Source organism: Zingiber officinale, chromosome 1B, assembly GCF_018446385.1.
Source record: "Zingiber officinale cultivar Zhangliang chromosome 1B, Zo_v1.1, whole genome shotgun sequence".
Lineage (NCBI taxonomy): Eukaryota > Viridiplantae > Streptophyta > Magnoliopsida > Zingiberales > Zingiberaceae > Zingiber > Zingiber officinale.
Window position 1 is genome coordinate 127,008,608 of NC_055986.1, and position 144,179 is coordinate 127,152,786.

The 144,179-nt window shown below is 39.1% G+C and overlaps 1 protein-coding gene across 1 annotated transcript; it reads left to right on the forward strand.

Moving 5' to 3' along the window:
* Positions 1–41,959: 41,959 nt before the first annotated feature.
* On the forward strand, positions 41,960–100,787 carry LOC122041954 (GDSL esterase/lipase At1g28600-like). Its single transcript, XM_042601857.1, has 6 exons — positions 41,960–42,209; positions 42,293–42,472; positions 42,688–42,833; positions 42,910–43,183; positions 43,312–43,376; positions 100,515–100,787. The coding sequence occupies exons 1-6, from the start codon at positions 41,960–41,962 to the stop codon at positions 100,785–100,787; spliced, it is 1,188 nt and encodes a 395-aa protein (XP_042457791.1).
* Positions 100,788–144,179: the final 43,392 nt, after the last annotated feature.

Below are 144,179 nucleotides of genomic sequence, written 5' to 3' on the forward strand. Positions count from 1 at the left end.
CATTCCTTGGATTGAATTCCACTTTTTCAGTTATAATCAATGCAAATTTAACCGAGCTAGAAACACAAAGATTGCTTAAAGCGTTAAGGTTGCATAGAAAAGCAATTGGGTACACTATTGATGATATTAAAGAAATTAGTCATTCTCTTTGCATGCATAAAATCTTACTTGAAGAAGGATATAAAAATTCAATTGAACATCAAAGGAGGTTGAACCCAAATTTGAAAGAGGTGGTGAAGAAAGAAGTACTTAAACTTCTTGATGCTGGGATCATTTATCCTATTTCAGATAGTGAATGGGTGAGTCTAGTGCATGTAGTTCCAAAGAAAGGAGGGATGATTGTAATCAGAAATGAGAATAATAAATTAGTTCTAACACGAATAGTCACAGGGTGGCGAATGTGTATTGACTACAGGAAATTAAATAAAGAAACTAGGAAGGATCATTTTCCTTTACCATTTATTGATGAGATGCTTGAAAGATTAGGAAAACATTCATATTTTTGTTATTTGGATGGTTATTTAGGATTTTTCCAAATTTCAATTCACCCTCAAGATCAAGAGAAGACTACTTTTCCATGTCCCTACAGAACTTTTGCTTATCGCCGTATGCCGTTTGGACTTTGTAATGCTCCAGCTACATTTCAAAGGTGCATGATGACAATTTTTTCAGATTTGATAGAGAGAATCATGGAAGTGCTTATGGATGATTTCTCAGTTTATGGAAATGATTTCGATACTTGTTTACTAAATCTTTCTATGGTTCTTCAATGGTGTGAAGATGTAAACTTGGTGTTAAATTGTGAAAAATGTCACTTCATGGTTAAAGAAGGAATTGTTTTGGGACACAAGATATTAGAGCATGGGATTGAAGTAGATCAAGCTAAGGTGGAAGTGATAGAGAAGTTACCCCCGCCAATTAATGTGAAAGGAGAAAGGAGTTTCTTGGGACATGCTGGATTATATAGGCGCTTCATTAAGGATTTCTCAAAAATTTCTAAGTCGCTTACAAATTTGTTGAATAAAGATGTTGAATTTTGTTTTGATAATGATTGTATGGAGGCTTTCAAAAAGATTAAAAGTGCCCTTATCTTAGCTCCAGTAATCCAAGCACTAGATTAGGAGCTCCCATTTGAGATTATGCGTGATGCTAGTAATTTTGCAGTAGGAGCAGTTTAGGGCAAAGGAAGTGTAAGGGTGATCGGTGGTCGACTTGAAGGGGGGTTGGATAGATGACACCCCCAAATTCGATAGCTTCCTACACTTGTTAGCTTGCGCAGCGGAATACAAACAAAACAAACAAGCTAAACTAAATACAAGACAAGAAATGAAATGCAAACCAAGTTACACGATCATTTAACGTGGTTCGGAGATTGCTTGCTCCTACTCCACGACATGTCCTTGAGGTGGATGATCCTTATCCGTCGGTGGATTAGCCCCCGGCAAACTCCGACTATCTCAAGTCGCTCCTTGTGGGTGGAGAAACCTCACCACAACACCAACCAAGACTCTTGAGACTAATAGACTACTAATAGAGATTAACCACCTCTATTTTGTCAACTATAACCAAGCTCTCAAGGCTTGGTTATATAGGCCATGGGTTGGAAACCTTGCCTACCAGTCGACTGCCAAAACCATCAGTCGACTTCCCTCTTGTGGAAATTCGACCGTTACATCCCAACAACTCGATACCAGTCTACTCGTAAAAGTACCAGTCGACTGCTCCACACTGACCGAACGAACAGAAGCATTCTGTTTGCTCCCAGTCGACTGCTCGGTCGACTGCACCAGTCGGCTGCCCTGTCGACTGATGAAAACATCAATCAACTGCTATAGTAACTGCTACAGTAATTGCTGCAGTACTGCTACAGTAGCTGTTACAGTAACCCCCTAAAACCTAGGATTTTACCCCGAGTACAATCTCTCAGCACTCGGATCCTCACCCTTAGACTCACTTGACGCTTCTTTGCAACCTTGACCTCTTGCCTTCAAGCTTACTTCCTTTGGCTCTCGTCCCTCGGATGCATACAAGCCCGCGGCTCGCCCCCAATGCCATCCTTCGCTTATGCCTCGAAGTCGCTTCCCTCGGCTCTTGTCCTTGCTGCCTTGTCCATGATCCCTCGGATGCTCCATCCTTCACCGGACCCAAAGCCGTTAACCTGAGTCACATGTGTATCCTGCAAACCTGCACACTCACATACACATATCAAATAAAGGGTGAACCTAACTTAAACCTTTTTCCCAAACACCAAAACACATGGTCTCACGGACCATTGTGATTGCTCCAACAATCTCTTTTTTTTTTGATATTTGGCAATATGTTTAAGTTAGGGAAAATAAATAGCAAATAAACATGCTAAAAACAATGGACTTACGATGCCAAGGCTACACATTTGGAGTTACACCGCTGAATGGATTTACGTTGCCAAGACTACACACTTGTATTTACACCGCCGAATGGACTTACGTTGCCAATGCTACACACTTGGACTTACACCGCCGAATGGACTTACGTTGCTAAGGCTACACACTTGGACTTACGCTGCCAAATTAAAATAATACAACATGCATTGGAACCTATCATAAGGCTCCCCCTACACCTAAGCTTCCCATTGAGCTAGGAATTTTATCACAGGGCTATTTTCTTACCTATCACAAGGCTCCCCTACACAAAGGCACTAAAGGTTTTCTCAACTAAACCTTACTTCTCCCCCTTTGTCTAACATCCAAAAAGTTCTCCAACAATATCCCAATTATTGAAAACTTGTCATCCAAATTGATCCTAAACTCATGTATTAATCCCCTATAGATTTCATACACATGTACGAGTTGACTCGGTCACAAACATCGCTGAAAAATAGTTTCATCTTGGTATCAGTCGACTGCCCCCATGAAATCGAGCTTACAGAGACATTCTGTGCTCAAATCCACTATTACCAGTCGACTGGTAACTGTACAAGTCGACTGTATACTATTTCTGAAAAAATTAGTCTTTTCTGATCAACTTCAGAAATACATCAGAAATTCCACAGACCTCCAAAAATCCCCAAATTTTATGGAGAAGTCTGTATTATAAATATCTACTTTGAGAAAATATATATGAATATATATTTATCACAAATTCCAAGATTGACACAAAACACAAAACTAGCTAAAAAGTTCAATTGAACCTTGACCTAAAGTTCTAGTTTTGGCTTCCTCTTGATGTATTTGCCCATACTAACTCACAATGCATCCCTAGCATTGGTTTATATGACATCTATACATCCAAAACCAATCATCATGCTATATGCCCCCAATGTCATATTTCTAAGCATGAAACACAACTCAATTGTGCCAATTCCCTAAGGTTAAGCCTCAAATCCGTCTCCAAACCATTTGACACGTTCCATGACCCAACCTAGACTCCCAAGTAGTACCCACTTGAGATCCATTGGCCATGGGTCCCAAATTGACTCTTAGAGCTCCTCCTAAAGCTCTTAACCTTAGCCACCTCCCTAGGTGACTCATCCACAACGGCTAGGCCACATCGGTACACCTCCGGTGACACTTGACCTACAAACCTAACATTCTTAACCTTGGACACCTTGTCCTTGGTTAATTTCTTCTTACCTTTAAATGACTTTCCCTTGCCATTTATTGGCTTCTCCTTGCTATAGTCATATACAACCCTAGCATAAGACTTTCCCTTAGCCTTGGAGACATTAGATCGGTATCCCAAACCTGATCTATCATTGTTGGTCTTTGATTACCCAACACCCTACCTAAACCCTTAGATCCAATGTTGAACCTTTCTAGGGTTTTCTCCAACTTATCAAGCTTTGCCTTTAAAGGTTGATTTTCTCTTTCTAGGTTCCTAAACCTAGAGTCAACATGCCCACCTTGGACATTCTTAGACCTACCCATTTTTCTAGGCATATGTCTCCCCTTCTTGGGATTAATGCCTTGGGTCTCCTTAGGTCTACCATTTCTAGAGTTATCATGAATGAGTTTCCTAGGGTTATGATCCATATTTACCCTATTTCTATCATGATATCTAAAACCAAAATTATGCATAGATGAATAATAGAAATTATTTCTAGCGTGCATGGGAGAATAAACATTTGAATTACACTTCAAGTTAGGATATACCTCCCTTACCCTTGAAGCTCCCCCTTGATATGAGCTCTTCTTCTTCTTCTCCCACTTCTTTAAATGCTCCAACTTCTTGAGCTCTCCCTTCCTTGGGCATTTTGTATGGTAATGGCCCTTCTCCCACACATGAAGCATCTAATGCCCATTCTCCTCCTTTGGGCTTCTTCATTCCTACAACCAATGTTAGTATTTAAAATAACTTGATTGGGTTTAGGATTTACCTTCTTTTTACCCATAGGACATCTACTCTTATAGTGTCCCTTTTTATTGCACCCGAAGCATACAATGTGATCTTTTGACTTTGCTTCGGTGGAGGTGCTTGCTAGGTTGACTTCTTCCAAGATTTCTTCTTCATTTGTCTTGGACTCTTCTTCAACCCTTAAGGATGTAGATGCTACCTCATCTTCCTCATCCACACTTGTGGATGACCTTTCTTCATCCTTCTCCTCCTCGGAAGTTGAGCATGAATCGACTTCCGGTTGCTCCTCCTCTACTTGAGCCACATCTTCCTTTTCTTCGGATTTTTCATGTTCGTGTGTAGGTATGAGTTCTTTACCTAGAACTTTATTCACTTTGCTCCACAATTCATGGATATTCTCGTTTTCACCTACATCACTTAACACGTTAGAAGGCAAAATTTCAATCAAAATTGATATTACTTTTGAATTTGCCTTTGCCCGTGTGATTTGCTCCTCCGTCCAATGTCGTGGTCGGAGCTTCTTCCCTTTCTTGTCATTCGGGACTTCAAATAGCTCTTCCACCACCATCATTGTGTCCCAATCCGTCTCGAAGAAGTTATTCATCTTCACCATCCAAAAGGTGATGCCTCATAAGCTTCCTCCTTCGAACTTTGGCGGATCTATCAAGTCAGTCATCTTTTATTTCCTTGGCGGTTAGTCCAATGGAGAGCGTCCTCGCTCTGATACCACTTGTAAGGGTGATCGGTGGTCGACTTGAAGGGGGGGAGTTGGATAGATGGCACCCCCAAATTTGATAGCTTCCTACACTTGTTAGCTTGCGCAGCAGAATACAAACAAAACAAACAAGCTAAACTAAATACAAGACAAGAAATTAAATGTAAACCAAGCTACACGATCATTTAACGTGGTTCAGAGATTGCTTGCTCATACTCAACGGCATGTATTTGAGGTGGACGATCCCTATCCGTTGGTGGATTAGCCCCCAGCAAACTCCAGCTATCTCAAGTCACTCCTTGTGGGTGGAGAAACGTCACCACAACACCAACCAAGACTCTTGAGACTAGTAGATTACTAATAGATTTTAACCACCTCTATTTCATCAACTATAACCAAGCTCCCAAGGCTTGGTTATATAGGCCACGGGTTGGAAACCCCGCCTACTAATCGACTGCCAAAACCATCCGTCGACTGCCCTCTTGTGGAAATTCGACCGTTATATCCCAATGGCTCGATACCAGTCGACTGGTAAAAGTACCAGTCGACTGCTACACACTGACCAAACGAAAAAAAGCATTCTGTTCACTCTCAGTAGACTGCCCGGTCGATTGATGGAAACATCAGTCGACTGCTACAGTAACTGCTACATTAATTGCTGTAGTACTGCTACAGTAAAACCCTAAACCTAGGATTTTACCTTGAGTACAATCTCTCAGCACTCGAACCCTCACCCTTAGACTCACTTGACGCTTCTTTGCAACTTTGACCTCTTGCTTTCAAGCCTACTTCCTTTGGCTCTTGTCCCTCAGATGTATACAAGCCCATGACTCATCCCCAATGCCATCCTTCGCGTATGTCTCGAAGTCTCTTCCCTCGGCCCTTGTCCTTATTGCCTTGTCCACGGTCCCTCGGATGTTCCATCCTTCACTGGACCCAAAGTCGTCAACCTGAGTCACATGTATATCCTGCAAACCTGCACACTCACATACACATATCAAATACAAGGGTGAACCTAACTTAAACCTTTTGCCCAAATACCAAAACACATGGTCGTACGGACCATTGGGATTGCTCCAACAGGAAGAACAAAATTTTACATGCAATCCACTATTCAAGCAAGACACTAGATGCAACTCAAGTAAACTATTTCATTACAGAAAAGGAATTCCTAGCAGTAGTTTTTGCATTTGATAAGTTCAGATCTTATTTAGTAGGTTCAAAAATGATAGTTTATACTGATCATGCGGCCATTCGGTACTTATTAGATAAGAAGGATGCTAAACCATGACTTAGCTTATCAGATGGATCTTACTTCTTCAGGAATTCAATTTAGAGATCAGATATAAGAAAGAGGTAGAGAATGTAGTGGCGGATCATTTATCTCGAGTATGGCAAAGTGGAGAAAAGGATGTAGAGTGTGATGTACCTATTGATGATATTTTTCCTGATGAACATCTATTGGTATTGGCATGTGTAAAGACACCTTGGTATGCAGACTTTGTCAATTATCTAGCAAGTGGAGTTCTTTCTTCAAATTTCTCTAGACAACAGAGGAAAAAATTTCTTTCGGATGTTAAAAATTATATTTGGGATAAACCACTTCTTTACAAAAAATGTAGTGATATGATCTATTGAAGATGTGTACCTGAGGAAGAAGTTAAGGATATATTGTTCCATTGTCATTCTTCATCATATGGGGGGCATTTGGGATGTTCAAAGACATCTGCAAAAATTCTACAGGCAGGATTTTACTGGCCTACTCTATTCAAAGATACATGAGAATTTGTGTAATCCTGTGATCAATGTCAAAGGACTAGAAATATAACTAGGAGAAATGAAATGCCACTAAACTACATTCTTGAAGTTGAATTATTTGATGTATGGGGGATAGATTTTATGGGATCATTTTCTTTTTCATATGGGAATAGGTTTATTCTGGTAGCGATGGACTATGTGTCGAAATGGGTGGAGGCAATAACTGTTGGAGTATATACTAAAAGCCTAGCTTTTGTATAAACATTTATAAGAATCACATTAGTCAAGTGTCTACATTTATATATACCAAATGTAGATGTTCAATTAATTTATATTGTAGATAACATAGTGTGTGGTGTCATACACAGAAGATCGTGTTATCGGTTCTTTATAAATTATAAATAGTAGCTCACGACCAAGATGGAAAGGAACAAACCATTGGAAGGTCATTGTGTAATTAGGTATTAGTTTATCTTAACTATATAATTACACTAGTACACTTAGAGTGTATTGAGTAGGATCATTAGAGGTCGTTTCTTTTTATACTGACTTTATAAAAGAACAAAGACCTCAGTTATTATGGAAGTGTGTGCTCTTAATCCTAATACAATAACAAGCACATATATTTGATATTTATTTCTTTAATTTATCAATGGGTGAGATTTAGTTCGATAAATCAATAAGCCCGATAAGTTGGGAAATGATATCACTTATAGTTGTGTTATTGATTATAGAAGGAAACTGTGTCCTAGTAATCTAGGTTGATAATGTCCCCAAGAGGAGCTCATAAGGATTGTCATGTTAAACCCTGCAGGTGGACTTAGTTCGACATGATGATAAGGTTGAGTGGTACTACTCTTGGAACTAAGATATTAATTAAGTGAGTTGTCAGTAACTCATTTAATTAGTGGACATTCGACATCTTAAACACAGGGAGATTAACACACTCATAATAAGAAGGAGCCCAAAATGTAATTTGGGATTGGTGCGGTAGTTCAATAATAATTCTTTAGTGGTATAAATTATTATTGATGAAGTTAAGTTGTGTTTTCGGGGTGAACACGGGAAGCTTAATTTCATCGGGAGACCAAAACCAATTCCTCCTTTCGGTCCCTATCGTAGCCTCTTGTATATAGAGATTTATACACACCACATACCCACCTTCTTACCCACTCTTTGGTGGCAGGCCAAGCTAGCTTGGAACCCAAGCTAGGGCCGGCCAAGACCCAAAGGTTGAGCCAAGTTGGTGGCCGGCCAATGCTTGGAGTCCAAGCATGATGTGGCCGGCCACATCATATTAAAAAGGATTTTATTTATAAATTTTTTCTTATGTGGATTCCATGGTTTTAAAAGAGAGTTTAAAATTTAAATCTTTCCTTTTATAGCTTTCTACAAAAGATTAAGAAAAGATTTGAAATCTTTCCTTATTTGTAGATTGAAAGGTGGATTTTAATTTTAAGGAAACTTTCCTTTTTTTTAACTATATTCATGATTTAAAAGAGAGTTTAAAAATTAAATATTCTCTTTTATAAGTTTGTACAAAAGATTAAGAAAAGATTTGATATCTTTCCTTATTTGTAGATTGAAAGAGATTTTAATTTTTAGAGATAACTTTCTTTTTATCAACATGTTTAAAAGAAAGTTTTAATTTATAAAATTTCCTTTTTATAATCCACCATGAAGGGAAAAATTATTGGAGAATTTTTTTATAAATTTCCGGAGACAAATTAGGAAGTTTTAATTAATTAAAACTCTCCTTGTTTATAGCTTTAAGTGGCCGCCCATGTTGTTTAAGAAAAGAAAATTTGTTTTTTAATTAATTAATTTTTCTTAATCATGGAAAAAGAATTAAGGAAGTTTTTATTTAAATTTCCTTATTTTCCAAGACCAAGGATTATAAAAGTGGGGGCAGAGGTGCCTTCATGGCTTACAACTCTATTCTTTTCTTCCTCTCTTTTTCTCCTTGGTGTGGCCGGCCCTAGAGGTTTTCCCTCTCCTCTTCTCTTCTTCTTTAGTGGACGGTTTTATCCTCTCTTGGAGCTCTTGATGGTGGCCGGTTCTAGCTAGGAGAAGAAGGAGAGAAAGGAGGTTTTGTTTCTTGCATCCCTTGGAGCTTGGTGGTGGTGGCCAGACATCTACTTCTCTTGGAGAATTGTGGTGGCCGAATCTTGCTTGGAGAAGAAGGTGGCTTAGGTGGATTCTCATCTCGGTAGATCGTTGCCCACACAACGTCCGGGATAAGAAGAGGAATACGGTAGAAGATCAAGAGGTTATTTGCTTACAAAGAAAGGTATAACTAGTAATTATTTTCGGCATCATACTAGTTTTCTTTGTATAGTTATTTTTGGAAATACCAAACACAAGAGGCATGTGATTCTAGAGTTTATTTTTTCAGATTTGTTTTGAATTTGTGTTTCTTTTATTTTTTAAATTTGTGATTCGATTGTTCTTTTTGGTTAATCTAGAGTTATTTAAGGAAATTAAATATTATCTTTCCTTAAAAGACTTTGTCTAGGCGGTGGTGGTTGCTCCCATATCCAAGAAGGCCATGCGCCTTGCCATGTAGTCCTGGAAGCCAATTTTGGAAATTAATATTTAATGGAATTAATAACATAGGTGGATTTGAATCAATAGTGTTAAGTTCTGCTTGCGATTCAAATCTAAACCATTAAGAACAGATAAGTTAAATTTGGAATCAATGATGTTAAGTTCCGTCTGCGATTCCTAATTTAACTTCTAAAGAACACAAAAGGTTATTTAAGGAAAGGTTCGACACTTGTACAAAATTTTTGTACAGTGGAACCGGTACGATTTTCCTAGGACTAACCAACAATAACTTCTCATACAAGTGATGCAAAAATAGTCATCAAATTGTTTAAAAAGATAATCTTTCCACGATTTGGAGTACCTAAGGCAGTCATTAGTGATGGGGGGGTCGCATTTTATAGAAAAACAGTTTGAAAACTTAAGAAATATGGAGTAAATCACAAAGTGGCAACACCATACCATCCACAAAGCATAACCAATCCCTGTGGATACGATATCTTTTATATTACTGACGATGTAACCGTGCACTTAGAGATCTCAACTTGCCCATTAGTTTGTGGATGGTATGGTGTTGCCACTTTATGATTTACTCCATATTTCTTGAGTAAGTTTTCAAACTATTTTTCTATAAAATACGACCCCCCATCACTAATGACTGTCTTAGGTACTCTAAATCATGGAAAGATTATATTTTTAAACAATTTGATGACTGTTTTTGCATCACTTGTAGGAGAAGCTATTGCCTCCACCCATTTCGAAGTCCACCGCCACCAGAATAAACCTATTCCCATATGAAAAAGGAAATGGTCCCATAAAATCTATCCCCCATACATCAAATAATTTAACTTCAAGAATGTAGTTTAGTGACATTTCATTTCTACTAGTTATATTTCCAGTCCTTTGACATTGATCACAGGATTGCACAAATTCTCATGTATCTTTGAATAGAGTAGGCCAGTAAAATCCTTCCTGTAGAATTTTTGTAGATGTCTTTGAACATCCCAAATGCCCCATATGATGAAGAATGATAATGGAACAATATATCCTTAACTTCTTCCTCAGGTACACATCTTCAATAGATCATATCGCTACATTTTTTTGTAAAGAAGCGGTTCATCCCAAATATAATTTTTAACATCCGAAAGAAATTTTTTCCTCTGTTGTCTAAAGAAATTTGGGGAAAGAACTCCACTTGCTAGATAATTGACAAAGTCTGCATACCAAGGTGTCTTTATACATGCCAATGGTAATAAATGTTCATCAGGAAAAATATCATCAATAGGTACATCACACTCTACATCCTTTTCTCCATTTTATCATACTCGAGATAAATGATCCACCACTACATTCTCTACCCCTTTCTTATCTCTGATCTCTAAATTGAATTTTTGAAGAAGTAAGATCTATCTGATAAGCTGTGATTTAGCATCCTTCTTATCTAATAAGTATCGAATGGCCACATGATCATTATAAACTATCACTTTTGAACCTACTAGATAAGATCTGAACTTATCAAATACAAAAACTACTGCTAGGAATTCCTTTTCTGTAATGGAATAGTTTACTTGAGCTGCATATAGTGTCTTGTTTGCATAGTGGATTGTATGTAAAATTTTGTTCTTCCTTTGCCCTAAAACTGCTCCTACTGCAAAATCACTAGCATCACACATAATCTCAAATGAGATCTCCCAATCTGGTGCTTGGATTACTGGAGCTGAGATAAGGGCACTTTTAATCTTTTTGAAAGACTCCATACAATCATTATCAAAACAAAATTCAACATCTTTATTCAACAAATTTCTGTTCATTATTCGAAGAGGATACAAGGAACCAATGGATGAAGTTACAAAAACACCCCTCGATCTGGAAAATTGGAACCCTGAGATGAAAAAGAAGGCGCAAATAGAGTTCAAAGTCGTTAACACCATTTAGTGCAGACTCACAAAAGAAGAACTGAACTCCATTAACCCACATGAGAATGCAAAGGAACTATGAGGCAAACTCATCGAATTACACGAAGGAGTGATTGATGCCAAGGTAACCAAACACGACCTCTTATTAAATAAATTATTTAATATTAAAATGCAAGAAAGAGAGACGGCTAACCAATTATATGTGAGGATTAAGGACATCCTCAATGGACTCCATATGATTAGCCACCAGATGGAGAACCGAGACGTTATAAGGTACGCCTAAACTCGTTTCCTCGGAATGCATTATGGGCATCTATTGTGGATGCATGCCTATAAAATTTCTAGGAATATTTCAAAATTAAAATTAGATGAGTTGTTTTACGAATTATGAGAAACTAACTACCAACTAGCCGAGAAAAGTATCGCTCTTCTTACAGGTTCCTCCAAAGAATCCAAGTCTAAAACAAAACCTAAAGTAGAAGATAGATCTAACTTAGACTCAGTGTAAGATACAGAAATTTTATAATAAGTGTTATTAGAGAAATAACCTTATGGAATTTTTTTGAGAATTTTTGAAAATTTTTTAGGATTTAAATGAAGTTTGTAAAACACATTTAAGGGGATGAATCGAATAGACCTAAAAAAAGCCTGTTTAGAATACTCCTTTTAAGTTGGGAGTTGATTAGAATTGTTAATACAAGGTTTTAATTAAAGACCCTAGGTTTATTTTTTTCTCCTCCCTCTCCCATTTTCCCAATTCCCTTTCTTTCCCTCATCTCAAACCGACCTTCCTTACGCTTTCGCCGAATGTTGATTGCCCAATCGCCATGCCACCCGACTACGAGTCATTAGCATCTTGCACTGCCAACCGTAGCTGATCGTCATCTCGCAGCTGTTCGTTGTCGCTGTGCACTCCACTGAGATTTTACCGACGAGCATTTTGGAGCGATGCTTGTGCCCGTGGCAACCTTGACCGAAGCCAATGCTCCTCATACTAGCAGCCTGGCTCTTTGCCACCCCTTCCTGAGCGGCGATGCTGAACACTGACGCCACCACTCTTTCGCCAAAGCAGTTCAGCAATCGGCACCACCAGCCATAGTAGCAACCATGTCATAGCTACCAAATGCGGCGAAAACCCTCTGCTGCTCTCTCTCTAAACTTCTAGCTGTGTCATCTCAGCCATCCCCAGCCAGCGGTAGCATCGTCAGCCATTTCTTCCTTATCAACCATCACCGCCCCTTCCTCTATTCTGACCAGAAACTTAGGGTCATTTGAAGGTAAGATCTCTAGTTTAAAAGGTTGTGGATGAATGATTGGGTTTAATTCTCAGTTGAGAATCTAGTGATTGTGAATAGGATATTGAATCCATGCTAGGTGCTAATTTTGGGACATTTGATGTGCTGGACAATGGCTCTACCTAGTTCCAAACACCATCTTCCGACCATGAACCCCTCCAATCGTGAGCCACCATTAGTCACCACAGATTTGTGAGTAGGTGGAATGATTAGGTTAATTCAATTAGGATTTTCTAACTCTAATTTGGATTATATTTAGTTAATCGTATTATGGTAGATTGGTATGATTTATATTCTATGTTGTAGAGTTTTGATTAGATTGAAGCAGACTCTTGGACATGAGGATATTTTTAGTGTGACCTATATTTAAGGTGGGTATTTCTTTCTTGGCCTCTATAATTTTTTGAACTTAGTGCATGGATTATTTGATGGATTAGGTTGCTTTATCTTAACTCTACTCGTATTTTTATCTATGCTTGATACATATATGCTTGATCTTTGAGATGATTTTTTTTATTGTTTATACAGTCTTATTGTTTGATATTCCTACTTTGTAGTGTACACACGTATATGATGTGTACTGTAGGGGTTATCATGCTGATTATACATTATTAGTGTGCACACGTGTATAGGTGTTGCTACGTATTGTAGATATTGTTGGTAGACACATGTTGGATCTTTTCATGCATATAGGTGTATGTGATTGATGGATTATGATTATGGATCTATCATGTGTTGTGTGTGTATTTATATCATGTGAGTATTATTGGAGGTATCTTGTCGATTATACCTATGCTATGGTGTGTGTACACGTGTTTAGTGTGTACTATTGGAGGTATCTAGTTGATTATATCTACGTTGAGTATCCACACATGTCGAGTGTGTATTATTAGAGGTATCATGATGATTATACCTATGTGATGTATGCACATATATTTGGTGTGTACTATTGGAGGACCATGTTGATTATATTATACCTATGTTGAGGGAGTTGTTGAATTAATGATCATTGTATCGATATCATGGTTATTTACATCATGGTTATCATTGCACTATATGCATGATGATGACTATTGCTCCTTAGTAGTATGAGCTAGTTTGACGACCATTGCTCCCTTTTGGTATAAGCTAACTTGACGACCATTGCTCCCATGTGGTATAAGCTAGTTTGATGACTATTGCTCCCTTACAGTATGAGCTATTTTGATGACCATTGCTTCCTTACGGTATGAACTAGTTTGACGACCATTGCTCTCATGTGGTATGAGCTAGTTTGACGACCATTGCTCCCTTGTAGTTGGAGCCGGTTGACAGTGATTGTTAAATATTTGGATTTACATGTCTCCTATTGACGAGGGCTCCCTCCCATTGTAGAGTGAAGTCAGAGTCAGTTGATGGTGAGTGTTGTATCTTGGGTTGCCCACAGTGATATGTGGTAGAGTGATCTTGTGTAGCCCGTAGCTAGATAGCTACTTCCTGTCTGTCTATACAGTGATCTGTGGTAGAGTGATCTCGCGCAGACAGGTACCCTGACATTTCGGATTGCCCACAGTGATATGTGGTAGAGTGATCTTGAGCAGTCCCTAGCTAGATAGCTAGATGTCTTGGTCACTTGTATTTCTTATGGTGGAGCATCGCTCCCATATATGATGGTTTGCTTATGGTTTTATCCTCAGATTATTATATCCTGGGCTGCTTACAGTGATCTGTGGTAGAGTGATCTCGTGTATCCCATAACTAGATAGCTACTTCCTGTTTGCTCATAGTGATATGTGGTAGAGTGATCTTGCGCAGACATGGACCCTGACATTTCAGACTACTCATAGTGATCTATGATAGAGTGATCTCGTGCAGTCCCTAACTAGATAGCTAGATATCTTGGTCATTTGCGGATTGTTTGTGGTGGAGCGTTGCTCCCACATATTGTGGATTGTTTGTGGTGGCGCGTTGCTCCCACATATTGCGGATTGTTTGTGGTGGAACATTGCTCCCACATACTATGGATTGCTTGTGGTGGAGTGTTGCTCCCACATATGATGGATTGCTTGTGGTGGAGCATTGCTCCCACATATGACGTATTCTTGTGATGGAGCGATGCTCTCACATTTGATGATCTATTACTATTTATCATACATGGTTATACTATCATATATATATTACCCAGGTACTATGAGCAAGTTTGTTGCTGATCCCTAGTGAGTTACTGATCCCTAGTGAGTTACTGATCATTATACTGTTTGTATTAGACCGGTACAAGTATGTATGTATGTACATATATATATATATATATATATATATATATATATATATATATATATATCTATATATATATATATATATATATATATATATATATATATATATATATATATATATATATATATATAACACTTTCGTCCATGCACTACCATGTTGCTTGGAGGATCCTGGCTGCTAGTTCCACATCACATCTGAGATCAATTTTCCATGCTATTTGTATTGCGCTATTGGTACTTTGTATTTGGTTTTGGTATTGTGTTATGTGTTTTATATATGGTTTTGAGCCTTGTGGAAACTTTTATTCGGTTTAGGTTTTATTGTGGTGTTAGTCATGCCGACATATAGTCAGTGTATTATCTTGCGTGATTTGTGTTTGTATCAGTCATGTAGGCTGTGTATTGTTTATATTGTTTATTCTATCTTCCACTGTGTTTTTAGTACATCCGTATAAGTTGTTTATTATATAACTGCGTAGTTATGTTTCTTTTTTCCAGTCATGTGGGCTGTGTATATAACTGCGTGGTTGTATATGTTCCAGCTGTGTGGACTATTGATTATTACTTGTGGCATTGTATACATGATTCATTTGTCATTGCTACAGGGGAGGTGCTGTCCAATTTTCGTCGAACAACCTTACCCTCGGGGCGTGACACTCAGATACTAAGAACTCTTAGTGAACTTGGTAAGAAACATGTTCACTAGGAAAATGAAGGATTTCTCCAAGAAGAATCTGCAGAAGATAAAGTCTACCTCTAATAGCAATAAAGCCAATGTCACATGCTACAAGTGTAACAAGAAAGGATACTACAAACACGAGCGTCTAAAAGAGAGCAAACCCAAGACAACCAGAAAGAGGAAGGCCTTGAAGGCAACTTGGGATGAATCCTCCTCCAAAGAATTGGACGTTGAAGAACCAAAGAAGTAGAATTTCCTTGTGCCGATGGCATCTGAACCATAATCAACAAGCAAAATGGATCAAGACTTATGAGTCAAGCCACGAGTCAGTACTCATTTTTGAAAGTCCCAACGAGGTAAATTCTAACTTGTCTGCTACCTTCTTTAAAATTATAACATGCATGAATATAAAATTAGTAAAATAAGAAACTCAAATTAATCAACTCCTTAATGAAAATCAAAATCTAAAAGAACAATTAAAATTAAACCCAATAACTGAACTAGTTCAATCTAGAAATCCAATTCAAATTGTAAAACTTGAGGAGGAAAATTCCAAATTGAAAAATGAAATTGTTGAACTAAAAGAACTTTAGGAAAATTCACAATAAGATCCAAATACCTAAATATGATACTTGGATCACAACGAACTATGTACAATAAATTTGGACTTGGATACAAGTCCAGCTCAACCAATAAAACATTTATATCACTGGTAACCCAAAATAAAAAACAAACCAAGGCTTAGATTCCAAAAGCTGGTCTAACCAAGCAAGTAGGACTAAATCAATATTTTATACCTAAAAATAAAATTTACTACCTGAAAACAAAATAAAATAATCTAAAATAAAACCTAAAAACAAAATTTAAACCAGCTAATCCTAATCCAAATCTAAAATCTAAATCAAATATATCAAAAACCTAAATTTAAATCAAATAACTACAAATTCAACCTAAACTTAAGCTATAATCAAGTTTATTTCAATTATAAAATAAATCGACATAAACCTAAAACTTAAAATAAACCCAAGTTTAATAATTCAGGGGAGACACCAAATTAGCTGACACCTCCAAAATAATAGTTTACCTAGTAAGGGTAATTAGGACTAAATAAACTAGGGACTAGTTTAACTTGGTAAATAGCACTAGAGAAGTTTGGGATGATAGTAGATTAGGGAAGCTCTGTCTATGCATATTTAGGAAGAATCATATGTGTTTGACCTGGTGTATTTAGCTTAGTGGAACCAATTGAAACTACCCCTCACCAATATAAACTGGTTAGACCAAAATTTTATATTAAGTTTTTTGGGTAGGACTATTTGAAAATTTTTGAAGCACATGGTTACTCTAATAATATCCATGTGACTCATCATAACCTATAAATTTATTCAAATAAAGTCTTCTTAATTAATCCAAAGCTAAACTTGAATTTAACACAAGTTAAACCAACCCCTAAAAGCCTAACTTAACTCATCTCATAATATGATGGATACCTTTGTCTGAAAACTTAGACAATCTAAACCTCACCAAATTTAAATTAAAATTAAAATCAAACTTAAATTATATTAAAATAAAATATAAATTAAATTAAAAATAAATTAAAATCAAATTTACATTAAAATTAAAATCAAATTTAAAATAAAATAAAATAAACTATAAATTAAAATAAAATCAAATTTACATTAAAATCAAAATCAAATTTAAATTAAATTAAAATCAAATTAAAATAAAATTAAATTAAAATGGAAATTAAATTTAAACCAAATTAAATTAAAATGAAATTTAAATTAAAATAAAATAAAACCAAATAAAAATAAAAATTAAATTAAATCAAATAAAATAAAATAAAATTAAATTAAATTAAAATTAAATTAAATCAAATTAAAATTAAAACATAAATTAAATTAAAAATTAAATTCAAATTAAATGAAATTGAAATTAAATTAAATTAAATTAAATTTTAATTAAATTAAATTTAAGTTATAATAAAAAATAAAACTTAAACTAAAATTAAAACTTAAAGTAAATAAAAAATTAAGATTAAAACTTAAATTAAATTAAAAATTTAAATTAAAACTTAAATTAAGTTAATTTTATTAAAATAAAAATTAAACCAAATTAAATTAAAATCAAATTTAAATTAAATTAAAATGAAATTTAAATTAAATAAAAATGGAATAAAATGAAATTTTAATTAAATTAAAATCAAGATTAAATTAAAATAAAACCAAATCAAAAATAAAATAAAATAAATTAAAATTAAATTAAATTAAATTAAATAAAATTAAAATTAATAATAAAGCTTAAATTAAATTAAAAATTCAAATTAAAATTAAATGAAATTAAATTTTAATTAAATTAGATTAATCTTAAGTAAATTAAAAATTAAAATAATACTTAAATTAAACTAAAACTTAACATTAAAACTAAAACTAAAATTAAATTTAAAATTAAGATTAAAACTTAAATTAAATTAAAACTTAAATTAAGTTAAAAATTTAAATTTAAATTTAAATTAAAACTTAAACTAAAATTAAAACTTAAAATTTAATTTAAAATTAAAACTAAAACTTAAAATTAAAATTCAAACTAAAATAAAACTAAAATTAAAATTAAACTTAAAATTAAAATCAAAATTAAAACTTAAAATTAATCTTAAAATAAAAAAATAAAACTAAAATTAAATTTAAATTTAAATTAAAACCAAAATCAATTTAGCTCTAAGACAAATCAAAGTTAATACAACTTAATTAAATTTACTTAAAATCAATGCCAAAAAAAAGGGAAAGCATCTAAGGCGCCTCCAAATATATTGGAGGCACCCCTTATGTTAGGCAGCAAAACCCCCGCCAAAAATAGTTGAAGGCGTCTTCATAAATCTTGAAGTCACCCTCAATAAGGCATGGAAGGCGCCTTCAACCTGTGTTTTAGCAGTGAATAGAGACTTTCTCTGTTTGCGAAAAACATTCGAGAAGGCACCTTCTAACTGTTTTCTTCACCTCTTTCTCCTAGATTCTCCTTCTAAACTATAAAATGCCTACTAGGTACCCTCTAACTTAATCTATATATATGTTTTGTGTGTTTTTCTTGAAATAGTTACTGTATGTGCTTATATTTATATATATCTATTAAATGTTTAGGAAAAGATGAGTTGTTACTTTGCCTATTATTACATCATCTGTCGATGCTAGATTCCTGATTGAGCAACTTAGGGTGTAATTTTTGAGCATACATATGTGTTGAAGTAATCAACTTTCAGGATTTTGATATTTGACAATGCACTTAAGTCTGGTCAGTTTGACCAAGGGTTGATTGAAACATGACTTGATATTTGGAGGAAAAAAGTCTAGTCAGGATTAGATAACAAGCAAAAGTCCTAACTTAGTTAGGGAACGATAAGTCCTAGTGAGTAAAGCTATGCAGTGGAAATCCTAGGGGGAGATAATTCTAGGTGGTGGAAGTCTTAGTGAGTGAAGTTAGGAAATGGAAATCCTAGAGGGAGGTAACCCTAGGTGGTGAAAGTCCTGGTGAGTGAAGCTATGCATTGGAAATCTTAGGGGGAGGTAACCCTAGGTGGTAGAAGTTTTGGTGAGTGAATCTAGATAGTGGAAATCCTAGGAGGAGATAATCCTAAGTAATGGTAAAGTCTTGGATACAGTCCAAGCATGAAGTCTAGTTGGTCGGGTAAACTTATAGGAGTGCGGCTTGATCCTAAAGGATTAACCCTTAGGTGGTAGACTTGGACGAGGGACCTCTAAGTAAAAGGTAAGCCTAGTAGGTTAAGTAGACCTATAGGATTTGGCTAAGGTTTCTTGTTTGTGTATGTAGGTTTGTCTTGCAGGAACCTGGAGCTGGAAGCAAGACTCGGGAGTAAACATATGCGAACGGAAGGCAACATGGCCTGAACTGGTTGGTCCAAGCGCCTGGAACTGCTCCAGGTGCCTGGACAATTTAGGTGCCTGGGATTGCTCCAGGCGACTGGACAGTCCAGGCACCTGGATTGCTCTAGGCGCCCGGACCAAAATGTTATCGCCAAAGATAAGGTTCGACGAATTCTGATCAGATGAGGCCAAGTCTAGCACCCAGAAACACATTATATAAGTGACTTCGATCTGAACTTCAAGGCATCGATTCTTCTACTACTCATACTCTGTGTGATCAAAAGGAAAGCTATGACACAAAGCTTTACCGGGGAAGCTCTAAGAAGGGTGTGTTGCGCTCAGGACTTCTGGATCGGCTTAGCAAAGTTTTTATTTGTAATGCTTTTACTACAAGTTGTATTTACTTTACCATTCTTTTAGGCTTGTACTTGATAAACTGTAAGATGAGTTTCTCTGCCTTTAGAAAGTTTCTAGAAAGGAGACCACTAGTGGACTCTCGCTTGAGTGTGTAGGCCTTCGACTTACTTTGGAAACCAAGTAAATCCCACGAGTATTCTTTTTTCCATACTTTATTTTATATTTCGCTGCTACTAACACCTTTGATAGAAAGAACAAATGAAATTGAAAAGAAAGTGATAAGTCGAGATTCACCCCCCTTCTTAAGGCCAGATATCGAAATAGGACTTTTTTACATGTTATTGTCCAAATATAATAGAAATTATTGACTATTATAACTTAGGTCATTTAGTTTATTGTGATCATGCAATAAATCAAGATATTTGTGCCTAGTTTTACAACAACTTAGTTAAGATAAATGATTTGACCTACACCTCCAGAGTAGCTGGTAGGGATATTAGTTTTTTTCCCTACTATTCTATATGACTGCCTAGGTATACGACAGCCTGTCTATCCATTTTTGTGCTACCCTTATTGGGACTTACCATTTGACGATCACTCCCATATTACAGTGGATACCATCCATATATATGTTTTTAGGGAGGAGAGAGTACCCACTATGATCGACTTTAGATCTCTCTCTCTTAGGGTATAGGACTACACATTATATCAAGTCCTCACCACCTATGTTTTGCCGGTCACATCTTGCGATGTTGTGATGATGAGACTATCCCCCTCATTTTTCCTTTATGCACTATGCCAGCGATTAAACATTTGCATTACATTACATATCTTTTGTAATGCCCGAAAATTCTCAAATTAATTTTAGAAATATTCTATTATTTTTCCGGAATTTTAGAATATTTTTATAGAATTTTTGAAGTAGCAGAAGAAGTAAAATTAAGTAAAAACATAAAACAGCCTAAGCGGGAATTGAACCCGCGACCTATGAACTCTATGACTTATAGGGTCACTTAGTAACCAAGGGGCCCCAGCAGGGGTGTGCTGAAAGAAGAGGAGAGAAATTGTAATTATGGGCTAGTTGGGGCGTATTTACCACTTAATATAAATAGGGAATTTAAGAGAGGAGTTATTATTCTTGAATGACACCTCTCCCTCACCCTCACACGCCACCCTCTCTCTCCCTCACCCTCTCGGCGCACAAACCCAAGAAGACCTAGGGTTCAATCCCTAGGGTCGTAGGAGCACCCTCCGGCGACAACTCCGGCACGAGGACGCTCCCCTCCGCGAGAAGAACGTGTAGACGTAAGAGGATCGTTGAAGAGATCTTCTTCTCCGGAAACCTAGCGATTGGATTGTAAGAAAACTTAGTGCAGGAGGTAAGTAACCCCTCACCTGTAGTATAAGTAGCTAATTGCATGCTTTTATGTCCTTAGTTCGCTCTTATGTTCTTAGTGCAGCCATATGCAGAGTTAGAGCACACCAGGTGTTCGATAAATGCCTAGTACAGTTATATGCTACAGTAGGCGTTTTAATAGTTCGGTTAAATGCCATAGATGCATTTTTAAATAGTATACTTAGTCTTGCTTCAGTTGATATGGGACTACGGTCCAATAGGTGGGCTCCCATAGTCGCCTCTAGGTTCAGATAACCTAGCTTTAGGTTCAGATAACCTAGTAAAAGCAAGATGAGATAAATCAGTTATGAACAGTATTTTACTTTTATCAGTGGCACTGTACTGGACTCTCAGATGTCCTTGGGTTGGGCTCCCATAGTCGTCCCTAGGTTTAGATAACCTAGTATCCCTACTAGATTCGGGACTTGCTACCTCGGGCCTAGTTAGGGATGCGCGCATAGCAAGTACAGTTGCCGGCCCCAACAGCAGCATGATTATTATTTTTATCTATTTATGAAAATAGTTTTCAAACTACACAAACCGGAGATGTGAATGCAGATTAGCTTCAGTTTAGTTTTCTTACTGATATAACAAATAGCTTAGCTTATGTATCGGTTTAGTTTGCTTGTTGATACAATGAATAGCTTTATGTCCAGTATTTGATTAGCATGACTTGTATATCCATATGCCATGTTTTAGCATTCTCTGCATGATCATCAGTATGTTTTTTCAAATTGCATCTTTTGAAAGCATGATTTCTACGAATGCATGTTTTGTGAGGTAGATGGTTCTTACTAAGCTCCCAAGCTTATAGTTTCATTTTCCTTATACTGCAGATAAAGGAAAAGGGAAGATGAATTAGCGGAGGCTGGAGGGCAATGCGACAAGATGTGTATGAGAAGGAACTTGGAATAATGATTCTTGGAGACTAGCAAGTCTAAAGACTTAGTATTTCTTATAGTGTTACTTTTCCACACTTTTAGATGTTAAGTGTCTGGAACTATGAAAGTATGCATTAAGTTATGCTTAGATTATTAGTTGTCCTGATATTAACGGCCATGGATCGATCAGCCGATGGATCGGGAATTTAATTTCCGTGAACAGAGAGCCTCTGAATCGATTATCGGATCGATTGGCCAGGCTGGATCGATCAGCCGATCGATCCAGAATTGACCCTGTGCACAGTAGCACGTTGAATCGATCAGTGGATCGATCAGATAATTCTAATCGATCAGCCGATCGATTGGAATGTCCGATTTCAGCTAGCAGTGTCTAATTTCAACTTTTTGATCAGATAAAAAGTTTAGGCTTCCTTCTTTAGCATATGTACAACTTCAAAAGTGTATTTAGAATATAGATTCCAGATTTTACAGCAACTAACAGAGAGTTTTAATTAGTTAACTTTTCCGCACCTTATAGTTTAGTTTAGCATAATGATTGTAACCCCCGGCCTTACGGTCTAGACAGTAGGAGGCGGGGCGTTGCAGAGTGGTATCAGAGCAAGTTCTATACTTCCTCCACACACACATCAGCATTGAATCTGCAGCTTCCAAGTAAGAATATCTCTCACTTTATTTATGTTTTGTTTGCTTTCATGTTTATAGATAACTAAAGCTTGTTTATATATGACAACATCTAACATGATAATAGTAGTTATGTACCTATGATTGTATTAGTTATGTATGTCCTCTATTTCTCTAGAAAATGGTACGAGGACGCCCAACTAGAAAGACACCAGCTACTGAGCCCCAGCATGAGGCAGACAGCACAGTGCCTCCCCGAGACCTTACAGAGGTAGTGGCTCAGTTACAGAAGTAATTAGCTGAACATCAATAGGAGATAGCCACCCTAAGGGCTAATCAGCAGAACACTCCCACTGTCACTCCGGAACCTAACTTAGCAACCCCAGTAGTGATAGAGGTTCCACCAGTCCAACCTACAGCACCAGTAGCCCCATCAGCAGGGGCAAGGAGAGAAGCCTATCTGATCTAGTGGCAGAAGATCAAGCCAGAGAACTTCTCAGGCACCAGTGAACCATGGGATTCCCAAGCTTGGTTCAAAACACTGGAGAGTACGATGGAGCTTTTGGATTAGCCAGAGTTTGAAAAGGTGAAATGCGCCTCATTCTGCCTGACAGGAGAGGCACGTATGTTGTGGGAGAGGATTAAAGTGAAGCGCCCAGTGAACTAGATGACATGGGCCGACTTCGAGAGGGAATTCTTTGAGGAATTCTTTCACATGCGGGTCACAAACCGCCACTACGGCGAATTTACTGAATTTCGTCAAGGCAACCTTTCAGTTGAGGAGGCCGTGAAGAAATTCAACAGGTTGGCTCGTCTATGCCCTGAACTAGTCAGCACTGAAAGAGAACGAGTCCGATTGATGCTCAAAATGCTAAGGCTAGAAATAGCAATGAACGTAGCCAGCGACGTTCATAGGCCGCAGACCACTGAAGAACTAGTAAGTAGTGCTCTAATCACTGAGCATTACCAGAACAACATCAAACAGCAGAAGCAAGCCTTCTCAGAGTCCAAAGGCCAAGGAGGCTCAGGTACTCAGAAACACCAAGGTCACAGCTCTAACTGGAAAGGGAACTCCAGTAACAAACGTAAACCAGAGAGTTACCCAAAAGGAGGACCAGCTAGTAAATAGCCTAGCTATCCCAAGTGTTCTACTTGTGGGAAATTCCATCCCGGAGTTTGTTGCAAGGGCACTCGAGGATGCTTCGAATGTGGCCAGGAAGGGCATATGGCTAAGCAATGCCCAAACAAGACCAGTTTTACCCCACCACAGTCGATTCAGTACGGAGACAAACCAGCCCAGTTGCACCAGATGCAGGCTGCTTTAGATGGTCCACACATCAGCCAAGGTAGACTAGAAGCCCCCTCAGCCACCACGAACGCGAGGATCTACTCACTCACTAGAGAGGACGTAGTGAATGCCTTGACAGTTGTTAAAGGTCAGATCAGTATTTTACAATGAAGTGCAACTGTCTTATTCGATACTGGGGCAACCCATTCTTATATATCCAGGACATTCACCGAAAAGTTGGTAATATATCCAGAGGTACTCAGTGGTCAGTTTTTGACAACACTACCTTCAGGAGAAATTATGGCATCCACGCACTAGCTCCGAGCAGTGCCAGTCATTATAGCAGGCAGAGAGCTTTTTGGTGATCTGATAGTGCTAGAGATGGCTGACTACGATGTCATCTTGGGAATGGACTTTTTGATCAAGTACGGTGCCTCCATAGAGTGCCGTAAACAAAAAGTTGTATTCCAACCTAAAGTAGGAATACAGTTTGGGTACATCGAAGAATCAAAGAGAAAGACCAAGAAGTTTCTCTCAGCTCTGAAAGCACAGAAACTACTGAATTCAGGATGTACAGGATTCTTAGCACATGTAGTCAGTACCAGTCAGAACAAGGACTAAAAGCTAGAAGAGGTCCGAGTTGTATGTGACTACCCAGCAGTCTTCCCTGAGGAGTTACCGGGCCTAGCACCAGACAGAGAGATTGAATTTGAGATAGAACTCATCCGTACGAATCTCATCTCCAAAGCACCCTACCGCATGGCTCCAGCCGAACTGAAGGGACTTCAGGAGCAACTACAGGAGCTGCTTGACAAGGGTTTCGTACGCCCTAGTCACTCACCATGGGGAGCTCCTGTATTGTTCGTGAAGAAGAAGGATGGGAGCATGCGCCTATGTATAGACTACCGAGCACTAAACCAAGTCACGATTAAGAACAGGTATCCTTTTCCCAGGATAGATGACCTGTTTGATCAGCTAAAGGGAGCAGCAGTGTTCTCTAAAATAGACCTCAGATCGGGATATCACCAGGTGAAAGTTAAAGAAGATGACATATCCAAAACAGCTTTCAGGACCAGATAAGGACATTATGAGTTCGTAGTCATGCCCTTTGGTGTGACGAATGCTCCAGCTACTTTCATGGACCTCATGAACAGAGTATTCAGAGAATACTTAGATAAGTTTGTTATCGTGTTCATCGACGACATTCTTATCTATTCCAGAACTCAGGAGGAACACGCAGAGCACCTGAAGATAGTACTGCAGACCCTTCAGCAGAACCAGCTGTATGCCAAGTTCACGAAATGTGAATTCTGGCTCGATCAGGTATCCTTTCTGGGTCACATCATCTCCAAGGATGGTATCATGGTAGACCCCAATAAGATAGAGGCTGTGAGTAACTGGAAAAACCTAAGAACGCTAGTGAAATCAGAAGCTTTCTGGGACTAGCAGGCTATTACAGAAAATTTGTAGAGGATTTCTCCAGGATAGCCTCCCCACTGACAGCTCTCACCAGGAAGAACAGAAAATTTCAGTGGACAGAGGACTGTGAGAACAGCTTCATAGAGCTAAAAAGAAGATTGACCAGTGCTCCCATTCTGACTCTGCCAAAAAACACATACAACTTTGACATTTACAGTGATGCCTCTAAATTGGGACTAGGAGCAGTACTGATGCAAAATGGTAAGGTGATCGCCTATGCCTCCAGACAACTCAAGGATTATGAGAGGAACTACCCTACTCATGACCTTGAGCTTGCAGCAGTTGTCTTCGCCCTTAAAATTTGGAGACATTACTTGTATGGAGCTCAATGTAGAGTGTATACAGATCATCAGAGTCTGAAGTACTTCTTCACCCAGAAGGATCTGAATATGCGGCAGCGCAGATGACTCGAGCTGGTCAAGGACTATGACATAGACATCCTCTACCACCCAGGAAAAGCCAATAAGGTGGCAGACGCACTTAGCAGGAAGTCCAGTGCCACCTTACTATCCTTAGCAGTCTTGTCACCGCCCTTATAGAAGGATATTACAGATTTTGGTCTCAAACTTATAGTTGGACAGCTCTCTACTATGACCTTAGCATCTACCCTGCTTGGTGACATCTAGACAGCTCAGGATCAGGACCCTGAAATTCAAAAAATCAAGCAAGGGTTAGTAGAATCAGAAAGTGGAGAGTTCAGAGTATCTGATAGTGGGGTATTGTATTTCGGTGACAGACTATGCGTTCCGGATCAGGAGGAACTACAGAGGAAGATCCTAGACGAGGCTCATAGGACTCCTTATGCGATGCATCCTAGTTCCACTAAGATGTACCAAGACCTAAAGAAACGTTTTTGGTGGCCTGGGATGAAAAGAGACATCGCTAGATATGTCGGTACCTGTCTGACCTGCCAGAGGGTCAAGGCAGAACACCAGAGACCAGGAGGAGTTCTGCAGCCTATTCAGATCCCAGAATGGAAGTGGGAGGATATTTCTATGGATTTCATAGTGGGATTACCCAAAACCACGAATGGTTTTGACACCATCTGGGTAATAGTCGACAGATTGACTAAATCAGCTCACTTCTTAGATATCAGGATATCCTACTCCATGGAACAGCTGGCTCAGTTGTATCTCAAGGAGATTGTCAGACTGCATGGAGTCCCACGGACCATTATATCAGACAGAGATAGTAGATTCACGTCACACTTCTGGGAGTGTGTACAGTTAGCATTGGGCACCAGGTTAAAGTTTAGCACAACTTTCTATCCTCAGACAGATGGTCAGACGGAGCGAGTAAATCAGGTACTCGAGGATATGCTCCGAGCATGTGCCCTAGACTTCAAGGGAAGTTGGTGCAAATATCTGTGCTTAGCAGAATTTGCATACAACAATAGCTATCAAGCCACTATCGGTATGGCACCCTACGAGGCTCTCTATGGGCGGAGGTGTATATCTCCAATCTGTTGGTATGAAAGTGGTGAACAGAAAGAACTAGAACTTCAGACAGATCTAGTAGCAGATATCACAGCAGCTATACAACAGATCTGCCAGAGGATAGAGACAGCTCAGAGTCGCCAGAAAAGCTATGCTGATACACGGCGCCGACCCTTAGAGTTTTTAGTTGGGGATACGGTATTTCTCCGAGTGGCTCTCATGGAGGGAGTAATGCATTTTGGGAAGAAGGGAAAATTAAGTCCCAGATATGTGGGGTCATACCTTATCACTAGAAGAGTTGGCAAGGTAGCATATGAGCTAGAGCTACTCCAGGAGATGTCAGCTATCCATAACGTATTTCATGTCTTTATGGTGAAGAAGCATATCCCAGACGCCATCCAGGTGATTGAGCCTCAGTCGGTACAAGTCCGCGAAGACCTCAGCTATGACAGTCGGCCTATTCAGATAGTGGACCGGGCAGTTAAGAAATTACGGAACAAGGAAGTACCATTAGTGAAGGTCATTTGGCAAAATCACACCATAGAAGAGGCAACTTGGGAGACAGAAGCTAGTATGAGACAGAAGTACCGAGAGCTATTTTAAGTTCAAGGACGAACTTTTTATATGGTATGGGGGATTGTAACGCTCAGAAATTCTCAAATTAATTTTAGAAATATTCTATTATTTTTCTGAAATTTTAGAATATTTTTATAGAATTTTTGGAGTAGCAGAAGTAGCAAAATTAAGTAAAAATATAAAACAGCCTAAGTGGGAATTGAACCCGCGACATATGGACTCTATGACTTATAGGGTGACTTAGTAACCAAGGGGCCCCAGCAGGGGTGTGCTGAAAGAAGAGGAGAGAAATTGTAATTATGGGCTAGTTGGGGCATATTTACCACTTAATATAAATAGGGAATTTAAGAGAGGAGTTATTATTCTTGAACGACACCTCTCCCTCACCCTCACATGCCGCTCTCTCTCTCCCTCACCCTCTCAGCGCACAAACCCAAGAAGACCTAGGGTTCAATCCCTAGGGTCGTAGGAGCACCCTCCGGCGACAACTCCGGCACGAGGACGCTCCCCTCCGCGAGAAGAACGTGTAGACGTAAGAGGATCGTCGAAGAGATCTTTTTCTCTGGAAACCTAGCGATCAGATTGTAAGAAAACTTAGTGCAGGAGGTAAGTAACCCCTCACCTGCAGTATAAGTAGCTAATTGCATGCTTTTATGTCCTTAGTTCGCTCTTATGTTCTTAGTGCAGCCATATGCAGAGTTAGAGCACACCAGGTGTTCGATAAATGCTAGTACAGTTATATGCTACAGTAGGCATTTTAATAGTTCTGTTAAATGCCATAGATGCATTTTTAAATAGTATACTTAGTCTTGCTTCAGTTGATATGGGACTATGGTCCAATGGGTGGGACTAGATCCTAATCTTGGATATTTTATTATTATACTAACTTCATTTGCAGGATATACTTATTTTTTAGACTAACACACTTTGTAAGACAAAAGGAGCAAAAATCAATCTCATATTAACAGTGTCCGAAGCTCTTCCAAAATGCTTTGAGGCACCTCAGATCATAGCTTGGAGGTGCCCTAGATGAGCCAGAGGTGCCCTCAAGAACATAAGTTTGCAGATAAAGCTTCATGGTGCGGAGACGCCCTAGAGGCATTGGAGGTGCCTCCGAGGCACATTAGAGGTGGCTCGAAGTGCTTGAAGGTGCCTTCAAGAAGATAAAAGCCACAGTATGTAGCATCGGAAAGACGCTAGAGGAGGGGGGGGGTGAATAGTGATCATTGAAAATCAATAGTGAATTAATAACAAGTACACAACAAAAGAATAAAAGAAGAAAAGAAAATAGAGAAGCCAAGCGCTATAGCAAGTTGGTTTTACTTGGTTCAGAACTTTTGACGACTCCTACTCCAAGGTCCGTACTCGACGAGTGCTTTCATTTGACAATCCACTATTAGTTTGTAAATGTATTACAAGAATTGGTTACAAGAACTAAAAAGAAGAAAGTTACCAACACAGAAAGAAAATCTAAAGGACTCTTCATTCTTCAAACTTAGGAGCAGCCTTTTTAGAGCAGCATGCAAGAGAAAAACTTGTAGTAGTTGTTGTATTGAAGCTCCTGGTCGAAGGCCTTTAAATAAGTCCATTTCGGGTGCCTGAAACACCGAGTGCTTGGACCACATGGCTTGGCCAATCAACGCGTTCCACATCAGCTTGTAGATGATTTTTACGGTCCGAGCACTTGGACCGACTCCAGGCGCCCGGATCACCAAGGCGCCCGCGACAACCTCTAGGGTGAGCTGGTTCGGGCTCCTTGACCAGCTTCGGGCGCCCGGACCCCCCTTTTTTTAGCACTTATTCTTCTAAAAAAAGGGTTAGTCTTGGGCAATAAAAATAGGTTCATCCTGCAAAATAGAGTTAGTAAAACTTAGCTGATAGAAGTAGTAATTAGATCCTGTCTCCTCAAGACCAGGATCTAGTCAAGATCTCAACTTAAGTTTCTCAATGGACCTAAGTTAGATCGACGCCTATAGTTTCCTCAAGGGGAAACGCGTCCTCACTAGATCTCTCCTCTAGTCGCTTACCTTCACTTACCAATAGCAGTCACTTGACTTGCCTTTAACCCACTAGGTCTTTCCTGCCAGTTGTCAAGTCTGCAGATCCAACTGGACTTCGGTTGGTTGTCAGGTTTCGCGGATCCAACTGGACTTCCCGCTAGATATCGGGCCCTGTGGACCTATTTGGACTTTCCACTAGTTATCAGGTCCCGCAGACCTAGTTGGATTTCAGCCTAGTGTCAGGTCCTTCAGACCAGTCAACTCTTGCACACTTGATAGAAAGGTTAGACAAACAATACATCTAACTTTAATCTATTTGTTATACATCAAAACCAGATTGTTAGTGCAACCTACACCAACACAGTAAGAAGAGCTTATCGTGACCAAGGTTTTAGAGATTAATTTTGTAGTTAGAGGTGCCCTAGATGAGGCTTGGAGGCATTCTAAATAGACTATAAAAGAAGGGTTCAGCCAAGCATTCTTCACAACTCACTTACAAGTTCAATACGCAACCCCTCGAGTTTCCGGCTGCTCTAATTTCATCCTTTTGTTGCGCTCTGACGTTGTTGCGCCCTATTATTGTTGAGAAGCTGTCCAACACCGAGCTTGATTCGATCTTCTTCAGAGTATTGGGTAATGAAGTTCTTTTTATACTTAATTACTGCATAAAAGAAAGTGTAGTTTGTTATATTTGTTCTTATTGTTCTATTGTACTTGATTCCCTCTCCCGATAGTTTCGGAAGAGGATTATAGTGGATTTTCCATTGATACAGTCCAAGTGATCGTGGGGCTTGGAGTATAAGTCACCGAAGACTCTAAACCAAGTAACTCCTCGAGTTATTATGTTCTTGCTTTTTTTGGTTTCTGTTATACATTATTTTTACTACATACTTATTTTCAAAATCTAAAAAAGGTTAAGTTTTTAAAACCTCACGAGTCACCCATCTCTCATGTGTGATACAATCCTACAACTGTAGCATCTATTTCAACTCTAGTTATTACACATTGTAGCATCTACTTTGATAGTCCAAACAATCTTTTCTTATTATTTTTTGGTTATATAATTTGTAGGAAACTTGCCAAATATCATTTCCTACAATTCATTCGATGGTAAGTTGTTTTAATTTAAGTTGTAATTCTCTCTAATCTTAATATATATTATTAGGGTTTATGCTACAACACACAAGCCCAATGCCTACTATAATGCATAGCAGCTACTTGGACATTGAATTGCTACAACGTGGAGCAGCTACTTGGATATTTAGCTGCTATATTTTGTAGCAACTACTTAGATATTTAGCTACTACAATGTGTAGCAGCTACTTGGACAGTTAGCTGCTACATGTTATAGCAACTACTTGGATAGTTAGCTGCTACATATTGTAGCAACTACTTAAAGATTTTGCTGCTACAACATGTAACAGCTACTTGAACAGTTAGCTGCTACATGTTGTAATAGCTACTTGGACAGTTAGCTACTATAATAGTTATAACCCCTAAACTGGGAGTGCGATAAATATTTTAAAAGATTCTCATTGGAAGTAGATTGGTGGCCTATGATGTCTTCATCTATCAACCTTACCATGACGACTCATTTTCTCCTCCAAAGCTTTGCCTCCATCATAAGTATTTTGTAAGGGTTTAGTGTTTTGATTCTTCTCCTCTTGTTTAGGGTTTTGATTTTTTAGGATTTTGATTCTTCTCCTAGCTTCTATAATGGTGTTTACTGATTATAGGTTTTTACTTTGAATATTTACTTTCAAGGAATAGGGGTTTTAAAAAAAGGTTATAACATTATAACAATTACTCGACAGTAGGTGCTATAACATAGGTAAATCCTAATGACTGCTACAACATGGTTAAAGCCTATTTATTATCATGTTGTAGTAGCTACTTAACTGTAACTTCTACTACGTGATCAGTAGTCATGTTGTAGTAGCTACTAATCACATTGTAGTAGCTAGCCAGTTACTGGACATTGTAATGAAGCCAAATGATTATCACTAAGATTTGATGTATTTGTTTGACAGAATTAAATGGCGAGCCAAAGAACTTCTACTTTCCATGTATATCATAAGAAAGTGTATTGGAAAAGTAATTACCCTCACTTCAAGGCTTTTTTATCATCACTAGATATAAACGACTGGTGGATGGAGTTGATAAATGGAAGCCCATTTGCTTGGGTTGTATCCATGTCTAAAATTACAAATATTTGAAGCCTTATATAAAATATGTTTGACAATTGGGACGTTGAAGGAAAATGTTTCATCTTTCATAATAAGGAGATTACCTTCACAAGAAAAGATGTTTCACTGAATTTAGGACTCCCAAACCAAGGTGGCGAAGTTAATTTGTAGCAGCATGTAGCTGCCACCCCACTTTTTCTTCAACACTTTAGTAATGTGGAGTATTCAAAGAAGGAACTAGAGAACAAGATAATCAACCTCAGCAAATAACCTTCATCTACTAAATTTGATACTCTCTTTTATGAACTTTTAATATTATATTTCTTTGTTTGTATTTTATTTACTACTAGTAGTAGTATATCTAGATTAGCAGTATATATGGATTACCAGTGCAATCCCTAATTGATTGTGTAGATGATTTTGAGAATTTAGGTAGGTATAATTAGTATAAGGTTGTATATGACTATATGAGCCCACAGATGGGGGACATTAGTGTGATGCTTTCACAAAGGCCGAAGCCAGAGGACCTTGAGGGAAATCAAGCTCCTATGCTCAAAGGGTTTTCATATCTCCTCACTGTAAGTTCTTATATTTGACGATAGATTCATATATTTTATGCATAAAATTTTAAATTTAATCATTCTTATTATATTTCATGTGTGGATGTGTGAACATATCAGAATAATGGAGCCTTACAGATAACATGCCCTTCTAAGAATATGTAGATGGAAGTGGTCAGTCACTCGTGTGGAGACAATAAAGTCTAGGATTATAGAATTACTTGCAAACTAAATAATTATTGATTTAAATTTATCATATCTAGAGACATATCTACTCTTAAATGATTCCTTAAAAGATGCTGTAGAGCATATAGATCAACAAATTGCTGAAGGATTTATAAATCCCTGAACAAGTTCCTGAGCAATTTCCTGAACAACAAGTGGAAGCTCAGAAATATGTTACAGAATGTGTTCAGTAGAAAGAGTCTAGTACATTTTGTTAAGAAAGGGAGTCTGAAATTATTCATTTAGAGTCTTTGGTTGAGGATAAGGTCCAGGTCATTGGTCTAATGGAGACCAAAATTAGTGAGTGAATTGATGAGATTAAAATCAATGTTAGTGATTTAGAAACTACAATAGTTGTCAAGGATAAAACGATTGAAGAAAGGGATAGAATTTTATCTATAAAAGACAAAATTATTGTAGAACAAGAGAGAAAAATCAAAGATCTTCAAAGTTAGCTGCTTGCTAAGGATATAGAGGCATTAGCTGCTAATCGGCCAATAACAAGGGCAAAGAGGACTGCTACAAAGAGAATTACACCCCCACCTGTAAAAGAAATTGAGAGAGTACTCGTGGCCAAGAGAATTAAAAAAGTAAGTTTTCAAGATGATCATGAGACAAAGATGGCCAAGGAAAAGGAGAGGAAATTATTGAGCATCTTGTTAAAGTTCAAGAAGCCCTTGTCTCATCTACGGAAGTAGTTGCCACATCTTCATCATCTAAACTCTTGTATACACTTGGCAAATAGAAATCCAAAATTATGAAGGTACGATTTAGGTTGGTTGATTGTTTTGTCTTTTTACTTCTATATGACATTTAATTACTCATGAAGAAAACTTTTGTCTATGTATTTTTTCAGCAAATGAAGTCATATTTTTAAGAAAAATAAAGATGATGTGGTGATAGAGGCTTTATTGAAACTGAGTCAGATAAAGTGAGTCAAGTAATCGTTGAGTTATACACTTATTGTAATGTAAATATATGATGAATTATTTTAATAATTGTATTATGGACACAAGGACAAATTATATTGGAATTATCTTCTTATTGTATTGTCAAACATACATTTCATAATATTGAATAAATTCAACCACGCATAATTAGAAGTTGCTATAACACATATAATTTCCGTAGCTGCTATAATTGTAGCAGTTTTAGTAATAGGTACTAGTGTTGTAAAACATAATTTATGGACATATTTTTATTTTTTATTTATGTAGAGCTATGACAAGGCCAATATGGTCCAACTGAATGATTACATTGAATATGGAATCTTTTATGACTATTTTTGATTGGATCATACTCATAGATGGTGCTTGTATAAATCCATATTTTATAATCATTGCAGAGGAAGCTAAAATATTTGGCATACCATATTGACTATCTATATTTTGTGTTGCTAGTTTTGTTGTAAGTATAACACCAACTGCTACTACCGAGTTTTTTTTTCTCCATATATTCCTCTTACAATGTTTGTCTCTATACACAGGATTTATTTTGAATGATGTCGTTTAAGGCATTTTGTCTATCATTAACCACTGACAATGACAAGCCAATCAAATATATATTCTGTCTATTAAATAACACAGATGATCATTGTCACTTACTGATTATAGATTTGCAAGATGATTAATATATGCATTATAACTCCCTTGAAGCCTCAGAATTGTACACTTCTCAGTTTTATAGTTTTGTAAGTACTTGCCATGTTGAAGAATTCTATACGTATCAACTTTTAGTGTGTATTGCTTACAAAACTTCATCCCAATGTAGGTGGACTTTTTTGAAGAATATGGTCTAATCTTACTATAAAATGTAGTAACCAGGGCTATAATTGTTAATGTCAAGAGAGTTTGACGTATCTACAATCTCGGGTCCAATACAAGTAAAATTGTAAGTATATGTTTATTCATTTCTATATTCTTGTTTAATAGTAAAAAAAGTTGGACATCGATCCTTGTTTAATTGTAAGGATATCATCATGAATTTTCTTGCTCTAGGACACCCCAATAAAATGGAATAGTAGAAAGAAAAAATAGAACTCTACTTGAAGCCTCTAGGACAATGTTAAATGAATATAAATTACCAAAATATTTTTGAACAGAAACTGTTAGCACAGCGTGCTATGTACAAAATAGAACCACAATAATAAAACTTATAATAAAACCTCATTTGCACTCTATTATAATAAACAATGGGAGAGCAATGGTATTATAGGAACAGTGATAAAAAATAGTGGGGAGCAATGGGAGAGCTTACCCACGTGGGAAGAAGAAATCCCAAATATATATAATGTTGTCTCTCTCAGAACAAATAATGAGATATATTACTAAAATAAAGACAACCCTAATAACAATCTGTCGTCTTTTTCCAATTGTACCAACTAATTCTACGTATGGATCTATGGAAGCCTCCACCGTGTTGAGGATTTGTGGGCGGCTAGAAGGGGAGTTGAATAGTGAGTCACCCCAAATTGAATTTTTTTTTCTACAAGATAATTAGTGTGTAGCGGAAATACAAATACTAAAAAGCTAAGAAAGGAAATACAAACTCTACACGTCGATCTACGTGGTTCGAAGATATATAACTTGCTCCTACTTCACGTCATGTCCTTGAGGTGGACGATCCCTCAATCCACCGGTAGATTAGTCCCTGGTAATCTCTGGCTAGAGCTTACTCCTCAGTGGTGTACAATCTCTCACAAAAGCTTGTTGGACCCCATGGTAGTTTTGATGTGATCAACCAAGTTGGTTAGGTCCTGCGTTGTATTTGATCCCTGTGTCTAAGTGTGCAGGAGCTTAGGAGCACAGGAAGTCGAGCGGAAGACGCAGCTAGCGAGAAGGACGGCACGGGAAGGGAGCCGACGGGCTCGGTGCGTCCGAAGGACGAGAGAGCTGCGGAAGAGTACTCCGGTGGGCGTGAAGAGCGTGCGCAGCGTTCGAGGGACGTTAAGCCGGGACGGAAGGCTGCTCGAGGAAGGCCGAGAATTGGGTTCGGGTGAGCCCTATTCCGGTTGGCCGCAATCACCCAAAAGAACGGAGCGAAGGAAGCTGAAGAAACTAAGCTGGAAGCTTGGAGGCGCCCTTGAAGGCGCCTTCAAGCCTATTGAAGGCGCCTTCAACAGGTCAGTTTTGACCGTTTGCGTGCGGATAAAGTTTTATCCACTGACCGAGCTGGAGGCGCCTTGAACCTTGTTGGAGGCGCCTTGGACCCTCGGGATAGACTTTCCAGGAGCTATAAAAAGGCCCCTGGAGCTAGGAATTCAACAACAACTCAAGCATTCAATCTGTAGTGTTTCCTAGCAATAGTTCTGAGCTTTTGAAAGTGTAAAAGGCTTCTCCGCCTTCAGCAAAGGAGAGTTTCTTTTAGTGCGCTTCTATTGCCCTGGATTAACAACCTCCTTGGTTGTAACCAGGTTAATTCTTCTGTGTCTTTCTTTTATTGTTTTATTATTTTGTTAACTATTGCACTAACTGAGTTGAAAGTACGAGGAGGGTATTTTCGTTTTTGTTTTCAGCAATTCACCCCCCTCTTGCCGGTCTCCGCTGCACCAACAAGTGGTGTCAGAGCCTGATCGCCTCAGAAGGACTAACCGCCAACTGAAGCACTACGATCAAGACGATGGCCGGAGCGAACATCCATCCCCCGAAGTTCGACGGAGACTTCGCCACATGGAAGCGCAAAATGGAGGTATTTTTTAAAACGGATTTTGATATTCTTATTACAATGAAATATGGGTTTTCAGCACCGAAAGACAAAGAAGAAAACGCATGGAGCAAAAAGGAGCAAGCCGATTTCGTCGCCAACGGAAAGGCAGAATTCCACCTGCTCAATGTGCTGCCACCACAAGAAGTAAATCGGATCGGAAGCTACGACTCAGCGAAAGATCTCTGGGAAAAATTCCTGGAGCTACACGAAGGTACTTCCGAAGCGAAGTTAGCGAAGCGCGACATCCTCCGGAACCAGTTAACGAACCTCCGGATGAACCAAGGCGAGAAGGTAGCGCAACTCCAAGCGAGAATCAAGGAGCTGATAACGCAACTAACGAACCTTGGAGAAGAGGTAACCAACCGGGATTCCATCCGATACGCGCTCAATGCCTTCCCGAGAACGCCAGAGTGGGCCTCCTTAGTAGATGCGTATTACATCTCTAAGGACCTCGAGGTAAGTACTTTAGAACAATTATTTTCCACTTTCGAACTTCACGAGTCTCGAGTTTCAGAACCCAACGGAGCAGAGAAGACAAGTCAGAATATTTCCTTAAAGGCAAAGATGAACATTTCTGACTCCGAAGCTTCAGTCGACGAATCCGAAGCGGCACTACTGGTAAGATGCTTCAATAAGTTTTTCAGTACTAATAAATTTAAACCGCAGAGGCATCATCGAAAGAAGAGGACGGTTCGCTGCTATAACTGCAACGAAGAGGGACACATCAACGATGACTGCCCAAAGCTAAAGAGAAAGGAGAAAGAAAGGGAAAAGCCAAAATACAAGAAGCCAGAACCCTTCAAACACAAGAACCTAAAGGTAACGTGGGATGATTCGTCATCCTCCGAATCGGAAGTCGAAGAATTCTCGGGACTAGCACTGATGGCCAACCATTAGCAAGAAGAAACGTCCAGCTCAGAGATGAGCATCGACGAAGGGGGAGGAACGTCAGAGGAAAGCAGCAGTGAAGGGGGAGCGTCACCAGACCAGGTAAGTAAGGTACGCAATCTAACCCCAACTCAATCTTTTAAATTTATCAAGTCTCTTTCTAAAGAGTTAGATCAATTAGAAAAAGAGAATGCTGAACTAAAGTTGAACCTAGCAAGAGCATGCCCGTTAGAAATGTATGATCATCTAAAATCAGAAAATGAAAATTTGAAATTAGAAATTGAAAAACTGAAATATGCTGCATGCTTAAATCAATTTCCAAATTCAAAATTAAGAATTTATGGTAAATTAAATTGGTATATAAGGAAGCATCAAGGTCAACTTAGAAAAATACCAAGAAACTATGTACCCCCTAGATTTTTGAATAATCCTGTAGGAAGGAACCTCTATTAGGTTCCAAAATCTGTGCTTAATTATTTTTTCAAAAATTAAAAAGCTTACAGTGAGAAAATTAAACATTGAAATTCTCTATGGAAGCTTTGTCTAAGGAAGTGGTTATTGCTCCAATAACCAAGAAGGCCTAGTACCTCGCCATGACCTGGAAGCTAAAATATTGAAAAAAAAATGTTTAATTAACTTTCTGAAAAAGCATTAAACTAGAATTAAATAATGCTTTAAAAGTTTTTAAATCTTTTTAAAATTCTAAAAAGTCAGATTGTGAAAATTAAAAAATTTAAATTTGACTTAGAAATTTTTTTTTAACTTAGAATTTTTTTAAATTAAAAAATTTGACTTAGAAATTTTTTTTGGAAAAATTCATTTTGACTTAGAAATTTTTTTTAAATAATTCATATTGAGGTAGAAATTTTTTTCTGAAAATTCAAATATTTGACTTAGAAATTTTTTTTTAGAAAAATTTATTTTTAACTTAGCAATTTCTTACTTGAAAATTTATTTTTAACTTAGAAAAATTTTCAAAAAAAAAAAAAAAACTTCAATCTTACTTGAATATTCTTAAGACCCCATTTTTGCTGTGATCAAAGGGGGAGAGAAAAGTACAAGTTTAGGGGGAGTTTTTTTAAAAAAGAGTGTTGCAATTTTACTAATTGCAAAAATTATTCTTAACTTGTTAGTTTAGTAATTTTTCTTTAAAATTACTGTTTTTTTGTCTATTTTTAACCCTAACTTGAACTTGGGTTGATGCACATCAAAAAGGGGGAGATTGTTGGACCCCATGGTAGTTTTGATGTGATCAACCAAGTTGGTTAGGTCCTGCGTTGTATTTGATCCCTGTGTCTGAGTGTGCAGGAGCTTAGGAGCACAGGAAGTCGAGCGGAAGACGCAGCTAGCGAGAAGGACGGCACGGGAAGGGAGCCGACGGGCTCGGTGCGTCCGAAGGACGAGAGAGCTGCGGAAGAGTACTCCGGTGGGCGTGAAGAGTGTGCACGGCGTTCGAGGGACGTTAAGCCGGGACGAAAGGCTGCTCGAGGAGAAGGTGCCTCCGCCCTCACAAGAGTGAGGGCGAAACTAAACTGCATTGAGGGCGCCTTCAAGGCCTTTGAAGGCGCCTTCAACTGGGTCAATTTGACCGTTTGCGGTGGATAAAGTTTTATCCGCTATCCAAGTGGAGGCGCCTTGAACCTTGTTGGAGGCGCCTTGGACCCTCGGGATAGACTTTCCAGGAGCTATAAAAAGGCCCCTGGAGCTAGGAATTCAACAACAACTCAAGCATTCAATCTGTAGTGTTTCCTAGCAATAGTTCTGAGCTTTTGAAAGTGTAAAAGGCTTCTCTGCCTTCAGCAAAGGAGAGTTTCTTTTAGTGCGCTTCTATTGCCCTGGATTAACAACCTCCTTGGTTGTAACCAGGTTAATTCTTCTGTGTCTTTCTTTTACTGTTTTATTATTTTGTTAACTATTGCACTAACTGAGTTGAAAGTACGAGGAGGGTATTTTCGTTTTTGTTTTCAGCAATTCACCCCCCTCTTGTCGGTCTCCGCTGCACCAACAAAGCTCTCTTCCTCTTTACAAGATGAAACTTAGGTTTCGGAGGAAGAGAAAGGCTTGGAAGCTTGAGGGATAACTTAGGAGTTTTTCAACATGTATTAGTAACCTCCTTCATCCTCAAAGTTCTTTTAAATAGAGACGAAAGAGTTGATCTTGAATCAACTCATTTCCTACACCAGTCCACTAGTCCATACATCAGTCGACTGGTGTAGCCGTTAGACATAGCCAACGACACTTCGTAGAATCTTAGATTCTGCCAACGACTTTCTATCATTCGACTGGTGTCATTACTAGTCGAATGATCTTCACAACCGTTGGGCATAGAACCATTCTATGCTCTCGTGAATTTGAACCAATTGATTGGCCTCAATACCAATTGACTGATACCTTACATTCACTCACACTGATCCTCTCCGGAGTCGCATTTAAAGCCCTCTTCCTCGGCCTTCGTCCCTTAGATGCACTTGACTCTGTGGTTCCTCTACATACCATCCTTCACGTTGCCTTAAAGTCTGCTTCCCTCGGTCTACTCCTTTTCTCTTTATCCGATGGTCCCTCGGATGCACCATCCTTGACTGATCTCAAGTAGTCGAGCCATAGGATTCACTTACCAAACTTGGTTGCACCAAATTTCTCATGTATGGTTCACCAATTCCTACACGACTCAAGCACACATATCAAATCCATTTAAAAACCTAACTTAAATTCTTTGACACATACATCAAAATCATGATCGTACCTTATCAAACCTAAGTCGATTGCACCCATACACTGTACAAGCTGCACAAAGTATATTCCAGTGATTTCCTAACAATAGTTACACATGATGTTAAAAGAGCTATTGGGTTGATGGGTTATTGATTATTATCCCATGATGGGCCTTTCGAGGCTTCTAGGCCCTAATGGGCCCTAGTAATTTTTCTACAATGGTATTATTATTTAATGATATTTCACCGGACCTCCATCCCTAGCAGGTCTATATATATATATATATATATATATATAGGAGGCGCTAACTATCTGTGTGGTTGAGTTAACCTTCTCATATTCAATCCTATAGGATTGTAGGCATGTGAGAAGGGGGTGAATCACATGATCTTAAAGTTCATTCTTTTTTAGCTTTTTAAAATTGAGTGCGTAGTGGAATAAAAATATGTATAAAAGTGAAAAATAGAACATGGCCAATTTTTACATGATTCAGAGCCTTCAACTCCTACTCCAAGAACCAGACCCTTTGGATATATAGATATATACACGGGGGGGGGGGGGGGGGGCGCTAACTATCTGTGTGGTTGAGTTAACCTTCGCATATTCAATCCTGTAGGATTGTAGGCACGTGAGAAAGGGGGGGGGGGGGGGGTGAATCACATTATCTTAAAACTCATTCTTTTTTAGCTTTTTAAAAACAGAGTGCGTAGCGGAATAAAGATAAGTATAAAAGCGAAAAATAGAACACGGTCAATTTTTACATGATTGGGAGCTTTCAACTCCTACTCCAAGAACTAGGCCCTTTGGACCTATCGACGAGTAATCTACTATCAAGTCATAAAATCGGATACAAAGTATAAGAAAAATATAACACCCTACACTTTCCTTTTGGAAGTATGTAAAGTAAGCACAATGAAAACTAGTTATTAACACCAAGATGTCGAAATAGATGCGTTGGTGTGTGGGTGTCAATCTGCCAATAACTGTATGTACTCGAGTAGTAGTTTTAGAATTAAAATAGGGTTGAATGATTAAAAATATCAACGATATATAGAAATATAAACATTTCACTTATATTACCATTTTAGAAGAGTTTGTGGTTGATTTTTCAGCTAGTTGAGCATTGAAACATTTATATAAATTTAGAAAATTATCAAGAGTTTTAAATAATAATAAGATATGTCAATAGCCAATCTAGTTTTTTTTTTTAAAAAAGGACTCTATTTTGGCATCCATTAAATTTGGATCAAACTTAACATTATTTTAGAAGGAAAAGGTTCCATTATTAAACACCCTCTTGTTATAGTGGTTTTGGATTTTATATCCTAATTTTAAAGTTATAATGGGTATCTTTATTAATTTACTTATAACGCGGTCTTTCTTTTTTTTTAAAAAAAATAATTATAATTTTAAATTATAAAGGGTACATTAATATATATTTTATTCATATAAATTATTTAAATAAGATATCAACTATTTATTCCATCGGATAGTGCCAGAAAGGCAATCACAAAATCATTAAAAATATTATGGAAAATAATATAAAGATAGAAATATCCATAAACACACCGCTTGTTTAATTATGGGTAATGTAATTAAATTTGTAATATAATAAAATTTATAATGTAATATAATTAATATTACATTAAATAAAAGAATTATATATTATGCATATAATTTTGATTATAGGAGTGATTATATTCTTGTATATTATTTTTTTTATAAAAATATAATTTTTATTATTATATAATGATAAAAATATCCTGATCTTTGTCGACGACGATGGCTAATTGCTACAGTAGAGGTTGGTAGAGCGGTGACCAATTGGTTTAGGAAATGAACTAAAGATATGTTTAGTATATTAAATCTTAGGGTTATAATGTAATCCAAATTATATACCATTAGTCTTGTAATTTAAATTATGAAAATTTATTATTTTTTATAATCTAGATTACAATACATTATATGTTTAAAATTATACTAATTAATCTTGTAATATAATCCTAATTATATTATAATCCCTATTACCTTTTACCAACCACAACTAAAATGTAAAATAATGAATCGTGTCCCAAATTTATAAAGTTTTCCAAAAAGAAAATAAGGAGAGAATATTTTCCCCGATATTGAATTTAGTGTTAGATATTTTTTTTCCAAATTACTACTGTTTATTTATATGACAAGAAATTAAGTGTATAGTATGTATATAAGGGCTCAAGAACATTCTCAGTGGAAGCAAGATACATACAAATAAAAATGGCTTCTTCTTCGTTCTCGTTTTTTCAGATCTTGTCAGCAACCACCACCCTTCTTTTGTTGCTGGAAGCCCACCAGGCAAGCAGCTGCTTCTCCGCCATATTTAGCTTCGGCGACTCGCTGCAGGACACTGGCAACTTCGCGCACACCTTCTTCAACACTGCCATCTCAAATCGGCCGTATGGAACCACCTACTTCCACAAGGCCACCGGTCGCTACTGCGACGGCAGAGTCATCCTAGATTTCATCGGTTGGTGAATGATGCAGTGTAACGCGCGATTTGGATCACATGAATCTTATATATTAATTAATATTTATTTATATTCGTTACAGCGGAAAGTCTTGGGTTGCCGTTTGTGCCGCCCTTCCTTGCCGGAGGAGACTTCTCCAAGGGAGCGAATTTTGCCTTCGGAGGGGCGGTCGCAGTGAAAAGCAACCCGAACTGGAACCATACTTTGCCCGATCAAATTGAATGGTTCAAAAAATTTGTCCAAACAGATCCATTATTCAGAGGTATACATATATGTCCACAAACATGTCCCTATATATATATATATATAACTGTGATCAATCAATTAAACTCGTGCTTTAAGAATTTAATAAATCCCATTGGAAATTAAGATTGTATGTCTCACTGGATATTAATATGATCGCTATAGTTTTAATTATTATTATTATTATTATTTTCCATTCTTAATCTTTGTTTGATAATCATAAATAAATGTTAGACCCCAACTTCTTGGCCAATTCGTTGATCATGATGGGGGAGATTGGTGGCAATGACTACAACTCAGGACTCAGCAAGAGACTGCCTTATAATCAACTCATTCAAATTGTGCCCCCCGTTGTTCAAGCCATAGGCTCTGCCATCACTGTAAGTTTATATGCACATCACAAATTAATTACATTCTACTAATTAATTAATGTTTCTTCCTTGCACATATATATAGACTTTGATTGGACTAGGCGCGAAAACCTTTGTCGTCCCTGGTAACCTACCGATCGGTTGCATCCCTGCATGGCTAGGGCAGTATCGCAGTAACAAGCCAAGCGACTACGACAAGAATGGCTGCCTTATATGGCTGAACAATTTCTCTGAGTATCAAAATAACCACTTGCAAACTGAACTAGACAGACTTAAAGGACAATTTCCCCATGTCACCATCGCTTATGCAGATTACCTCAACTCTGGCATCAGGATGTTCTCCAACCAAGCCCAATTTGGTATATATACACACACATTATGCATTAGACTTGTTAATTAATTCCTTGAATTTTAATTACTTTTTAAGTAAATTTATAATATCAATTTAATGAATGATCGAGTTTGTAATATTGTGGCGTTGGTGTAGGTATCACTGTGCCATTTACTGGTTGCTGTGGAGGAAATGGGTATCCGTGCAACGCGACTGGACCAGTGTGTCCTAATCCACTAAACCATGCCTCTTGGGAGGGATTTCACCCGACGGAGGCGACATATCATGCCATTTCAGATGGCATCATCAGAGGACCATACGCCATCCCTTTCTTGTCACAAAAATGCTAACTTGTCTAGCTTCTTAATTATAATTTATAATATAATTGAATGTTTGGTCACATACTTTCATTGCCATTAATAAAATAAATGTTGTCAGTTCAATTCCTTCATATATGTAATTGAAGGGATGAGATTGTTAACAGTTGAATTAATCAAAGGGATCAATATGTTATTGTCATCCACTTAATTGATCATGTATCTTTACAACTGTCCACTTAGGTTTCGGTATCGAGGTAAAATGGACGATAACAAATGATTGACACATTCCTCAAGAATTGAAATGAGTAACCTTATGCTATCACTTTACTCCATTGCTCTCCTAGAATTGAACATGGAGGGAAAAAGATTTAGCTTCTCGTCTCTTGGATATACTCAACTCGTCGACTTACTTCCCGTACCATCATTCTCCTCCACTATGTCTTCTACTCGATTTCTTGTGCTCCTAAGTTCCTGCATATTTAGACATCAAACATAAACAGAACCTAACTTAACTCGGTTAACCATATCAAAACTACTACGGGATTCTTACAATCTCTCCCTTTTTGATATGTATCATCTTAAGTTAAGTTAGGGTTAAAACAAAATGTAATATAATAAATAAGTGAAGAAAATTGTAATGATACTAATTATTTTACAAATTAGTGTTGAAAATAATTTTTAATTATCCCAACTTCCTCTTAACTTATACCTATTTTTCCCACTTTGATTACATCAAAAAATTAAGAAAAAAATAAAATAAACAGTTAGAAAAATTTAAATTTTTTTTAGGGGAATATTATAAGAATTAATATTTATTAGAAATAATTTTTTTAAAATATCCTATTTGTATTAATTAATCTTATATTTTGAAAAAATAATTTAAAAATTACTTTTCTATTTTGAATAATCTTGAAAATATTTTTCAAACTTAAACATATTAAGCTAGATAAGTATAAAAATTTATATAGAAAGAGAACCTAACTTAACTCGATTGATAACATTAAAATTGTTGGAGCAATCTAGGTGCCCTAGATTTTGATGTTTGGGTAAAGGTTTAAGTTAGATTTATTGTTGCATTTGATATGCATTGTAAGTGTGCGGGATACAGGTACAACAAGAAAAGTCCAAGTGTGATCTTGGCAAAAGAGGAAAGTCCAAGAGTGAGTCTTGGTAGTGTAAGTCCAAGCATATAGTCTTGGCAACATAAATCCAAGTGTGACTTGACAATGAATAAAGTCCCAGAGACACGACCTCTTGGCAAAGGAAGACTCGACAATAATGACAAGGCCGATGGAAGTTCCAGAAGGCAAGGCGTGAAGGATGGGAAGACATCTGAGGGAGGTAAGGCTGATGGAGGAGGCTAGAAGGCTAGGTTTAGGTTGTGTGGAAAAGGACGAGTGCATGAGAGATTATACTCAGGGTAAAATCCTAGGATTAGAATTTAACTATAGTAGTATTGTAATAATTACTGTAGCAGTTACTGTAATAGTCAATTGGTATTTTTATTAGTCGACTAGTAGCAAACAAAATATCTCTATTCACTCAACCCATGTGGATTAGTCGACTGGTGTTTTTATTAGTTAACTGGTATCAAGCCATGGGCCTGTAACAATTGAATTCCGCTTAGGACCAATCGACTGGTGTTTTTACCAATCGACTGGTGGCAAGAAACAACTTGGTGTTTTCCTCCCGAGCTCTATTTAATAGAGCTTGGGGTGCTTAGGCATGGTTGGCAAAATTAGTGGTGGTTAACCCTAATTAGAGTCTCCAAGTGATCAACTGATCTAGTGTGTTCTTGTGCGAGTTGTGGTGAAGTTTCTCCACCCACAAGGAGCTACGCGAGCTAGCAGAAAGTTCTCCGGGGAATCATCCACCAACGGATCAAGATCGTCCACCTTACGGATAGCCGTGGAGTGAGAGCTTTATCTCTAAATCATGTAAACGAGTGTGTATTTGTGGTTTGCTTGTCTTCATTCTTCTTGTTTTAGTTTAACTTTCTATTTGTTAATTTATTTTGTATTCCACTGTGCACTAACATTATAGGAAGTAAACGATTTGGGTGGGATATTATTCACCCCCTCTAGTGGATGTCAAGATCCCAACAAGTGGTATCAGGGTCAGATTAGCTCTTGTTAGAATAATCTCCAAGAGAGCCGTTAGAGGAAGAAGAAGATGGAGTCGGAAGGTCTACTAGGTTGGGACATCAGGATCCCACCTCCTTATAAGCGCAAACACTTCAACTATTGGACGTCGTGCTTAGAGATGTGATTCCAAATAGAGTGGAACCATTGAATGGTATTCTAAGAGCCATTCAAGACTCTAATAGATAAGAAGGGAAAACGCCTTCGGCCTTGGTATTGGACCGAAGAGCAAAGGGAGCAATCAGAGGCAGACAAGGAGGTAACTAGAATTTTAATTAATTTATTACCTCCTAATGCGGTATTGAATGTAGGTGAGTACAAGAGTCTTTATGAGTTTTAGAGAAAGGTGATTGTGCTCCATAAAGATACTACACAACTTCAAAGAGTGAAGGAACCCAAGGAGAAGGGTGCATTGGTCCAAGGGAAGGACCAATCGGATGTTGACACATGCTCAACATTCGAGGAGGAGAAGGAAGATGAGAAGGTATCATCCACATCTTTAAGGGAGGAAGAAGTGGAACCGTCCACATCTTCAAGTGAAGAAGAAGAAGAGCAATCCAAAGAAAAGGAGATCATAAAAACTCAACCCACCACCTCAACTACCAATAAGAGCACAAAGGACCACATCAAATGCTTTTAAGTATGGTAAGATGTGGCACTACAAGAGTAGGTGCCCTTCACTCAAAAAGGTAAAGGAGGAATTCCTAAACCCAGTAAAGTTGCTTTAAGAACTAACGTGGGTTGTAGGGATGGAGTCAAGGAGAAGAAGCACATTAGGTATTTCACATGTGGTGAGTGGGGACACTACCACATGAAGTGCCCAAGGAGAGGAGAACTCAAGAAATTGGCACACTTGAAGAAATGGGAAAAGAAAAGGAGCTCAAGTTAAGTAGGACTTTCAAAGGTAAAAGGGAAGGTAATCCTATTTTGAAGTTTAATCCAAGTTCAAATTCCTTCATGCTTGTTAGGAATATTGGAAATTATGTACCCATGCATAATTATGGATTTAGGTACAATGATAGGAATAGGGTTAACATGGTAGATAACTCAAGAAAATCATGTAAGGTTGGACCTAACAAGAAACAATCTACCTTGCCTAAGGGGAGGAAGTTGGCTGATAACCTAGGAATTAATCCCAAGAAGGGGAGACATATGCCTAGGAAGGGTAGGTCTAGGTGTCACGCCCCAGAGGAGTCCCTGCCAGAGGAAATTCCGGCAGCACCTCCCTTGTACGGGTGACAATCTGAATCATTTCTACAAACACAATATACCTCAGCCACAGGCGGCTGGAATATACACACAACCACGCAGTTTATATGCAGCCTACTCGGCTGATACAATAAAAAAAACACAATCACGCAGTTATATGTAAATCTAACAGCCCACTCGGCTGTACCAAAACCAAACACAGCGGAAAATACAATGGACAACACATACAAACTAAAAACGAAGACTGCTAGCCGGCTAGGCTTACGCCACATAAAAAAAAATACTCCAGAAACAAAACCAAAACACAAGCTAAATACACAAATTCCATATACCAAAATAAAATAAACAAAAGCGGAAATAGGTCTTCTGATGTGATATGGGAACTGGCAGGCAGGATACTCCAAGCGACTCCATAAACAACCTGGTACCTGAAAAAGATAGTGTCCACGGGGGTGAGTTCAACAACTCAACAGATACCTAGTTGACATGTATAGTAAACTATAACAAATAGTAATAACTATGGAGTACAGTCTCCTGGACAAAAGCTGGAAGATGCACAATAGAAAAAAGCTGAAGAGAACTGTACTCACCAGAGCCTCCTATCAGAATAGTCAGGTCGTCAGGCCGAGAGTATCATAAATCTTGTATGCATGTCAAACATATGCATCCATCCAAATGCAACATATAAGTGCAACAAACACAATCAGTAAATGCATCAATGCATATGATACCAATGACATGGTCACCCCTGACGCCAGTCAGTCATCTCACACACGATGGTGAGACCTAGTGGGTAGGGCTGTGACAACCGTGCACTCTGCCGTCACTGCTCCTGATGAGTGACCAAGTGGACGGGATGCTGTCCGAGTATACTTATCCTCCTACCCCAAATCATAAGTGGGGGAGCTCAATGCTCTCATCTCCCGGTACACGATGACGGGGAGGGATCCCTGCCGGCTACCACGCTGCGTCACACTACCCATGAGCGGACCAACGGAGCCAAACAGAGCAAACTATCTGTCGGCTACCACGCTGCGTCTCTAAACCAATGGAGCCTAACAGAGCAGAACTGTCTGCTGACTACCAAGCTGAGTCACCGGACTAACGGAGCCTAACAGTAGAACTGCCACACACCTGTCTAATATACCACTAACCCATGAGTGGTGGTGTATGCAGATCCATGTAACTGGCGATGTGCTCGACAATAATGGAGCAGAATATCACACAGCATGCAATCATGCGAGATGATGCATGACACTAAGCATGGCAAAATCCTGAACAACATAGCAATATCCATATATATATAAAATGTGTACCATAGGACAATGAACCAAATCAAAGGTGCACAGATCAGATAATGTATAAAAACCTAGATCATGAACATAATAAACACATGGTTGTGCCACTACCCTTATAAGCATGTATAATCAGGTAGGTACTAACATGAAGTGCATAATAAGTAAACAAAACAAGCATGTAACAGGTATCGGGTAGTGACCAACCGAAGCAAAGATGAACATAATCATTACTAAAGGTTATTGTTGGAACCCCAAGGTTGTTTTGGTGTGATCAACAAGTTAAGTTAGGTCATGTGTTGTTTTAATCTTGTGTCTAAGTGTGCAGGAGCTTAGGAGCACAGGTACTCGAGCGGAAGACGTAGCTAGCTAGAAGGACGGTACGCGGTTCGTCCGAGGGACGAGGTGCTGCGGAAGAGTACCCCGGTGGACGATAAGGAAGTGTGCGGTGGTTCTGAGGGACGAAAGCCTGAGCGGAAGATTACTCGAGGAGCAAGAGACGCAGCTAGCGAGAAGGTCGGCACGGGGTGCAACCGAGGGACGAAGACTGCGGATGAGTACGCTGGTGGACGAGAAGGAAACACGCGGCGATTCCGAGGGACGAGAAGCCGGAGCGGAAGGCTGCTCGAGAAGATCAGAAGTTGGGTTCGGGTGAGCCCTTTTCCGGATGGCAGAGATCACCCATGCGAGCGGATCCGGAGGAGAAGAACCGGACCGAGGCGGGACTGAACCAGGAAGAGGTCCCGGACGAAAAAGTCAACATATGTTGACTTTGGGCTCCGGGGCGCCCGGAACCCTTCCGGGCGCCTGAACCAGTATTGTTGACCAGAACACGTCCAATGAGTTCTGAACGTTGGGGGATAAAGTTTTATCCCCCCCAGGGCGCTCGAAACCCTTCCAGGCGCCCCGACCAAGGCTATAAATATAGCCTTGGTCCAGAAGCTTTTCAACGAACTCAGAACTGTAAATCCAATGCTTGTGCGCTTTAGAGTTTTATTTGAGCTTCTTTCTTTTTGTATGTCAACGCTGTAAGAGGCTTCTCCGCCTGAAGGAGATTGATATTGGGCTTAATCTTCCTTGAATTAACAACCACATCGGTTGTAATCAAGTAAACACTCGTGCCTCTTCCTTTATGCTTTTAATTTACTGATTAATCTATTTATGCAAGTGTTAGCTTAAAGAGTTCGAGAATGGTTGTTCGTTTTTGATTTTGCAGGATATCCAACAACCCCTCTTCCAGCCGGCCCAACAGTCCTACAATTATAACATACTAAACATATCAACATGACATTATCAAAGATAAGTCAAGGTACCTGCCTCCAATAGGAAGGTCCAATCCAGTCCAAATTCGACGTCGAGATGCTCGTCTCGTGTCAAAGTCCTGTGTCACCAATATATATACATTTTTATTTAGCTACAACTCAAATGAATAGCTAAATAAAAATTCTTAAGAACAACAAAATAAATTGGGTTCTTCATATGGTATGGTACATCGTGTCAAATCCCCAAGACAATATATTTTGGATAACTATCTACAAAAGTCCTCTTTACTACATCCACAAGCCAACTCAAACCTTGGAGTTTCTACATTATTCAAAATTCCCAATTAAAACAACGCAAACCTCATTCAACAATTTAATTTATCTATTTGACCAAATCATCCCCAAGAATAACCTCAAGCCAAGCAATTACAAACTGGAATCAATTCTCCAAACCAAAAGCCCCTTCAGTATCCCCTACAAATCTCATCATAGTAAATCATTTAAGAATAATAAAATGATTGTCCCTAGTAATCACATTCACACTGTTACACTCCAGATAATCCTCCATAATAATTCATTTTGATCTATCCTTATCAATAACATTTCTAATTTCCACAAAAATCTATCATCTTTGATTACCTTTGCAACCTCAGTCACCTCTTTAGTGGAATACAAATTAATATCATTCTTATCAAACTCAATTCAAAGTCATCGAGTTTAATTATTGCTCTTCAACATCATCAAGCATACCTACACCTCCAAACACATATATTACAGATGCCATCCACAACAAAGCAACATGGAATAAAAGTCTACACTACCACAATCCAAAGAGACACTTTCCAAATCAAACAGTTCTCAATCGATCCTTAATCGATTGCTTCGAGAAACAAACTGAAATTGATTACCAAGTCAACAACCGGAAGCAATGACAACTTCGATAACCAGTTGCAGCGGCTGCTTCGACAATGAGTCACAGCGGTCGTATGGGAAGCAACACGCTTGGGCAGGTGACAACCGGTCGTGGGTTCGTAGCGGTCGGCAGTGGTGCTAGAGCACAGGGGAGGCGCCCATCTGCCGACGCTAGGGCAGAGCGTCTGCGGTGTTTGCACACAGAGATCAGAAGAGGGGAAAATCGGCAAGGGCAGAGCAAGAGGAAGGGGTTTGGGCGATGGGTTTTGTACGCTGGGGGAGAAGGAAACCGCCGCGTGCGGTTAGGGCAGAAGATCGGGGGAGAAGAAGAAAAATCGGCGTCGGCTCGGGCACGCGGAGATTAGGGGCATGGCACAGTAACGGGAGGAAAAGAAAAAGAAATAGGAAATAATCTTTTCCTCGCTTAAATGGGGTACCTAAACAGGCTTCCCCGGGGCCCCGTTTTTATCCCCGTAAACTCGTCCATACGATCTCCGAAAAATTCCTGAAAAATTTCTAAAAATTCTGGAAAATTCCCTTATCATTATTCATCATTTTTCGATATTTTACATTCTCCCCCACTAATAAAAATTTGGTTCCCAAATTTCGTTATTTACCATCAGCAAATACTAACAACAGGTAAAGAGTATAGATGCTGAACGGTAAATTAAATCACATACCTCAAGTGAAAAGATGGGGGTATCGATATCGAGCTCGGATCGTATCCTCGAGCTCCCAGGTATCCTCCTTATCGGAATGATGATGTCATCCAACTTTAACCAGTCGGATTGTATTGTTCCGCAACTAATGCTCTTTCCGGTCCAGAATTTGTATCGGAACCTCCTCATAAGTGACGTCAGGCTAAACGAGAACTGAGATATCTGTCAGCACATGTGTCGGGTCGGGTATGTATCTCCTCAGCATAGACACATGGAATACGTCGTGAACACCTGCTAAGGACGGTGGTAGTGCCAGACGATAAGCTACCACTCCAATCCTCTCCAATATCTGGAAAGGTCTAATGTATCGCGGAGCTAGCTTACCTCTGAAGCCAAATCTCTTCACCCCTTTCGTGGGTGAAACTCGCAGAAATACATGGTCGCTAGTAGAGAACTTCAGGGGTTTGCGTCTCCGATCTGCATAACTCTTCTGGCGGTCCTGCGCCTCTGACATCCTCCGTCTGATAGTACGGACCAACTCTGCCTCATGCTGAGCTCTATGAGGTCCCAACAGCTGGGCCTCTCCAACCTTATCCTAGAGGGTGGGTGTCCGACAAGGCCTACCATACAATGCTTCAAACGGTGCCATCTGGATAGCCGAATGAAAGCTGTTGTTGTAGGCGAACCCTACCAATGGCAAGTGGTCCTCCCAACTGCCTCCAAAATTCAATACACATGACCTCAACAAGTCCTCTAGAATCTGAATGGTCCGCTCTGACTGTCCATCTGTCTGTGGATGGAAAACTGTACTGAATCGGAGTTGAGTGCCCAAGGCCTGCTGCAGACTCTGTCAGAATCGAGACGTGAACCGAGGATCTCTATCCGAAATGATACTCAAAGGAACACCATGTAATATGATGATCTCCCGGCAATACAGATCTGCCAATCGATCCAGGGAATCAGTCTTCCGGATCGCTAAAAAGTGCGCGGATTTCGTTAATCGATCAACGATTACCCAAATCGCATCATAGCCTCGTCGTGTCCTCGGCAAACCCACCACAAAGTTCATGGTAATGTGTTCCCATTTCCACTCGGGAATAGGAATCCGCTGAAGTAAGCCGGCAGGTCTCTAGTGCTCGGCCTTCACCTGCTGACAAACCAGACATCTTGCTACAAATTCCACGATGTCTTTCTTCATACCATTCCACCAGTTGGAACGCCTCAAATCTCGATACATGCGGGTCCCACCAGGATGGATCGTAAATCGAGAGCGATGAGCCTCCTGAAGTAGCTCCTGCAAGACCGGGTGAGACTGAGATATGCCTAATCTACCTTGGAAGTATATAATACCCTCCTCATCTCGTGTGAACTCGGTTTGCTGCCCGGAAGCTATCTGGCTGCCAATAAATTGCAAATGCTAATCACCGGTCTGGGCCTCTCGGATCCTCGTCATGATCGACGACTGAGCAACCATGGTAACCAGAATACCCTGCTTTGCCTGTCCCTGCTCCTGAAGGCCCAACTCGGAGAAACCCTGAACCAAGTCTGTGACCACAACTCGGTGGCAAGCCAAAGTCCTCTGGGCTTCCTGCTGAGTGCATCGGCAACCACATTAGCTTTCCCCGGGTGATAGCTAATAGTACAATCATAATCTTTCAGGAACTCCATCCATCTCCTCTGTCGGAGATTGAGTTCCTTCTGGGTGAAAATGTATTTGAGACTCTTATGATCAGTGAGAATCTCAAATGTAATACCGTACAGATGATGTCGCCAAATCTTCAAAGCAAAGATGATGGCGGCTAACTCCAAATCATGTACTGGGTAGTTCTTCTCATGCTCCTTCAACTATCGAGAAGTATAGAAGACTACCCTGCCGTGCTGCATCAGAACAACGCCCATACCCTGAAGAGACGCGTCGGTGTAGAGCACAAATCCGTCCTCTCCAGCGGGCAAACCAAAACTAGATCCGACACTAATCTCCACTTCAGCTTCTGAAAGCTAGTCTCACAGGCTTCTGACCAAGTGAACTTCATGCCTTTTCTGGTCAGGTGTGTCAGTGGCGTAGCTAGACGGAAGAAACTCTCGACGAAAGGTATGTAATATCCTGCCAATCGCAAGAACTGTGGATCTCCTGCACTGATTTCGGCTGCTCCCAACTAGTGACAACCTCGATCTTCTGAGGGTCTACTGAAATACCTCGGCTAGAGACTACATGACCCAGAAAATTGACTGAAGATAGCCAGAATGAACACTTGCTGAACTTCGCGTATAGTTGATGTCGGCGAAGAGTCTCCAAGACTATGCGAAGATGTTGTGCATGTTCCTCCTCAGAACGCGAGTAGATCAATATGTCGTCGATGAAAACGACAACGAACTGATCTAGATACTCCATAAAGATGTGGTTAATCAAATCTATAAATACCACTGGAGCATCGGTAAGCCCAAATGGCATTACCAAAAACTCATAATGTCTGTACAACAAACATTCTCTACCAGAGATCCCCGATAACAAGTCCGAAATCTGATCACTAACTACAAATCACCAAAGAATAGATCATCTAATATGAGAGCAACGCTCCATCACAAGAAATACTACATATGTGGGAGCAACGCTCTACAACCAACAAGGTAACCTATATGGGAGTAGCGCTCCACCACAACAATCCAAAATATGGTGGAGCAACAATCCATAATATGTGGGAGCAGCGCTCCACCACAAACAATCCATAATATATGGGAGCAACGCTCCACCACAACAATCCATAAAATGTGAGAGCAATGCTCCACCACAAACAATCCATAATATGAGAACAAGACATCTAACTATCCAACTGGTGACTGCACGAATCACTCTACCACATCACTGTGAGCAACCAAGGGTATCACAATCCAGTAAGCAAATCAAATCCATCGTCAACTCTATCAACATACTAGTGAGTCACCCACTAATAGGAGAATTAGTTGACAGGGTAATACAACAAATGACATAATGTAGACACTCCACATAAGTAGAATCATCATAATGCTACCCACAATACACCTGACACATATGCCCACACAACATAGGTATGATCGACATAATCCTCCAGTTAGTACACACCAAACATACTCATAACACAGGTATAAATCAGCATGATACCTCCAAAAATACATTCCGAACCCGTGTGCATAAATCAACGTAGGTATAATCGACAATACACCTCAAACAACACTCACCTAACATATATACACCTATGCCAAGAGTAAAATCAACGTAATACTTCCAACAAATCATAATAGGTATGAGTGTACACAGTACAAATATAATCAACAAGATACCTCCCATAATACACTAAACATATGTACACATAACATAGATATGAATAATCAGCATATTTAACACAATCAACCTGACATTCCCTATGCTACCTTCTATGTTATCCAACTAGGTACATATAGTCAAAAATTAAAGTCCACATGGAATAGGATACATCGATCCTCTATAGACTGACCCAAACCGACAATGATATACGGCTAATTCAGTCTTTTCCATGTCAGTACAAAACATGTACTCAAATGTGCTCTAGATACCTAACTAAGCACAAATAACCCAAAGTTTCGAACATCTAAAAATAGAGTATGACAATCCCCTACTGATCGGATCAACAAAACTAAATCGGTCATCTACTAACTAATCAAGAATACATTAATCCTCCACAAGCAACTAAGGTATATTGATCCACGACTACCCAAATCAACAAGTGTAAATCAGTCTTCTATTGACCAATCTAACAAGAGTAAATCAATATCTACTGATGAATTAATTAAGATAACATGGTATTCTACTGGCTAAGTCAACATGAATATGTAGATACTATCCACTACCCAGCTAATAATAGTAGAGGCTGGTATGTGCCTCCATCTCCTAACCAACTAATAGTAACAGAAGCTAAAACTACTAGTGGTATGATATGAAAAATCACTAGAGACTGTAATCCTTGATCTCTATTAGGGTCGATCATCATCAGTGGCTAACCCATTACATGTAATATGAGCTACAACAACCAGACAGGTACTAAATAAAAAAGTGTTCATACATGTCATAACTATCATAGTCAACAATGCATACTAACAAAAAGGTAGGATAACAGTATACCAACATACCTCCTATAGCTTGGAGATGTCCTGCTGCTGCCAGGAGACTCGTAAACCATGCTCTGATACAAATAAATTGGTATCAGATAAATCTTGAAATCCGTATCACGATATACAAACAAGTATCGCCAACCTCGCTCTGATACCAAATAAATTGTCACACCCCAGAGGAGTCCCTGCCAGAGGAAATTCTCGCAACACCTCCCCTGTACGGGTGACAATCTGAACCATTTCTATAAACACAATATACCTCAGCCACAGGTGGCTGGAATATACACAACCACGTAGTTTATATGCAGCCTACTCGGCTGATACAATAAAAAAAACACAACCACGCAGTTATATGTAAATCTAACAGCCCACTCGGCTGTACCAAAACCAAACACAGCGGAAAATACAATAGATAACACATACAAACTAAAATCGAAGACTGCTAGCCTGCTAGGCTTACGCCACACAACAAAACAATACCCCAGAAACAAAACTAGAATACAAGCTAAATACACAAATTCCATATACCAAAATAAAAATAAACAAAAGCGGAGACAGGTCTTCTGATGTGATATGGGAACCGGCAGGCAGGATACTCCAAGCGACTCTATAAACAACCTGGTACCCGAAAAAGATAGTGTCCACGGGGGTGAGTTTAAAAACTCAGCAGATACCTAGTTGACATGTATAGTAAACTATAAAAAATAATAATAACTATGGAGTATAGTCTCCTGGACAAAAGCTGGAAGATGCACAAAAGAAAAAGCTGAAGAGAACTGTACTCACCAGGGCCTCCTATCAGAATAGTCAGGTCGTCAGACCGAGAGTATCATAAATTCTGTATGCATGTCAAACATATGCATCCATCCAAATGCAGCATATAAGTGCAACAAACACAATCAGTAAATGCATCAATGCATATGATACCAATGACATGGTCACCCCTGACGCCAGTCAGTCATCTCACACACGATGGTGAGACCTAGTGGGTAGGGCTGTGACAACCGTGCACTCTGCCGTCACTGCTCCTAATGAGTGACCAAGTGGACGGGATGCTGTCAGAGTATACTTATCCTCCTACCCCAAATCATAAGTGGGGGAGCTCAATGCTCTCATCTCCCGGTACACGATGACGGGGAGGGATCCCTGCCGGCTACCACGCTGCGTCACACTACCCATGAGCGGACCAACGGAGCCAAACAGAGCAAAATGCCTGCCGGCTACCACGCTGCGTCTCTAAACCAATGGAGCCTAACAGAGCAGAACTGTCTGCCGGCTATCACGCTAAGTCACCGGACCAACAGAGCCTAACAGCAGAATTGCCACACACCTGTCTGATATACCACTAACCCATGAGTGGTGGTGTGTGCAGATCCATGTAACTGGCGATGTGCTCGATAATAATGGAGCAGACTATCGCACAACATGCAATCATGCGAGATGATGCATGACACTAAGCATGGCAAAATCCTGAACAGCATATCAATATCCATATATATATAAAATGTGTACCATAGGACAATGAACCAAATCAAAGGAACATAGATCAGATAAGGTATACAAACCTAGATCCTGAACATAATAAACACATGGTTGTGTCACTACCCCTATAAGCATGTATAATCATGTAGGTACTAACATGAAGTGCATAATAAGTAAACAAAACAAGTATGTAACAGGTATCGGGTAGTGACCAACCGAAGCAAAGACAAACATAATCATTACTAAAGGTTATAACCTACTAAACATATCAACATGACATTATCAAAGATAAGTCAAGGTACCCGCCTCCAATAGGAAGGTCCAATTCAGTCCAAATCCGACGTCGAGATGCTCGTCTCGTGTCAAAGTCCCGTGTCACCAATATATATACATTTTTATTTAGCTACAACTCAAATGAATAGCTAAATAAAAATCCTTAAGAACAATAAAATAAATTGGGTTCTTCATATGGTATGGTACACGTGTCAACCCCCCAAGACAATATATTTTGGATAACTATCTACAAAAGTCCTCTTACTACATCCACAAGCCAACTCAAACCTTGGAGTTTCTACATTATTCAAAATTCCCAATTAGAAAAACGCAAACCTCATTCAACAATTTAATTTATCTATTTGACCAAATCATCCCCAAGAATAACCTCAAGCCAAGCAATTACAAACTGGAATCAATTCTCCAAACCAAAAGCCCCTTCAGTATCCCCTACAAATCTCATCATAGTAAATCATTTAAGAATAATAAAATGATTGTCCCTAGTAATCACATTCACACTGTTACACTCTAGATAATCCTCCACAATAATTCATTTTGATCTGTCCTTATCAATAACATTTCTAATTTCCACAAAAATCTATCATCTTTGATTACCTCTGCAACCTCAATCACCTCTTTAGTGGAATACAAATTAATATCATTCTTATCAAACTCAATTCAAAGTCATCGAGATTAAATTATTGCTCTTCAACATCATCAAGCATACCTACACCCCCAAACGCATATATTACAGATGCCATCCACAACAAAGCAACATGGAATAAAAATCTACACTACCACAATCCAAAGAGACACTTTCCAAATCAAACAGTTCTCAATCGATCCTTAATCGATTGCTTCGAGAAACAAACTGAAATTGATTACCAAGTCAACAGTCGGCAGTAATGGCAGCTTCGATAACCAGTTGCAGCGGCTGCTTTGACAATGAGTCACAACGACCGTATGGGAAGCAACACGCTTGGGCAGGTGACAACTGGTTGTGGGTTCGCAGCGGTCGGCAGTGGTGCTAGAGCACAGGGGAGGCAGCCGTCTGCCGGCGCTAGGGCAGAGCGTCTGCGGTGTTGGCGCACAGAGATCAGAAGAGGGGAAAATCAGCAAGGGCGGAGCAAGAGGAAGGGGTTCAGGCGATGGGTTTTGTACGCTGGGGGAGAAGGAAACCGTCGCGTGCGGTTAGGGCAGAAGATCGGGGGAGAAGAAGAAAAATCAGCGTCGGCTCGGGCGCGCGGAGATTAGGGGCACGGCACAGTAACGGGAGGAAAAGACAAAGAAATAGGAAATAAACTTTTCCTCGCTTAAATGGGGTACCTAAATAGACTTCCCCGGGGCCCCGTTTTTATCCCCGTAAACTCGTCCATACGGTCTCCGAAAAATTCCAAAAAAATTTCTAAAAATTCTAAAAACTTCCCTTATCATTATTCGCCATTTTTTCAATATTTTACACTAGGAATGTCCATGATGGACATGTTGATTCTAGGGTTAAAAACCTAGAATTGGAAAATCAAGCTTTAAAGGAAAAGCTTGATAGGTTAGAGAAAGTCCTAGATAAGTTCATTATTGAACCTAGAGGACTTGACATGTGTTTGGGTGGTTAAAGATCCAAAAATGTCAAATTGGGTCCCTCCAAAACCAAAAGGAGGTCAAGTGCTAAGGTGGCACATGACGTTGGTAAGGGAGGAGTGACCAAGGAGAAGGGAGAATTATCCAAGGCCAATAAGAAGAAATATACTAGGGTTGCATATGTTTATGGAAAGGATGGGGTGTCCAAGATTAAAGACAAAAAGAAGTTAACAAAGGACAAGGTGTCCAAGGTTAAGAAGAAGAAGACACCTATGATGCACCATGTGTTGGTTGCTACTCGGAAAACCTAGAGGTTCCACTGTACAAAAATTTTGTACAAAGGTCTGAACCTTTTCCTAGCTACCATGTGTTCTTTTAAATTAAATTTTGGATCACCTGCGGAACTTAACGCGTTTGATCCAAAACTTAATCTATTTGTTCTTTTAGGTTTTGACTTGGATCTCCTGTAGAACTTAATACGTTCGACCCAAATCGCCTTAAGTTATTAATTCCATTAAATATTAATTTCCATAATTGGTTCCCAGTACTGACGTGGCGAGGCACATGGCCTTCTTGGATATGGGAGCAACCACCACCGACTAGACAAAACCTTTTATAGAAATCTAATATTTAATTTCCTAAAATAACTTTAGGTTAACCGAAAAGAACAATCAAATCACAAGAAAAAAAAATAAAACAAAAGAACACAACTTCGAAAAACATATTCGAAATACTAGAATCGTAAGCCTCTTGTATTTGGTATTATTTCCATAAATAACTAGCATGATGCGAAAAGAAAAATTACTAGTTATACCTTCTAGAAAGACCTCTTGATCTTCTACCGTATTCCTCTTCTAACCTCGGACGTTGTGTGGGCAACGATCTTCCGAGATGAGAAACCACCAACCACCTTCTTCTCCTCCTAGCTAGGTTCGGCCACAAAGAAAGAAGCTTCACCAAGGACGAAGAATAAAACACCAACCAAGCTCCAAGGGATACAAGCTTTCTCTCCTTCTTCTTCTTCTTCTCCAAGTAGTATCCGGCCACCACAAGAACTCCAAGCAAGAGATAGGTTTCAGCCACCACAAAAGAGGAAGAAAGGAAGAGGATGGCCGGCCACAATAATTTTCTTCAAGGATGAAGAATTTCGGCCACCACCAATGCTCCAAGGGATGCTAGAGACGAGACTTGCTTTCTCTCCTTCTTCTCCTTCCTTGATCCGGCCACAAACAAAAGCTCCACCAAGAAGATAGGTTTCGGCCAACAAGAGGAGAAGAGAGAAAGGGAAGGTCCGGCCACCACACCAAGGAAAAGAGGGAGAAAAATAATAGAGGTTGTCCCCTTGAAGGCACCCTCACCTCTTCTTTTATATTCCTTGGCCTAGGCAAATTAGGAAATTTAATTACAAAATTTCCTTAATTCTTTTGCCATGTAAAGAAAAATTATTTTAATTAAAACAATTTTCTTCTTTTAAAAACAATGGCCGACCACTTTAAAACAAAACAAGGAGAGTTTTAATTAATTAAAACTTCCTAATTTGTCTCCAGAAATTTTATAAAAAATTTCTCCAATAATTTTAATCCCTTTATGGTTTATAAAAAGAAATTTCTATAATTTTAATTTTTCAACATGTGAATAATTTATAAAGAAGAGAAATAAAATATCCTTCTAATCTACAAATAAGGAAAGAGATTTAATCTCTTTCTTTAATCTTTTGTAGAGACTTATAAAAGAGATATTTTAATTTTTAATCTCTTCAATAAATTATATCTTTCACATAAGAAAATTTTAAAATTAAAATTCTTTTTAAATTAAATAGGGCCGGCCACCTAAGCTTGGGTTCAAGCTAAGGCCGGCCACCCATGAACCAATGGTTTGGCCGACCCTAGCTTGATCCACAAGCTAGCTTGGCCGACCCCTATAACATGGGTATGAAGGTGGGTATAGGTGGGTATAGTACTCTATAAATAAGAGGCTACGATAGGGACCGAGAGGAGGAATTGGTTTTGGTCTCCCGATAAAATTAAGCATCCTGTGTTCGCCCCGAACACACAACTTAATTTTATCAATAATAATTCATTCCACTAGAGAACTATTATTGAACTACCGCACCAATCCCAAATTACATTTTGGGCTCCTTCTTATTATGAGCGTGTTAGTCTCCCTGTGTTTAAGATATCGAATGTCCACTAATTAAGTGAGTTACTGACAACTCATTTAATTAATATCTAAGTCCAAGAGTAGTACCACTCAACCTTATTATCATGTCGGACTAAGTCCACCTGCAGGGTTTAACATGACAATCCTTATGAGCTCCTCTTGAGGACATTATCAACCTAGTATCTCTAGGACACAGTTTCCTTCTATAATCAACAACACACACTATAAGTGATATCATTTCCCAACTTATCGGGCTTATTGATTTATCGAACTAAATCTCACCCATTGATAAATTAAAGAAATAAATATCAAATATATGTGCTTGTTATTATATTAGGATTAAGAGCACACACTTCCATAATAACCGAGGTCTTTGTTTCTTTATAAAGCTAGTATAAAAGAAACAACCTCAAATGGTCCTACTCAATACACTCTGAGTGTACTAGTGTAATTATATAGTCAAGATTAACTAATACCTAATTACACTACGACCTTCCAATGGTTTGTTCCTTTCCATCATGGTCGTGAGCTACTGTTTATAATTTATAAGGTACTGATAACATGATCTTCTGTGTGTGACACCACACACCATGTCATCTACAATATAAATTAATTGAACAACTACATTTATCATAAATGTAGACATTTGACCAATGTGATTCTTATTTCTAGATAAATGTTTATACCAAAAGCTAGGCTTTTAGTATACACTCTAACACCATGTGGGTATAGCCATATTGGATGAGTCATCTACGGAGGTGACTAAGATTAAGAGCCCTAAGTTAGGAGCTCAAAGAGCCTTTGGGACCCATGGTAGATGGGCCATCAAATGTATAGTACCAAGTGGTTAGGAGATGGACTTATGTCTCTAACCTAGTTGGTTGGTACAATTGGGATGGTATCATGCATGGAAATATGAATTGGGTTCATATTGCATGAAAATTAGTTTTTGATGTATAGATGCCATATAAACTCATGCTAGAGATGCATTATGGTTTAGTATGGGCAGATACTTCAAGATGAAGTCAAAACTAGGACTTTAGATCAAAGTTAAATTGAATCATTTAGCTAGTTTAGAGTTTTGTGTCAATCTTAGGATCTGTGATAAATATATTTTGTATATATTTCTTCCAAATAGACATTGATAAAATAGACTTATCCATAAAATTTGAAAATTTTTGGAGCTCTGTGGAATTTCTGGTGTATTTCTGAAGTTGAGTCAGAAATATTATTTTTGGCTGAAATAGTGTACCAATCGACTGGTAACTATACCAGTCGACTGGTAACACTGATCATGAGCACATAATGTCTCTGTAAGCTTATTTTAATGATAGCAGTCAACTGGGACTTATTGCAATCGACTGATATAGTTTGAAAATATTTTTCAACATTAGAAAATGACCAAAAGAGTGGTGAATATATATGTAATCTTATGGGGGATTAATACATGATGTTTATGGTCATTATAGGTTAAAGAGTCCAATAATTGGGATATTGTTGTAGCTCTTTTTGATATATAGAAAAGGGGGAGAAATGTTGGATTTAAGTGAGAAACCTACACACCTTTGCAAGAAATCCTAGCTTAAGGGGAAGCTTAGGTGAAGGGGGAGCCTAGGGTTAGGTTCCATGTTTATGCATGAGTTGATTTGCATATTTATTTGTATATATTTTGCTACATTATTTCCCTAACTTAAATAGGTTGCCAAACATCAAAAATGGAAAGATTGTTGGAGCAATCTAGGTGCCCTAGGTTTTGATGTTTAGGCAAAGGTTTAAGTTAGATTTATTGTTGTATTTGATATGCATTGTAAGTATGCAGGACATAGGTACAACAAGGAAAGTCCAAGTGTGATCTAGGCAAAGGAGGAAAGTCTGATGGTGAGTATTGGCGATGTAAGTCCAAGTATGTAGTCTTGGCAAAGTAAGTCCCAGTGTGACTTGGCAATGGATAATGTCCCAGAGGTGCGACCTCTTGGCAAAGGAAGATCTGACAACAATGGAAAGGCTGATGGAAGCTCTAAAAGGCAAGGCGTGAAGGATGGGAAGGCATCTAAGGGACGTAAGGCTGATAGAAGAGGCTGATTTAACTGATCTGTACAGTTAAATTAACGAACTCATTACTTGTAATTCCAACGCTTGTGCGCTTTAGTTTAGAGTTAAACTTCTGTTTTCTACGCTTCATTGATGTACGAGGCTTCTCCGCCCAAAGGAGATTTTTAGTGAGCTTGATCTTCCTTGGATTAACAACCACATCGGTTGTAACCAACTAAATAGTTTGCGCCTCATTTTTTCTTTATGCTTTTAATTTATCGGCTTATCTTATATATACAAGTGTTAGCTTAAAGAGTTTGAGGAGGGTTTATCTTTTTGTGTTTGCAGGATATCCAACCCCCTCCTAGCCGGCCGCAACAGTCCTACAAGTGGTATATCCGAGCGCCCCGGACTGCTCCGGGCACCCCGGAGCCCAAAGTCAACAGATGTTGACTTTTTCATCCGGGACCTCTTCTCTGGTTTAGTCCCGCATCGGTCCGGTTCTTCTCCCCCGGATCTGCTCGCTTGGGTGATCTCTACCATCCGGAAAAAGGCTCACCCGAACCAAAGTTCCGTTCTTCTCAAGTAGGCTTCCTCTCCGGCTCCTCGTCCCTCGGACGCACCGAGCCCGTCGGCTCTCTCCCCGTGTTGTTGCCCGACCGTCCGGCAAGAGGGGAGGGGTGAATTGCCCTACAAGAAAAACACGAACCTTTCTCGGATATATCGACTAATTCAAAAGAACTTGTAATAAAAAATAAAGAGACTAATAAAATGCAAATCAGACACAGAGGGTTTACTTGGTTTGCAATCAGAGGATTGCTAATCCAAGGAAAAGATGACGCACTATCTGATTCTCCTCTGGACGGAGTAGCCTCTTACAGCATTGTCAGCACAAATAAAAGAAACAGAAATGAAAGCACAGAGAAAACTGATTACAAGTGAGTTGATTTGACTGTGCAGATCAGTGCTATATTTATAGCACTGGTCGGGGCACCCCGAATGGGTTCCGGGCGCCCTGGGGGGGATAAAATTTTATCCCCCAACGATCAGATCATGTTTAACACGATCCTGGTCAAAATCCAGGTCCGGGCACTCGGAAGGGTTCCGGGCGCCCCGGGCTGCTCAAGGCGCCCCGGACTGCTCAGGGCGCCCTGAGCCCTGAAGTCAACACAGGTTGACTTTTTCGTCTCCGATTTTGATGATGACTCGATGTCTATTGAGGGGACGGCTTCAATCGGTTCTTCGTAGAGTTTTAAGAACTTTTCCCAAAGTTCTTTTGAGCTGTTGTATTCGCCGATTCTTTTGAGATCTTCATTTGGTATCACGATTAGGAGATGAAATTCTGCCCGTCCGTTTGCCATCGATTCGTTACGTTGTTTTTTGTTCCAGAGGCGTAGATCGAGTCTTTCTCCATTCGTGTTCTTCGGTTCTTCATAACCAGATTTTAAAATTAAAGAAAAACCAAGGTCTGAGTTAAGGTATACCTCCATTTGTTTCTTCCATGAAGAAAACTCCCCCTCGAATGCTGGTGGATATTCGCTAGCTCTGGCCATCGTTTTGTTGCTTTAGACGGCGGTTAGTCCTTCTGAGGTGTCTCGGCTCTGATACCACTTGTAGGACCGTTATGACCGGCTAGAAGGGGGTTGTTGGATAGTCCTGTAAAATTAAAAAAAACAACCCTTCTTCGAACTCTTTAAGCTAACACTTGTATATATAAAGTAAGCCGATAAATTAAAAGCATAAAGAAAAAGCGAGGCACAAGGATTTACTTGGTTACAACCGATGTAGTTGTTAATCCAAGGAAGATTAAGCTCACTAAAAACTCCTTCAGGCGGAGAAACCTTGTACAACGTTGAAGCGCAGGAAACAGAAGCTTAACTCTAGACTAAAGCTTACAAGCGTTGGAATTACAATTTAGAGTTCGTTGAAAAGCTTCTAGACCAAGGCTATATTTATAGCCTTGGTCGGGGCGCCTGGAAGGGTTCTGGGCGCCCTGGGGGGGATAAAACTTTATCCCCCAACGTTCAGAACGCATTAGACGCGTTCTGGTCAATATTCAAGGTCCGGGCGCCCCGGAGCCCAAAGTCAACAGATGTTGACTTTTTCGTCCAGGACCTCTTCTCTGGTTCAGTCCCGCCTCGGTCCGGTTCTTCCGCTCCAAATCCGCTCGCTTGGGTGATCTCGGCAATCCGGAAAAGGGCTCACCCGAACCCAACTTCCGGTCTTCTCGAGCAGCCTTCCGCTCCGGCTTCTCGTCCCTCGGAATCGCCGCGTGTTTCCTTCTCGTCCACCAGCGTACTCATCCGCAGTCTTCGTCCCTCAGTCGCACCCCGTGCCGACCTTCTCGCTAGCTGCGTCTCTTGCTCCCCGAGCAATCTTCCGCTCCGGCTTTCGTCCCTCGGAACCACCGCACGCTTCCTTCTCGTCCACCGGGGTACTCTTCCGCAGCGCCTCATCCCTCGGACGCACCGCGTGACGTCCTTCTCGCTAGCTGCGTCTTCCACTCGAGTACCTGCGCTCCTAAGCTCCTGCACACTTAGACACAAGGTTAGAAACAACGCAGGACCTAACTTAACTTGTTGATCACACCAAAACAACCTTGGGGTTCCAACAATCTCCCCCTTTTTGGTGTGATCAACCCAAGTTAAGCTAGGGTCAAAACTAGACATAAAATTAAAACAAGTTATTGCAATAATGTGCAACAAGATAGAAAAAATTAAATTTCAAAAATTTTCAATTTTCAATTTCTACCTCCCCCTAGACTTATACTTTCCTTCTCCCTCTTTGATCACAAAAAAATGGGGTTCAAAGCAAGATCTAAAGGTTAATAAAATGAAAATATATTTCAATGATTTTCAAGGAAAATATTTCCAAGTCAAGGAAAAATTAAAAAATAACTTTTGAAAAATTTCTTAGTTTTCGCCATAAAAATCTTTCTAAGCCCGAAACTTTATGCAAGAAAGTTTAAGAAAATTGATAACATTAAAAAAATTTCTATGCATTTATTTATTTACTTTATTCTAATGCTTTTATCAGGAGGTTTTAAATTTTCATTTAATTTATCATAATTTCTTAACTTTGAAGCAAGAAAATTTGAACATGTAGAAATTTGTAACAATTGTAACATGTCATTTTCTATTGTATTTTGAATTCCTAATTCGCAAAAATATTTTGATAGTATAAATTCTAACTTAATAAAAATTTTCGCCAATACTTCTAATTTGCAAACTTCGTTCGACAAAATTTTTTGTAATTTGCAAAAATATTTTGACAACATAAATTTTAATTTGCAAAAACGACTTGAAGGGGGTTGTTGGAACCCCAAGGTTGTTTTGGTATGATCAACAAGTTAAGTTAGGTCCTGTGTGTTTCTAGCCTTGTGTCTAAGTGTACAGGAGCTTAGGAGCACAGGTACTCGAGCGGAAGACGCGGCTAGCGAGAAGGACGGCACGGGGAGAGAGCCGACGGGCTCGGTGCGTCCAAGGGATGAGGTGCCGCGGAAGAGTACCCCAGTGGACGAGAAGGAAGCGTGCGCTGGTTCCGAGGGAAGAGAAGCCAGAGCGGAAGATTACTCGGGGAGCAAGAGATGCAGCTAGCGAGAAGGTCGGCACGGGAGAGAGCCGACGGGCTCGGTGCGACCGAGGGATGAAGACTGCGGACTAGTACGCTGGAGGACGAGAATGAATCATGCGACGACTCTGAGGGACGAGGAGCTAGAGAGGAAGCCTGCTCGAGAAGAACGGAACTTGGGTTTGGGTGAGTCCTTTTCCGAATGGCAGAGATCACCTAAGCGAGCGGATCCGGAGGAGAAGAACCGGACCGAGGCAGGACTGAACCAGAGAAGAGGTCCCGGACGAAAAAGTCAACATCTATTGACTTTGGGCTCCGGGGCGCTCGGAGCCCTCCGGGGCACCCGGAACCCTTCCGAGCGCTCGGACCAAAGTTTTGACCAGGATCGAGATTTGACTCGATCTGATCGTTGGGGGATAAAGTTTATCCCCCCCAGGGCGCCCCGAACCCCTTCGGGGCCCCCCGACCAAGGCTATAAATATAGCCTTGGTCCAGAAGCTTTTTAACGAACTCCTGTAATTCATTTCCAATGCTTGTGTGCTTTAGTTTAGAGTTAAGCTTCTATTTTCTGCGCTTCATTGCTGTACGAGGCTTCTCCACCTGAAGAAGATTGATAGTGGGCTTTATCTTCCTTGGATTAACAACCACATCAGTTGTAACCAAGTAAATACTGGTGCCTCGTCTTTTTAATGTTTGATTTACTTTCTGCTTATTATTTATACAAGTTTTAGCTTAAAGAGTTCGAGGAAAGGTTGTTTCTTTTTATGTTTACAGGACTATCCAATAACTACCTTCTAGCCGGCCCAATGGTCCTACAAGTGGTATCAGAGCCGAGTACGCCTCAGAAGGACTAACCGCCGTCTGAAGCAACAAAACGATGGTCGGAGCTAGCAACTACCCACCAGCATTCGAGGGGGAGTTTTCCTTATGGAAGCAACAAATGGAGGTATATCTAAACTATGATTCTGGTATTTTTTCAATAATGAAATTTGGTTATGAAGAACCGAAGAACGTGAATGGAGAAGAAATCGATTTACGCCTCTGGACCAACAAACAACGTAACGAATCGATGGCAAACGGACGGGCAGAATTTCATCTTCTAAACGTAATACCGAATGAAGATCTCGATAGAATCGGTGAATACAAAAGCGCAAAAGAACTTTGGGAAAAGTTCTTAAAACTCTACGAAGAACCGGTTGAAGCCATCCCCTCAATAGACATCGAGCCGTGATCAGAAGAATCCGAGACGGAAGAAATTACCGAGACAGCCCCAACAACCGAAGTACATCCCGAGGACACAGAAAACCTTTCTTCAATGAGCATCGATGAAGGGGGAAAATCTTCGGAAGAAAGTAATTTAACAGGGGGAGAACCAACAGCCGACGAGGTAAGTAAGGTATGGACTCAAACCTCTGATCAATTGGTTCAATCAATCAAAAAATTGCCTGAAGTTATTTGTGAACCAGAATTTGAATCATCGAAAGAATTTTTTGAATTAAAAAATATTTTGATGAAAGATTCTTGCAAACTAGAAATATTATCGAAAGAGTTTTTCGAACTTCAAAATGTTTTGACGAAAGATTCTTGCAAATTATAAATTATTTTGTCAAAAGAATTTTGTAAATTAGATATATTGCCAAAAGATTCTTGTAAGTTACAAAATATTTGGTCGAACGAATCTTGCAAATTACGAAATATTTTTTCGAACAAAGTTTGCAAATTAGAGATATTATCAAAAGAGATTTTCGGAGTAGAAAATTTATTATCCACATATTTTTACAAATTAAAATTTATGTTGTCAAAATACTTTTCCAAATTACAAAATATTTTGTCGAACGAAGTTTGCAAATCAGAAGTATTGTCGAAAAACTTTATCAAGTTTATATTATCGAAATATCTTTGCGAATTAGAAATTCAAAATATAATAGAAAATGACATGTTACAATTTGTACAAATTTCTACATGTTCAAATTTTCTTGCTTCAAAGTTAAGAAATTATGATAAATTAAAATGGAAATTTAAAATTTTCTGATAAAAACATTAGAATAAAATAAATAAATAATTGCATAGAAATTTTTTTTAATGTTATCAATTTTCTTAAAGTTTTCCTTGCATAAAGTTTTGGGCTAAAGATTTTTTTTCTTGATAGCGAAAACTAAGAAATTTTTTCACAAGTTATTTTTGACTTAGAAATTTTTCCTTGACTTGGAAATATTTTTTTTTTTTCTGAAAATCATTAAGATAGATTTTTATAAGTTTCTAAGTGTCAACCTTTAGACTTTTCTTGCAACCCCAATTTTTTATGTGATCAAAGGGGGAAAAGAAAAAGTATAAGTCTTGGGGGAGGTAGAAAAATTGAAAATTAGAATTTTTGAAATTTAATGTTTCTATCTTGTTGCACATTAATGAAAAATTGAAAATTGTTTAATTTTCATATTTATTTTTGACCCTAGCTTAACTTGGGTTGATCACATCAAAAAGGGGGAGATTGTTGGAACCCCAAGGTTGTTTTGGTGTGATCAACAAGTTAAGTTAGGTCCTGTGTGTTTCTAACCTTGTGTCTAAGTGTACAGGAGCTCAGGAGCACAGGTACTCGAGCGGAAGACGCGGCTAGCGAGAAGGACGGCACGGGGAGAGAGCTGATGGGCTCGGTGCGTCCGAGGGACAAGGTGCCGCGGAAGAGTACCCTGGTGGACGAGAAGGAAGCGTGCGCTGGTTCTGAGGGACGAGAAGCCAGAGCGGAAGATTGCTCGGGGAGCAAGAGACGCAGCTAGCGAGAAGGTCGGCACGGGAGAGAGTCGACGGGCTCGGTGCGATCGAGGGACGAAGACTGCGGACGAGTACGCTAGCGGAGCCGGAGAGGAAGCCTGCTCGAGAAGAACGGAACTTGGGTTCGGGTGAGCCCTTTTCCGGATGGCAGAGATCACCCAAGCGAGCGGATCCGGAGGAGAAGAACCGGACCGAGGTAGGACTGAACCAGAGAAGAGGTCCCGGACGAAAAAGTCAACATCTGTTGACTTTGGGCTCCGGGGCGCCCGGAGCAGTCCGGGGCGTCCGGAGCCCTCCGGGGCGCCTGGAACCCTTCCGGGCGCCTCCGGGGCGCCTGGAACCCTTCCGGGCGCTCGGACCAGAGTTTTGACCTGGATCGAGATTTGACTCGATCTGATCGTTGGGGGATAAAGTTTATCCCCCCTAGGGCGCCTGGAACCCCTTCGGGGCCCCCAGACCAAGGCTATAAATATAGCCTTGGCCCAGAAGCTTTTTAACGAACTCCTGTAATTCATTTCCAATGCTTGTGCACTTTAGTTTAGAGTTAAACTTCTGTTTTCTGCGCTTCATTGCTGTACGAGGCTTCTCCGCCTGAAGGAGATTGATAGTGGGCTTTATCTTCCTTGGATTAACAACCACATCGGTTGTAACCAAGTAAATATTGGTGCCTCATCTTTTTAATGTTTGATTTACTTTCTGCTTATTATTTATTCAAGTGTTAGCTTAAAGATTTCGAGGAAGGGTTGTTTCTTTTTATGTCTACAGGACTATCCAACAACCCCCTTCCAGCCGGCCCAACGGTCCTACAATAGCTCAAATGAACTTTGGGAAAAGTTCTTAAAACTCTACGAAGAACCGATTGAAGCCGTCCCCTCAAAAGACATCGAGCCGTCATCAGAATCTGAGACGGAAGAAATTACCGAGATAGCCCTAACAGCCGAAGTACATCTCGAGATCGATGAAGGGGGAGAATCTTCGGAAGAAAGTAATTCAACAGGGGGAGAACCAACGACCAACGAGGTAAGTAAGGTATGGACTCGAACCTCTGATCAATTGGTTCAATCAATCAAAAACTTTCCTGAAGATATTTGTGAACCAGAATTTGAATCATCTAAAGAATTTTTTGAATTACAAAATATTTTGATGAAAGAATCTTGCAAATTACGAAATATTTTTTCGAACAAAGCTTGCAAATTAGAGATAATATCAAAAGAGTTTTTCGGAGTAGAAAATTTATTATCCACAGATTTTTGCAAATTAAAATTTATGTTGTCAAAATACTTTTGCAAATTACAAATTTTTTTGTCGAACGAAGTTTGCAAATCAGAAGTATTGGCGAAAATTTTTATTAAGTTAGAATTTATACTATCAAAATATTTTTGTGAATTAGGAATTCAAAATACAATAGAAAATGACATGTTACAATTGTTACAAATTTCTACATGTTCAAATTTTCTTGCTTCAAAGTTAAGAAATTATGATAAATTAAAATAAAAATTTAAAACTTTCTGATAAAAGCATTAGAATAAAGAGACTAATAAAATGCAAATTAGACACAGAGGGTTTACTTGATTTGCAATCAGAGGATTGCTTATCCAAGGCAAAGATGGCGCACTATCTGATTCTCCTCTGGGCGGAGTAGCCTCTTACAGCATTGACAGTAAAAATAAAAGAAACAGAAATGAAAGCACAGAGAAAACTGATTACAAGTGAGTTGATTTGAATGTGCAGATCAGTGTTATATTTATAGCACTGGTCGGGGCGCCCCGAATGGGTTCCGGGCGCCCTGGGGGGATAAAATTTTATCCCTCAACGATCAGATAGCGTTTGACGCGATCCTGGTCAAAATCCAGGTCTGGGCGCCCGGAAGGGTTCCGGGTGCCCCGGACTGCTCAGGGCGCCTTGAGCCCTGAAGTCAACACAGGTTGACTTTTTCATCTCCGGTTCAGCTTGCCTCGGTCCGGGTCTTGTTCGCTCCGGCTCCGCTAGCTTGGGTGATCTCGGCCATCCGGAATAGGGCTCACCCGAACCCAAGTTCCGGCCTTCTCCTCGAGCAGCCTTCCTTGACGGTTTCTCGTCCCTCGAACGCCGTGCACGTTCTTCTTGTCCACCGGTGTACTCTTCCACGGTCACCTCGTCCCTCGGACGCACCAAGCCCGTCGGCTCTCTCCCCGTGCCGTCCTTCTCACTAGCCGCGTCTTCCGCTCGACTTCCTGTGTTCCTAAGCTCCTACACACTTAGACACAAGGGTTAGACAACGCAGAACCTAACTTAACATGTTTGATCACATCAAAATACCTTGGGGTTTCAACAATCTCCCCCCTTTTGATGTGAGCAACCCAAGTTAAGTTAGGGTAAAACAGATGAAATAAAAATAGTTAATATTCAAATAAGTCCAAATATTTTTCAATTGAAAAATTATATTACCTCCCCCCTAGACTTAACATACTTCTCCCCCTTTGATCATATAAAAATTGGGGTTAAAAATAAGTCTAAGCTAAATTCTCACCTAAAAAAAATTTTAAGTATAAAAAAGTTTAAGCAAAATGGCTAAGTAAAGACACTCCTCAGAATTTTTCTTTCGAGAAAAATTTAAGTAAAATATTTTTCAGAAAAAAACAGTCATAAGTGTTAAAAAAAAATTTCTAAAATTTTAAGTTTGAAACTTATTTCAATTATTTTTTTTAATTTTCAAAAAATTTCTAAGTTAATATTCATAAGAAACAATTTCTAAGGTAATTTAAAAAAAAATTTGTAAGTCAAGTTAAAAATATGAAAAAATTTAATTTCTAAAGATAATTTTTTTTTTGTAAACTGAATATTTTTGAAAATATTTTCTAAAACAAATTAAGTAACCCTTTAAAGCATATTTGCAACAGAAACATTTTCTAAGTTAAACAAAAATTTTCAAAACAACTGTTTAAAAACTTTCAAGAATTATTTAATTTTAACTTTAATACTTTTTCAGAAAGTTAATTAAACATTTGATTTCAGTATTTTGGCTTACAGGTCGTGGTGAGACACTAGGCTTTCTTGGTTATTGGAGCAACAACCACTTCCTTAGACAAAGCCTCATAAAGAAACTATCTGTTTAACTTTCTTGCTAAGTTTAATTTAAAATTCAAGTTAAACATGTTTTTGGAACCCAATAAAGGTTCCTACCTACAGGATTAACTAAGTATTTCCTAGGTACATAGACTTTTGATATATTTCTAATTTGATTTTGATGAAATCTATAATACCAATTTAAACCTCTATAATTTCTAAAAGTAGAAATATTTGAACCATTAGATTTTTTCAATCTTTCTATTTCTTCTTTTAGTTTTTCATTTTCAATTTTCAATTTATCAAAATCCTTTATAAGACATGATTTTGCTAAAATTCTTTTTGTTTCTAAACTTTCGTTTTCTAATTTGGTATTTTTATTTTCTAATTTATACATAGATTTAGTCATTGCCTTAATACCAAAGTAAAGTTCATCAGGGGGTAAGAGGCATACCTCACTTACCATATCAGACTTGAAGCCTGAATCTCCCTCTGCTTCACTACTTCCATCTGAGGTCGCTCCCCCTTCATCGATGCTGGGTTCTGATGTACTTTGTCCTTCATAGCTTGCCATCAGTGCTATCCCGGCATATTCTTGAATCTCGGACTCAGATGATGAAGTGTCGTCCCAAGTGGCTTTTAGGTTCTTGTGTTTCTTGGGTGTCTTCATTTTGTCCTTCTTTAGTTCTGGGCAATCCTCTCTTCTTTTTCTTCTCCATCTTGATTCGTCGGAGCTAAAAAACCATACTTCATTATAAACCGAATTTTGAAATCGGTTCTTAGGAATACCTCCATACGACGCTTCTAGTCTGCGAAGTTCCCCTCGAATTTTGGTGGGACGATGCTTGGTCCGGCCATCTTGTTGCTTCGATCGACGGTTAGTCCTCCTGAAGCACGCCTTGCTCTGATACCACTTGTTGGTCCCTTTGGAGGCCAACAAGAGGGGAGGGGTGAATTGCCCTACAAGAAAAACACAAACCTTTCTCGGATATATCGACTAATTCAAAAGAACCTGTAATAAAAAATACAACAGCTCAAAAGAACCGAAGAACACAAACGGAGAAAGAGTCGATCTACGCCTTTGGACTAGCAAACAACATAACGAATCGATCCCCAAGGCGAATACAACAGCTCAAAAGGCTGGTCCCTTTGGAGGTCGGCAAGAGAGGGGTGAATTGCCCTACAAGAAAAACACAAACCTTTCTCGGATATATCGACTAATTCAAAAGAACTTGTAATAAAAAATAAAGAGACTAATAAAATGCAAATCAGACACAGAGCGTTTACTTGGTTTGCAATCAGAGGATTGCTAAAATTTCCATTTTAATTTATCATAATTTCTTAACTTTGAAGCAAGAAAATTTGAACATGTAGAAATTTTTAACATGTCATTTTCTATTGTAATTTGAATTCCTAATTCACAAAAATATTTTGATAGTATAAATTCTAACTTAATAAAATTTCTCGCCAATACTTCTGATTTGCAAACTTCGTTCGACAAAATATTTTGTAATTTGCAAAAGTATTTTGACAACATAAATAATAATTTGCAAAAATCTGTGGATAATAAATTTTCTACTCCAAAAAACTCTTTTGATATTATCTCTAATTTGCAAGCTTTGTTCGAAAAAATATTTCGTAATTTGCAAGATTCTTTCGTCAAAACATTTTGAGGTTCGAAAAACTCTTTCGATAAGATAATTTGTAATTCGAACAAAAATTTAGATCTGGAAAAAGTTTTCGAAAAAATACTTTGTGATTCGCAAGAATCTTTTGTCAAAGCATTTTGTAATTCAAAAAATTATTTTGATGATTCAATTTTTGATTCGCAAAAATCTTCAGGTAATTTGATTAATTGAACCAGTTGTTCAGAGGGTAGAGACCATACCTTACTTACCTCGTCGGCCGTTGGTTCTTCCCCTGTTGAGTTGCTTTCTTCCAATATCTCTCCCCCTTCATTGATGCTCACTGGGATGAGCTTTCTGTGTCCTCGGGATGGAGATCGACTATCTCGGCATTTTCCTAATTCTCGGACTGTTCTGGTGTTAGATTCAATTTTGACTTGTTCTTCGTAGAGTTTTAAGAACTTTTCCCAAAGTTCTTTTGCGCTTTTATACTCTCCGACTCTGTCAAAATCTTTAGTTGGTATTGCGCTTAGAATGTGAAATGTTGCATGACCGTTTGCCATTGACTCGTCACGTTGCTTCTTGTTCCAGAGGCGTAAATCGAGTTCTTCACCATTCGTGTTCTTCGGTTCCTCGTAACCAGATTTCATTAATAGAAAAATACCAATATCTGAGTTTAGATATACCTCCATTTTTTGTTTCCAGACGAAAAACTCCCCCTCGAATGTTGGTGGGTAGTCGCTAGCTTCGGCCATCATTTTGGTGCTTCAGACGACGGTTAGTTCTTCTGAGGTGTCTCGGCTCTTATACCACTTGTAGGACCGTTGCGGCCGGCTAGGAGGGGGTTGGATATCCTGCAAACACAAAAAGACAAACCCTCCTTGAACTCTTTAAGCTAACACTTGTATATATAAGATAAGCTGATAAATTAAAAGCATAAAGAAAAAATGAGGCGCAAACTATTTACTTGGTTGCAACCGATGTGGTTGTTAATCCAAGGAAGATCAAGCTCACTAAAAATCTCCTTCGGGTGGAGAAGCCTCGTACAACAATGAAGCGTAGAAAACAGAAGCTTAACTCTAAACTAAAGCACACAAGCGTTGGAATTACAAGTAATGAGTTCGTTAAAAAGCTTCTGGACCAAAACTATATTTATCGCCTTGGTCGGGGCGCCCCGAAGGGTTCCGGGCGCCCTGGGGGGGATAAACTTTATCCCCCAACGATCAGATCGAGCAAAAATTCAATCCTGGTCAAAAGGTTGGTCCGAGCGCCCGGAAGGGTTCCGATCGCCCCGGAGGGGTCTGGGCACCCCGGACCCCGAAAGTCAACTCTGGTTGACTTTCTCATCCGGGACCTTTGCTCCATTTAAGTCCCGCCTTGGTCCGGGTCTTCTGCTCCGGATCCGCTTACTTGGGTGATCTCTACCATCCGGAAAAGGGCTCACCCGAACCCAACTTCCGGTCTTCTTGAGCAGCCTTCCGCTCCGGCTTCTCGTCCCTCGGAATCGCTGCGTATTTCCTTCTCGTCCACCAGCGTACTCATCCGCAGTCTTCGTCCCTCGGTCGCACCCCGTGCCGACCTTCTCGCTAGCTGCATCTCTTGCTCCCCGAGCAATCTTCCGCTCCAGCTTTCGTCCCTCGGAACCACCTCACGCTTCCTTCTCGTCCACCGGGGTACTCTTCCACAGCACCTCGTCCCTCGGACACACCGCGTGCCGTCCTTCTCGCTAGCTTCGTCTTCCGCTCGAGTACCTATGTTCCTAAGCTCCTGCACACTTAGACACAAGGTTAAAACAACACAGGACCTAACTTAACTTGTTGATCACACCAAAACAACCTTGGGGTTCCAACATGTAGAAGTGACCCTCCTCGAGCTACTCGATGAGCATTCCTCAGGGCTTTCCTGAGGCTCTTTGTTCCGGCCAAAGGATGTTAGGGCGACCAACGTCCACTCCATGAGTGGTCCAACTTGATCAATGTATGTTGATCAGGGATAAACACTAGTGTTTACAGTAAAGTTATTCCTTTCTGAACCCCCAAATTGGCTGCCTATAGCCATATGAAAGCTTACACTACACCGCGGAACACAACATGACCTGTAACGACCCACCTTCTGGGTACTGGCTGTAAGGCCGATCGTCACAATAATGCTAAACTATACTGTGCGGAAAGCTGGGCTAATTAAAATTTTACTCTACTAATGACCAATACAACTGATAAGAAAGGTCTAAAGACCTTCTTTGCTGGTGTACATATGCTAAGGAGGGGAAACTGAACATCCCAACTGAGTTAGGGACTAGAAACTAACTTCCCAACTACCTACCGGCCTGCTGATCGATCTACAGATCGATCGAAGCTGGGGAATTTTCTGTTCCCAACTAGATCGGTCGGCTGACCGATCCAGGTGTGGCTGGATCGGTCGGTCAGACCGATCCAGGTAAGTCTGGATCGGTCGACTGACCGATCCAGGCACCCGAAACACCTGCAATCGCTACTGTATCACGCTGGATCGGTCGGCTGACCGATCCAGGAGGATACAGCCCGATCAGAGTTCTGATTTCGCCCGGGAACTCTGATTTCAGCACTTTGGCGTGCCAAAATCTCACCCAACAATTCTAAAATCAATGGAAATACATTCTAACAACTATTAACCAGCATTCTAACATAATTACTAACAAACTAAATGAATCTCCCATGATTTAAACACTCTAAGGTTCAAAATTACATAAAAGAAGAAATACTAAGACTTCTACTACTTAAGCTTGCTAAAACCCCTCAGGATCTTTTATTCCAGTTCCTTCCACACACATCTTGATCTGCATTGACCTCCAGTCTCCGCTACTGGTCCACTTTTCCTTTACCTTTATCTGCAGTATAAGAAAAGTAGTATCTATAAGCTAAAAAGCTTAGTAAGAAACCATCTACTCACAAAAACATGCAACGATGCAAATATGATTTTAAATCATGCTGTTTAACACCTATGCTGGATATACTGAATAAACTAAGCATGACATGACATATAAGCATACAATCATGGCATATCTAAAGCTGAACATATAAACATGTATAACAACTGCACATAAAGTTATCATGCATATTCACACGGAAAACCTAAGCTGGAGCATGATACTGACTGAAACTGAACTAAGCCAAAACTGATCTTAAACTATAATCACTGGATTAGATTAAGAGTTTGAAAGCTAATATCATAATAAGTGAAAATAGTAATCATGCTGCTGTTTGGGCCCGGCAACTGTACTTGCTATGCGCGCATCTCTAACTAGACCCGGGGTTGCAAATCCCGGATTTAGTAGAGCTACTAGGTTATCTAAACCTAGGGACCGACTATGGGAGCCCAACCCAATGGATATCTAATCCAGTACAGTGCCAACTGAAAAGTAAAATACTGAGTATAGCTAAACTATTCTAAATAGCTATTTCTAGGTTATCTGAACCTAGAGCTAGGTTGTCTGAACCTAGAGACGACTGTGGGAGCCCACCCATTGGACCGTAGTCCCATATAAGCTAGGATAACTGATTTACTGATTTAGATGCTTCCGATGCATTCAACTGTGCTAATACAAATACCTAGGTTGCATTTTTTCTAAGCTAGTTATTTAATCGGCCACCTAGTGTGCTTTAACTCCCCTCTCTATTAGGGAGACTACCTTTAGGCATCCAACAGTATCTAAACCTCCAATTGAAGGAGAAAAGACGTGTTCGGCCCATCTAAAGGTACTCACTAAATCCCTAAACCTGCGAGGAAGGTTAAATACACCCTATATGTCGAAAACATACGCATATAACTAAACTAATGCACAGGAAATCAAACGGTAGCTATTATACTGCAGGTGAGGGGTTTCTTACCTCCTGTTCGTAATTTCTTACGATTCTATTCGCTAGAATTCCGGTGGAGATGACCTTCTCGACGATCCGCTCACGTCTTTGCGTTCCTCTCGCGGAGAAGAACCTCTTTCGTGTTGGAGTCGTCGCCGGAAGATGATCCGAGAGCCCTTGGGGCTTGGGCGCCGAGAGAGGAGGGAGAAGAGGAGTCGGTGTGAGGCTTTGGAGAGGAAGGGTTTTGCCGAACCAATGAAAGAAACAACCCAAACCCCACTTAAACCTTCTATTTATATTAAGTGGAAATTCCGGCCCAACTCTAATATAAATTAAATCGTCTCCCTTTCCTTTCAACACGGCCCTGCTGGGTTCACCGGTTACTAGCATTATCCCTTACACCATAGGTCTCGGGTTCGATTCCCGCCTAAGCTATTTTATTCTTTTAATTATTTTTGCTACTTCCGCTACTCGAAAAATTCCGGAAAAATATCTAAAAATTCCAGAAAAATCATAGAATAATTCTAATGCAAGTTTGAGAATTTTCGGGTGTTACAATCCCCCATACCTTATAAAAAGTTCGTCCTCGAACTTAGAACAATTCTGGATACTTTTGTCTCATGCTGGCTTCTGTCTCCCAAGTTGCCTCTTCTGCTGTGTGACTGTGCCAAATGACTTTGACTAATGGTACTTCCTTGTTCCGCAATTTCTTAACTGCTCGGTCTATTATCTGAATAGGCGGACTATCATAGCTGAGGTCCTCGCGGATCTGTACCGACTGGGGCTCAATCACCTGGGTGGCATCTGGGGTATGCTTCTTCAGCATAGAGACATGAAATACGTTGTGGACAGCTGACATTTCCTGGGGTAGCTCTAGCTCATATGCTACCTTGCCCACTCTTCTGCTAATAAGATATGGTCCCACATATCTGAGACTTAGCTTGCCCTTTTTCCCAAAACGCATTACTCCCTTCATGGGAGCCACTCTGAGGAACACTGAATCCCCAACTGAAAACTCTAAGGGTCTGCGCCGCGTATCAGCATAACTCTTCTGGCGGCTCTGAGCTGTCTCTATCCTCCGGCGGCTCTGAGCTGTCTCTATCCTCTAGCGGATCTGCTGTATGGCTACTGTGGTATCTGCGACTAGATTTGTCTGAAGCTCTAGTTCCTTCTGTTCACCACTCTCATACCAGCAGATTGGAGATCTACACCTCCGCCCATAGAGAGCCTCGTAAGGTGCCATGCCGATAGTGGCCTGATAGCTGTTGTTGTATGCAAATTCTGCTAAGCTCAGATATTTGCACCAACTTCCCTTGAAGTCTAGGGCACACGCTCGGAGCATATCTTCGAGTACCTGATTTACTCGCTCTGTCTGACCATCTGTCTGAGGATGGAATGCGGTGTTGAACTTTAACTTAGTGCCCAACGCTGACTGTACACACTCCCAGAAGTGTGATGTGAATCTGTTGTCTCTGTCTGAAATGATCGTTCGTGGGACTCCATGAAGTCTGACGATCTCCTGAAGATACAACTGAGCTAGCTTCTCCATGGAATAGGATATCTTGATAGCTAAGAAGTGGGCTGATTTAGTCAACCTGTCGACTATTACCCAGATGGCGTCAAAACCATTCGTGGTTCTGGGCAGTCCCACTATGAAATCCATAGAGATATCCTCCCATTTCCATTCTGGAATTTGTATAGGCTGCAGAACTCCTCCTGGTCGCTGATGTTCTGCCTTGACCCTCTGACAGGTGAGGCAGATGCTAACATATCTGGCGATGTCTCGCTTCATCCCGAGCCACCAAAAATGGTTCTTCAGGTCTTGGTACATTTTGGTGGAACCTGGATGCATCGCATAGGGAGTCTTGTGAGCCTCATCTAAAATCTGTCTCCGTAGCTCCTCCTGATCGGGAACACAGAGTCTGTCACCGAAATACAACACCCCGCTATCGGACACTCTGAATTCTCTACTTTCTGATTCTGCTAGCCCTTGCTTGATTTTCTGAATTCAAGGGTCCTGCTCCTGAGCTGACTGAATATCACCAAGCAAGGTAGACTCTAAGGTCATAGTAGAGAGCTGCCCAACGATGAGTTCGAGACCGAAATCTACGATCTCCCTCTGTAGGGGCGGTGACATGGCTGTAAGAGATAATAAGGTAGCACTGGATTTTCTGCTAAGTGCGTCAGCTACCTTATTGGCTTTCCCTGGATGGTAGAGGATGTCTATATCGTAGTCTTTGACCAGCTCAAGCCATCTGCGCTGTCGCATGTTCAGATCCTTCTGAGTGAAGAAGTACTTCAGACTCTGATGATCTGTATACACTCTGCACTGAGCTCCATATAAGTAATGTCTCCAAATTTTGAGAGCGAACACTACTGCTGCAAGCTCAAGGTCATGAGTAGGGTAATTCTTCTCATAATCCTTGAGTTGTCTGGAGGCATAGGCGATCACCTTGCCGTTTTGCATCAGTACTGCTCCTAGTCCCAACTTAGAGGCATCACTATAGATGTCAAAGCTGCTGGTGTTGTCTGGTAGAGCCAAAATAGGAGCACTGGTCAATCTCCTTTTTAGCTCGCTGAAGCTGTTCTCACAGTCCTCTGTCCACTGAAATTTCCTGTTCTTTCTGGTAAGAGCTGTCAGTGGGGAGGCTATCCTGGAGAAGTCCTCTACGAATTTTCTGTAATATCCTGCTAATCCCAGAAAGCTCCTGATTTCGCTGGCGTTCTTAGGTCTCTTCCAGTTACTTACTACTTCTATCTTGCTGGGATCTACCATAATACCATCCTTGGAGATGATGTGACCCAGGAAGGACACCTGATCTAACCAAAATTCACATTTCGTGAACTTGGCGTATAGCTGGTTCTGCTGAAGTGTCTGTAGTACTGTCTTCAGGTGCTCTGCATGTTCTTCCTGAGTTCCTGAGTAGATAAGAATGTCATCGATAAATACAATAACAAACTTATCTAAATACTCCCTGAATACTCTGTTCATGAGATCCATGAATGTAGCTGGAGCATTGGTCACGCCAAAGGGCATGACTACGAACTCGTAATGTCCGTATCTGGTTCTGAATGCTGTCTTGGGTATATCCCCTTCTTTAACCTTGACCTGATGATAACCTGATCTGAGATCTATCTTGGAGAACACTGCTGCTCCCTTCAGCTGGTCGAACAGGTCATCGATTCTGGGAAGGGGATACATGTTCTTGATTGTGACTTGGTTCAGTGATCTGTAGTCTATGCACAGTCGGATGCTTCCATCCTTCTTCTTCACGAACAACACAGGCGCTCCCCATGGTGAGTGACTAGGGCGTATGAAACCCTTGTCAAGCAGCTCCTGTAGTTGCTCCTGAAGTTCCTTCAGCTCTACTGGAGCCATGCGATATGTCGCTTTGGAAATAGGATTAGTGCCGGGGAAGAGCTCTATCTCAAATTCAATCTCCCTGACTAGTGCTAGGCCTGGTAACTCCTCAGGGAAGACTGCTGGGTAGTCACATACAACTCGGACTCCTGCTAGCTGTTGGTCCTTGTCCTGGCTGGTATTGACTACATGTGCTAGGTACCCCGTACAACCCGAATCCATCAACTTCTGTGCCTTCATAGCTGAGAGAAATTTTCTGGTTTTTCTCCTCGAAATGTGTTTCTGCTTCGGGTTGGAATACGACCTTCTGTTTACGGCACTCTATGGAAGCACCGTATCTGATTAGGAAGTCCATTCCAAGGATGACGTCGTAGTCAGTCATTTCCAGCAGGATCAGATCACAAAAGAGTTCCCTGTCTGCTATAATAACTGGCACTGCTCTGAGCCAGTGCATGGATGCCATGATCTCTCCCGAAGGTAGTGCCGTCAAAAATTGACCACTGAGTACCTCTGAGGGTATTTCTAATTTTTCGGAGAACACCCTGGCTATATATGAATGGGTTGCCCCAGTATCAAATAGAACAGTAGCACTATACTGAAAAATGCTAATCTGACCTGTGACCACTGTCGAGGCATTGGCTACGTCCTCTCTGGTGAGTGAGTAGATCCTCGCATTCGCCGTAGCTCGAGGGGCTTCTAATCTGTCCTGGCTGATAAGTGGACCTTCTAGAGCGGCCTGCATCTGATATAACTGAGCTGGCTGGCCTGCATACTGAATCTGCTGTGGCTGAGGAAGACCGGTCTTGTTCGGGCACTGCTTGGCCATGTGCCCTTCTTGTCCACATTCAAAGCATCCTCGTGTGCCCTTGCGACAAACCCCTGGGTGGAATTTCCCACAAGTAGCACACTTTGGATAACTGGGTCGTTTGCTAGATGGTCCTCCTTTTGGGTCACTCCCTGATTTGCGCTTGCTGTTGGAGTTCACTTTCCAGTTAGAGCTGTGGCCTTGCTGTTTTTGAGTGTGAGGGTTTCCTTGGCCTTTGACTCTGAGGAGACTTGCTTCTACTGCTTTATGTTGTTCTGGTAATGCTCTGTGGTCAAGGCACTGCTCACTAACTCCTCTGTGGTTTGTGGCCTATGTATGCCACCAGCCACGTTCACTGCTATCTCTGGCCTCAGCATCTTGAGCATCAACCGGATTCGTTCCTTCTCTGTGCTGATTAGCTCTGGGCATAGACGAGCCAACCTGTTGAATTTCTTCACGGCTTCCTCCACTGAAAGGTTGCCCTGATGAAACTCAGTGAACTCGTCATAGTGGCGGTTTGTGACCCGTATGTGAAAGAACTCCTCGAAGAACTCCTTCTCGAAGTCAGCCCATAACATCTGGTTTACTGGGCGCTTCGTTCTGATTCTTTCCCACCACATGCGTGCGTCTCCTGTCAGGCAGAAGGAGGCACACTTCACCTTCTCGTGTTCTGGCTAGTCTAGAAGCTCCATCGTACTCTCCAGTGTTTTGAACCAGGCTTGTGCATCCCATGGTTCACTAGTGCCTGAGAAGTTCTCTGGCTTGACTCGCTGCCACTGGATCAGATAGGCTTCCTTCCTTGGCTCAGCTGCTGGGACTGCTGGCGCTGGGGCTGGTGCTGCAGGCTGAGCTGGTGGAACCTCTAAGACTACTGGAGTCGTCAAGTTCGGTTCCGGGGTGACTGTGGGGGTATTCTGCTGATTAGCCTTTAAGGTGGCTATTTCCTGCTGCTGTTCAGCTAGCTGCTGCTGTAACTGAGCCACTAATGCTGTAAGGTCTGGAGGAGGCACTGAACTGCCTGCCTCTTGCTGGGGCTCAATAGCTAGTGCCCTTCTAGCTGGGCGTCCTCGTGCCATTTCTAAAGACATAGAGAACATATGTATAACTAATACTATCACAGTTATATAATTAATGATATCATGTTTAAAAGACTATCACATACCAACAGGCAGTAGGCATAAAAACATGAACTATAATAACAAAACAAGGAGCATAAATAAAGTAGAGGTATTCTTACTTGGAAGCTGTAGGTACAATGCTGATGTGTGTGTAGGAAGTATGGAACCTCGCTCTGATACCACTCTGTAACGACCCACCTTCTGGGTACTGGCTGTAAGGCCGATCGTCACAATAATGCTAAACTATACTGTGCGGAAAGCTGGGCTAATTAAAATTTTACTCTACTAATGACCGATACAACTGATAAGAAAGGTCTAAAGACCTTCTTTGCTGGTGTACATATGCTAAGGAGGGGAAACTGAACATCCCAACTTAGCTAGGGACTAGAAACTAACTTCCTAACTACCTACCGGCCTGCTGATCGATCTACAGATCGATCGAAGCTGGGGAAGTTTCTATTCCCAACTGGATCGGTCGGCTGACCGATCCAGGTGTGGCTGGATCGGTCGGTCAGACCGATCCAGGTGTGGCTGGATCGGTCGGTCAGACCGATCCAGGTATGTCTGGATCGGTCGACTGACCGATCCAGGCACCCGAAACACCTGCAATCGCTACTGTATGGCGCTGGATCGGTCGACTGACCGATCCAGGAGGATACAGTAGCATACTGTATCTATCTGGATCGATCGGCTGACCGATCCAATGGCACGGCCCAGGCTCTGATCGGTCTGGAGTTCTGATTTCGCCCGAGAACTCTGATTTCAGCACTTTGGCGTGCCAAAATCTCACCCAAAAATTCTAAAATCAATGGAAATACATTCTAACAACTATTAACCAGCATTCTAACATAATTACTAACAAACTAAATGAATCTCCCATGATTTAAACACTCTAAGGTTCAAAATTGCATAAAAGAAGAAATACTAAGACTTCTACTACTTAAGCTTGCTAAAACCCCTCAGGATCTTTTATTCCAGTTCCTTCCACACACATCTTGATCTGCATTGACCTCCAGCCTCTGCTACTGGTCCACTTTTCCTTTACCTTTATCTGCAGTATAAGAAAAGTAGTATCTATAAGCTAAAAAGCTTAGTAAGAAACCATCTACTCACAAAAATATGCAACGATGCAAATATGATTTTAAATCATGCTGTTTAACACCTATGCTGAATATACTGAATAAACTAAGCATGACATGGCATATAAGCATACAATCATGACATATCTAAAGCTGAACATATAAACATGTATAACAACTGCACATAAAGTTATCATGCATATTCACACGGAAAACCTAAGCTGGAGCATGATACTGACTGAAACTGAACTAAGCCAAAACTGATCTTAAACTATAATCACTGGATTAGATTAAGAGTTTGAAAGCTAATATCATAATAAGTGAAAATAGTAATCATGCTGCTGTTTGGGCCCGACAACTGTACTTGCTATACGCGCATCTCTAACTAGACCTGGGGTTGCAAATCCCGAATTTAGTAGAGCTACTAGGTTATCTAAACCTAGGGACCGACTATGGGAGCCCAGCCCAATGGATATCTAATCCAGTACAGTGCCAACTGAAAAGTAAAATACTGAGTATAGCTAAACTGTTCTAAATAGCTATTTCTAGGTTATCTGAACCTAGAGCTAGGTTGTCTGAACCTAGAGGCGACTATGAGAGCCCACCCATTGGACCGTAGTCCCATATAAGCTAGGATAACTGATTTACTGATTTAGATGCTTCCGATGCATTCAACTGTGCTAATACAAATACCTAGGTTGCATTTTTTCTAAGCTAGTTATTTAATCGACCACCTAGTGTGCTTTAACTCCCCTCTCTATTAGGGAGACTACCTTTAGGCACCCAACAGCATCTAAACCTCCAATTGAAGGAGAAAAAACGTGTCCGGCCCATCTAAAGGTACTCACTAAATCCCTAAACCTGCGAGGAAGGTTAAATACACCCTATATGTCGAAAACATACGCATATAACTAAACTAATGCACAGGAAATCAAACGGGAGCTATTATACTGCAGGTGAGGGGTTTCTTACCTCTTGTTCGTAATTTCTTACGATTCTATTCGCTAGAATTCCGGTGGAGATGACCTTCTCGACGATCCGCTCACGTCTTTGCGTTCCTCTCGCGGAGAAGAACCTCTTTCGTGTTGGAGTCGTCGCCGGAAGATGATCCGAGAGCCCTTGGGGCTTGGGCGCCGAGAGAGGAGGGAGAAGAGGAGTCGGCGTGAGGCTTTGGAGAGGAAGGGTTTTGCCGAACCAATAAAAGAAATAACCCAAACCCCACTTAAACCTTCTATTTATATTAAGTGGAAATTCCGGCCTAACTCTAATATAAATTAAATCGTCTCCCTTTCCTTTCAGCACGGCCCTGCTGGGTTCACCGGTTACTAGCATTATCCCTTACACCATAGGTCTCGGGTTCGATTCCCGCCTAAGCTATTTTATTCTTTTAATTATTTTTGCTACTTCCGCTACTCGGAAAATTCCGGAAAAATATCTAAAAATTTCAGAAAAATCATAGAATAATTCTAATGCAAGTTTGAGAATTTTCGGGCGTTACATGACCACTTTGTCATTCCAACTTTGGGAGGTAGAACACTACCAGATTTTGGACAAAGATAGTGGATGTCATGAAAGGAATGACGAAGGTGGTGTCGGGAAGATGTCGTCAATCTATTGTTATGTTACTCATTTATCTTTGGATGTCATGAAAGGAGGCTCCCTCTATTTTATAGGAAAACAGAGGCGCTATAACTATTCAATCTGGGAATAGGTGTTTCACAAGCCCACAGTTGCCCTTCTGATAAAGTCAGATTTTGCCAATATTCACAGGCCATGGTTTTTGACAAGTATGAGTGGTCATATGATTTATGACAAGTATGAGTGTTTATTCTATAGAAGCCATGGATCAATGAACTAGATTAGGTAGGTCGCCATTAAATAATTAATGAGTCTCCATAAATTTATTATTTTCAAATTATATAAGTGACTATCAAATTAGTATTAGAGTTTAGGGATTGTTAGCTGCATCAACAGTAGCTGCTACAACGTGTAGCAGCTTCTCGGGAGTAGCTGCTATAATGTGTAGCAGCTAATCGAGAGTAGCTGCTACACATTGTAGCAGCTACTATTGAGAAGCTATTACTACTGACTAGTTGCTATAACATGTTATAGTAGCTGCTACAACGTGCAACAATAGCTACTACATGTTAAATATTTGACTAATTGAAAATGTTTTTAAATAACTTTTTACCAAGTTATTTAAAATATCAAAAATATTTTAACATGTGTAGGAGGCTAGGAGCAACTGTGTACAATAATTTTAAAGTAATTTTGACTAAGTTAAAATGATCTTTAGGGCTACTAGCTACTATAGCGTGTGGCAGCTAGTAACTATTATGACAATAGTTGCTACAATATGTAGCAGCTATTTGATTTGAACTAGATAAAAAAACTAAGATTGATATGATCTATTATTATTTGAAAATGCATAGTAACATCATTGAGCGTAAACGAAGAAAGAGTTGGAGACTTTTGTTGGGTTAAGATACATAAAGGGAATAATATTAATATCATAAACAAAGATAATAATAGAGGACAAATAAGATCTTAAGCCAAAAAGTTAACATAAACACTAAAGTGTAGAAAGGACTGTATCTAGACTTCAAACATTTGATTTATAGAATCCTCTAATGCTACATTAACTTGGGATAGTTGTCGTCACAGTTGCACAAGTTAACTTTGATTCTTTTTCTCTCGTAAAAGGGCAACATCGATAGGGATTTCTTCCTATTAAAGAAGGACAGGATCATTAAACTTCATAAAGAAAGATGTTTCACTTAGTCATTTGATTTATAGCATCCTCTAATGCTACATTAACTTGGGACAGTTGTCGTCGCAGCTACAGAAGTTTAGTTTGATTCTTTTTCTCTCGTAAAAGGGCAACATCCAACTCCTTCCTCACCTAGTTCTATTGTTCTGTGAGAATCTTAATATATTCTCTAGTTATATGATTATCTATGGCTTAAATGAGATACCTATTTGGATAAATTTATACAATACATAAATTCATAAGAAAAGAAAGATATAATAGAAGAAGGATAATACATACTGAGAAGCAGATGAATTTACTGATAGAGATGGTCTTTCAAAAGCTAAAGACATAGAGTTTGAATCTTCATTGATAGGGGGTTGTTTAACACCACCCTCAGTGGATTTTATCTTCCTACTAAAGCAAGACATGATCCTTAAGGAGTTATACTAAAACCACTGTATAAGAGAAAGAAGGGCTAGGCAGCGTGAAAGAGTGAATTAGGTTAATAGATGATTTATCGAAAAAATGGTTCTAACAACATTGACTCTTGATAAAGACAACTCAGACTAAAGCATCTTTTCGAGACTATAAAAAGGGTCATCAAAAGACTCGTTACAACTCCTCAAAACCTATGAAAAGATAAGATAGAGAGTAAAGACAAGGATAACCAACTATCACGCCTTAAATTCTACCATGCACCTACTATGCAGAAGTTGCTACAACATGTCGTAGCTTAAAATTTATCAAAAGAAAAGATTACAAGCCCTAAATACTAATAAAAAAAGTATTCAACATTCTGTTCTTACAATGGGGTGAATAATCTTTTATTTTGATAAATTTTAATTTGCTAACATTGTAGCAGCAATTGCACAGTTACTGCTACAACTTGTAGGAACTACATCATGAAGTTCGTGTTGTAGTAGTTATTGACTCATAACTACTACAACATCATCTTGATTATAATGATTAAATTTTACCAACTCCTCCTGCTCCATTTAATGTTCTATATAGAAATGATGTTTCAACTCCTTGAAATAAATTTCACCACTCCTCGCATTTTACCTCTGGAATTGATGACATCACACCATTATAAAGATGACATATTAAACCCTTTACCCTTCATTATCCTAAATCCTTCAATTTCAGATAATGTCTTCTTCTTTGGGAGCCAAGAAAATAACACCTTCTCATGGTCCCGTGATACTGGTTGACGAATCGACATCTTCCTCTTCTTTGGAGTCTTGGAAAGACTCTTCGGCCTCCCTCCCTTCTAAACCACTAGCAACCTTGCAGCAAAAGCGGGATCAAGCGGTGAGCTAGTTGAAGGAAGCCCTTCAAATACTGGTGAAGACTGAGGCAGCTATGAAAGCGGCCATCTATCTGTTGAAAGGCATGGAATGCTAAGGGCTCACTTTAGAAGTTCGTAGGCTAGAGTAGGCATCATTTTGTATCTCTACCTTTTATTGTGTTGATGTTCCTTTTTTGTTGGTGTCTTATAATGGTTATCATTCATATTTTGTCTTTCTAATAGAATTAGTAATTTTTACTTTTAATGTTAAAGTGTGGGTTGATCTATCTGGTCTTGTACAATATGTTATATCATAGACGGTTGCGTAGCTGCTACAACACAAGTTTGATATTGTAGCAGCTATTGTCCAGTAGCTACTAAATGAGCTAGTCTAGTGATTTTTATATTATAGCCACTAGTCTCAATTAGTCGCTACTGTAGCAGCGAAATATAACTTGAATCATAATACATTAAAATGTATTAAAAATATGAACTATAATACTAGATAGAAGCAATGACAGAAGACCTATAAATACTACAACTTTAAATACTATATCTATTCTTCATCACTAATTTATAGAAAATCTAATTGTTGATCTATCTCTTCCAATGCATCTTTTAGTTTTCTAAATTTTTCAGTCTTTGGTAGTTTTTTGTCTGAGTTTGTGTAACAACCCAAATTTCCTCATTTCAGATTCTAATAGTGGTTAAAAATATTTAGAAATGCCTTGGAAATACTCTAGAGATTTTTAGGAATTTTTAGAGTATTCTTATGCAATTTTTGGAGTTCGTTTGGCATTTTTACCAAAAGGAGGAAGTTTCAAAAAATAAATAGGTTCTGTTGAGGTTCGAACCCGCGACCCGACCCGAACCTTAAGCGGATCCGGCTGACCAAGTGCCCAAGCGGGCATTGCTGTTTAAGGAAGGAGTGAATTGTATTTAAGTAGTAGTTGGTTAACAGAATATTGGAGTTATAAAGGGAGAACCTAGGTTTTACCGTGACCTAAAAACCTTTCCTCTCCTTTCTCTCTCGCGGCGCGTCGGCGTTTCTCGTCTCGGGCGAAAACGCAGCATGAAGCAAGGGTTTCTCCGGCGGCCGGCCAAAGGGGATTTTTCCGCGAGCTCTTCTCGGATTCGAGATCCTCTTGTCAAGGAGAGTCCGTGAGCACGAAGAAGAAGCCGGAATTTCCGAGCTCTCCGAAACCCTAGAAGTTGTTTCCGGGTTGTAAGTTCAAGAAACCATTGTAAGTTGCTTCTCACCTGCAGTAAGAGTAGTTCCGAGATTAGATTTCTTCTTTTGTTTCCATTGTAGCATGTTTGAAGATTTTGATGCTCTATGAAAACCCTAGGATTGGTGGGTATAAAGAAGGGTGTTTGTGTACAGAATTAGGAGTTGTTAGAAGTTAAGAGTAGCAAGTGCTTTCGGTTTTTCCTTCTGTACAACATTAGGATGGCTTGAAATTTAAGAGCATAAAGTGTTCCTTGTTTTCTTGCTTTCGGTTTTTCCTTCTGTACAGCATTAGGATGGCTTGAAATTTAAGAGCAGCAAGTGTTCCTTGTTTTCTTTCTTCGGATTTTCTGTACAGCATTATTTTAGTAGATGGCATTCCTTTTTCTTGAGCTAATTGACTTGTCTTTACTAGGAGGATTTAACTATTCCTTTTAATTCTGTTGTAGCAAAAAGAATAATTATGTGTTAAGTTTACAGTAGCAATTGTTTACAGCAGTAATTTCTGTTTGGTTTGTTGCCGTGGCACATAACAAGAAGAACAATCATGTTTTGGTTCCTTGTATGTTCTAGTAAATCATCATATTCACGTATCAACTTTTGATAGCAGCGGCATTATTTTAGTAGATGGCAATTTTTATCAAGCCTATGTGCAGAAATTTATTAATAGCATGCAGAAATTTATTAGTAGTATGCAGGAATTTATTGGTAGTATGCAGAAATTTATTAGTAGTATGCAGATTTTTGTTAGTCATAGTATGCAGATTTATTTGTTTGTTTGAACTGAAATTTTTGGAACTTCTCAAGCACAACAGTTTTAGTTTGTTTAAGTATCCAATTTCAGTTTGTTTAAGCATTCAATCTTAGTATGTTTAAATGTGCAATTTCAGTTTATCTAAGCATTTCAAAGTTAGAATTTGTATGAGACATTGTTTTTAGAGGCATTAGCAAGTATAAGAAAGAAAAAGGCCAAGACCTTAAGTAGATCCCGAGGTCAAGACTTTAGGGATTTTGGCACACAATGTGCTTATTAAAATGCCGAGGCATTATATATTAGAAGTAATAAAAGATAACAAGTATTTTATTCTAAAAATGCTAGTACCCGACTTCCAAGGTTGCCGTTAAATAAATCCAGGTGACCAATTCCAAGGTCTTGGCCCTGGTAAGACCAAGGTCTTTACCCTCGTAGGACTGTGACTAGCTACCATAGTCTCTATTAGGGAGCGCGCATTGGTACTAAGCCTGGGCCCAAGAAGAGATTGATTATTATTTTGAAGTAATAAAGGATAAGTTTTTGAACAAGTAAAATAAGCTTCACTTAAGTTTAAAATTCAGCAAGTTAGCTTCTTTTAATTCGAAGCATGCAGTATTAGTTTTATTTGTTTCCTGATTAGTTATTGAGCATGATTAGCCTTGTCTTCCAGCATGCAGATTTATTTTTGTATATCATGAGAATGCAAATTTTAGTGCTTTGCTATTAGGTATACATGAATAGTTTTCTTCTTACAGATTCAGTTTTTAGATCTCTTTCTATTCATATGCACATTCGAGTTTTTGTGAGTTAGACAGTGCTTACTAAGCATTCACTTATAGTTTGCATTTCCTCTTACTACAGATAAAGGAAAGGAAAAGCTATACCAAAAGGAAGGCGACAAGGAGGTGCGGATGAATGTGTGTGATGCCAGGACTATGGGAGAGACTTAGGACGTTATTGAGTTTCCGGGTTTTAATGGATAAGAAACATTTGAGATTGTACTTTATATTCCATGTCATTTGAAATTGTACTTTATACTCCATGTCATTCGAGTTTATTCTTGTTTTAGATTATATGCTAAGATGAGTTCAGTTTAGTAAGTAGATACTTTGTGTTTGCATTGAGATATAGTTTCATATGTTTCTACTATTATGTGTTATATGTGCATGTCGGTATTGTATTTTATTTTAGTCCTGCTATACTGCATACTCTGCCGAAATTTTAAGTTTCTGGAAAATTTAAGTACAGTTTGTTATACTAGTTAAGTAAGAGTTTATAGTAGTTATGTAACGGACACCCTTAGAGAGTAGTGAGAAGGGTGGTCGTTACAGTTGGTATCAGAGCAGCTCCTATTCTCCAGCATCACACATCAGCACCAGCCTTGCCGTCTTCAAGTAAGAATGTATTTATACTTTCTTTTATGCTTTTCCTTTAGTACTTGCAGTATAGAGAAATGTTTAGAAGTACCTGCTTATATGTGTTTAAAGTCAAGAATCATGCTTAAGTAAGATATATCTAGAAAGTATAGTGATGATTTCAAGTTTTCCCTCTGCATGACGAGATGTCAAGAAGAGGGCGTCCCCGTACCACTCATACTGAGACCGAGCTCAAGAGAACGAAGAGCCCAGAACAACTGAGCCTAATCTTTCTGAAGTTGTTGCCCAACTCAAGAGACAAGTGGCAGAGCAGTAACAAGTGATTGTCAATCTGATGGCCAATCAGCAGCCAGTTCCTCCCACTCCTCCAACCATAAATATGGGGACTCCATTGGTGACTGGGGACCCACCAGTTACTCAGGAAGTTGCCACAACATCTCAAAGGCAAGAAGCATACCTCATCCAGTGGTTGAAGGTGAAACCAGAAAACTTCTCAGACACGACTGAGCCTTGGGATGCTCAGGCTTGGTTCAAGACACTGGAGAGCACCATGGAGCTTCTTGATTGGTAAGAAGTCGAGAAGGTCAAGTGTGCCTCTTTCTGCCTATCAGGAGATGCTCGTATGTGGTGGGAGAGAGTTAGGAGCAAGAGAGTAGTCAATCAGATGAGCTGGACTAACTCCGAGACAGAGTTTCACAAAGAATTCTTCTGCCAACGGATCACCAATAAACATTATGAAGAGTTTATAGAATTCAGACAAGGTGAGCCATCCTTTGAGTTTACGGGAGTGCCGAAGAGGAAGGCCCAGAAATTCCTTTCTTCCCTCACAGCTCACCAGATGTTAGCTAAAGGATGTACTGGTTTTCTTGCGTACATCATGAATACAGAAGAACAAGAAAGACCCAAGCAGGAAGATGTTCGGGTAGTCTGTGAGTATCCAGAGGTATTCCCAGAAGAGCTACCTGGACTACCTCCTAACAGAGAAGTGGAGGTTGAAATTGAATTGGTTCCTGGTACCGGTCCAATTTCAAAAGCTCCATACTGCATGTCTCCAGCAGAGCTGAAAGAGTTACAAGAACAACTTCAGGAGCTTCTTGACAAAGGCTTCATCCGCCCTAGTCATTCACCATGGGGAGCTCCTGTGTTGTTTGTCAAGAAGAAGGATGGATCTATGCGGATGTGCATAGATTATAGGGCTCTGAATCAAGTGACAATCAAGAACAAGTACCCACTGCCCAGAATCGACGACTTATTTGATCAACTGAAAGGGGCAACAGTGTTCTCCAAGATAGACCTGCGCTCTGGGTACCATCAGTTGAAAGTGAAGGAAAGTGATATACCCAGAATAGCTTTCAGGATCAGATACGGACACTATGAGTTCGTAGTCATGCCTTTTGGTGTGACTAATGCACCTGCAGTCTTCATGGACTTGATGAACAGAGTGTTCAGAGAATACCTTGACAAATTTGTCATCGTGTTCATCGACGACATTCTAGTATATTCCAGAACCCCAGAGGAGCATGACACACACTTGAGAATAGTCCTGCAGACTCTACAGCAGAAACAACTTTATGCCAAATTCTCGAAGTGTGAGTTCTGGTTAAAACAGGTGGCGTTTCTAGGTCACATTATTTCTAAAGAAGGCATCCAAGTGGATCCTGCCAAGATAGAGGCAGTCAATAATTAGCATAGGCCCAAGAACGTTAGAGAGACCAGAAGTTTCCTTGGTTTAACTGGGTATTACAGAAAATTTGTGGAGGACTTTTCCAAGATAGCCTCTCCACTAACAACCCTAACGAGGAAGGACAAGAAGTTTGAATGGTCAGACAAATGTGAGCAGAGTTTCCAAGAGCTAAAGAAGAGACTGACCAGTGCTCCCATCCTGATAGTTCCAGAAAGTGACAAGAGTTTTGACATCTACAGTGATGCTTCCAAGATGGGCCTAGGAGTTGTACTCATGCAAGAAGGAAAAGTTATAGCTTATGCTCCCAGACAACTCAAAGACTATGAGAAGAACTACCCCACTCATGATCTTGAGCTGGCAGTTGTGGTCTTTGCACTGAAACTCTGGCGACACTACTTGTATGGAGTCCAGTGCAGAATTTTCACAGACCATCAGAGTTTAAAGTATTTCTTCACCCAAAAAGACTTAAACATGAGACAGCGCAGGTGGCTGGAGTTGGTGAAAGACTATGACTGTGAAATCCTCTACCACCCAGGTAAAGCTAACAAAGTGGCAGATGCACTAAGCAGAAAGTCCAGTGCACTCCTGATGTCTTTGTCATCATTAGCCCTGCCACTGCAGAAGGAATTATCAGATTTCGAAGTCGAAATTGTTTATGGGCAACTCTCTGCATTAACCTTGAGTCAACCTTGCTTGAGGATATACAGAGAAAGCAAAGTGAAGATTCAGAAATCCAGAAGATCAAGCAAGGGATACAAAAAGAAGAAGATACAAAGTTTCGAGTATTAGACAGTGGAGTTCTTTATCAGGGGAACCGTCTTTGTGTTCCCAATGATGAGGAATTAAGAAGGAAGATTCTAGAGGAAGCTCATAGTACACCTTACTCCATGCATCCTGGTTCCACCAAGATGTATCAGGATGTGAAACAGAGATTCTGGTGATCTGGACTCAAAAGAGATGTTGCAAAGTATATCAGTACCTGCCTGACATGTCATAGAGTCAAAGCATAGCACCAGAGACCAGGACGAATGTTACAACCTCTCCCAATACCAGAATGGAAGTGGGAAGACATATCCATGGACTTTGTAACAAGTCTTCCAAGAACCACGAACGGATATGATGCAATATGGGTAATAGTGGACAGATTGACCAAGTCTGCCCATTTTCTAGCCATCAAGGTGTCCCATTCTATAGAGCAGTTGGCACAACTGTATGTTAAGGAAGTGATCAGACTTCATGGAGTTCCAAAATCTATTGTGTCTGATAGAGATGGGCGCTTCACCTCTCATTTTTGGGAGTGTGTTCAAAATGCACTAGGTACCAAACTCAAGTTCAGCACAGCCTTCCATCCTCAGACTGATGGACAGACAGAGCGAGTAAATCAGATTATAGAAGATATGCTCAGAGCCTGTGCACTAGATTTCAAGGGAAGTTGGTGCAAGTATCTATGCTTAGCTGAGTTTGCCTACAACAATAGCTATCAGGCCACCATCAAGATGGCACCTTATGAGGCGTTGTATGGCAGGAAGTGCAGATCACCCATTTGCTGGCAAGAAGCAGGTGAAAGAAAAGAAATGGAAGTAGAGCTGGGCATTCAGACTAAGATGATAGATGAGACCACTCAGGCTATCCAGAAGATCAGACAGAGGATTGAGACTACCCAGAGTAGACAGAAAAGTTATGATGACACACGCCGTAGGCCACTTGAGTTCCAAGTAGGGGATTCAGTCTTTCTCAAGGTCGCTCCTATGAAAAGAGTGATGAGATTTGACAAAAAGGGCAAGTTAAGTCCCCGCTACGTGGGACCCTACCTGATCACAGAAAGGATTAGGAAAGTAGCATACAAGCTGGACTTACCACAGGACATGTCAGCAATACACAATATATTTCATGTCTCTATGCTAAAGAAGTGCATCCACGACCCTAGCCAAGTGATTCAGCCTCAGTCGGATCCAGGAGGATCTTAGCTAAGAGAGCAGACTTACACAGATAGTGGACAGAGCAGTCAAGAGACTAAGAAATAAAGAGGTGCCACTAGTGAAGGTCATCTGGCAGAACCAGAAGCATGAGGAAGTCACTTGGGAGCGTGAGGACAGTATAAGACAGAAATATCCAGAATTATTCTAAGTTCGAGGACGAACTTTTTATAAGGTATGGGGAATTGTAACAACCCAAATTTCCTCATTTCGGGTTCTAATAGTGGTTAAAAATATTTAGAAATGCCTTGAAAATACTCTAGAGATTTTTAGGAATTTTTAGAGTATTCTTATGTAATTTTTGGAGTTCGTTTGGCATTTTTACCAAAAGGAGGAAGTTTCAAAAAATAAATAGGTTCGGTTGAGGTTCGAACCCGCGACCCGACCTGAACCTTAAGCGGATCCGGCTGACCAAGTGCCCAAGCGGGCGTTGCTGTTTAAGGAAGGAGCGAATTGTATTTAAGTAGTAGTTGGTTAACAGAATATTGGAGTTATAAAGGGAGAACCTAGGTTTTACCATGACCTAAAAACCTTTCCTCTCCTTTCTCTCTCACGGCGCGTCGGCGTTTCTCGTCTCGGGCGAAAACGCAGCAGGAAGCAAGGGTTTCTCCAGCGGCTGGCCAAAGGGGATTTTTCCACGAGCTCTTCTCGGATCCGAGCTCCTCTTGTCAAGGAGAGTCCGTGGGCACGAAGAAGAAGCCGGAATTTCCGAGCTCTCTGAAACCCTACAAGTTGTTTCCGGGTTGTAAGTTCAAGAAACCATTGTAAGTTGCTTCTCACCTGCAGTAAGAGTAGTTCTGAGATTAGATTTCTTCTTTTGTTTCCATTGTAGAATGTTTGAAGATTTTGATGCTCTATGAAAACCCTAGGATCGGTGGGTATAAAGAAGGGTGTTTGTGTACAGAATTAGGAGTTGTTAGAAGTTAAGAGTAGCAAGTGCTTTCGGTTTTTCCTTCTGTACAGCATTAGGATGGCTTGAAATTTAAGAGCAGAAAGTGTTCCTTGTTTTCTTGCTTTCGATTTTTCCTTCTGTACAGCATTAGGATGGCTTGAAATTTAAGAGCAGCAAGTGTTCCTTGTTTTCTTTCTTCGGATTTTCTGTACAGCATTATTTTAGTAGATGTCATTCCTTTTTCTTGAGCGAATTGACTTGTCTTTACTAGGAGGATTTAACTATTCCTTTTAATTCTGTTGTAGCAAAAAGAATAATTATGTGTTAAGTTTACAGTAGCAATTGTTTACAGCAGTAATTTCTGTTTGGTTTGTTGCCGTGGCACATAACAAGAAGAACAATCATGTTTTGGTTCCTTGTATGTTCTAGTAAATCATCATATTCACGTATCAACTTTTGATAGCAGCAGCATTATTTTAGTAGATGGCAATTTTTATCAAGCCTGTGTGCAGAAATTTATTAATAGCATGCAGAAATTTATTAGTAGTATGCAGGAATTTATTGGTAGTATGCAGAAATTTATTAGTAGTATGCAGATTTTTGTTAGTCATAGTATGCAGATTTATTTGTTTGTTTGAACTGAAATTTTTGGAACTTCTCAAGCACAACAGTTTTAGTTTGTTTAAGTATCCAATTTCAGTTTGTTTAAGCATTCAATCTTAGTATGTTTAAATGTGCAATTTCAGTTTATCTAAGCATTTCAAAGTTAGAATTTGTATGAGACATTGTTTTTAGAGGTATTAGCAAGTATAAGAAAGATAAAGTATAAGAAAGAAAAAAGTCAGGGCCTTAAGTAGATCCCAAGGTCAAGACTTTAGGGATTTTGGCACACAAGGTATTTATTAAAATGCCGAGGCATTATATATTAGAAGTAATAAAAGATAACAAGTATTTTATTTTAAAAAGGCTAGTACCCGACTTCCAAGGTTGTCGTTAAACAAATCCAGGTGACCAATTTCAAGGTCTTGGCCCTGATAAGACCAAGGTCTTTACCCTCGTAGGACTGTGACTTGCTACCACAGTCTCTATTTGGGAGTGCACATTGGTACTAAGCCTGGGCCCAAGAAGAGATTGATTATTATTTTGAAGTAATAAAGGATAAGTTTTTGAACAAGTAAAATAAGCTTCACTTAAGTTTAAAATTCAGCAAGTTAGCTTCTTTTAATTCGAAGCATGCAGTATTAGTTTTATTTGTTTCCTGATTAGTTATTGAGCATGATTAGCCTTGTCTTCCATCATGCAGATTTATTTTTGTATATCATGAGAATGCAAATTTTAGTGCTTTGCTATTAGGTATACATGAATAGTTTTCTTCTTACAGATTCAGTTTTTAGATTCCTTTCTATTCATATGCACATTCGAGTTTTTGTGAGTTAGACAGCGCTTACTAAGCATTCGCTTATAGTTTGCATTTCCTCTTACTGCAGATAAAGGAAAGGAAAAGCTATAGCAAAGGGAAGGCGACAAGGAGGTGCGGATGGATGTGTGTGATGCCAGGACTATGGGAGAGACTTGGGACGTTATTGAGTTTCCGTGTTTTAGTGGATAAGAAACATTTGAGATTTTACTTTATATTCCATGTCATTTGAGATTGTACTTTATATTCCATGTCATTCGAGTTTATTCTTGTTTTAGATTGCATGCTAAGATGAGTTCAGTTTAGTAAGTAGATACTTTGTGTTTGCATTGAGATATAGTTTCATATGTTTCTGCTATTATGTGTTATATGTGCATGTCGGTATTGTATTGTATTTTAGTCCTGCTGTACTACATATACTCTGTCGAAATTTTAAGTTTCTGGAAAATTTAAGTACATTTTGTTATACTAGTTAAGTAAGAGTTTATAGTAGTTATGTAACGGACACCCTTAGAGAGTAGTGAGAAGGGTGGTCGTTACAGTTTGAACTTGATACTATATTTGAGGATGCACACAAACTTTCTTTTCCTCTCGATGTAAAGGAGGCAAGTGCTAGATTTTTATCAAAGTGTGCTTCTAAAGCTCTTATTGCATCCTCTTTACTCTCAAAGGACTAGTGTATAACACCCTTAAAATGATTAACTTGTGTAGATACTTCTATCCATGTGTCATAAATACTTGGCTGACGCACAATAAAGACAATGTTGGGGTTGCAAGGTTACAAACATAGCCCCACATTAAAAATATATGGGAAAGATCATGAGTTTATAAAAAAAATATATCTTCATTAGCATGAGACTTTTTGGATAGAGCATAAGAGCAAAACCATGAGAGCTTATGTCCAAAGTAGATAATATCATATCATTGTGGAGATATCTAAATTCTTTTTGATCCAATAATTGGTATCAGAGCGATGTCACTCTTCTCCTAACTAACTACCAGAAGAAGCACAAGCCAAAGCCATGATCCAAGCTTAAACCATGTGGGTGAAATCCTGAACAAAGTAGGGGAGGCCCTGAGCAAGCCGGTGACCTGATCCTTGAGGAGAGGCCCTGAGCAGGTCAAGAGTGACCTGATACCTGAGGGGAGGCCTATGGTCCTTTGTTTGAGGGTGGATTATTGGGGTTGCTAGGTTGCAAATATAGTACCACATTGAAAACACATGGGAAAGATCATGGGTTTATAAGATAAAGATATCTTTATTGGTATGAGGACTTTTGGGTAGAACTTAAGAGCAAAACCATGAGGGTTTAAGCTCAAAGTGGGCAATATCATACTATTGTGGAGATATCTAAATTCTTTTTGATCCAATAGACAACATATATTTTCCCCTATATTAATTAAATAAATCATTTAGAAACACATATAACGAATATATTAGGATTAGAGAGAATTATAACTTAAAATAAAATGACTTACCAAGCAGCTACTACACGTTGTAGCAAGCAAATGTCCAAGTAGCTACTGCACGTTATAGTAGTAAATGTCTAAGTATCTGCTACAATGTGTAGCAGCTACCTGTCTAAGAAGCTGCTACATATTGTAGAAGATAAATGACCAAGTAGCTGCTATAACATATAGTAGCTAATTGTCCAAGTAGTTGATATACGTTGTAGTAGTTAAATGTCCAAGTAGCTATTAAAACATGTAGCAGCTAAATGTCTAAGTAGTTGTTATATGTTATAGTAGTTAAATGTCCAAGTAGTTGTTACATGTTGTAGCAGGCATTGGGCTTGTACATTGTAGTATAAATCCTAATAATATATATTAGGATTAGAGGGAATTACAACTTAAATTGAAATGATTTACCATCTAATGAATTATGGGAAATAATGTTTAGCAAGTTTTCTGTAAATTATATAACCAAAACATGATAAGAAAAGGTTGTTTGGACTGTCCAAGTAGCTACTACAACGTGTAGCAGCTAGCTGTCAAAGTAGCTGCTACAACATATAGCAACTAGCTGTCGAAATAGCTACCACAACTTATAGTAGCTAATTGTCTAAGTAACTGCTACATGTTATAGCATCTAGGGATTTTACGTTGTAACATTAATCCTAATAATATATTTGGATTAGAGTGAATTACAACTTAAATTGAAATGAGTTACCATCGAATCAATTGTGGGAAATTGAAATAACTTAAGTTGGTAAGTTTCCTACAAATTATATAACTAAAAAATTAAATTTTATCAAAAAAAATTATTAACATTGTAAGATTGTACGTTGTATGCTTCAAAAGCTCTTATTGTATCATCTTTACTCTTGAATGACTGGTATATAACACCCTTAAAATGATTAACATGTGTAGATGCTTCTATCTAGGTGTCATAAATACCAAGTTGATATCCAATAAAAACAATATTTATTTTCTCCTATATTAATTAAATAGTTCATTTAAAATCATGTATAAATAATATATTAAGATTAGATAGAATTACAACATAAAATGAAATGACTTACCAAGTAGTTGTTGCATATTGTAGTAGCTAAATATCCAAGTAGCTGCTACAACGTGTAGTAGCTACCTGTCCAAGTAGCTGCCATAACATATAGCATTTAATTGTCCAAGTAGCTACTACACATTGTACCCGCTAAATGTCCAAGTAGCTAATACAACGTATAGCAACTACCTATCCAAGTAACTGCTACACGTTGTAGCAGCTAAATGTCCAAGTAGCTGCTATAACATATAGCAGTTAACTGTCCAAGTAGATGTTACATGTTATAGCAGATAAATGTCCAAGTAGCTACTACACGTGTAGTAGGCATCGGACTTGTACGTTGTAGCATAAATCCTAATAATATATTAGTATTAGAGAGAATTACAAATTAAAATGAAACGACTTACTATTGGTTATGAAATGTGGAAAATGATGTGTGTCAAGTTCCCTGCAAATTATATAATCAAAAAATGGTAAGAAAATGTTGTTTGGACTATCCAAGTAGTTGCTACACGTAGTAGTTAGGGCTTGTACACTACACAAAAAAATAGCTTTCCCGATGGGAATACCGACGGAATTATACTTTCATCGGTAAAATCCTTATTTTACCAACAGAAGTATAAATCCCGTCGGTAACCCCCAGGCTTTACCAACGGAATTAAAATGTCGTCGATAATTTTCTAGGTTTACCAACAGAATTATAAATTCATCGGTAAATCCCCTTAAAGAAACCCTAGCATTTTGCTTTTTCCCTCATGCGCGGCGACTTCTTCTCCATTTTCCCCCATCCCGATCGCAGGTATCCTTCACCCTTTCTCCTTCTTTCTGACGCAGATAATTTTCCAGCGGGTGCCAGCGAGCGCCAACGGCCGCCAGTGGGCACCAGCGACCGCCAACAGCCGCCAGCTGCCTGCTGGCGATTGTACCTACCATCGTCGGCTGGCAGCTGGCTGCTGGAGGCTGTGTCGGCCGCCAGTTGGAGGTTGTGCTGGCCGCCAGCAGCTGGCGGCCGTGTCGGTCATCGTCGGCCTGTCTAATTGTGTCGCCCGCCAACAGGTTGTGCTGGCTGCCATGAGCAACTTATCATTTATTGTGATAATTTTTTAGCTAAATTATTTTTATTTTGTAAATAGGTAGTATTTGCTGCTCTTCTCCGATTGACCTACACATCTTCAAGTATAATTTAGTAAATTATACTTTATGTTATTTAACATGGTTCAATTTATAAAGATGTTATGTTAGTATGTTAATCTATAACATAATATAGTCCATTTGTTTGTTTTGTGTTAGTATGTTAATATATGCTAATTTCTAATTCTTAATTTATTAGTTTTAAGTGAAAATGTCTATGAACAAAGCTTAGATGTATAATTGATTAGAAAATGTATTTATTAGAGATGATTTTATTGCTGAAGTAGAAGAGTTTGTGAACTTTGTTAAAAATCATCCAGAATGTATGAATGGTGCTGAGTTACGGTGTCCGTGTAATATTAAGAAATGTAGGATAGAGGCTTTCATGATGAGGATACCGTGAAAGTACATATATGTAGAAATGGTTTTATGCCAAATTACTATAATTAGTATTATCATGGAGAGTCTTATCTGTATGTATCAATTAGTCCTTCTAGTGGTTCATCATATGCCACATCTTTTACTGCTCCTGAATCATCAACTAATGATATTACAATGCAATCAATGGTGAATGATGCGATGAATGCTGCAGTTGATTATTCCGATACAAATAAAACACCAACACCTGAATATCAGCAACTATATAAAATGTTAAAGGCTAGTGAAATAGAAGTGTGGAAAGACATTCCCTCTGGTCATTGTCAATTATCAGCTACTGCAAGGTTATTGAATATGAAAGCAGAACATCATTTTTCAAAAAAATGTTACGATGACATTTATCAGTTGATGTAAGAATGGCTTTCTACTGATAACATAATAACTGATAGTTTTTATAGTATAAAATAATTGGTCAGAGGTTTAGCTTTGCCTGTAGAGAAGATTGATTATTGTATAAACAACTGCATGATATTTTGGAATGAAGATAATGATCTGCGTGAATGCAAAATCTGTACACACCCTCGTTATAAGCATGGTACTCGCATACCAGGGCAGAAGAAGAAAAAAATTACTTGGAAAGTGATGTATTATTTTCCGTTAACTGTTAGACTTCAACGTTTGTATGCATTTGCTACTACAGCTTACCATATGATGTGGCATCATGAGCATGAGCACGATGGAGGTATAATGTATCATCCTTGTGATTCACCTGCATGGAAACATCTAGATGTTGTATTTCCTTCTTTTGCAATGGAACCACGTAATGTGAGATTGGGACTTTCTACAGATGAATTTCAGTCATTTGGATAGTTAGGGAAACAATATTCATCTTGGCCGGTTATATTAACAATGTACAATTTACTGTTGGGATGTATACTATAAGCCTAGCTTTTGTATGAACATCCATTTTTGAAATATTTTGAAATGAGAATCACTTTGGTCAAATGTTTGCATTTTATATTTATATATATGTCAATGCAGTTGTCCATTTAATTTATATTGTAGATAACATGGTGTGTGGTGCTACACAGAAGATCATGTTATCAGTTCCTTATAAATTATAAATAGTAGCTCACAACCAAGATGGATTGGGACAAACCATTAGAACGGTTGTAGTGTAATTTGGTATTAGTCTGTCTTGACTATAAAATTACACTAGTACACTATGTGTGTATTGAGCAGGACCGTTTGAGGTTATTTGATTTGTACTGACTACATAAAAGAACAGAACCTCTGTTATTATGTATGTGTATCCTCTTAATCCCTATATAATAACAAGGACATATACTTAATATTTATTTCTTTAACTTATCAATGGGTGAGATTTATTTGTTAAATCAATAAGCCCGAAGAGTTGGGAGATAGTACTGTTTATATGGTGTGTTGTTGATTATAGAAGGAATCTGTGTCCTAATTATTTAGGCTGATGATGGCCCCTTGAGGAGCTCATAAGCATTATCATGTAAACCCTGCAGGTGGACTTAGTCCGGCATGATAATAAAGTTGAGTGATACTACTCTTGGAATCAGATGTTAATTAATTGAGTTGTCAGTAATTCATTTAATTAATGGGCATACGATATCTTAAACACAGGGAGATTAACGCACTCATGATAAGAAAAAGCCCATATTATAATATGGGATTGATGCGATAGTTCAATAATAACCCTTTAGTAGTATGGGTTATTATTGATGGACTTGAGTTGAGTATTCGGGCCGAACCCAGGAAGCCCAAGCCCATCAGGAGGCCTAAACCAATTCCTCCTCTAGGTCCTTATTGTAGCCTCTATATAAAGTCTCGCATCCACCCCAACGGAATTTGGATATAAAAAATAAAAGAGAGATTTTTTCTAAACAAAATTCTGTTATTTTTTTCTTTCTTTGTAACCGACAGCAAGGGTTATAAAAAGGGGAGGTGGCGCCCCCTAAAGATAATTTTCCACAACTCCATTTGCTAGGGCCGGTGGCACCCTTGCCTAGAATCCCCTAGGGTCGACAGCTTGGAGAAGAGGGAGAAGAGAAGGAGGCGTCAACCTTGGGGTCGGCGGCACAATTCTCTTCCAACTCCACCTTAGGGTCGGCGGCTTGGAGGAGAGGAAGAAGAGGAAAAGGCGTCTATCCTAGAGCCTCCTTTTAGTGGTCGGCGGCTTAGAAACAAAGAATAGAAGAAGGGTGATTTTTTCCTTGGTAGATCGTCGCCCACACGACGTCCAAGAAGAGGAGAGGAATACAGCAGAAGATCAAGAGGTCTTTGGCTATAAAGGAAAGGTACAACTAGTTCTTTGATTCCGCTGTGTAATTAGTTTAGTTTTCTTTGTATCAATCCTGAACACCAACACAAGAGGTCAGCGATCTTGTACTTCGATCAAGGTATGCTTTGATCCATCAAGAACTTGCTTGATTGATCAAACACATGTCTAATCGAACAAGTGGATTGCTAGGAAAAGTTCTGTACTTGTATAATTTTTGTACAGGGGAAATCAAAATAGAACGGAATTCCAACACCTTCATTTAACGCCATGGATGTGTCTGAAAGATGAATTTATGTTCCTTATAGTACTTATTCCTGGTCTAACCAATCCCAAAGAGAAGATAGATGTTTTTTTACAACCTCTGATTGCTGAGTTGAATGAATTATGGAATGTAGGGTCGATGACTTATGATATTGCAAGTAAAACTAATTTTAGATATATGCTACATTATTATGGACGATCAGTGATTTTCCAGCATACTTAATGTTATCGGGATTGAGAACAATTGGTAAATTAGCATGTCCACACTGCATGATAGATTCTGATAATTACCTTATAGTGGGAAGGTATCTTGCTTTGATAATCACCGTAAATTTTTACCACTTGATCACTCTCTCGGGTGAAATAAGAAAAAATTTCTAAAAAATGTTGTAGTCAGAAAACCCCCTCCACTCCATGCTTCAGGTGAACAAATCATTGAGCAAATTAACAATTATGGATTTCTACTAGTATCTCAATCTGGTTCTGATGAGATAAATAAATATATTGTTAGTGTATTCAAGTGTGGTTAGAAGAAAAGGAGTATTTTTTTTTGGAGTTATCGTATTGGAAGTATCTACTTATTCGACATAATTTAGATATTATGCATATTGAGAAAAATTCCTTCGATAATATCTTTAATACTGTGATGAACGTGCCTGGAAGAACTAAAGATACTGTAAAATCATGTGAGAAATTAAAAGAACTAGTTAATAGACCAATGTTGCATCAAGATGAAATAACTAATAGATTTCAAAGGCTTGTTATACATTAGACAAAGATGGCAAGCAAGCTTTATGTAATTGGTTGAAAGAAATCAAATTTCTAGATGGGTATGTCTCAAATATGGCTCGATGCGTGGATATGAATAGATTAAAGATGTTTGGACTGAAAAGTCATGACTGTCATGTATTTATGCAAAGACTTATTCCAGTAGCTTTCCATGACTAACTTCTTCAAAATGTTTGGCAAGTACTCACTAAATTAAGTCTATTTTTTAGATATTTGACAGCAAGGTGTATTATGCTAGATGATATGCTTCGGCTAGAAACAGACATTTCTCTCATATTATGTAAACTGGAGGGCATATTTCCACCAATTTTTTTTATTCAATGGAACATCTACCAATACATTTGCCATACGAGGCACAAATAGCAAGTCGTGTGAAGTACAGATGGAGGTATCCATTCGAACAGTTTTTGAGGAAATTAAAAAATAATGTTCATAACAAAGCAAGAGTTGAGGGGTCAATATGCAATGCTTATCTGGTTGAAGAAGTATCTTTTTTCTGCTCCTATTATTTTGTTGATAGTATGCAAACAAGACATCGCAAGTGTCCTAGAAATTCTGATGATACTTGTCAGCCGATAGACCCATCGATGCTTTCTATTTTCAAGTTTCCTTGTAAGTTAATGGGTGCATCGCTTTCTAGATGGTTAATCGAAGAAGAATATCATGCTGCAAGAACATATTTACTCTTAAATTATGAAGAGATCAAACCATACATAAAGTAAGTAAACTTCTTAAATCAAACATTTATTAATTATTTTGCTCGATATCCCAATTTTTATATAATTATTTTTTTCTCAGCTTGTATGAACAACAATTATATCTACAAAACACATCAATTAGTGCAAGTGATGTAGCTACAAAGTTAGAGACCGAATTTGCATTATGGTTTCAAATATATGTAAGTTAGAGAATTTATGAAATTTTTTTAGTTCATGTCTATTAAGAAGTGTCCTAATATATATGTTAACTATTTTTATAGGTGAAAGACCGTAGAATATCAAATATGCAAGATGATATAATAATGAATATTGCATCCGGACCCCTTCGTAAAATAAAGGTGTATTCTAATTACTATGTTAATGGCCTTAAATTTCACGGGGCACAATGAAATTCACGGAGATTAACTTATAATTCTGGTATTTGTGTCGAAGGATCTATAGACAACAATAACATTGAGTTTGATTACTATAGTAGACTTGATGAAATCATAGAGATTAAATATCCTGTATTACCAATAAAGAGGTGTGTGTTATTCAAATGTTCATGATATGATCTGACCCCAAGAATAGGTATTAGAATTCATCCAAATTATAATTTAGTTGAGGTAATGCAAATAAAAGATTCAACAAGTTTGAGCCTTTTATTTTCGGGATACAAGCGGGTCAAATTTTTTATCTTGAATAACCTATGAAGAGAAGAAGATCTAGTGAATGGTTGTCTGTTTATTGAATCAAGCCTCGCTCGACCATAGAGATGTCGAACACAATCACTGCTCAAAACTATGATGCATTTCAGAATGATGAAGTGGAGAGACATTCAATTGATTTACAACACCAATCTACTTCTCAATTACTTGTAGATGTTAATGATATTTATGAAGATATAGATGATGGAGAGATGTCTAACAATGAGAATGAAATTAAACTAAGCTCATCTAGCAATGAGGACATAGAAACTATTAATGTTGATTGGTCAGATGTTATTGATAATTAAATATTAACATTATTATTTTTGTCGATAAGTTATGTTTCCATATTGTTTTGTATTTATATTATCATGTTTTTAAACCTTATTATGATGTGTTGCAATGTTATTTTGCATATATCATTATGGCAGAGTAGTGGCCTGTGGCACCTCGTGGCTACAAGGTCCTTACTGTTGTCGGGGACTCGTAAGTATTCTTTCTTATTAATAATTCAAATTCATATATAACTTTATTTATAATATATTTCTCATAACTTAATATTATTTCGTGTAGATTCACTCCAGATGGCCACCGAGTTGCCACATATATCACTAGAAAATTCAAGGAACGAATTTGCACGTCTAGTACTACATGGAGGCATGTAGACCAGGAGATGAAACTATTTTATTATAATGAATTTGTGGTAAGTAAATTTAATATATTTGGTATTCTATAATATAGTTATCATTTAAACTAAATATTTAACTTATAATTACAGAAAAGATATACATGGGTGGATGGGCAAGAAGAACAATTTAAAGCTACATGGAATACTTACTGTACCAAACTGTACAGAGATCATATGTATTATATGAGAAAGAAGGGCACTAGGCATGCGTATATTTCTAAGATGATTTGGAGTGCATGGGCGGCCACTTGGGCTGTAGAAAGGTGGCAACCAAATGCTGAAAAGGTAAAAGAAAATAAAAATACAAAGCCAGGTGGACCAATCACCGAAATCGCTCGGCATACGTCAGGATCTAGATCTATTGTTGAGTATACCATGGATATGGTAAATATGTAGGGATTTTCGAGACACAAAAATCACTTTTTGCGTTGCGGAAACCTCGAAATCCCATGCCACCGGATCCGTGCAAAGAAAATAATTTTAAAAACTTTACATGTACGAGTTTCTAAACCTAGATCTACTCTAGACCTACATGGTAGAGAGATTACCCTTGATGCGAAGCCCTTCGCTTATCCCGCTTCTCCAAGTTTGCCAGATCTCGAGAGTGTTCAAGTGGACACTCCTCTATACGTATCCACACGAACGATTAGGTGGAGAAAAACCAAACGAAAGGTGTGCTAGCACCTTTGAATGTTCGGCCAAGGTGGAGGAGAGGGAGAAGAAGATGAGAGGAGGAAGAAGAAGGAGGTTACAGAACCAAAATGAAACTCACACAAGAGTGTTAAAGTGGCCGGCCACTTCAAGGAAAGCTTTTAAACCACCATGGGATATCAAGAGTCACAACTCTTGATCTCCCTCATGAGGTGGCACACACATGTGCTAGCCTTGATGATGTGGCACATCATAATTAGTCCACTCAATGCCAACTCACAAATGAGGTGGCAATGGTTAAGTCAAACTTGACCATTCATCTTTCTCTCAAGTCAAGTCAAACTTGACCACTTCTCTCCCATGGTTTATCAAATATAACCATTGGTTCAAGTCAATTTTAATTTAATGAATCTCTATTCATTGAACTAAATTGGCTCAATGAGTTTAAGTTCAAATTAGACTCATTTAACACATGAACCAAATTGAGTCCAACTCAATTAGATTACTTTGGATTACTCTTAATCCAATTTGGTTCATCACATGAACCTAATCCTCTTGGTTCATCAAATGAACCTAATCTCCATCTAATTGCCCTTTATGTGTGACCCTATAGGTTCTTGTAACGTTGGCAATGCTCCTAAACTCATTTAAAAGAATAAGTAATGAGCGGTATCTAACAACACATCATTACTACCCAAGTTACAAGAATGTTGAGATCCAACATCACCTTGTGACTACTAATTGTGACTCTTCACAATATATGACAATGTCCTTCTATCCTAGACATCTAGGTTGATCAAATCTGAGGCATAGACGGTGTCATCCTCTGATCAATCTAAATCTTGAACTCCAAGTAGACTCACTCTAATCAAATGAGCTCAATATCTCATATTGACTCACTTGGGCATGGCCATGCACTTAATGGTCTCACTCTATCAAGAATAACGATGTCACTCCCGTTATATAGGAGGGATAGATCCCATCTACATCACTCACATCCCTCCGCATAATTTGTTACATATCCAGTAATCTCCTTTATAGTCCACCCAGTTACGAGTGACGTTTGACGAAGCCAAAGTATGTAACTCATTATGTAGGGAACCATGGTGACTTCAGGTCCAAGGACTAATAGTCATACTAATAGCCACATGAGAAAGTATATGACACTCATATAACGATCCATGATACTTTCTCATGGCGGGTCATTCAGATATACATTCTCCAATGCATACTCATATATCAACTTGATATCTCTATATCCATAACTTGTGAGATCAAGTCATCGAGTTGACCTACATGCTAGTCTCATCCCATTAACATTGTCCCTGAATGTTAATACTTGACTAAGAATGATTAAGAGTAGTGTTCCCTATATCATCTCACTATTGATTCAACCAATCGATTGATATAGGTAAGAACGTTCTACTCAAGGACGCTATTATACTTAGTTATTTGGCACCAATACAATAAGTATAATAACCATAAACAAATGCCTTTATATACATAAGAAATATGATACAATGAGTCCATAGAACAATCATCAAATGATTGGCTTTAGGGCTCTAATTAACAATCTCCCACTAGCACTAGTGTCAATCAGTGTAGGCTCTAAGGCCTAATGACCTAGTGTGACCATCATGCTTTCTCTGTGCCAAAGCCTTGGTCAAGTGATCTGCGATGTTAGCCTCTGTGGGTACTCTGAAAATCTTCACATCTCCTCTATCGATAATCTCTCGAATGAGATGGAAGCACCGTAGTATATGTTTGGTCCGCTGGTGTGAGCGAGGTTCCTTAGCCTGCGCAATTACTCCATTGTTGTCACAATAGAGCTCTACAGGATCAGCTATGCTAGGAACTACCCCAAGCTCAGTAATGAACTTGTGCATCCAAACTACCTCCTTTGCTGCTTCTGATGCAGCAATATACTCGGCATCTGTTGTAGAATCAGCAACTGTGTCCTGCTTCAAACTCTTCCAGCTCATAGCACCTCTATTTATGCAAAACATGAACCCTGACTGCGATCGATAGTCATCCTGATCAGTTTGGAAGCTAGCATCACTGTAACCCTTTATAGCTAGCTCGTCATCACCTCCATATATCAAGAAATATTCTTTAGTCCTTCTCAAGTACTTAAGAATATTCTTGACTGCTATCCAGTGACTTTCACCTGGATCTGACTTGTATCTACTCATCATGCTCAAAGCATACGAGACATCAGGATGAGTACATTGTTGGACCGTTGCGGCCGGCTGGAAGGGGGTTTGTTGGATATCCTGCAACAACAAAAATGAACAACCCTTCCTCAAACTCTTTAAGCTAACACTTGTAAAATAAGCAAAGCAGATAAATAAAACATTAAAAAAGATGAGGCACAAGATTTACTTGGTTACAACCGATGTGGTTGTTAATCCAAGGAAGATAAAGTCCACTGTCAATCTCCTTCAGGCGGAGAAGCCTCATACAGCAATGAAGCGCAGAAAACAGAAGCTCAACTCTAGACTAAAGCTTACAAGCGTTGGAAATGAATTACAGGAGTTCGTTGAAAAGCTTCTGGACCAAGGCTATATTTATAGCCTTGGTCGGGGCTCCCCGAAGGGGTTTCGGGCGCCCTGGAGGGGATAAACTTTATCCCCCAACGATCAGATCGAGTCAAATCTCGATCCTGGTCAAAAGTCTGGTCCGAGCACCCGGAAGGGTTCCGAGCGCCCCGGAGGGCTCCGGGCGCCCTGGACTGCTCCGGGTGCCCCGGAGCCCAAAGTCAACAGATGTTCACTTTTTCGTCCGGGACCTCTTCTCTGGTTCAGTCCCGCCTCGATCTGGTTCTTCTCCTCCGGATCCACTCGCTTGGGTGATCTCTGCCATCCGGAAAAGGGCTCACCCAAACCCAAGTTTCGGTCTTCTCGAGCAGCCTTCCGCTCCGGCTTCTCGTCCCTCGGAATCGCCGCATGTTTCCTTCTCGTCCACCAGCGTACTCATCCGCAGTCTTCGTCCCTCGGTCGCACCCCATGCCGACCTTCTCGCTATCTGCATCTCTTGCTCCCCGAGCAATCTTCCGCTCCGGCTTTCGTCCCTCGGAACCACCGCACGCTTCCTTCTCGTCTGCCGGTGTAATCTTCCGCAGCACCTCATCCCTCGGACTGCCGTCCTTCTCGCTAGCTACGTCTTCCGCTCGACTACCTGTGTTCCTAAGCTCCTGCACACTTAGACACAAGGTTAGAAACACACAGGACCTAACTTAACTTGTTAATCACACCAAAACTGTTGGTGCGGGTAGCACTAACGGTCTAACCCAGGTTTTGATGAATGGCAAATAGGTTAAGTTAGTTTTTTTGTTGTCTGACACTTTGATCGAGTGTGCAGGAGAAGTCCAGACAGGTCGATGGGCTGACCGGATGTCTGGCACGAAGTCCAGCTAGGTCGACGGGCTGACCGGATAGCTGGCGAGAAGTCCAAGCGGGTCGACGGGCTGACTGGACGCTTGGCGTGAAGTCCATCTAGGTCGACGGGCTGACCGGATAGCTGGCGAGAAGTCCAAGCGGGTCGACGGGCTGACCGGACGCTTGGCGAGAAGTCCAGACGGGTCGACAGGCTTACCGGACGTCTGGCAGGTAAGTGAGGTAAGTCACTGGAGGGGAGTGACTGCGAGGACGCGTTCCCGGGAAGGGAACATTAGGCGTCGATCCGGCTTAGATTCATTTCGGATGCCTAAGTCGAGATCGTGACTAGATTCCGGTCTCGGAAAGACGGAATCTAAGTTATACTCTTTTCTATTACTTTGTTGAACTTTAATTGTGCTAACAATCTGTTTTACAGGATATATATTTGCCTCCGGACTAACGTTTGTCGTGTAGGACGGATTCTGCGGGAAAACAGGGTCCGGGCGCCCGGAAGGAATCCAAGCGCCCGGGAGGCAAACTTTATCCTGATTGCGCATCGCCACGTGGAGCATCTCGGTTTGAGCAGCTACATCACATTCCAGGCGCCCGGAAGGGATCCAAGCGCCCGGAACAGCATATAAAAGAAGCCCCAGACAGGAGCTTCAGAATCAATCAATCTGAGAATTCTTCTACTGCTGGTCTTGCTGCTCGACGTTCAGTGCGACGCCAACTAAGCTCCGACAAAGCGCTCCTTCGGTTATTTAATTTCCTTGTCGGTATTGCTTTATTTTCACTAGCAGTTCCTGTGTTCATTTTTGTAACTATATTCGAATTGTTAGTGATTGCCCAACGAAAGTGGTCAAGGACCACGGGCCTTCGAGTAGGAGTCGTCACAGGCTCCGAACGAAGTAAAAAACATTTGTGTCTATTTTACTTTTCCGCTGCGTTTATACTCTAAGTTTTCGAATCGATATTCACCCCCCCCCCTCTATCGAATCTAACGGTCCTACAAGTGGTATCAGAGCAGGTACCGCTCTGATTTGGTGCAACCACCAATCAGACTGGGGGTGAAATTTTGTTTTCCTTTTTCGGTTTTACACTCAAACTCCAAACTGGTTTATCATTTTTTTATTATTTTTTTTGAGCTAAATTGGTGCAACACCAATCTAGATTTTTCTACTATTTTTCTCTTCCCGCACTACTAATCCAAGACCAAGTCTTGGGATTTTTTTTGGTTATTTACCTGTGCACAGAATGTCCCAACAAGAAGGATTCAGCACAGTGCGACCTCCACTCTTCAACGGGGACGACTTTCCGTACTGGAAGAAGCGCATGGAGGTCTACCTCAAAACAGACTTCGACCAGTGGATGAGCATTACGAGACCCTACAAAATTCCAGTGGACAACTCCAGGAATCTAGTGGATCCTGAAGACTGGACAGCAGATCTGAAGAAAAAAGCATCTACAGAAAATAAAGCGATCAACACTCTACAGTGCGGACTAACAAGAGAAGAACTAAACAGAGTCGGTCCACACAAAAACGCTAAAGAACTGTGGGACAAATTGATCGAGCTGCACGAGGGAACAAGCGACGCTAAGGTAACAAAACGAGACCTGCTTTTAAATAAAATTTTTAATATAAAAATGCAGGAAGGAGAAACAGCGAATCAGCTCCATGCGAGGATCAAGGACATCCTCAACAGGCTTCATGCGATAGGCCACCAGATGGAAAATAGAGACTTAATAAGGTACGCATTAAACGCCTTTCCACGTAATAGTTTGTGGGCATCAATAGTGGATGCCTACAAAATTTCTAAGAATCTTTCTAAATTAAAATTAGATGAGCTTTTCTGTGAATTAGAATTACACGAACAAACTAATGCAGGAGCCGAGAAAGGTATAGCTCTATTTGCAGGTTCCTCCAAAGAAAAGAAAAGCAAGCCTGAATTTGAAGAAGAATCCGACCAAGACTCCGAAGACGAAGAACACCTGGTGAACTTGGTAAGAAAAATGTTCACCAGGAGAAAAAGGAGCTTCAGCAAAAAGGACCTTCAAAAGATCAGCTCTCCCTCAGAACAAAAGAACGTGACTTGCTACGGCTACAATAAAAAGGGACACTACAAGAACGAATGCCCAAAACTGAAGTTCGACAAACCAAAGCCAACCAAAAAGAAGGCACTCAAAGCAACGTGGGACGACTCCTCGGACGAATCGGAGGAAGAAGAGCAGAAACATCAGAGCCACCTCGCACTGATGGCCCACGAAGCCGAAACAGAAAACGAGTCGGAAGATGAAGACGGGTCTGAACCCGAAACAAGCCACGAGTCCGTACTCGTTTCCGAAGGCTCGAATGAGGTATATTTTAATTTAAACAAAAAAAATTTTAGAATCATCTCCTGTTTAAATAGTAAATTAACTAAAGTAGAAAATGAAAACAAATCACTTCTTGAGGAAAATCAAAACCTCAAGGAACAATTAAAAAATTCGAATCCAACTCAAGATCTAACACTTGAGGAGGAGAATTTATCATTAAAAAATGAAATAAACAATTTAAAGGAGATGTTAGAAAAATTCACAACAAGATCAAAAAATTTAGACTTAATCCTAAATAATCAAAAAGCATGTTCTAATAAAACCGGACTAGGATATAAGTCAAATTCAAATAAAACCTTCAAATCATTAATAACCCAATACAAGTCAAACAATCTAGCTTGGGTTCCGAAAGCGTGTCTGACCACGCAAGTAGGACTTAATCAATATTATATACCTAAAGAAAAAATACATTATATAAAATTGAATAAACCAAACCAAAATCCAAAATACAAACCTAAATCAAATTCAAAATCTAAACAGTTTAAAAATCAACAAAATTATCACCAAGTTAACCATAACTATAAAAAGAATCGACACAAGCCTAAAATCAAAATTTAAATCAATGGCCAATAATTCAGGGGGAGGCTCCAGAATAGCTGGCACCTCCAAAACTAACTTACCCGACAGGGTAACCCAAAACTAACTAACCCGGCAGGGTAATTAGAATTAGAGACCAAGTTTAACTTGAATCATGGTACTGGAGAAGTTTTTGGATGATAGTACGTTAGGGAAGTTTGGGCATCGCATGTCTAGAAAGATATGGCTTCGATCTGGTGCATTTGGCCAAGTGGAACTGACCGAAGCTACCCTTAAATGAATCCTAACCAGTTAGACCAAGATTTAGTACTAAGTTCCGTGGATAGGACTATTCGGAAAACCTCGAAAGATTGGTTACTTGTAATGATGTCCATGTGACTCACCAAGCTTAGAAGTTTATCCGAAGAATGCCTATTTGTGGAAACCAAAACTAAATCTGAATCTAACACACGTTAAATCAAAACTCTATAATTAAAAATCTAATTTCATCTCACAAAATCATAGGATTCCCTGATTGATAATATAGATCGGGTGAGATGAATAAGGTTTAAACTTAAAAAATTAATTTCAAAATTTTAATTTTAAACTTAAAAATTTAATTTCAAAATTTTATTTTTAAACTTAAAAAAAAATTAATTTCAAGATTTTACTTTTAAACTTAAAAAATTAATTTCAAAAATTTTATTTTTAAACTTAAAAAAATTTAATTTTAAACTTAAAAATTAATTTCAAATTTTCATTTTTAAACTTAAAAAATTATTGTCAAAATTTAAATTTAAACTTAAAAAATTAATTTCAAAATTCTAATTTTAAACTTAAAAATTAATTTCAAAATTTCAATTTTAAACTTAAAAAATTAATTTCAAAATTTTATTTTTAAACTTAAAAATTAATTTCAATTTTAAACTTAAAAAATTAATTTCAAAATTCTAATTTTAACTGCAAAAAAAAAAAAATTTTTAAATTATTTTTAAAACTCTTTTAAAAAATCATTTTAAAAACTTTTAAAAAAAATTATTTTAAAAATCATTTTAAAAACTTAAAAAAATTCTTTTAACAATTATTTTAAAACATTTTTAAAAATTATTTTAAAAATCATTTTAAAAACTTTAAAAAATTCTTTTAAAAATTATTTTAAAACATTTTTAAAAATTATTTTAAAAACTCTTTAAAAATTATTTTAAAAAACTCTTTAAAACTATTTTAAAAATTCTTTAAAAATTATTTTAAAAAAAAACAAAACTCTTTAAAAACTATTTTGAAAATTTTTAAAAAAAAAACTCTTTAAAAACTATTTTAAAAACTCTTTAAAAATTATTTTAAAAAAAAAACTCTTTAAAAACTATTTTAAAAACTCTATAAAAACTATTTTAAAACTCTTTAAAAATTATTTTAAAAAAACTCTTTAAAAACTATTTTAAAAAAAACTCTTTAAAAACTATTTTAAAAATTCTTTAAAAATTATTTTAAACTGTTTAAAAACTATTTTGAAAATTCTTTAAAAATTATTTAAAAAAAAAACTCTTTAAAAACTATTTTGAAAATTTTTAAAAAACTCTTTAAAAACTATTTTAAAAACTCTTTAAAAATTATTTTAAAAAACTCTTTAAAAACTATTTTAAAAACTCTTTAAAAATTATTTTAAAAAAAAAACTCTTTAAAAACTATTTTAAAAAATTATTTTAAAAAAACTCTTTAAAAACTATTTTGAAAATTCTTTAAAAATTATTTTAAACTCTTTAAAAACTATTTTAAGAATTCTTTAAAAACTATTTTAAAAATTCTTTAAAAAAAAACTCTTTTAAAAATCATTTTAAAAACTTTAAAAATTCTTTAAAATCTTTTTTAAAAATCATTTTAAAAACTTTAAAAATTCTTTTAAAAATTATTTTAAAACATTTTAAATATTATTTTAGAAAAACTCTTTTAAAACTCTTTTAAAAACTATTTAAAACGTCTTTTAAAAACCATTTTAAATTTTAAAAAAACTATTTTTAAACTTTAAAAAGTATTTTTATTTTCCTTAAACATTATTTTTATTAAAATTATTTTTCAACTTAATTTAACCTAACTAAATATTTAAACTTAAATTAAAACTTAATATTGAAATTACAATTAAAATTTAAAAATTTAACTTAAACTTAAAACTTAAACCTAAATTAATCACTAATCCAAAATCATACCTGAATTGAACGTATGTTAATTGCCATTAAATAATTATAGAAATCATTTTAAATCCTTTTAAACACTAATTTATAAATCCTGTTAGAAATTCCTTAAAAATAATAATAATAATAATTCTTTTAAATCCATTTAAAACTTAGACACCTAACTTAAAAACTTAAATTCCGTTAACTTTAAACTTAATTATGTAATTAATAAGTAGAACTTAACTGTTTAAGTTTAACTTCATTTGAGAACTAAAATTGACTTGAATTAAACCTTCCTTAACTTTGTCTAATAATTTTAACTTCATGCTAACTTCAAATCCCACTTAAAAGGAAGTAAATAAAAAATATATAATTATAACTAACACTTTCATTGACAACTCAATCAATTAATATGAAATTTAAATTATTGTATTAAGCATTAACTTATTAAATCAAGTAAAAATTAATCAATAAATTATTGATAATGGTTAACTGTTATTGAATTAATAAAATCTTATCTTATTAAACCTTAAACTAAAGTTAAGCGCCTGAATCTAAAATTTATTAATAATTGATTAATCAAATTCAAATAAACAGTTATACCAAGGATACAGATATAAGTGTTAGTAAATTAGACAAATGTGTTAGGGCTTTGAAATTTAACACAACCAAACCTTAGTATTAACTTAAGGGGGAGATATTAAATTAAGGGGAGTAACCAATTCAGGGGGAGGTTCAATTTTTTCTTTCTAAATCCCCTAGAGAAATTAATAAATTAAAGGAGAGTAATAAATTAAAGGAGTATCAAATTCAGAGGGAGGTTTTTTTATCTCCTCAAGTATTTTTTTTATCTTCTCTTTAAAATCTCTCTAGAAAATTCTACCTCAAATTTAAAAAAAAAAAAATCTACTTTGAGTATTTTTAGCAAATATTTTCAAAATTTAATGTCAGGTTCAGGGGGAGAAATAAAACTAATTCAGTTTTTTTCAAATCGAATTTTAAACTTAATTTTGAAAATCAAAGTTTAAAAATCAATTTTCAAAATCAACCTGTTTAAAATTGTGAAAAATTTCTTAAATCAACTCACAATTGTTTGTTTTAAATCACAAACTTTTTATCCTTTTTGTAACGACCCACCTTCTACACTACTACTACTCTCTAAAGGTGGACGCTACTTAACTACTAACTCTACTTAACCGGTGTGATTAAAAACCACATGGAAACCCTACCGAAAAATTTCGGCAGAGTCACCCTTGTACCGGTGACCTTAAACTGATATACAAACACTGTATACATCAGCCACAGGCGGCTGGAACATATATCAGACAACCACGCAGTTTATATATACGAAAAAGAATCAAAATACTGAAAGAAATAACTCTATCAATGCATGATAAAAACACTCTAATGAAAATAGCATATACAAGTTCTAAACTCTTTTAACAATTCGACGGAAGCAATCTTAATAATTATTTTTAAGCTAAGTCCCAAGGTCTCTCCATAGTCCTGGCATCACACACCGTCACAGCATCTCCTTGTCGCCTTCCTTTCATACTTTAGCTTTTCCTTTATCTGCAGTAGGAGAAAGTGCAGTCTATAAGCATAAAGCTTAGTGAGCGCTATCTAACTCACAAAAACTCGATATGCATGTATACAAATAAAAACATGCTAAACTGAATGCTAATATGTAAAGCTACTCATGCTCATAAATAGCAAAGAAATCAACTAACAGAAGACATCATACCATCTGATATACTAAACATGTGTAGCTAATCATGCTCATAAGCTAATAAAGAAAGCAAACTAACTGGAATGCTAACATATTAAGCAAAACATGCTCATCAACTAGCAAATAAATAACATGTAAGAAACTAAACATGTAAAAGTTGCTAGCATAAAAGAAAGCTAAACTTGCTGATCTTTAAAACAAAGTGAAACTTACTTCTTTTACTCTAAACTTATTCTTTTATTTCACTTGTTTAAAATTTATACTTTAATACTTGAAAATAATAATCAACTTCTCTTGGGCCCAGGCATAGTACCATTTTATGCGTGTTCCCTAATAGGTTGGGGTAGCGAGCCGCCAATCCTAAAAGAGCAGACCTTGGTCTACCAGGGCCAAGACCTTGGAATTGGACACCTGGATTTGTTTAACGACAACCTTGGAAGTCGGGTACTAGCCTTTTCTTAAAAGTAAAATACTTATTATCTTAATTACTTCTTTAAATGCCTTGGCATTTTAATAGCATCTTGAAATCCCTAAAGTCTTGACTTTGGGATTTACTTAAGGCCTTGGCCTTTCTCTTTCTTTTCTTTTTCTTTCTTTTACTTGTTAATACTTCTCAAAGTATTTAATAGGATTCTTATTTTTCCACTAGAATACATGGTTGTTCATGCTTGTTAAAATAGCAAATGAAAACTACTTTGAGCTTACTAATCATGCTATAAAATAGAGCAAAAGAAAGCAACTTTGAGCTTACTAATCATGCTATAAAATAGAGCAAAAGAAAGCTAACTTGGACTTTCTAAACATGCTGTAAAATAGAGCAAAAGAAAGCTAACTTGGACTTTCTAAACATGCTGTAAAATAGAGCAAAAGAAAACTAACTACCAGCCCCATTAATCCGAGATAATCCAAGCCACATAAGCTAAACCAAATCTGCAATACTTCTTCTACTTATATAGGCTACTCCTGCCACTATTCAGCACCCTAGTAACAAGCAAAAGAGACCAAAAGATGATACCCATGACTATCCATTCCAGCGACCACAACCTGTCCCCTCTTCTCCTTCCTTCAAAGCCCATGGCAGCAAGCACAGAAGCACAAAACATCAATGTTTCAAGCTTTAAACACTAATGGTCAAGGCTAAATAATGGAGGAGGCATAACTCACAGCTATCTAAAAACAAACAACCGAATTATGAAACTGCACTTCCAAATCACCAACTGTACAGGCTTGTTAAACTACAAGGGAACCAACCAATAAGGCTAAATCTGGTGCAGCAGGTTTAAAAGCGAGGAAAGAGCAACTAATTCCCTAACCACATGATCGGTTACAACAGGAAATAACAGAAGAAATTTCCATCTAAGACCTTGTAAGGATTTCTGCAAATGAACCTAAACTATCACAAAACAGCAAACCTTAAGGCCGTTCTTATTCGGTTCAGCAAGGAAGAATTGATGAATCCAAACTACATAGCACTACACGGCAACATAACTAAGCAAGAATTGAAGGAAAGAATGAAACTAATCCCTAGCATCATTCAAAATCCGAAGCAAGCAAAAGAAAATTCCTCCCAACCTTACAACAATTTTTCGAGTTTCATAACACCCTATTATCTCTAGCATGCTGTGGAAGGTAAGAAAACCCCTAGCATGGCAATTCGATACAGCAACTCAACCTTAGAAATTCAGCCAGATAAACAAAGCAAAGAAAGGAAACGCTCTAGTATACAATACTACTCGGCACAGCAAAATCCGAAACAAAGAACGAAAATCTCGAAGCTATCCTACTGCAGGTGAGTAGCAACTCACCTCGCTGTTCTTGGACTTACAACCGGAAAAGAGAACTCTAAAGCTTCTAGGGTTCGGAGAAGGTGAAGATCTCAGCGATCCCTTCCTTTCCGCGTGTTCTCCTTGACGAGGAGAGCTCGGATCCGCAAGATTCGCCGGAAGAAGCCTTCGCCGGCCGCTGGAGAGAAGCTCCGCCGCTTCTTTCGCCCGAGCAGAAATCGCGACGCCGCGCAGAAGAGGAGAGGAAACGGGATTTAGGGTTCGGGGAAAAACACTTAACCCTTTATAACCTAGGTTTTATTTTTGCCCTTTACAATAACTTAAATAAATCTCGCTACATACTTAGTTAACAAATCACGCGCAGCCCAGTTGGTTGGCTGCGTTCGGTTAAGTCGAGTTCGGCCGGAGGTCTTGGGTTCGAGTCTCAACTTCCACGTTTTTTTGTCCAAACTTCTTTCTTTTTGTAAACCTACTAAACGACCTCCAAAAATTACGTAAAAATACTCTAAAAATTCCTAAAATTCTCTAGAATATTTTAAAAGCATTTCCAAATATTTTTATGGACTTTTAAAACTTGAAATAGGGAAAATTGGGTCGTTACACTTTTTACTTAGTCCTCGAAAACTGAACTTTTCAAGTATTTTAAACCATGGTTTTGAAACTAGTACTTTTCTAGTATTCTAGAAAACTGAACTCTTCTAGTATTTTTCAATCAGTTTTGAAAAATAAAATTTTCAAACTCAGTCTTGGAATTTTTGAAAACTTATTTGAAAAGCATTTCAAAATTGAAACTTGTTTTGAGAAGTTAAAACTTTAAATTTTATACTTTTTCAAAATTCAACTTGTCTCCCCCAAGTCAACTTGATTTTTTTCCTTGGATTTAAAAAATTGTTTTCTTAAACCAAACTCAGATTTCTTCAAGATTAGCTGTGATTATTTTTACAGAAACTCTACACTATGATTGTTTACCCTTGTTTTTTTTTATGAATGTCAAAGGGGGAGGGTTAGGTGGTTAAGTTAGATAAACCAAATTGAAAACACTGAAACTAACTGTAAAACCATTGTACCTGGCTTTTTCGTTCTTTTACTAACTTAACCAAGTTGTCATTCCATCAAAAAGGAGGAGATTGTTGGTGCGGGTAGCACTAACGGTCTAACCCAGGTTTTGATGAATGACAAATAGGTTAAGTTAGTTTTGTTGTTGTCTGACACTTTGATCGAGTGTGCAGGAGAAGTCCAGACAGGTTGACGGGCTGACCGGATGTCTGGCACGAAGTCCAGCTAGGTCGACGGGCTGACCGGATAGCTGGCGAGAAGTCCAAGCGGGTCAACGGGCTGACCGGACGCTTGGCGTGAAGTCCAGCTAGGTCGACGGGCTGACCGGATAGCTGGCGAGAAGTCCAAGCGGGTCGACGGGCCGATGGCGAGAAGTCCAGACGGTCGACGGGCCGACCGGACGCCGGTAAGTGAGGTAAGTCACTGGAGGGGAGTGACTGCAAGGACGCGTTTCCGGGAAGGGAACATTAGGCGTCGATCCGGCTTAGATCCATTTCGGATGCCTAAGTCGAGATCGTGACTAGATTCCGGTCTCGGAAAGACGGAATCTAAATCATACTCTTTTCTATTACTTTGTTGAACTTTAATTGTGCTAACAATCTATTTTACAGGATATATATTTGCCTCCGGACTAACGTTTGTCGTGCAGGACGGATTCTACGGGAAAACAGGGTCCGGGCACTGGAGGTCCGGGCGCCCGGAAGGGATCCGGCGCCCGGGAGGCAAATTTTATCCGAATTGCGCATCGCCACGTGGAGCATCTCGGTTTGAGCGACTCGTCACATTCCAGCGCCCGAAGGGATCCAGCGCCGAACAAGATATAAAGAAGCCCCGCATGGAGCTTGAATCAATCAATCTGAGAATTCTTCTACTGCTGGTCTTGCTGCTCGACGTTCAGTGCGACGCCAACTAAGCTCCGACAAAGCGCTCCTTCGGTTATTTAATTTCCTTGTCGGTATTGCTTTATTTTCACTAGCAGTTCCTGTGTTCATTTTTGTAACTATATTCGAATTGTTAGTGATTGCCCAACGAAAGTGGTCAAGGACCACGGGCCTTCGAGTAGGAGTCGTCACAGGCTCCGAACGAAGTAAAAAACATTTGTGTCGTCTATTTTACTTTTCCGCTGCGTTTATACTCTAAGTTTTCGAATCGATATTCACCCCCCCCTCTATCGAATCTAACGGTCCTTCAAAAACAACCTTGGGGTTCCAACAATCTCCCCCTTTTTTATGTGATCAACACAAGTTAAGCTAGGGTCAAAATAGACGTAAAATAAAACTAACTTAATTTGCAATATAGTGCAAAAAGATAGAAACATTAAATTTCAAAAATTTGTAATTTTTAATTTTCTACCTCCCCCTAGACTTATACTTTTTCTTCTCCCCTTTTGATCATATAAAAAATTGAGGTTGCAAGAAAAATCTAAGGGTTGACACTTAGAAATTTTATAAGAATCTATTTCAATGATTTTCTGGAAAATATCTAAGTCAAGAAAATTTTCTAAGTCAAAAATAACTTTCGAAAAATTTCTAAGCATTCATTATCAAGAAAAAAGCTTTCTAAGCCGAAAACTTTATGCAAGAAAAATTTAAAACAATTTTTGAGAATATTTAGAAAAAAATTTTAAAAAAATTCTATACATTTATTTAATTTTTAATTCTCATGATTTTATCAGAAAGTTTTAAATTTCCATTTTAATTTATCATAACTTCTTAAATCATAATTTTTTAGATTTAAGGCAACAAATATTAAACATGCTAAAAATTTTATTCGATCTTTTAACATGTCATTTTCTGTTATTTTTTAATTTTCTACTTCACAAAGATATTTCAATAACTTAAATTCAAACTTGATAAAACTTTTCAACAATATAATTTGTAAAAATTCTTTCAGCAATGTGCAAAATTCATTTGAAGAAATATTTTGTAATTTGCAAGAATTTTTTAACAAAAATTCTAATTTGCAAGAACCTATTAATAACAAATTTCTTAATCCGAAATTTTTTTTCGATGACTCAATTTCTAATTCGCAAAACTTTTTCAAGAAAGTAATTTGTAATTCGAAAAAATATTCGAAGAAAGTTTTCGACAATATTTCTGATTTGCAAAATTCTTTTGACAAAATAATTTGTGATTTGTAAGAATCTTTCGTCAAAGCATTTTGCGATTCGAAGAATTCTTTCGATGAGTTAATTACTTGTTTGGAAGGTGGAGACCATACCTGACTTACCTTGTCAGCAGTTGATTCTCCCCCTATCGAGCTGCTTTCTTCTGAAGTCTCTCCCCCTTTATCGGTGCTCATCTGGGATGAGCTTTTTGTAGCTTCGGGATGGAGTTCGGCTGTCTTGGCAGTTTCTTCATTCTCGGACTGTTCTGTCGGCGGCTTGATGTCCATTGAGTTGTTGACTTCCAAAGGTTCTTCGTAGAGCTTTAAGAACTTCTCCCAAAGTTCTTTTGCGCTTTTGTATTCTCCGACTCTATTGATATCTTCATTTGGTATTACAGTTAGAATGTGAAATTTAGCTCGCGCGTTTGCCATAAACTCCTCACGTTGCTTGTGGGTCCAGAGACGTTTATTGATTTCTTCTCCATGCGCGTTCTTCAGTTCTTTATAACCAAATTTCATCATTAAAGAGATACCAAAATCTGAGTTAAGGTATACCTCGAATTTTTGTTTCCAAATGGAAAACTCCCCCTCGAATACAGGTGGGTAGTCGCTAGCTACGGCCATCGTTTTGTTGCTTCAAACGACGGTTAGTCCTTCTGAGGTGTCTCGGCTCTAATACCACTTGTTGGACCGTTACGGCCGGCTGGAAGGGGGTTTGTTGGATATCCTGCAACAACAAAAATGAACAACCCTTCCTCTAACTCTTTAAGCTAACACTTGTAAAATAAACAAAGCAGATAAATAAAACATTAAAAAAGATGAGGCACAAGATTTACTTGGTTACAACCGATGTGGTTGTTAATCCAAGGAAGATAAAGTCCACTATCAATCTCCTTCACGCGGAGAAGCCTCGTACAGCAATGAAGCGCAGAAAACAGAAGCTCAACTCTAGACTAAAGCTTACAAGCGTTGGAAATGAATTACAGGAGTTCGTTGAAAAGCTTCTGGACCAAGGCTATATTTATAGCCTTGGTCGGGGTGCCCTGAAGGGGTTCCGGGTGCCCTGGAGGAGATAAATTTTATCCCCTAATGATCAGATCGAGTCAAATCTCGATCCTGGTCAAAAGTCTGGTCCGGGTGCCCGGAAGGGTTCCGGGCGCCCCGGAGCCCAAAGTCAACAGATGTTGATTTTTTTCATCCGGGACCTCTTCTCTGGTTCAGTCCCGCCTCGGTCCGGTTCTTCTCCTCCGGATCCACTCGCTTGGGTAATCTCTACCATCCGGAAAAGGGCTCACCTGAACCCAAGTTCCGGTCTTCTCGAGCAGCCTTCCGCTCCGGCTTCTCATCCCTCGGAATCGCCGTGTATTTCCTTCTCGTCCACCAGCGTACTCATCCACAGTCTTCGTCCCTCGGTCGCACCCCATGCCGACCTTCTCGCTAGCTGCGTCTCTTGCTCCCCGAGCCTTCCGCTCCGGCTTTCGTCCCTCGGAACCACCGCACGCTTCCTTCTCGTCCGCCGGTGTACTCTTCCGCAGCACCTCATCCCTCATACTGTCGTCCTTCTCGCTAGCTGCATCTTTCGCTCGACTACCTGTGTCCTAAGCTCCTACACACTTAGACACAAGGTTAGAAATACACAGGACCTAACTTAACTTGTTGATCACACCAAAATAACCTTGGGGTTCCAACATACATAGCATGGCGTACATGATAGATCCTATGGCTGAGGCATAAGGGATCGTATCCATGCGGTCTCTCTCCTCTCTAGAAGAGAGACTTTGAGTCTTCGAAAGACTCACACCATGTGACATCGGCAGAAATCCCTCTTGGAGTTCTGCATGGCAAACCGTAGTAATACCTTATCAATATATGTGCTCTGACTTCGGCCAAACAATCTCTTAGATATATCTCTATAGATCTGTATGCCTAGAATACGGGTTGCTTCACCTAAGTCCTTCATTGAGAAATAATTTCCTAGCCAAGTCTTGACAGACTGCAGCAAAGGGATGTCGTTCCTAATGAGTAGTATGTCATCCACATACAATACAAGGAAGACAACTGTGTTCCCTACAACCTTCTTGTAGAGACAAGGTTCATCTTCATTCTTGATGAAATCAAACTGTTTGATTACATCATCGAATCAAAGATTCCAGCTCCGAAAAGCTTGCTTTAGTCTATAAATGGACCTATGCAGCTTGCATACTCTGCCAATATGCTGTGGATCTACAAAACCCTCAGGTTATATTATGTACACATCCTCAAGCAGGTTTCCATTCAAAAACGCGGTTTTGATATCCATCTGCCAGATCTCATAATCGTGGTATGCTGCAATAGCAAGCATATATGATCCGAATGGACTTAAACATCGCTACTGGAGAAAAGGTTTCATCATAGTTAATACCATGAATTTGCTTGAAAACTTTTGCTACCAGACGACCCTTATATATAAGTCCATCCATGTCAGTCTTTCTCTTAAAGACCCACTTACACACAATGGGTTTAACCTCTTCAGGTGGATCAACCAAAGTCCATACTTGGTTGGTGTACATGGATTCCATCTCGGATCTCATGGCTTCTAGCCATGACTCAGAATCTGGTCTCATCACAACTTCCTGATAAGAGGTAGGCTCATCCTCAATGAGCACAACGTCATCATGGTCAGACAAGAGAAATGAGTATCTCTCAGGCTGATGAGGTACCCTATCAGACCTGCGAAGAGGTAGGTCTACCTGAACTGTTTGTTGTTCCTCAACTCTTTGTGGAACAACATCTTCCACAACACTTTGTGGTTCCAGTTCAACTTCCATCAAGGCTTCAGTGCTATGGTCCACATCTTGAACTTCTTCAAGATCGAACGTACTCTCACTAGTCTTTCTAGAAACAAAGTCCCTTTCTAGAAATACCCCAGTCTTTGCCACAACTACCTTGTGTTGACTGGAAATGTAGAAGTAATATCCCTTCGTTTCCTTGGGATATCCAATAAAATAGCACTTATCATATTTGAGTCCCAGTTTGTCTGAGACTTGACGTCGAACGTAAGCCTCACAACCCCAAATCCTCATAAAAGACACCTGGGCATCTCTCCCAGTCCATATCCTATATGGTGTCTTTATCACAGCCTTGGATGGAAATCGATTGAGTATGAAGGCTGCTGTGTCTAGAGCATAGCCACAAAGTGATATAGGAAGATCTGTGTGACTCATCATAGATCGTATTATATCTAACAAGGTATGATTCCTCCTTTCGGATACACCATTCCACTGTGATGTTCCAGGAGGAGTGAGTTGGGATAGAATCTCACACTCAGCTAGATAGTCACGAAACTCATGGCTGAGGTATTCTCCACCTCGATCTGATCAAAGTATCTTAATACTCTTGCCAAGCTGGTTTTGTACTTCATTCTTGAATTCTTTGAACTTTTTAAAGGATTCTGACTTATGTGTCATCAGATACACATAACCATATCTACTGAAGTCATCAGTAAATGTAATAAAGTACCTATAACCACCCCTGGCAGCAACATTGAAAGGGCCACATACATCACTATGTATAAGTCCTAACAAGTCAGTCGCTCTCTCGCTGTGTCCACTAAAGGGAGTCTTGGTCATCTTGCCTAGCAGGCATGACTCGCATGTCTCATATGATTCAAAATCAAATGAGTCCAACAAACCATCTTTATGGAGCTGGGATAAGCGTTTGTCATTTATATGACCTAAGCGACAGTGCCAGATATAGGTTTGGTTCATGTCATTTGACTTGAACCTCTTGGTACTTATGTTATAGATAGGGTTCTTAAGGTCTAGAATATAGAGTCCGTTCATTAGAGGTGCACTACAATAGAACATATCATTTAAATAAACTGAACAACATTTGTTATTTATTATAAATGAAAAGCCTTTCTTGTCTAAACAAGAAACTGATATAATGTTCTTAGTCAGAGCAGGCACATAACAACAATCATCCAATTCTAGTACAAGCCCAGAGGGCAGAGATAGAGAATAAGTTCCTACAGCAACAGCAACAATCCGTGCTCCATTGCCTATGCGTAGGTCCACCTCGCCCTTCGTCAATGCTCTGCTATTTCTTAGCGCCTGCACATTAGTACAAATGTGAGAAGCACATCCGGTATCTAATAACCATGATGAAGAAATAGATAGATTAACTTCTATAACATATATACCTGAAGTGGAAGTCTCACTTCTCTTTTTCTTAAGATCTTCCAGGTACACTTTGCAGTTTCTCTTCCAGTGCCCGGTCTGACCGCAGTGGAAGTAGGTAACATCCTTGGCAACCCCTCCTTTGGGTTTCAATGCCTTTCCTTTACCCTTGCCTTGGGACTTTTCCTTACCTTTGGGCTTGCCCTTGCCCTTGTGTTTCTGAACCATCAGAATAGAGTTGGGCTTAACCTTCTTAAGGTTGAGCTCAGCAGTTCTTAACATGCTAAGCAGCTCGGGCAGTGGCTTGTCAATTTCGTTCATGTTGTAATTTAGAACAAATTGACTATAGCTATCTGGTAACACTACAAGAAAAACTCTCATAGACATCGGTGGAACAACAACAGTTTTAAGCAAAAAACTGATGTCTTTGAGTATTTTACACCGATTTTTCCAAAAACCGGTGTCTATGAGCGCAGATTTTCGCTCATAGACATCGGTTTGTTAGTCGATGTCTATAAGCGCCTTTTTTTTTGTTAATAGACACCGGTTTTAACAACATTTTTTAAAACCCGGTGTTAATGAACCAAAAAAAAATAATTTAATTTTTCCACCAGCCAAAATTTACAACACTTCACAAAGTTCCATCCAAACCTAAACCAATATCGCGCCCCTTCTCTCAGCCTAAACCTAAACCTAAACCTCCTGACCATCTCTCTCAGCCTCATCACCCTCTTCCTCTTCCTGGATCTCTTCCCCTTCTTGGATCGACGCCCCTTCCTCTCCCGATTAGGATCAAAACCACTTGCTTCGTTCCTAAGCAAAATCGCAGCATAAATCGTTCCATTTTGCCTCCTTGTCCGATCCTCTCTTCCTCCTCCTCCTTCCTCTCTTCGCTCTTCTCGGCTAAGGTAGGGGCCGACGAGATCACATCGCACGCTTCATGGAACAGTAGGTCGACTCCCCTACCTCCCGGAGCCACCCGCCGTCCTCCCACCTCTTCTTCCGCTTTATAATCCGCAGCGATAGGGGTAGCTCCACGCTGTTCGCGTTCTTCTCCACGCTCGCCGGCACGATTTGGTCGGGCCAATCCGGCAGCTCCGACCTCACCGGCACCCACGGGGGCTCCGTTGAAGGCTCTTGCTTGCTCAACGACGGCGACGAGCTCGTGTTGAGGCAAAAGGAAGCAGAGAACAGGGATGCGTCTCCTCCATTTCCTTGTTGCTGCTGAAGCTCGAGAATCGATTCCTCCAACCTCTGAGCAAACTCCTCCACATTATCCTCCTCCACCCGACCATCATCGACACCGCCAGAATGGAAGCACTCGGTCCTGGCGCCGAAGGCGCGGCGGCGTAAAAAGCCATGTCCAAGCGGCTGCCTTCCTCTGCCTCCCCCAACCTCCATCGACCGAATTCGCAGTAGCCTGGCCGATTCGCCAGCCCCAAGGAACGTGCAACCCACGATGCCCTTCCTCTTGCCGGACCCAACGGTGGAGACAATGGCAGCGAAGACGGCGGCCAGCGACGGCGTCGTGGAGGCGGACCACGTCCCAGCGACCTGAACACCCATCTCCTCTCGACATCTCCTCCGCCTCTGTGCTTTCAATGAAGTCAAATCTTACCTTTTCGTGACTGAAAACGTAGGCCTCCTCTCACCCTACCCGCCCATGGAAAGTGTTCATCAAGAACAATACTAAAACTGGACACTATCGTGTTGGACCCCGTGGTAGTTTTGATGTGATCAACCAAGTTGGTTAGGTCTTGCTGTGTTTGATCCCTGTGTCTGAGTGTGCAGGAGCTTAGGAACACAGGAAGTCGAGCGGAAGACACAGCTAGTGAGAAGGACGGCACGGGAAGGGAGCCGACGGGCTCGGTGCGTCCGAAGGACGAGAGAGCTACGGAAGAGTACTCCGGTGGGCGTGAAGAGCGTGCGTGGCGTTCGAGGGACGTTAAGCCGGGATGGAAGGCTGCTCGAGGAGAAGGCCGGGAATTGGGTTCGGGTGAGCCCTATTCCGGTTGGCCGCAATCACCCAAAAGAACGGAGCGTCGGAAGCTGAAGAAACCAAGCTGGAAGCTTGGAGGTGCCCTTGAAGGCGCCTTCAACAGGGTTGAAGGCGCCCTCAACAGGTCAGATTTGACCGTTTGCGTGCGGATAAAGTTTTATCCGCTGACCGAGTTGGAGGCGCCTTGAACCTTGTTGGAGGCGCCTTGGACCCTCGGGATAGACTTTCTAGGAGCTATAAAAAGGCCCTTGGAGCTAGGAATTCAACAACAACTTAAGCATCCAACTTGTAATCAATTCTTAGCAACTAAGTGAGCATTCTAAGTGTAAAAAGGCTTCTCCGCCTACAGTAAAGGAGATTCTGCTAGTAGAGCTTTTCATCGCCCTGGATTAACAACCTCCTTGGTTGTAACCAGGTTAAATTTTGTTTCTGTTTCTTTTTCTGTCTCCTTAATTTAGTTGTTATTTTATTGCTGATTTAAATTCTGAGTTGAAATCCGAGGACGGTATAGTTTTTATTTTTGTTTTCAGCAATTCACCCCCCTCTTGCCGGCCTCCGCTGCACCTACAATTGGTATCAGAGCATAATCGTCTCAGAAGGACTAACCGCCAACTGAAGCACTACGATCAAGACGATGGCCGGAGCGAACATCCATCCTCCGAAGTTCGACGGAGACTTCGCCACATGGAAGCGCAAAATGGAGGTATTTTTTAAAACAGATTTTGATATTCTTATTACAATGAAATATGGTTTTGCAGCGTCGAAAGATAAGAAGAAAACACATGGAGCAAGAAGGAGCAAGCCGATTTCGTCGCCAACGGAAAGGCTGAGTTCCATCTACTCAGTGTACTGCCACCTCAGGAGGTAAATCGGATTGGAAGCTACGACTCCGCGAAAGATCTCTGGGAAAAATTCCTAGAGCTTCACGAAGGTACTTCCGAAGCAAAGCTAGCGAAGCGCGACATCCTCCGGAACCAATTAACGAACCTCCGGATGAACCAAGGCGAGAAGGTAGCGCAACTCCAAGCGAGAATCAAGGAGCTGATAACGCAACTAACAAACCTTGGAGAAGAGGTAACCAACCGGGATTCTATCCGATACACGCTCAATGCGTTCCCTAGAACTCTAGAGTGGGCCTCTTTAGTAGATGCGTACTACATCTCTAAGGACCTCGAGGTAAGTACTTTAGAACAATTATTTTCCACTTTTGAACTTCACGAGTCTCGAGTTTCAGATCCCAACGGAGCAGAGAAGTCAAGTCAGAACATTGCCTTAAAGGCAAAGATGAACAGTTTTGACTCCGAAGCCTCAGTCGACGAGTCCGAAGCAGCACTACTGGTAAGACGCTTCAATAAGTTTTTTAGTAATAATAAATTTAAATCGCAAAGGCATCATCGAAAGAAGACGACGGTTCGTTGCTACAACTGCAACGAAGAAGGGCACATCAAGGAGGACTGCCCAAAATTGAAGACAAAGGAGAAAGAAAAGGAAAAGCCAAAATACAAGAAACCAGAACCCTCCAAGCATAAGAATCTGAAGGCTACCTGGTCAAATTCGTCAACCGCTGAGTCGGACATCGAAGAATTCTCAGGGTTAGCGCTATTGGCGAACCATCAACCGGAAGAAGATTCAAGCTCAGAGATGAGCATCGATGAAGGGGAAGGATCGTCAGAAGAAGAAAGCAGCAGTGAAGGGGGAGCGTCACCAGATCAGGTAAGTAAGGTACGCAATCTAACCCCGTCTCAGTCATTTCGATTTATTAAATCGCTTTCTAAAGACTATTCGAAGTAGAAAAAGAAAATAAAGAATTAAAAATGAAGTTAGCAAAAGCATGTCCACTTGAAATGTATGATAGTGTAAAATCAGAAAATGATAAATTAAAATTAGAAATTGAAAAGCTAAAATCTGCTGCATACTTAAATCAATTTCCAAATTCAAAGTTAAGAATTTATGGTAAATTAAATTGGTATATAAGGAAGCATCAAGGTCAACTTAGGAAAATACCAAGAAACTATGTACCCCTAGATTTTTGAATAATCCTATAGGAAGGAACCTCTATTGGGTTCCAAAATATGTGCTTAATTAATTTTTCAAAAATTAAAAGCTTACAGTGAGAAAATTAAACATTGAAATTCTTTGTGGAAGCTTTGTCTAAGGAAGTGGTTGTTGCTCCAATAACCAAGAAGGCCTAGTGCCTCGCCACGACCTGGAAGCTAAAATATTGAAAGAAAATGTTTAATTACCTTTCTGAAAAAGTATTAAATAAGACTTAAATAATGCTTTGAAAGTTTATCAAATATTTGTTAAAATAAACAAAAATTCCTTAGAATTTTTTTTTTAATTTTTTTTTTTGGTTAGAAATTTTCTTCTGGAAAATTCTAAAAGTTCATTCACTTGACTTAGAAATTTTTTTTGGGAACATTTACTTAGTTTTTTTTTTACTTAGAAATTTTTTTTGGAAAATTTATTTTAACTTAGTAATCTTTTCAAAAAATCATTTTTAACTTAGAAAATTTTGAAACTACTTCATTCTTACTTGAAAATTCTTAAGACCCCATTTTTGCTGTGATCAAAGGGGGAGAGAAAAGTACAAGTTTAGGGGGAGTTAGATAAAATTAATTTCTTTTATCATTTTTATAAATGTTTAGGGGGAGTTAGATAAATTTAAAATTTCTTTTATTATTTAAATTTTAAGATTTCCTTTATTTTTATAAAAAGTGTTGCAATTTTACTAATTGCAAAAATTATGCTTAACTTGTTAGTTTAGTAATTTTTCTTTAAAATTACTTTTTATGTCTATTTGTTACCCTAACTTGAACTTGGGTTGATGCACATCAAAAAGGGGGAGATTGTTGGACCCCGTGGTAGTTTTGATGTGATCAACCAAGTTGGTTAGGTCCTGCTATGTTTGATCCCTGTGTCTGAGTGTGCATGAGCTTAGGAACACAGGAAGTCGAGCGGAAGACGTAGCTAGCGAGAAGGACGGCACGGGAAGGGAGTCGACGCGCTCGGTGCGTCCGAAGGTTGAGAGAGCTGCGGAAGAGTACTCCGGTAGGCGTGAAGAGCGTGCACGGCGTTCGAGGGACGTTAAGCCGGGACGGAAGGCTGCTCGAGGAGAAGGCCGGGAATTGGGTTCGGGTGAACCCTATTCCGGTTGGCCGCAATCACCCAAAAGAACGGAGCATCGGAAGCTGAAGAAACCAAGCTGGAAGCTTGGAGGCGCCCTTGAAGGCGCCTTCAACCCTGTTGAAGGCGCCCTCAACAGGTCAGATTTGACCGTTTGCGTGCAGATAAAGTTTTATCCGCTGACTGAGCTGGAGGCGCCTTGAACCTTGTTATAGGCGCCTTGGACCCTCGGGATAGACTTTCCAGGAGCTATAAAAAGGCCCCTGGAGCTAGGAATTCAACAACAACTCAAGCATCCAACTTGTAATCAATTCCTAGCAACTAAGTGAGCGTTCTAAGTGTAAAAAGGCTTCTCCGCCTACAGTAAAGGAGATTCTGCTAGTAGAGCTTTTCATCGCCCTGGATTAACAACCTCCTTGGTTGTAACCAGGTTAAATTCTGTTTCTGTTTCTTTTTCTGTTTCCTTAATTTAGTTGTTATTTTATTGCTGATTTAAATTCTGAGTTGAAATCTGAGGAGGGTATAGTTTTTATTTTTGTTTTCAGCAATTCACCCCCCTCTTGCCGGCCTCCGCTGCACCTACTTATCGCACGGTCTGGCACCAAGGAGATCTGGTGAACAATTTGGGCACTATTGCACGGTCTGGCACCAAGGAGTTCATGGAGGCACTCCAAGCCGGCGTGGATGTGAGCATGATTGGTCAATTTGGTGTCGGTTTCTACTCCGATCTCATGAGGTATCTCGCTTCGGGTTGCAAGCCCAAGGAGAAATGGAGGTATATACTCTTCATCTGGCTTTTCTGCTATGCCTGCTAGTCCTTCCTGGGATCGTTGGTGGATAAATATGGATTGCCTCTGATCATGCATTTGGTGTACAGAAGTTTATACAGGATCTCTATTGATGTGATTTTGTTTCTCCTTTCCAATTATTATGTTTTTTTTTTAAGTTTTCTTTGAATGATTAGTATATGGAATTCTGTAGGAACTAAATACATATCCTGTTAATTATCTAAGTCGAGGAAGACTTGGCTGGTTGTATTAGTTACTGTCCTAGTATCCTTGTGAAGTACAGGAACAAAGAAGATTTTTTTCCTTCGTATTAATATTACAAATTAATCTTGTCCATTTATTGTACCCTGAATAAACTGCTTTATTTCCTTATTTAAGGCTCCTTGTTTATGAATTTGTTTTTTTTTTCCATTCATTTCCTTACATAGAGGTCAATGTTGAGAAAAGATCCATGGAGTTGGCCTCTAGGAATCAATAGTTTATCGATGTTGTTTCTTATGAAAATTAATTTCCTTGTACTTATTGAATTGTTTCATTTTTTCTATTCCATATGGAAGGGATGCCTCTTTGTTTATCTTTGAAGTTTAAAGAGACGTTTCACTCTCGTTGGTCATATTGTTATGATGACTTGTATGTTTTTTTTGCTGAAACAGAATTGGTACTGAACATGAAAAGTTTGGTTTTGAAGTTGATACTTTGCGCCCAATGAATTATGAGCAGATCGCAGACTTGCTAAATGGTTTGCCAGAGAGGTTTGATTGGGATAAAGTCATGGAAGAGAATTACATTATTGGTCTCAAACAGGTGATAAAATGTTTCTCTTTTAAGTGTTTAAGATTGCATAGTATGGCTTTGGGTTACTTCTATGATCAGGTTCGGCTCTATATATTTATCATGTATGGCTTTGGGTTCCTTCCTCCTCGTGTTATAACATTTGAGCAAAAACATCAACGTTTTAGTGAGTCATCATCCTGTGTATCTTGGGCATGTTCAATTATGCAGCGATTTTATTATTACATGTATTTCTGCACATAACTATTTTTTTGCTTTACGTTTCATCTCACTTATTTTAACAACTAAATTGTGTACAACTTTGTTGGACCAGCATGTACCTTCTGCGTTAGAAGTTTCATGATTTAAATCTATTCCTCATATGCTAGTCTTCCTAATCATTTGTGTTTTGGTGAACTTCTTGATGCTAATTATGAAGCCATTTCTGTTGGACTAACTACAATTTAATAACTTTCATTATGCACTTAGTATGTGTATGATATGAGTTACTTATGAAGTATACAATAGTCTTTTGTAGAGTATTTTGTTCTTCTTGAAAAACTTTAAGATACTGTAAAGTGTAATTGAATGTCTTTTCTGCATAATGTAGCAAGTTTTCTATAGTAAATCCAACATATATGAAAAGTTGATTAACTTATTTTAACCTTCCTGATCAACTTGTTTCAATTAGACATAATAGGATTTAGTCTATAATGTTTCTAAACTATTGAAAAGTTATAACTATTGTACTGATATTTTCTAGCTAGCTTTTTTTTCCTTATGTGGACTTTCTGCATGTGGCCTTTTTTTTCCCTTCTATTTTAGATGATGAGTATTAGAATGATAAATTCATCTAGAAATGGGACATGCTTTAAGCATAATTAATCTATTCTAGGAAACACTGCTGAATTAGTCAATACCATGCCACATTTGTGTACATGATCATATGGCCGTGTTTGCAAAATTTGTCCAAATTGTCAGGTTCAACCGGTAAAAATTGAAACCCAAAGCCATACTGGTCCAAAGATTATTGATTAAATTACATTATTGATTAAATTATTGATTAAATTGGGTAAGAGAATTACATTATTGATTAAATTTGAAATATCTTTTATGGTTACTTCTATGATCAGGTTCGGCTCTATCTTGACTTATAAAGATTGTAGGCATATTGAACCTGAATTTTGTTTATGTCACCTCAGTTGACCTAGATTCTCCTTTGTATCACAGACTCGAGTTTACTTGATACTGGAATATGCAGCTAAAGGTGAACTCTACAAGGAACTACAGAAGTCCAAATGCTTCAGTGAGAGGCGAACTGCTACAGTGAGTTCTTTGCAAACACACACTAACGGTTATCAGTGTATGAGCTTTTATCTATTATTGCCAATGAAGGACTAACACTCTAATCATGTACCCATAGAATTTGCAGTTTTTTTCTCACTGTATGTACAAGTGTTGTGCATTTGCAAATTTAATGAGGCTAGTGTGTCTGCAAACTTGAACAAACGTTCTGATATTCTTCTTCTCTGAACTTGGGATAAAAGCTACTGAGGTTCCTACACAATTGGGAGATTTTGAAAAACCAAAGTAACTAATTTATTAGGTTGAAATGATAGATAGATGAGTGATCTCAGTCTTGGCATGGCTAACATTTTTTTTAAAATTTTTTATGTTCGAAACCTTTCATTTTGTTTTGTATGGTTCTCTCTAAGAGCATGGACCTAGTTATCTTTTGACAGCTGAATATGATTCTTTTACTTCATTTGTAACTACAAATTCAACTTTCTGATACCTTGTGAACCACTGAAGATCCTTATTGCAAGCATTGAAATAAGCATGCCTTGTTTACTTGTGCTATTTGAAAAACTATCAACATGATCACTAACCGAAGGTAACAAATTGTTTGATTCTTTTCAATTATCAGGTGATTGAAGAGTTTACTAAGAGTCCATGTTTGGAGCACTACAAGAACCTTGGAGCAACTTAACATTTTGAATAAGATGTAGTAGGAGCATATAGAGCCTGCGTTGTGTTCTCTCTATAGAAAAACGTTCTACTCTTAATTTCCCTTAATACTGGATATATGCTGTAGTAAACTAAATTCTTGAGTAAATAAAAAAAATATTTAAGTTCTAATGAAGTGCAGCTGGTTTGATATATTCCAAAGAAGACATTTGCACGAATGTTCCTATGATATAACATGGGAAAATACGACTACGATATTGGAATTAACATGATATGGGAATCCATCAATGTAAGTAACATGATACTTTCTTATGTGATGCATTTTTTTATTTTCTTTTATTTATTTACTTATATATATGGTTGCATCTATATATGGTTGAAATTCATGTTGACTAGTTAGCATTTTAGCTTTTTTCCCCTTGAAATAAAAATTTGTTTTGATGTTATTGTATCATTGGAAATCATATAAATGAATTGATGTTACTCATCTTTATTACTGTTGAGGAATTTATTTACTTTCATGTACTCTTAGTGATAAACAGTTATGTCATTTGGGTCGACTACTAATGAATTGAATTTCCATGTACTGTTAGTGATAAACAGTTCCCAGGAATGATAGATCTATCACTATATGATGTGGTTGAGATAATTGATGAATGTTTCTCTTTTTAAGCATTCCAATTAGTCATCTTGTTACCTGGTGCTCTTACTGCTTTTTCAACTATGATTTTTAGTCTTGGTTTACTAATATATTATTTATGTATTTTTACAGTTTACAAATCTCAAGTACTCCAGAGTTGAAATTGATGAAGTGTGGTTTGAGTGGGCTAAATGCATGCTAGATTACATTTGAAGTGCGGTTCTACCTTGATGTGTTGTTAAAAGAATGTTCTACCTTGATTATGATATCTATTAGCTTTTGATGTAAAAAGAATGTTTGTGTATTTTATGGATATTGTTGTAAGAAGAATATTTATGTAATTTGTGAATATTTGTGTATTTTATGGATAATGTTGAATGAAGAATATTTGTGTAATTTATGAATATTTGTGTATTTTTTTGGTTACTGTTTCGGAAATCAAATTTGTACTGTTAAAAAATACTGATATTACATCGATTTTCCACCGCTGCAAAACCGGTGTTATTAACTAATATTACATCGGTCGTATACCGCTGCTAAAATTGGTGTTATTAACATATAATATTACATCGGTTTTACACCATTGATGAAACAGTGTTGTTATGTGATACTACACCGGTTAATAAGCGATTCGAACACCGGTGTCGTTAAGTGATACTACACCGGTTTTAAACCGATGTCTAAAATGGCACACTTTTTACATCGCCTTCATAGACATCGGTCGAAAATATAACAGACACCGGTGGAAAACCGATGTCTATGAGGGTTTTTGTTGTAGTGCAAGGATTGCAAGATCAGGTCAGTGGCCAGCTCTTGGCCAAGTGGAAATCCCAACCTCTGTAGGTTTTCTATGTACCCAATCATCTTGAGTACATATGGGCCTACGGGAGTCCCGTCTTGCATCTTGCACTGAAACAGTGCCTTAGAGATCTCGAATCTCTCGTGCCTCGCTTGTCCTTGATATAGTTGACGAAGATGTTCAACCATATCATAAGCACCCATCAACTCATGTTGCTTCTGAAGCTCAGAGTTTATGGTCGCTAGCATTATACACGACACATCTAATGCGTCATCTTGATGCTTCTTGTAAGCATCTCGGTCAGCTCGTGTGGCAGTGGCAGGAGGTGCCTCGGGAATGGGCTGCTCCAGGATATACAGTTTTCGTTCCTGTGTGAGAACGATTCTCAGGTTCCTGTACCAGTCCAGGAAGTTAGCTCCATTGAGCTTGCCCTTATCAAGGACAGAACGCAGGGAGAAGGAGTTCGTGTTTGACGACATGACAATCTACAACAGAAAAATGCATAAAATAAATATCATTTTCTATTAATCATTTAATTAGGCCTTTAACTAAATGATGCTCTCACTGAATTATATAACTTTTGTAAAATCAAGTCATGGATGTGGTCAAACCACACCTACTAGATTCTAACCAACTATAATTCGTGCGGGACAAGATCCACATCATACTACGCCTTGAGTTAGCTTTGGCTAAATCGCCCAAGACTTAGTATGATCGGTAGGTAACTAATTACCAATTACATTTCTATGCAACTCTTGTTTATAGGATCAAGATCTGCATGTATATTAAAACTTGAGTTAGCTTTGGCTAAATCGCCCAAGAGTTAATATAAATGTGATTTTGACCTATCTACCAACCATTGGAAAATGCCTATAGTTAAGATCCAATTGAGTTAACTAGTTACTCAATCTAATTGAGTTGTACTCACCCATGCGTTGATAGGCGGGACCAAGATTGTCCCTCCGCACCCTACCAAGATAATATGTGTTGCTCTGCTTTGGCAAATTCAACAACAACATGTGATCGAGGTAGTGATGGGTATCACGGCATGGTAGGCATTTCGAGTTGACTTGATTGAGATCTAATCTAATCGACGATGTGTATCAAGTACGCGATTTAGATCGAATCTAATCGTTAAGGCACTAATTAATTACTAATCTAGCATGCATCACATACACACACACAAGCAATTAATTAAATTTTGTGATTAGTCATGGCCCTACTACGATCTTCTCAAGCCAATGAGAAGATCGGTTGGTCAACCTAGGGTCAATAGCTTCTCCAAGCTCCTCCCTTTGACCGTCATGTGTTGCTCGCACCCTCCTCGTAACTCCTCCTCGAGTGGACCTTCCATCGCCTCATTTTGTACATTACAAAAAGTGAAACTCGAGTTACATTCGAGTCTAAAACTATTTTACAACAGGAATATAAATAGAAGGGCACGACGCGCAGGTCGCGAATTAAGTACAACACGCACAAACACACAAAATGGCGCGCAGGCCATATTATGAATTACAACACATATTTCTAATCAAATTGGGTTCTTTGGGCCATGACTATCACAAAATGATACATAATTCTAAATTATGTGATTTCCATAAATTTCTGTAATTTTTCTAATATTTTTACAATTTTATGAATCACAACTTCCCGGCGGTCCCGATCGGAACAAAGCCCCTTGCGGGGTTAGGGGCAACACCCCTACTAGCGATATAACCATCACGAGTGTTCCTAAGCGATCTTACAGCACCTTAAGTCACTATCCCAAACAAAAATAAATTTTTATGGGCGAGACCTTACCGTTTCGGAAGGTTTTTCTCGGTCGTCGAAGTCTACAAGTGTCCAAACACTTGTTGCTTCGCTTCTACGAGAAAAATACCCATAAAATACATAAAAATCATAAACTTACAGAAAGTTATAGATCGATAATTTTTCATAAAAATACAAACGAAACTCATACACGCTTCGCACGTGGCTCTGATACCACTTTAGGGATTTTCGAGCCACAAAAACCGCTTTTTGCGTTGCGGAAACCTCAAAATCCCATGCCACCGGATCCGTGCGAAGAAAATAATTTCAAAAACTTTACGTGTATGAGTTTCTAAACCTAGATCTACTCTAGATCTACATGGTAGAGAGATTACCCTTGATGCGAAGCTCTTCGCTTATCCCGCTTCTCCAAGTTTGCCGGATCTCGAGAGTGTTCAAGTGGACACTCCTCTATATGTATCCACATGAATGATTAGGTGGAGAAAAACTAAATGAAAGGTGTGCTAGCACCTTTGAATGTTCAGCCAAGGTGGAGGAGAGGGAGAAGAAGATGAGAGGAGGAAGAAGAAGGAGGTTACAAAACCAAAATGAAACTCACACAAGAGTGTTAAAGTGGTCGGCCACTTCAAGGAAAGCTTTTAAACCTCCATGGGATATCAAGAGTCACAACTCTTGATCTCCCTCATGAGGTGGCACACACATGTGCTAGCCTTGATGATGTGGCACATCTAATTAGCCCACTCAATGCCAACTCACAAATGAGGTGGCAATGATCAAGTCAACTTGACCTTTCATCTTCCTCTCAAGTCAAGTCAAACTTGACCACTTCTCTCCCATAGTTGATCAAATCTAACCATTGGTTCAAGTCAATTTTAATTTAATGAATCTCTATTCATTGAATTAAATTGGCTCAATGAGTCTAAGTCCAAATTAGACTCATTTAACACATGAACCAAATTGAGTCCAACTCAATTAGTTTACTTTGGATTACTCTTAATCCAATTTGGTTCATCACATGAACCTAATCCTCTTGGTTCATCAAATGAACCTAATCTCCATCTAATTGCCCTTTGTATGTGACCCTATAGGTTCTTGTAACATTGGCAATGCTCCTAAAGTCATTTAGAAGCATAAGTAATGAGCGGTATCTAGCAACACATCATTACTACCCAAGTTACAAGAATGTTGAGATCCAATATCACCTTGTTGTTAGGACCTTCGGATGCGGCTAGAGAGGGGGTGTGAATAGCCGACCTCAAATTATCGTTTCTTCCTACAATTTAGGTTAGCGCAGCGGAAATACAATGTAGAAACGAAAGTGGAGAAGATCAAACCTCAAACACGATGATGTAACGAGGTTCGGAGATGATACTCCTACTACTCGGCGTGTCCGTAAGGTGGACGAAGCCTATCAATCCATCGGTGGATGAGACCCCGGATAACCGGCTAATATGAACTCCTTCTGGGTGGAGAAACCTCGCCACAATCTCTCTTGCAACAGCAAGAATGGAGTACAACCAATAGAGAAAGAAAACAAGAACAATATAAATGTAAAAACACTTTGCTTGCCTTCTCGTCGACTGGAGTTCGATGAAGCAGCAACTTCACGATGTCAACAGCAGCTGATCACCTGGTCGAGGGAAGCTCACACGAAGCTTCAGGAATAGGGAGCTCAGCAAAGCTCAGATCGTAAGAGTAGTCGTTCAAGTGTTGTACAGTCCACCTTCACTGTAGCGGCCTTATAACCTGTACTGCGAAGAAGAAGAAGACAAAGAAGACAGAGATCTAGCCGTTGTGACTCAACGGCTAAACCTGGACCGATCAGGCTCCACCCTGATCGGTCTGGGAGGCTCCTGATCGGTCTGTGGACCGATCAGGCCCTAGGCTGATCGGTCCCCAGACCAATCCCCAACTCACGCAGAGAGGTGATTCCGAAGCATGATCGGTCTGTGGACCGATCAGGATATAGGGGGATCGGTCCACAGACCGATCCCCCTACCTTCTTCTGCCTCCCGATCGTTTCCTGATCGGTTTACAGACCGATCAGATAACTTACAGTGAGCCACTGTTTGGTTACTGATCGGTCACCAGACCGATCAGATAACCCATAGTATCACTGGATCGGTCTGCAGACCGATCCGATTTCCCAGCCTTAAACCTAAAGCCTTCCTGATCTAGAGAACGAGCTACCGAGCCCTCGCTGACCTAGTCCGGAGAACGAGCTACCGAGCCCTCTCCGACTTCCTCATCCGGTCCAGAGAACGACTATGAGCTCTCGGCCTGGTCCGAGAACGAGCTACCGAGCCCTCTCCGACTTCCACGTCCGGTCTAGAGAACGAGCTACCGAGCCCTCTCGGTCTGGAGAACGAGCTACCGAGCCCTCTCCGACTTCCATGTCCGATCCAGAACGAGCTACAGCCCTCTCGGCCTAGTCAGAACGAGGAGCTCTCTCCGACTTCCCCGTCCGGTCCAGAGAACGAGCTACCGAGCCCTCTCTGACCTAGTCCAGAGAACGAGCTACCGAGCCCTCTATGACCTAGTCCAGAGAACGAGCTACCGAGCCCTCTCCGACTTCCACGTCCGGTCCAGAGAACGAGCTGCCGAGCCCTCTCTGACCTACCATGCCAAGCTCCCATACTTGGACTTTTCCCCGTGCCAAGCTCCCTGCTTGGACTTTTCCCGTGCCAAGCTCCCTGCTTGGACTTTTCCGTGCCAAGTCTCCATGCTTGGAATTTTCCCGTGTCAAGTCTCCATACTTGGACTTTTCCCGTGCCAAGCTCCCTGCTTGGACTTTTCCGTGCCAAGTCTCCATACTTGGACTTTTCCCGTGCCAAGCTCCCTGCTTGGACTTTTCCGTGCCAAGTCTCCATACTTGGACTTTCCCGAATCAGGTCAACTCAAGTCGGGTCAACCAGGTCAACCTTGACCAAAGGTTGCACCCACAATCTCCCAAGTTTGTATTCTTGTCAAACATCAAGATACAACTTTTCTATTCTCATCAAACATCAAAATACACCTCGAGTCAGGTCAACTCGAGTCGGGTCAACCAGGTCAACCTTGACCTAAGGTTGCACCAACACTTGTGACTACTAATTGTGACTCTTCACAATATATGACAATATTCTTCTATCCTAGACATCTAGGTTGATCAAATCTGAGGCATAGATAGTGTCATCCTCTGATCAATCTAAATCTTGAACTCCAAGTAGACTCACTCTAATCAAATGAGCTCAATATCTCATATTGACTCACTTGGGCATGGCCATGCACTTAGTGGTCTCACTCTATCAAGAATAACGATGTCACTCCCGTTATATAGGAGGGATAGATCCCATCTACATCACTCACATCCCTCCGTATAATTTGTTACATACCCAGTAATCGCCTTTATAGTCCACCCAGTTACGGGTGACGTTTGACGAAGCCAAAGTATGTAACTCATTATGTAGGGAACCATGGTGACTTCAGGTCCAAGGACTAATAGTCATACTAATAGCCACATGAGAAAGTATATGACACTTATATAACGATCCATGATACTTTCTCATTGCGGGTCATTCAGTATACATTCTTCAATGCATACCCATGTGTTAACTTGATATCTCTATATCCATGACTTGTGAGATCAAGTCATCGAGTTGACCTATATGCTAGTCTCGTCGCATTAACATTGTCCCTGAATGTTAATACTTGACTAGGAATGATTAAGAGTAGTATTCCCTATATCATCTCACTATCGATTCAACCAATCAATTGATATAGGTAAGAACGTTTTACTCAAGGATGCTATTATACTTAGTTATTTGGCACCAATACAAGTAAGTATAATAACCATAAATAAATGTCTTTATATACATAAGAAATATGATACAATGAGTCCATACAACAATCATCAAATGATTGGCTCTAGGGCTCTAACTAACAAAATATAATTTAAAGTTATTCTTTGTAACAAATTTTGTATTTATTACCAAACTTGTAGAATTTTTTCCCAAATTTTTGGAATGTAGGAACGTGAGCTTGCCCGACAGCCCACATATACGAAGATCTTTCTCAAGACCCATAAGAAGAATGATGGATCATTTATTGATCCTCAATCTCAGATTCTACATGTAAGATTATTAACTTTATTACATTTGTTCATTACTATCTTGATTAGTATTTAGTAATACTGATCAAATTGGATATTATATTTTTTTTATCCAGCAACAAATGACAGAAAGGGTGGTTCAGGCATCTCAACCATCAACAGAGGGGGGAGAGTCACAGTCTTTATCCACCGATGCTCTAAATGAGATTTATTATGATGTTGTCGGTGGAAGGACAAAAAACTCCACCCTCTATGGCATTGGCTCTCAGGCCAAAGTTGCATTTGATTATTTGAGAAATCCAGTAGGTCGTGCTAGTTCCTCTTCTTCTAGTGAGATGCAGTCTTTAAGACGTGAAAATCAAGAACTGCGTACTTAATTGAAATCAATGGATCAGAGGATGGCCGATATGGATCAGTGGAGAGCTGATGAGGAGAAGAAAAGAGCCGAACGTGACAAGAGTAATGAAGCTCTCATGGTCCAGATGCGAGCGATCGTAGCTAATTTCACTCAGGCATCACATGATTTTGAGTCACAAGAGACTCAAGATCCATCAGATGGTGATGATTAGTTTTTTTGAGGTTTGTTCAACTACACTTTAGTTTTAATTTATCATATATATACCATGGTAATATATTTATTATGTTTTGATATTATAATATATTTATTTCTAAATATTTTATTACTATATATTTCAGGAGTTACGTTCGGTCCTATTTACATATTGGCTCTTCATTACATCATATGCTCATTTTTGTTCAGGTATCATTTCATATAAAATTCGTTATACATATATATGCAAACAATTTATTTATACATCAACATGTTCATTTTGTATTTGACTTTCTATAGTATGTTCTTTATTATTTAGCGTTCTTGTGGAGTACTTTCTAGTGCGATATGTATTCTGGAAACTTGAATTTAGATATGGATATTTGCATCTATATGTTCTGTAGATTTAGTTAAATATGGATTGTATGGAATGTGTTTTTTTTGTGGATTTTATTAATGTGATATTGTTATATGATAGATATATGCATGTGTGGATTATATTTGATGCGTGGATTGTATTTGATGTGTGGATTATATGATATCATCATTTGTGATGGTTTTTATATATTTGAAAAATGTATATCGAAAAGAGCGTGTAAACAAACTGAATCTTTTAATTTTTTTTCATTTTACGTCGGAATACCGACGGAACAATGTTCTGTCGAAAATTATCGAAACATAAGGATTCGATAGATTACAGACGAAATCAGCAGTTCCGTCGATAAATACCGACGGAATCACAATTTTTCGTTAGAATTTACCTTTTTTTACTGACGGAAAATATGTTTCCGTCGAAAGTTATTCGACTTCCGGAATAGTGTTTCCTGCAACATTAACGACGGAATTATAATTCCGTCGGTAAAATATTAACGACAGAAACCCTTGTTTCCGTCGAAAACGCATGTCGTCAGATATTCTTCCGACGAAAATAATTCCGTTGAAAGTTCGTCGGTATATACATATACCGACAGATATTTCCGTCAGTAAAACTATTTTTTTTTGTAGTGGTACATTGTAGGATAAATCTTAATAAAAATATTATACAAAGCTGAAAAATAGAAGTGGAGTGGAAAGTCTTACGATTGAGAATGGAAATGGGTGTTAAGCAAAGCAGC

What these genes read in the sequence shown, in the direction of transcription:
- LOC122041954 (XM_042601857.1), top strand. Translation starts at nt 41,960, where the DNA reads ATGGCTTCTTCTTCGTTCTCGTTTTTTCAGATCTTGTCAGCAACCACC. An exon ending in CCATAGGCTCTGCCATCACT is followed by an intron (nt 42,834 to 42,909) that starts GTAAGTTTATAT and finishes ACATATATATAG; the next exon opens with ACTTTGATTGGACTAGGCGC. An exon ending in CGTGCAACGCGACTGGACCA is followed by an intron (nt 43,377 to 100,514) that starts GTGTGTCCTAAT and finishes TTTCTGACGCAG; the next exon opens with ATAATTTTCCAGCGGGTGCC.